Here is a 140,446-nt window from a genome sequence, read left to right as displayed (position 1 = left end):
GATGATCAGCTGTGGCGCCGACAAGAGCATCTACTTCCGCAGTGCCCAGCGGGTAGAGTGGGGTGGCCTCCTTGGGGGCTGGATGTGGGGGCTCCTTGGGGGTGGCCTCTGAAAACCCCATCTGCCCTGCCAGGCCTCAGATGGACTGCACTTTGTCCGTACCCACCACGTGGCTGAGAAGACTACCTTGTATGACATGGACATCGACATTACCCAGAAGTACGTGGCCGTGGCCTGCCAGGACCGCAATGTGAGGTGAGGAGCTGCCCTGGGCGGGTTGGTCGGCCTGGCCTCGGCGGGTCTCTGAGCAGGGCCTGTGTGGGTCTGTCTTCTCATGAGCTTTCCTCCCCTGCCCATCAGTCCCTGAGAAGCTGAGTGGAGTGGAGGGACCCAGTGGGTGTTTTTTAGGAGCTGGGCTCACCCAGGCCTTGTCTCCAGGTCAACAGCGGGTTCCCTGGCTCTCAGGAGCCTGCATGGGGTAACCAAGAGGTGCTGACATGGTATATAAATCATTCAGCCTCGTTTCTTGAGTACCTGTCTGCGGGGAAGAGAGAGGGAGTCCCTAACCCTGCCTCCGTGGAGTGCAGGGGAGGACAGACAGATAATAACAGCATGGAGCGGTCAGGGCTGGGATGAGGACAGCCCAGAGGCTTTGGGGGCCCCTGGGAGGACATCCACCCCACCTGGGGCTCAAGCAGGGATCACCGGAAGTGATATCTGAGCTTAGACTGGGAAGGATGTGGAGGAATCAGCGTGTCCAAAGAGATTCTCCATCTCCTACATTTGCTTATTCAAATTGGCTGCCAGACACAACCTCTGTGACCTCAGCCTGAGACAGGGTCCCATTTCCTGATACAAGGTTTCAATCCAGGAAGCAGAGGAAAAGAGGTAGTGGGGGCTTCCCAGGGAGAGGTGGGCAGCAGGTAAGGTTGGAGCAAGAAGGGTTGTGGGTGGGGCCATGTTAGCCACTCCTGCCCTCACCTTCCAGAGTCTACAACACCCTGAACGGGAAGCAGAAGAAGTGCTACAAGGGCTCCCAGGGTGACGATGGGTCCCTGCTGAAGGTGAGGAACTGGGGCCCTGGCTGAAAACACACCCAGACACACACACCCAAGGCCCCCCTGTCTGCTTCCTGCTGTTGGGCCATCTGAAATATGAGTCCTCCTTGGCATGGAATCAAAGGATCACATGCTGGCCAGCATCCACTCAGGCCTGGCTGACTAAGGATGCTTGGGAGCCAGGAGTGGCCCCTAGAGCTCTACATTTATTTACTGAACCCTTCCCCAAATGGGGGGCATCCCTGGTAGCTCAGCTGGTAAATAATCTGCCTGCATACTGGAGACCCTGCTTTAATTCCTGGCTTGGGAAGATCCGTTGGAGAAGGGATTGGCTACCCACTCCAGTATTCTTCGTCTTCCCTGGTGGCTCAGCTGGTAAAGAATCCTCCTGCAATGCGGGAGACCTGAGTTCAATCCCTGGGTTGGGAAGATCTCCTGGAGAAGGGAACGGCTACCTACTTCAGTATTCTGGCCTGGAGAATACCATGGACTCTATAGTCCATGGGGTCATAAAGAGTCAGACACAACTGAGCCACTTTCTTTGACTTTCCCCAAGCGGGGACATTTAAGTGGTTTCCATTTGAGTGGCAATAGAGTGTGGTGGGAAGAATCAGAGAGGTCTGGGGTCCCTCTTCAAATTTCCCCCCTGCCTGTGTCATCTAGGATGAGGTGGGAACCTTCTCAAGTGTCTCTGAACTAGGGGAGTTGTTACAACGCTCCAGAGTCAGATCCTCTTAAAGTTCTGCCTTGGGCTGTCTGTGACCTTGGGCAAATGTCATCTCCTCTCAATCCTGTTTCATCATCTCTAAAATGCAAATAAAAATAGCCTCTACAGGAACCTCTCCAAAGGTCCAACAGCTAAGACTGCGCCTTCCAGTGCAGGGGGGCAGGTTCAATCCCTGGTTAGAGAGCTAAGATCCTACATGTCTCATGGTCAAAAAACCAAAACATAAAACAGAAGCAATATTGTAACAAATTTAATTAGGATTTAAAAAAAAATTTTTTTTTAAGCCTCTATCACAGGGGTCTGTGGGGGAAATAAATCCACATACGTACAGTACTTAGCACAGGGCCTGGCCGCCATTAGTACCCTTGTGGTGGTTGTTAATTTCTTTACCTGTGAAATGGGGACAGGAGCTTCTGCCTACCATGGGGTGTGTCGTGAGGCTAACCTGGGATGAGTCCACATACCTAGCGCCCAGCACAAGGGGGACCTTGGTCAGCGGGGCTGTGATATTGACCCCCGCCTCTGGGAAGAAGGAGGCCACCCCAGTGTCACGTGGGCGCTCTTCTCGGCAGGTCCACGTGGACCCCTCCGGCACCTTCCTGGCCACAAGCTGCTCTGACAAAAGCATCTCAGTGATTGACTTCTACTCAGGCGAGTGTGTTGCCAAGATGTTTGGCCATTCAGGTGGGTGTGCCTCTCTGCTTGGGACCCCTTCCCACCTGCCCTCACCCAGCCTTCTAGCTCAGAAGGTCAGTGCAGGACTTCCTTGGTGGTCCAGTAAAGACTCCCTACTCCCAATGCTGAGGGCCCAGATTCAATCCCTGGTCAGGGAGCTAGATCCCACAATGAAGATTAAAGATCCCATATACTGCAGTTAAGACCCAGTGCAGTCAAATAAATAAATGAAAAAGACCAATGCAGCTTTTCTACTCTACTTGCAGAAATTGTCACCGGCATGAAGTTCACCTATGATTGCCGTCACTTGATCACCGTGTCCGGAGACAGGTGGGAAAGGCCTGGAGGCTGCCCAGCAGGGCCCCGCTCTGGGAGTGGGTGAGACCTATCCTATGGTGAGAGCTAGGGCTCAGACACTAGAGCCTGGTGCCCACAGCTGGAACTCAGCATGCCAGCTTACTCTCGCCGGACAGTGTGCCAAGCCCTGAGTTCAAATCTAGATCTGCCACTTACTTGTGACCCTGAGCAGGTTATTTCCCCTTTCTGAACCTCTGTAAAAGAGAGATGAGCCCGAGACTTCCCCCTGGTGGTCCAGTGGTTAAGACTTCAAGCTTCCATGGCAGGGCGCAGGGGGTTCGATCCCTATTCAGAGAACTAATATCCTGCATGCTGCATGGTGGGGCCAAAAAAAGAGAGAGAGATGACCCCATCTACCTTGAGAATCATATGGTGAGAGTCAAATGAGATGACATATGTCAGTTCCTCAGCACCTGGTTGGTATCCTAGGACATCCCTTTTGTCACTCTGTCTGATTTACTACCCTCCCTCGCGGCTATCTTCCGTGGGTCTGAGGTCTTCAGAGCAGCCTTGGTTTACTAGGGGGCCCTGGACCCCACCAGGGTGTAGACCTGCCCTGAGCTGACGGGAGCTATTTTCCGGGCCAGGGAGTAGGGTCTTGGCTGTGGTGACCCAGGTGGTTCCAGGGTCGGACGACTTCTGTATTCACCATTCTTCCTCCTCCCACATCTCTCCTTGGCCTCTGCAGCTGTGTCTTCATCTGGCACCTGGGCCCTGAGATCACCAACTGCATGAAGCAGCACTTGCTGGAGATCAACCACCGGGAGCAGCAGCAGAACACGAAGGACGGGAAGTGGAGCGGCCACCCCAGGTCCTGGCAGCCTCCTGTCCATCCCCACCTGTCCATTCACCAGAGGGGTGTCTTCTTGCCCCGGCCCCCATAGGGAGTAAGGCTGCGGACACAGGCCCCAGACCCTGCCCCTCGTGCCCTCAGGGCCTGGAAGAGGAGATGAACTTTGTGGGGTTTTGGGTTTTGTTTTCATTTATTGGGGTATAGTTGTTTTACCATGTTGCGTTAGTTTCTGCTATACAGTGGAAGTGAATCAGCTGTATTTTTGCATGTATTCTCTGGGAACTGGACTTTGAATACGAAGTTACAGTAACACACACGAGAAAGGCTTTGAAGTGTAAAAGCGAAAGTGCTAGGAGAGCCTGTGAGCACTCTGGTGAGGAGCCCTCAGGGGGCTGTGGGGACTAGAGGAGGCCCCCGACCCAGCCCTTGGTGGGGAGGGAGGAGGTCAGGGAAGGGTCCAGGGGAGCAGAGATGTCTTCTTAATCTTTAAATGGAAGTTGTTCTTTCACTTATATCCCTGAGTTTCCTAAACCTATTTCTTAAGTCTTTAAGTTCCAAGACCAGTTTTATTTGGAGTGAAATCCTGTTCTGGTCTTTGATTTGGGATTTTGGTTTGGAAGTTTCAGTTGGAGTGGGAGGTTTTAAATGTTCTTTTCTCCTGTCCCTGGAGCTGTCCCTGTCTCTCTTTGTCTTTTTTTTTTTTTCTTTCATTTATTTATTTTTGGCTGCTTTGGGTCTTCATTGTTGCACATGGGCTTTCTCTGGTTGTGGTGAATGGAGGCTGCGCTTCCTTGAGGCACACACGGCTTTTTGTTGGTCTCCTGTTGCAGAGCACAGGTTCTAGGTGCATGGGCTTCAGTAGTTGTGGTGCACAGGCTTAGTTGCCCCACAGCATAGGGGATCTTCCCAGACTCGAACCCCTGTCCCCTGCATTGGCAGGTGGATTCTTAACCACTGGTCCACCAGGGAAGTCCTCTCTCTCTGTCTTGGGGCTTTGCTATTGCCTCCCCCTGGGAACCAGGCCTGACATGGCCTCATTTTCTGCAGTCATCTTGAGGTGATGCAGATCTAGGCACCAAGGGAGCGGACAACTCTTTGGCCCTTGAAACTAAAATCTCATTGCTAACCCTGCTTCCTGGAACAGAAGCCAGCAGCTCAGGACTCATACCCTACCATCTGCTTTGCTTTCTATTCCATTGCTGTGGGCCTTGACGAGTTTGCCTTATTTTTTGAGCCCAGCTTTTGTTGTTGTTTAGTTGCTAAGTCATGTCCAACTCTTTTGCGACCCCATGGACTGTAACCCGCCAGTCTCCTCTGTCCATGGAATTTTCCTGGCAAGAATACTGGAGTGGGTTGCCATTTCCTTCTCCAGGCCAGCCTTTGTTACATGTCATTTATTGTGACAGTGTGTTTCTAGCAGAGGGGTTGTAGCATGTGAGATCTCCCAGCCCCATGTTGACCAGAAGCCAAGAGTGTGTTCTTATGGACCCAGCCCTAGGCAGGTCCCCTCTCCCATCCCATTTACCTGTGTTTCTCTCCTGCCATCCTTTTCCCTGTCTTCAGGCAGGAGATATATGCATCCGTGCCTAGTGAGATTTGCTCCCTGAGCCCTGGAGAGCAGACAGAGGATGAGCTGGAGGAAGAATGTGAATCTGAAGAGTTGCTGAAGACCCCATCCAAGGAGAGCTTGGATCCAGGTTGGGAAAGGGGCCCTATTTTGAACTCTCAGCAGAGGGATCATTGCTAGGTTTTGGTCACTGCTTTGTTTTCACAGCCTGACACATATTGCAACTCAATAATCACATCAGTCAGGACTCTTTCAGGGTCATAGCAACTAGACTGTCACTGGCTTAATTTGGAAAGAGGATTTATTGGTTCCTGTAATGGAAACTTTGAGAGTATGGGTTCAGGCATAGCTGGATCCTGGTAGTCAGGTGACATTAAAGCAATAGATATTTCTCCATCTCTTGGCTCTGCGCTTCTCCGTGTTGACTTTGCTCTCAGGCAGACTCTCCCTGTTAAAGGGGCAGAGTATCCCTGGCAGCTCAAGGTTATAACACTGTAGAGAAGAGAGCACCTCTTCTCCAACAGTTTGGAGTCCTCTGCTCATGACTTATGTTCCTATTTTAAGTCACCTGCCCATTTCTGACCTAGCCACTGTGATTGGCCAGCCCTGAGTCATGTGGTCATCCCTGAGGGCAGAGGCTTTAGTCAGCTCCACTTGAACCACATGATCAAGAGCCAGGGGTTAGTGTAAGGGGCTGTCCCGGGGGAAAACAGGATGATGTTAACCAGAAGACAAACCAGATTCTCTTGTTCAGGCAGAAGGGAGAGAAGTGGCTCAGCGACTTTATGAGAGGCCAGGCCCTCCATTAATTCCTGCCTCCTTGCATATTGCCTTGGCTTCAGCACTCATGTTGCAAGATGGCTGCTGAAGTTCCAGCCATCAGAGACATGATCGAAGAGGACATTCCCTCCTGGAATTGCCTTTATGGGGCTGCTTCTTTCCCATAAGCCCCTGCAGGCTTCTTGCCGGTCATGTTGGCCATGATTTCTCAGCTGTGAGAGAGGCTGGGAATGGTGGCTGGCCTGTGTGGCTAGCCAGCTCCCAGTGAAGCTGTGGGCTCTGCCAACAGGGAGGAAACAGCCAGAGGCCCCCTGGATGGCTGATTGGTAGGCAGCAGCCATGTGAGAATTCAACCTGGGAAAAAACTAGAGAGTAAGCTCATTTTCTTTGTCACCACCCTCACATCCAGTCCAACGTCGCTTCCAAGGTGGCCACTCTTAGGATTTCGGTGTGGATCCTTTCAGGCCTTTTTCTGAACATTAATATACATAAAATATACACAGGGAGCATCTATGTCTACAAATTATATTAGACTGCAGATATTCTTCTGTATCTTTTTTTCTCTCAAAACTATCTCAGTGACTACAAAGCAGAGGCCTCCCTCTTTTAACTGGTAGCATCACCACTGATTGTGCTCCAGGGGGACACCTAGATATTTTCTTTTTTCTTTTTAGCTTTATTTATTTACTTTTATTTTTTAATTGGAGTATAATTACTCTATAACATTGTGTTAGTTTCTGCTGTGCAACACCATGAATCAGCTACATGTGTACATATACCCCTTCTTGAACCTCTTCCCCGATTTGAGTGTTTTCTGACATTACACTGTTGTGAACGAGGCTGTGCTGACCACTCCCCCCCCACTGCCCCCACCCAAGGACAGGCGCTGCTGGATCCCAGGATTAATACACTTCTTATTTTAAAAGATAACCCCAAGGGCCCTCCAAATCCAGTGACAGCCCCAGCCAGCAGTCAGTATTATGCCTGCTGTTTCCCCATACTTTTGCCAATACTTGATAGTTTGAAGCCTTTTAATTTTGGTCAATCTTAAGCTAGTGGTAAAGAACCTGCCTGCCAGTGCAGGAGACATAAGAGATGCGGGTTCGATCCCTGGGTCAGGAAGATCCCCTGGAGGAGGAAATGGCAACCCACTCCAATATTCATGCCTGGAGAATCCCATGGACAGAAGATCCTATGGTCCATAGGGTCACAAAAAGTTGGACACGACTGAAGCAATTGAGTGTGCATGGGGAAAACATATCCCATTGTTTAAATTTGCATTTCCCATGAGACTTCCCCAGCGGTTCAGTGGTGAAGACTTTGCCTTCCAAGGCAGGTAATGTGGATTCAATCCCTGGTTGGGGACTTAAGGTCCCACGTGCCTCACATCCCAAAAGAAACTGAACGTAGACAGCAGAAGCAATATTGTTAACAAAGTCAGTAAAGACTTTAAAAATAGTCCTCATCAAAAAATAAACCTTTAAAACAAATTTGCATTTCCCTGATAGCTAGTGAGGCCAATCATCTTTGGATGTGTCATTTCCTGTGTGGTCTCTGGAGAGCTACCTCTTTATGTTGACGGTGGTCTCTTGAATTGTTTATTCTCTTTTCATGGATGTTCTGTGTCTCTTCAGATCCTCAGTGCCTGCTGACCAACGGCAAGCTGCCGCTCTGGGCGAAGCGGCTGGTGAGTCTGCCGGGGGAGTGGGACACCTAGAGTCTAACAAAGTACGGGTGCCCTTTCCCCCTTCATATCTTTACTTTCCATGGAGAATCCTTACGATGGTTTCAGTCTCTGGACAGCCCTTCATTCATGCCACAGGTGTTTACTGCATGCCTACCCTGGTGGCTCAGTGGTAAAGAATCCACCTGCCAAAGCAGGAGACACAGGTTTGATCCCTGGAGAGGGAAATCCCCTGGAGAGGGAAATGGCAACCTACTCCAGTATTCTTGCCTGGGAAATCCCATGGACAGAAGAACCTGGTGGATTAGAGTCCATGGGGTCACAAAGAGTTAGACACCACTTAGCAACTAAAACAACAATAACAGTTATTCACAGCACACTTGCTCTGTCCAGGTTCTGTTGAGTCTTTTATATGTATTATTTAATCATCATTGATGTCTGGGCGTTTCGTATCCCCTATTATTTCACAGATAGGAAACTGAGGCCCAAAGCAGTTAAATAACTTCCCCACAGTCACACAGCTAGGAATTAGAGAAGGTGGGATTGACCCTAGAAGGCTGGCTCCAGAGCCCAGGTTCTCAAGCACCCACCCTTCCACTGTCTGCCAAGCAAGTCTTAGTAGGAGGCAGTGGTAAGCAAGATCAAGGAAGTGGCAGAAAAGAGAAGTGTACATATCTTGGGTGTGTTTGAGTGGCAGAGTTGCAGAAATGTGAAGTGTGAGGGACAGAATAAGAGGAATGAAGGAGGACAAGAAGGTTTGGGGCCTGAGTAGCTGGGAAGAATCACTGAGACAGAAGACTTTAGGTTGAGTTGGTTTAGGGGGAAGGGTCAGTTGTTGTCTTCAACATGTTTGCTTTAAAAGTTTGCTAAACATCTATGTGGAGATGTGCAGCAGTTGCCTGAGGACTTCTGAAGTTTAGAGCTAGGTTTGGGACTTCCTGAGCAGTCCAGTGGTTAAGACTCAAGTGCCAGCACTGCAGGGGCTGCAGGTCCGATCCCTGGTCAGGGAACTAAAATCCCACAAGCCATGTGACGTGGCAAAAAAAATAAGAAATAATAGCAAGGTTCTGCTGGAGACAGACATCTGCAAGCTGTTTCTGAGTGAGGTTTAAAGCCACAAGGCTGGAAGAGGGTCTGTGCAGTGTTCCTCGCCCTCCCTGGAGTTGGTGAGCACTTGGCCAGCTGCCTGAGTGTCCCCTTGTCCCCCCAGCTAGGAGATGATGATGCAGCAGACAGCACAGCCTTCAATGCCAAGCGCAGCTACCAGCCGCATGGCCGCTGGGCAGAGCGGGCTGACCAGGAGCCTCTTAAGACCATCCTGGATGTCAGGGACCTGGACTGCTACTTTACACCCATGAAGCCCGAGAGCCTGGAGGATTCTGTCCTGGATGCAATGGAGTCGCAGAGACTGGCAGGCCTGCTGAGCGAGGTATGGACTGCTGGCCCCAGCCCCACCCACAGCACATGCACCACAACTGCGGGTCGAGGACCTGGGGCCTCAAAGTGCACGCATTTTGAAAATAAGGTTGACCATCCCACTCCAGGAGAAGGGCACGGCAAACCACTCCAGTATTCTTGCCTGGAGAATCTCTTGGACAGAGGAGCCTGGTGGGCTACAGTCCATGGGATTGCAAAGAGTCAGGCACAACTGAAGCAACTTAGCAGGCAGGTGCCACTCCAGGGATGTGAGAGGGTAACGAGATGGCAGTGAGCAGGAGGATAAGCCCTGGGCCTGGTGCACAGGGGAACTTCCCAGAGCAGACCAGGAGTCAGGGAGGCGCTCACTTGGGGATGAGAGCTTGGGCCCCAGGGCAGGCCTGTACCTGAGTGAAGGGCATTGGAGCAGGTGGTGCCCTGGGCCTGCCCACTCCTGGCAGTGTAACTTGCAGCAAGGCTTGATTCTCAATTCTCTGGTCTTTGGTTTTCAAAAATACAGTCATTTCCAAAAAAACCAAAAAAAAGATGACCAAGAAAAACGATATCAAAAAGTCATTTTTTAAAATGGTCATGGGGACTTCCCTGGTGGTCCAGTGGCTAAGACGTCTTTCAAGCTCACAATGCAAGGGATAAGGGTTCAATCCCTGGTCAGGGAACTAAATCCCACATGTTGCAACTAAGTATCTCTCACGCTGCAGCAAAGACCCGGCACAGCCAAAATAAAATTAAAAACAAATCAATATCTTAAAAAAGACTCCACACTTCCAAAGCAGGGGACACAGGTTTGATCCCTGATCAGGAAACTAAGATCTCACATGCTGTGGGACAAGATCAAGAAATAAAAAATTTTTTTTTTTAAGTTAAAAATGGTTATTAAAAAAAGAAGCCCTCAGAGGGCTTTTGCAGTTACCCAGGGCCATAAACAGTCTGGGCCCAAAAACGTGCTGACATAACTTTAGATCTTATTCTATTATTTTCCAAACAAAATCTTTTTTTACTCTATGATATAAGTTTTCTTATGTAAGTTTTCTGATCCTGAAGCTAAAGCTTCAATGCTTTGGCCACCTGATGCAAAGAGCCAACTCATTGGAAAAGACCCTGATGCTGGGAAAGATTGAGGGCAGGAGGAAAATGGGGGCAACAGAGGAAGAGATGGTTAGATAGCATCACTGACTCAACGTACTTGAGTTTGAGCAAGCTCCAGGAGATAGTGAAGGACAGAGGAGCCTGGTGGGCTGCGGTCCATGGGGTCACAAAGAGTCGGACCTGACTTAGCAACTTAACAACAACAATGTAAGTTTTCTTATGTGGCTTGATATAAGTACAGTTAGGTGCACAGATCATAAAACCACAGTTTGCTGAATACCTGTGTACACACTTAGGTATCCACCCCCTAAGTCAAAGTATGTAGAGCATTTTCTACCTCTTGATCTTGGAGGATCCCTCTGCCCCTTCCAGTCAGTACCCCCAATGAAGTAACTAGCATGCTGACCTCTGTCACCATGGATTGGTTTGCCTGTTCTTGAACTTCATATGAATAGACCCTTACAGGGTGGGAGCCATACCTATTCCTTACTGTAAAGGGGCCGATGAAATGGAGGGGCAGCACAGAACGTGAGCTCATGACGGCCCCGCCCAGGCCTTGCCTCACAGGGAGCATCCAACAGTGAGGCCTGCCATCTTTCCTCTCACCATCGGCGTGGGTAGAACACCTAGCAGCTCACATGGGCCCTGGGGGTCACGGCTGCCTCTGAGGGCTGTGCTGTCTTCACTCACAGTCCGAGAGTCCCCAGGAGGACGGCTGCGGGCACCCTTCCTTGTCACCCCCACAGCAGGAGTCTTCTGAGGCCAGCGAGCTCATCACCTGCCCCCCGGAGACAGAGGTGACAGTCACAGGGATGGACAGGTGAGTTCCTTAGTTGGAGAGAGGAAGCCTCGACTGGTAGGCACACCCTGGAAGAACTGCGCTCCGCTCTCCCAGTGGGCCTGAGGGAGGGAGGCAGGGGGGTGAGGCTGCCACCTTTTCCCCTGGTTCCAGGAGGAGGTGCGTGGAGGGCGCCTTTGGTGAAGGCAGGAGAGGCGAGGCTGTGCTCCCCGCAGGGGCAGGTGCAGATGCCCAGGGCTTCTGGGTAGGGGCCAGGTATTTACTAACCAGTGTGCCATTTTTCACTCTCCCTACCCACCCCTCACCCCCGGCATGCAGCGAGTACTGTGCGGAGGCGGTGGTGGAGGCAGGCAGAGACCAGCAAGGGGAGCCCTTCCTCCGGGTCCCCTCAATCGGCTCGAAGGACCGGAGTCCACCTGAGGGTGAGTGAGCACCCGGCAGGACACCTTGCAGTCATCTCTTCGTCTGGCCGGACCCCTTTCTGGGCACTGATGGTGACTGTGAGCCCGTCTTCCTGAAGCTCAGAGTCTGTCACAGAGACAGACGTCATCCCTGCTGTCTTCACCCTAGACTTCTGGAGCCCAGCTGCCCACCAGTGGGAGCCCAGCGCTGCCGCTCCCCTGAAGTGTAGCCTTGCTGGTCCATAAAGTAGGGCGTGGGTCCTGTGGTCCCCCTTCTTCAGATGAGGGAACTGAAGCCCTGGAACCCGGAGCCTCCTTACCTGACGCACCCAGTCAGGCCCAGCTTTGGGCCCCTGACCGCACCCACTCTCTTCCAGACTCGGGGGAGTCAGAGGCTGACTTGGAGTGCAGTGTCGCCACCGTCCAGTCCTCCCCTCCACAGCCAGACCCAGAGCCTCTGTTTAACACAGTTCCTCCCACACCAGGTAAGCGGCGGCCACATGCAGAAAAGGGTGGTGCGTGGGCCTGGCCGGCTGATAGCTGTGATATATAACCACTGGCTGTACATCAGTCCTGCACCCCCAATTCCCTCCCCTAGAAGGCAGAGCCATCAGCCCCGCCTTCCCCGCCTGGTGGCCACAGGGTGTGTGATGGGCGAGTCCAGCTTCCTCCATTGTTAAGCAGCTGGTGGCTCTCTCAGGGCCTCTTGCGTGACTCATGTGTTGACAGTTCTCTCCTGCCCACGCCCTCTGCTCAGGATGCCCAGGGACTGCAGGAGAGTTGCCCCGGCCCGAGGTGCCAGGCGTGTCCAACAGCTCCCTGCCCCAGACCCCTGAGCAAGAGAAGTTCCTCCGCCACCACTTCGAGACGCTTACTGATGCCCACCCTGAGGGTAAGCCCTGCCCCTCTCTGACACCTGCCTGGGCGCAGCCAGGGCTGGGCTCAGTGTGGACGTCCCCAGGGTGGGGCTTTCCCTGGCAGGGCTGGCGAGGGTGGTGGGAGGGCGTGCATTTTACTTAGGGGCTGAGCAGCACAGTATCCTCTGCCGGCTCGATTTGCTCCCGAGGTGTGTGTTGTCTGCTTTTTATTTTTGACTGCATCGGGTCTCAGTTGCATTATGTGGGATCTTTTCCTGGACCAGCAGGGAAGCCCCGTGTTATCTGTTGTTGAGGGTCTCTGAGGATCTGTCTGCTGGTCTGTGGGGTCTGCCTGGGCCCAGGGCTGGCTGGCTGGAGGGTTTCTGAGGGCTCCCTTGGCATCTTGCCCTAGAGCTCTTCCTCGGATCCCTGAGAGACCTGAAAGCCCCTGAGACCGAGGACGACTTCTTCAACCCCCGACTGAGCATCTCAGCCCAGTTCCTCTCCCGCCTTCAGAAGACATCCAGGTAGGAGCGGGTGAACTAGTGAACTCCCACCCACTCTCCGTCTCCCTGCAGGGCGGGGCTGTGTGCCCCTAAGCACCCTCAGGGCCCCCACTGCCACCTGTTTTCCTAACAGGTTCCCCCACACCTTCCCTTCCCGGCTGCCCTGGCACCTCGTGAAGTCCTCGGAGGTCAGACTCACGGACCTCGGGGGCAAGCCCCCAAGAGTGGGTGCTGGCTCCACCTCCCCAGTCAGAACCAACGTGAGTACTGGGGCCACCTCCCTCGAGACACGGGGCTTGGGAGCCGGGAGGCCTTGTCCTTACTTCGAGGCTGTGTTTGCAGGTCATCTCTGGAGGAAAGGCTGAGGAGACACTGGAGGTGTGGTCCCCACTGTGTGAGTGTCCCCATCCCCCAGTGGAAAGCCCTGGGTGGCTCAGTGAGCCATGGTGGGGATGGCCAGGGGCCGCTCGGACCATGAACCACGCCGGGTGGGGGGCCCTGTCTGTCAGCCCTGAGCTGGGCTGTGAGAGCAAGCCGCCTGCTTCCTTTCCAGCCCCCTGCCTCACGGGCCTGGCGCCCTGTATGTCCTCCTCCTCTGCGCTGCCCACCGACAAGAAGCCACCAGCACCCACAGCCCTACCCGCTGCAGGCCTGGCTCAGAGTGTCCACACCCCCACCACCCACTCCCACATGGAGGCCACTGTTAGTTCCCATGCCAAGATGTCCCGCAGCGTTTCCCTGGAGGAGCTGGCCTCCCTGAGCCAGGAGCTCCAGGATGTCACCACCACAGTGACACCCAGTTCTGATGGTGAGGGCCGAGAATCTGCCCTGCCCTCCCGGGGCAACCATGAGGCCCGCGCCAGCCTGAAACTCAGCCTGTCGAGCATCTGTGACAGGCTCTTGCTGCCAACACCCCAACTGGAGCCTCCCACCACGTGTGTCTGGTCCCAGGAGCCTGTGGACACCGAACGCGATGTCATTGTTACGACAGATGGTTTTCCAGCCCACAGCCCTGTGGATGGGATCGCCTCGAGGCTCCACAAGTCCGCCTTTCTCCCAAGGTTCCTGGCCCCTGTGCACCTCAATACCCCTGTCCCCAACAGTCTCCCGCTCCCAGAAGCCAGGCCTAGGGTCCTTGGCAGCATCGCCTCTCTCCGGGAGCCCACCCCTGGTGAGTACCATCCTTAGGATGAGGGATTGTCCCCTAAGCTCATCCCATATAACAGCTGGCTCAGCTCCAAAGGCCACAGGCGCTGTGCCATTCATTCATTCATTTCCTTACATATTAGTGAGTACTTGTATATACTGGGCTTTGTTCTGGGCCCTGGGGACATGGATGTGCTAAGTCGCTTCAGTCGTGTCCAACTCTTTGCAACTCCATGGACTGATGCCTGCCAGGCTCCTCTGTCCATGTAATTCTCCAGGCAAGAATACTGGAGTGGGTTGCCGTGCCCTCCTCCAGGAGATCTTCCCGATCCATAGGAGCTGGTGGTAAATGAGACTACAGAAATTAACACCTTAACTGAGGGAAATCCCCAGTCTAAATTTTTTTTTTTAATGGAGGAGAGGGAAAGAGTGGCTTTATTACTTTGCCAGGCAAACAAAAGGGAAACACAGGCTAGCACCTCAAGACTGTGCCCCCTCCCTGACCAGACTAAATCTATAAGGAAAGGGTTACGTGTATCATGAAGCAAGGTGTGCTATGGAGAGAAGGAAGAGAAAGAAAGGGTTTAGGGAGTGACAGGTGGATGCAGTGGCTGATGGATGATGAACGATGAGAAAAGGTTTCAGGGAGAAGGTGGCATTTGAGCAGAGACCTGCAGGACGGTTGGGAAAGGAGCCTTGGGGACTGAGGGAAATGTCCCAGGAAAGGGGACAACAGTTGGGATTGGCCCAGCCACCCTGGCCTCTTCAGATCAGCTGGAAAGTAGAAGTGTCTTTCTCATTTCCTCCCTTCCACCCCCAGAAGCACCCAGTCCAGACCAGGACTGCCCTGGACACTGGGGGGACCCCAGGGCGCCAGCCAGCTTCCTGCCCCCAGACCCCCTGGAGCTGAGCAATGTGGGGACTGTCGTGCACAGACTGCAGGATGCCTTCCAGGAAGCCCTGGACCTTTACCACCTGGTAAGCCAAGCCCCAGGGTCAGGGGAAAGGGCTGAGGGGTTCCCTGGCACTGCCCAGCCCAGGTGGCCCCTAACAAGGTGGGCGCCCCTTGCAGATGGTCTCCAGTGATGAGGTGAGCGCCGAACAGCGGCAGGCACGGACTGAGCTGGCCTCCACTTTCCTCTGGATCCACAGCCAGTTAGAGGCCAGCGACTGGCTGGTGGGGACGGATGTGGCCACAGCCCAGGCCCCGCCCAGCCCAGGTGCCCCCTCCCCGCCTACCCTGTGCCCCCTGGCCAGCCCAGATTTGCGTGCCCTGCTGGAACACTACTCAGAGCTGCTGGTGCAGGCCGTGAGGAGGAAGGCACGGGGGGACTGAGGGCCAGCAGCCTCTCCACGCAGCCCTGTGCTTCTGAGGAAATAGGTATTTTAAGCAAATAAACAGACAGCTTGCAGAAGTGGCGCCTGGTGCCTGTCCTGGAGCATCCACAAAGCCCCGTTCAGATGGCTGTGGGGAGAGAGGGGAGGAGGACAGCCCAGGGAACTCACCGGCCGTGGGGCACACAGGACTGTTTGGGCACTGCAGGAATGATGGCCCCAGCACCTGGCTCCCATGTCGCCTGTCCCCAGCCCACTGAGCTGCTGGCCCCTAGGGAGGGGCCAGCCCTTCTTCCCTGCCCTCTCCCAATGCCCACGAACCCACTGGAGCCGCTATGACTACCGTGTGCCAGACGCTGGCCACCAATTCACATATCCCCACAACACTGTCTCACGGCCCCTGGGCCAGGCCCATGCTGGATCCTATGAGCTCCAGGCTTTTGTTCCCACTTGCAGCAGGGGAAAGTGAGGAAGGACAAACATGCTCAGCTACTGGACAATCCAGCCCAGGCCACCCAGCAGCTGGAGCCAGTAATTCCTCCACCAGCAAGACTGTGTCCAGCTCCAACGTCCCATGGGCTTCCAGCTCTGGGACCAGCCTCCCCAGGCAGCAGGCATCTAGCCATGTGGTATATCTGCTGAGAAGACACTACTGGGACCACAAAAGCCCTCACTGTCCTGAGTCTTTTAAAAGGAAGCGCAGCAGGAGCAGGCCCCTCCCCTGAAGCCCAGTCCTATCATGTGTTCTGTGGGGCCCGAACCCCCACTTGCCTGTGAGTTCCTCCGGGCTCTAATGTGATCATGGCTCACCAGAAACAGGCTCAGAGAGATATCCAGGGTCATGCCTAGGGCCCCACAGAGCTGAGACTCAAACCCAGGCTTGCCTGGTAGTAGAGCCAGGCCCTTCAGCCTGAGGACATGGCCCTCTGTTGCCCCTGTAAACACTGAACTAAGTACGCAGTTGTTGAAAAGTCTTTCAGCCCCCAGGAATTCCTGGTCCCATCTCTCATCACTGTTCTACATGTTAGGAGTAGAGCAGGGAACAGGACAAGCAGAGCATCATGCATTCACCTTCTAGAGAGCAAAAGATAGGAATTAATACAATAACTGTGTAACTGCAGGTAAACGGAGGGATCTCACAGTCACCGTGCTGGTTAAAAGCCTTTCTTAGGTGGCATTGAAACAGAGGGTTGATAGAGGGCACAGGCCGTGTGGACAACTGGGCAAATATCTAGGCAGAGAGAATTGCCAGTGCAAAGGCCCCATGGCAGGCTCATATGTGAGGATGAAAGGAATAGCAATGAAGCCAGGAGGCTGGAATGGAGTGGGCTCAAGGAGATGGTAGGAGAGGAGGTGGGAGGAAAAATGGGTCCCACCAGGCAGGGCCTTGATGTTTTAAGTCATTTTAATCTGGGACTTCCCTGATAATCCAGTGGTTAAGAATCTGCCTGCCAATGCAGAGGGAAAGGGCTCCATCCCTAGTCTGGGAAGATCCCACATGCCACAGAGCCTGTGCTCTAAAGAGCCCTCGAGCTATGACTGCTGAAATCCATTTGCTCAGAACCTGTGCTCCACGACAAAAAGAAGCCACCGCAATGAGAAGCCCATGCACCACAATGAAGAGTAGCCCCTGCTCGCCACCATTAGAGAAAGCTCTTGCACAGCAGCAAAGACCCAGTGCAACCAAAATTAAATTTAAAAAAAGAAAAAAAAAAATTAAACCCAAGACACGTTCACAATACAGGTTTTTCTCTAAATAAAATCCCTGATCTTGGTGTTTGTGAGATGCCCAGTGTTGCTTATTTCACAAGGTTCCCCTCCTCCTTTCTGCCTTAGGAAGCCCAGGACACGTAGGTGGGCCGCATTTCTGTCGGGAGGCTCCCTACCTGGGTTCACAGGCCACCCCTGAAGACTGGAGACCACTCTCCCCGCCCTGGCCTGGCTCAGCCAAAGCTGTAAAATCTGTGAGGTGACTGGACACCGAGGGGACCACCTTGAGCCTCTGTCCCTCGTGGATTTTACCCCTCGTTCCACCTTGTATCATAGTTAAGGTCTTCAACTCCAGGAAGCAAACGCCTGGCTTAAGGGGCCCCAAGCTACAGGGACATTTGTTACTCTAGATTCTGTTACTGCTCTATTCCACCCTCTGTGAGTCGGAGTTTCACTCCCTGGCTTAGGCCCTCATGGTGGCAACACAGCTGCCGTGGTTCCCAGCGTACACCCTCACCTAACTAGGAGCAAAGGCACGAAGCTGGGCACCCGCCAAGGTCATGGGGGAAAAGTGCCAAACCTTCTTAGACGCCCTTCCCTTTCAGGGCAGTTGCAGGCAACAGGAATGGAAATGGCTTTAATTTGCTTGCTTCAGCCATTCTCCTGTCCTGGGCATGTTACTGTTTGAACAAAATTGGGTTCTCTCAGCACAAAAGGAGGGTGGGCTGGCAGTGTGTCTGCCAGTCTCCACCTCTGCTGAGCTCTTCAGTCCTGGAAGGACAAGACCTTTCTTAGACAAACCAACTGGTTAAGAAACCACTGCTGGAGCTTCCCTGGTGGTCTAGTGGGTAAGACTGCACTGCTAATGTGGGGGACCCAAGGTTCGATCCCACATGCTGCAACTCAAGAGTTTGCATGCCACAACTGGAAGATTCAGAGCACCACAACTAAGACCCAGCACCGCCAAGTAAATAATATTTTTCGAAAAGAAACCAAAGCTGGTGAATGTGTGTGCATGCAGCAGTGTCCCAGCAGGAAGCATGCTCATGTGGGATATTTCAAAGAGTTCAGCAGAGGGGTCATTTGTAAAGAAGTGGACAGGGGAACCTCAGGGCCAGTACAGTACCCTAGGATGGTACTGGAGAAGAGCTATTCACTGCTCAGGCCAGAAGGCATAGGGAGCAAAGTGGAACCCAGAGGAGAGGGCGCTGCCCTGAGGGGAGCTGTGACTGTGGCAAGAGGGGCTCCATCTTCTGTGGGGCCACCCATTACCAAACCCTACCAGAAGCCAGCAGGCACAGGGGTCCAGGTGATGCTTCCCACCCCAGTCAGCCTCCAGGACACAGGACAGAAAGGGGACTGGGGGCAGTAAAGAGCCCCAGGCCCAGAGTTCTTCCCTAATGTGTTTCAGCAACAACTCAGGAACCAGGTATCCCAAGAGACCTGGTGTTGGGCATGGAAAACTAGACACCAGAGAACAACAAAATGGCTCCCATGACCCATTCACTGGCTCGTTCTTCAGTGCCTCTGGGCCCTGCGCTCCACAACTGACAGGTCCTGGGCAGATACTGGTCCCCCAGACCTGGGCCAGGTACACTGCGTAAAGTCCAGCAATTGAGAGATGAGACGCCTAAAATCACATTTCACCGGCTGATTGAAACTCAGATGCTTGCCTAGCCACCCCACCCTTCAAGACTTTGAAACAGAGCTTCCCTGGTGGTCCAGTGGTTAAGACTCCCGAGTTCCCACTGCACGGGAGGCAGGTTCAATCCCTGGTTGGGGAACTAAGATCCTGCATCATGATTGCTATGTGGCCAAAAAAAAAAAAAAAAAAGACTTTCAAACAACCCCCATTTATCACTGTCACATGCCAGATTCTATGCAAAGCATTCCCACCTGGTGATCTACATGGATTTTCAACACAAAACAGTGGTAGGAAGACGCATCAGTCCCACTTCCAGATGGAGAAACTGAGGCTCAGTGAGACATGGCTTGGCCCAGGTTCCGTGGAGATAAAATGGCAAAGCTCTGGGCCCGCAGACTTCCAGCACTAAACTCCGTTGTTTGTGCAAATGCGTTAGCAGGACTCACTCTCCAGGAATGTGAAGAAATGAATAAATATTGCTTCTTTCACCACCAAGCCTTTTACAGATTGTTCCTCTGCCTGGAGAGCCCTCCCTGTTTATCGGAGACCTTTTCTTCCATCAGGTTTCACACCTGGAAAGTCGTCCCTGAACCCTTAGACTGAATCAGGAGCCTCTCCTGGGTCCCCTGAGCCCCCTGGCTTTTCCCCACTGAAGCTGGGTCCCTCTGCCTGTGCTCCATAGCCTTGGTCATTCTGGGTGTCTCCCCCATGAGGTTACGTCTTTTTCAGTGCTAAGGTAGGCCTGGCCTGTTGTTGGAGCTCAGGAAAATGTAGGTGAATAAGTGAAAAAAAGTTAACTGCAGGGGAATATTCAAAATCCTTAACCCCTGGCTAAGAAGCCAATGACCAGTCTAGAACAGAGCCTGGCCAGAGTGCTGGGGTTAGGGTCCTGGGAGCCTCTGGCTGTGTCACATGACCCATCCTTTAGTTCCTGAACAATAGGAGGGTGGTGTCCCAGACAATTACTAGGAGCTGGACTGGTGTGTTTGCATGTGTGTGCACACGTGCAGGTGCACATTCAGTCACTCAGTCATGTCCAACTCTTTGTGACCCCATGGACTGTAGCCTGCCAGGCTCCTCTGTCCATGGGATTCTCCAGGCAAAAATATTGGAGTGGGTTGCCATTTCCTTCTCCAGGGGACCTTCCCGACTCAGGAATTGAACCCAAGTCTCCTGTGTCTCCTGAATTGGCAGGCAGGTTCTTTACAACTAGCACAATCTGGGAAGCCCCTGGACTAATAATCAACCAAGTATTGTAATGTCCCCTACACTAGAACAGTGCTTCTGGCTGACCGTCAGCTCTTATCTTCTGAGGATCAGAAAGGTAGAGCTTCTTGACGATGATCAGCATGGACTCTCACTTTGATCTTACTAAGTAGACCCTGCTGTCCCTCCACCCTCTGGAGCAATCACAGTCACCCCCTCCCCTGATTCCTCATACAGCTGCTGTGATTTGAATAACCAAGCAGGCTGGTGGATGTCCGGTAGTGACTAATTTGCTTGGCAAACAGGCCCTCTGGTCCTGGGCCCTGCTGGTACTATGGAAAGACACTCAGCCTCACTGGGGTCTCTGTTTCCTCTCTCCACCCACTCCCCCCCACCCAAGAGCCACCTAGGTTCCATCTTGCCCTGCTGGACCTCCTCGGAGGACTTAGGGCTTGTCTTCCCCTGGAGGCTGGAGAGGGCCCGGGGAAACCTGGCAGAGGAGAAGCAGGAGGAATGGCAGGCCCCAAGGCAGAGGTAACCAGAGCTGGCTAAGTCTGCCCCCAGAGCCTGTCAGGAAATTTGCATGGCGGGAACAAGGCTTCTCTGGGGCTTCCCCCTCCCTTCCATTCTGGGAGAGTCATCCTGAACCTGAGGTCTGACAGCAGGTGGAGGAAGCAGCCGCGTGTGTGGAGCTGTCGCCCCATTCCCAGAGGTGATGCCCCGTGCCTTTCTGGTCAGGAGTCGGCGTCCACAGCCACCCAACTGGGACCATCTGCCTGACCAGCTCCGGGGAGACACCTATATCCCAGGTGGGCCCCTCCCTGGGCCTGGAGGTGAGGGGCAGAGGAGACATAAAGCATGACCACCTGGTTTTTCTCCTCAGACTGCAGCAACCTGGGCGGGCCGCCGGCACACCAGACTTCCGGCCTTGGGGACTCTTGGGCAGCGGTGAGTCTGCTGTTTCACCCCTGCCCGCTCTCAGCCTCGAGAGACCCTGACTGCCCCTTACTCCCACAGACTCCTCCAGCCTCAGGACCTGCCCACCCACTGCCCTCTCTGCTGGGAATGCCTTTCCTTTCTGAGTAGCGGGCTCACTGTTAGGCCTCCTCCTAAGCACTGTTTTCCCAGGGCTTCTGTGCCCAGTGGGGCAGAACAGATTCAAGCCTATAAAATGGATGGTGATCTATGTCAGAGAGTTGGACAAGGTGACGGGAGCAGGATGGGGGGTGGGGGAGGAGCTTGGGGCCTCTCAGAAGAGATACTCAGTCGTGAGTACACTGGAAGAAGGAAAGCCCTAGGCGGGATGTGAATGTGCTGGAGTTTTATTTCAATTTTTACTGGAAGCCAGGACTGTTCTAGGCTATGGGTGTTTAAGAGTAAGACAAAAACTCATTCCTTCCTGAAGCTTATCATCTGGTGGGGGTTGCAGGTATAGATAATAAAATTAGAGGAAAAAATATGTTGGAAGATGGTATGTACTATGGAAAAATATAAAACAAAGGAAGGGAGATGGGGGCCGGGTGACCAGGAAAGGCTTTGTGGGATGGGATTTGCTCACACAAACTGCAGTCTCCAGCCTTACCAGACCTCCATGGTTCCCGGTTCTAGGCAATTGATTCCATCCAGGGGAGGGGAGTTGGGGTCCTAACCCTCCTGTCCCTCCCACAGACCTCCCAGGGCACTCTGACTGCCACCCCTAGTAGCCCCGGGACCCTTGGCTGCCCGCTGTGCCCCAAGGCATTCCCGTTGCAGCGCATGCTAACCCGGCACCTCAAGTGCCACAGCCCTGCTCGCCGCCACGTATGCCACTGCTGTGGCAAGGGCTTCCATGACGCCTTCGACCTCAAGCGCCACATGAGGACACACACAGGTGAGCCATGGCAGGGACTGGGAGGAGCTGCGGGCGGGAGATGGGAGGAAATGGTGGGAGGTGCAGGGGACTCAAGAGACTCCAAGCACCTGAGTTTGGTGCACAAGCGGTGCTTGTGTTTGTGGGGCAGGACTCAGGCCTCAGCGGGCTAGGAACACCACGCACCTCAGCTCCCAGCCAGTAGTTGTCAGGCAGTGCCAAGGTGGGGGCCTGCTGAGGGATATGGGGAGAAAACAGATACAGGTTACAGGATTCAGGTCCCAGATTGCAGGGTGCAAAAGGGAACATCACAGTGAGGAGGGTAGCAACACAGGTGTCTGGTCCATGTTTGCACTGGGTGGAGAGGGAGCAGATGATGAGATGCAGGCCAAGGTCTGATGAATTTGGGGCAAGAATGTGTGTGTGTGTGTGGATGGGATGCTCACGGAGGTTGAGTGAGGGTGGGGAGGCTCTGGTATGAGGACCATTGCCCTCCCTCTGGCCCACCTGCACAGGGATCCGGCCGTTCCGCTGTGGAGCTTGTGGAAAAGCATTTACGCAGCGCTGCTCACTTGAAGCACACCTCGCCAAGGTGCACGGGCAGCCGGCCAGCTACGCTTACCGCGAGCGCCGTGAAAAGCTGCACGTGTGCGAGGACTGCGGCTTCACCAGCTCGCAGCCCGACGCCTTCGCACGGCACCGCGCTCTCCACCGCACTGCCTAGACTGTGTACCCGGCAACCCATGAGACGGAAATAAACAAAAGGCACTCACAGAACACAGCATTTATTACACAAGGGAGAGAGAGGGTCACTCGGTCCAACGATGGCCGCAATGAGGGGCCGTGCACACATAGTAAAGGCGCATGGCATCCTGGCAGAAAAGATACATGGTTAGGAAGGCTCTCGACCCACAGCGGGGTACAACACGCAACCTCCATTCAGAGAAGCCTCACCCCAAAAGAACAAACTATAGAGGGCTTTCCCCACTGCTAAAGGTCCATCTCAGGAAACCCGGAAGGGCAGGGTCTTCCCCAATATAGGTATCCCCACCCCCCGGGAAGGACCAGACCAAGATCACCCAGAAAGTTTTGCTCGCGCCACTCACCTCGGCCCGAGCACTGTGTGACTGGAAGAACACCGCCTCCTTGTGGCCGCACCTGAGGGAACAGTCACTCAGAGCCTGCCATACCCTACCCTCACCGCTTCTCGGTCTGGTGAGGATAAGCCAGCCACCTCCCCTCCCCAATACCAGCTGCGCACTCACTTTTGGCACGGGTGGTCTTCGGTTCGCGGCAACGTGGGGTCCTGGGACACGTCAGCGATGATCTGGGTCAGCTCGCTAAGGGAATACAGGGTGAATAATTATGCTTGGTCGGACCTCCCAAGCCAACAAACCCGTCCCCGAGCTCCGGTCCTGCCACTCACTCCACTTCGTGCGTGATTTTGTTGACGTAGATGCAGCTGTTGTCGGCTTCCTGCTGGTAATCACAGTTCCGGCACTGCGAGAGGGAGTGTGCGGCGGGAAGGGGGTCAAGGGGTGATACCCGAAGGGAGTGGAAGGAAGGGCAGGGTCTTCCCCGGAGGGCATGACTAGGAGACGGAGTCTCGGAACTGGGGTCATGGGGTGTAATCCAGGATTACCTCGAGGATGGGCAAAACAAAGTCTAGTTCATTTGGGGGATAGTCTGGAGTTTAGACCAGGAGGGGTCGGGGAGGCACCGGGAGTAGGGCGGGGCCATGTTGGGTACCAAGGGGCCGGTCTCAGAATGCGTGCGGACTCGCGCTCACCGCGTAGAGCAGAATGCGGTTCTCCTTGTCCTCCTTGGGGTAAAGCATGTTATTACTGTGAAGAGGGGAAGAGGGAAATCAGAGGTCAGTACTGGGGCCATTACTTGCTGCCCTTCCACACTGCTAGCCGGGCCTCACCATTCCTGGCAGAATCGAATACCCACGAAGCCGGGCTCGTAGGTCCCGTCGGGTTCCATAGCGACTCACTGCCGGTCCAGCTTCCGCGCTTGCTCCGCCGTGCGATAGGTCGCAGGAAGGGTCAGAACTCCTAGCTTCGCCAAACTAAGGGCGGAGCCGGGCACGTGTGCTGGTGCCCGGCGGCTTTGTGCTCGCCCGTCTGCCCTGAGGTTTGATTAATTACTTGCTTCAGTCTCTTGATACCTCAGAATAATTGCTTCCAATTTCTGGGCCGTGCTTCCCTATTTCACACAATAGTGTAGTACGAGAGCCAGCAAAACGATGCGTCACGTAACGCGCGAAGAGCTTAGCATTAATGAAGACGCCCCAGCTCTTTGCAGGCTGAAGGCCAGTGCACATGCGCGAGTTTACCCTTCGCGGACTGGGCTAGCTTTTGCCAGTTCTTCCTCTCGGCTTCAGCCTTCGCCCGCCAGGCCGTTTCCCGTGCCGCTATTGGAGGAACTGTACACCATGAAAGGTCGTGCAAGGCCTCTCAGGACTGGCTGGGCCTACTCAAGCCTACCCGAGAGCCCTCTTCCTGCCGACGGCGAAGAGACGCGGCGATTGGTGGACTCTCCTGACGGGAGGGCGTGGATTGGCCAGGTCCGGGAGCAGGGGCGGGGCTGATATCCCAGAAGCGGTGGCGCCTGAGGAGCCGGTGTGAGGCGGCTGACCGGGCTGCGGGCCGCCACAGGGCGCGGCGAGATGGAGGTGACGGGGTTGTCGGCGCCCACAGTGAACGTGTTCATCAGCAGCTCTCTCAACAGCTTTCGCTCCCAAAAGCGGTACAGTCGCAGCCTCACCGTAGCTGAGTTCAAGGTGTGGCCATGGGGGCGAGGTCCGGAGAGGCGGGGCGTAGGTTTGAGGGGGCGGGACCAAGAAGAAATGGAGGGTCTTCCACAACGCAGGAAAGGGGCCAGAAATAAACCCAGGTTGCACAGGTTGGGGACGAGACCTCAGCGGGGCGGGGCCAGATATAACTTAAGGTTCCAGAGAATGGGTGCGGGGCGAGGGAAAATCGGAGGTTGCAGGGAGTTGGGGGCAAGACCCGAACGGGGTGGGGCCAGGAATACCTGGTGGGTCCCAAATGGTAGGTTTCTTGGAGGAACTGGGAAGGGATGGTGGTTATTGATACAAAGGACGGAGCCTCAGGGCAGAGGGTGGGGCCACTGACAGTCTTCCACCTCTTCCCCGCCTCCCCCCTCTTGTATCCTCACAGTGTAAACTACAGCTTATTGTGGGCAGCCCTGCTTCTTGCATGGAATTGGATCTGTATGGACCTGACGACAAGTTCTACTGCAAGCTGGATCAGGATGATGCGCTGCTGGGCTCCTACCCTGTAGACGACGGCTGTCGCATCCATGTGAGGCCTCCCTAGCTAGGATCCCTCCCTTCCATTCATTTATTTATTCAACACATGTTTGCTGTACTTTGCGCTATGTGATAACCAAGATAGCCCCTAACCTCATGAAGTTCCCAGTCCAGCAGGGAGAGAGACGGACCCATCCCCAGACATTGGCACTCAGCGATCTGGAATGGGCTGAGAAAAGCCTAGGGGACTGGAGGCATTCAGCAGAGGTGCCTGACCCCACCCAGGGGTATATGAAGGGGATTCTTTTTTTTTTTTTTTTTTTGAAGGGGATTCTTGAAGGGTGGGTTGCCTGAGTTGAAATCTGAAGGATGAGGAAAGGGCCTCCTAAGGGAAGAGGAGGGAGGGACACGCCAGGTAGAGGGAACAGAGGGTCAGATGGGTCAGGGTGAGCGAAGAGGCTCATGTATCAGGAGATGCCAGAACACAGAGGACCTCTGCATGCATCAGCTCACATCGTCCTCTCTGTTCTCGGTATCTCCCACAAAAAACTCAGACGAGCCAGCATCCTGGGTGAGCTTTGCAGATGCTAGTCCCTGTGCCTGAATGGTTCTTTTTTCTATGCCTCCATGGCTTGTTTCTTCCTTCCAGTCTTTACATAAATGTCACTGGGTGTGAGGACTTCATGGCCTTCAGTATAAAATTTAAACCTCCTCCCTTTCCCACTTTATTTTATTTTCCTTCTTCTTACTAATCACCCTGTGACATACTGTGGAATTTTCTTCAGTACCTGGAACAGAGCCTGGCACACAGAGGATGCTCAGTGATTCATTGTTGAATGATGAATTGAATCCAGAAAATAAGACTTGGAAAATGGTATAATTAACACTATTTTGCAAAAGAGAAAACTTAGCTTCAGGATGGAATTGACTTTCCTAAGGAGGAACATGGGTAGATTATCTCTTTCATTTATTCATAACTATTCATTGAGCTTACATGATGTGCCAGGGGTATAGCCGTGAATCAAGTTTGAGAAGGTCTCTGTTTTAGCTTTGTCCAGTATGTGAGGTAGTTGTTAGCTAAACATTCACAGAAACAAATGTGAAGGTTTAGTGAGATGAGGGCCATACAGGAGGACATCACAGAGCTGGAAGATCATATACTGTGGAGCCTGACCCATCAGTAAGATCCAGGAGGACTTCCTGGAGGAGGTGCTGCCTGAGCAGAGACCTGAAGAATAGGAAGAATTAACTAAAGAAGGGAAAAGCATGCTCCAGGAGGAGGGCACAGCATGTGCACTCTGAGGGGGAGGGAGCAGAGTGGGTATGGGGCTGAAGAGTGACCTCTTATGTTGTGGAGGGAAGTGGCAGCCAGGGGAGTACTTGAGCTGGGAGGGTCCTGGTGTGAGTCAGGTGTTAACAGGTGCACTCTGACTGCCTGTGGGGAAATGACTGGAGGACAGAAAAGTAGGGAGACCAAGGAGGAGGCTGCTTCCATAGTTGGGTCCAGGACCCAGTTGAAGTGATGGGTTCTGGACCATAGTGGGAGTCGGTCAGGACTGTGTTGGGCTCCAAGAACTGTGAACTAGAACTCACAAGCCCTTGAACTGACTGGGCTGACCTAGGCAGTCTCACCCTAGGGATGCTGGATGGATCACGCAGGGCAGTGGCATCTCCAACAGGAGGGTTTTACACATGGATTCAGGTACAGGCTGGCTGCTGACTGACGTGACCACACAAGGAAAGTTTCCTAGAGGTGGAGCCTCTGGAGAATTTGTATTTTTTTTAATTGGTTAATTTATTTTAATTGGAGAATAATTACTTTACAATATTGTGATGGTTTTTGCCATACATTAGCATGAATAGGCCACAGGTATACATGTGTCCCCCTTATCCTGAATCCCCCTCCCACGTGCCTCCCCTGTATTTTTTCTAAAATTCTTTTTCTGTTTCTAAATATCACCCCTATTTCTTATAGCAGTGAACAACAGCAATCTCAAACTTACAAAAATCCCTAATGTAGAAAGTAGACATTCTTAGTGATCCTTGGCCAGAGATAAGGGCCATTTCTATTTTGCCCAGTAACTCCAGCCGAACATTTTAGGGTGTTCCTGACCTCCGTCTTTCCCCCACATCCACATCTAATCTCTCTGCAGCCCCTGTTGGTTCCACCCACAAAATCTATCCAGAGTCTAAACTCTGCTCCCCCATGCCCCCATACTAGCCCCACCTCCATCCTTCCCTTCCACACAACCCCCCACCCCACCCCACGCAGGGCCATCACATCCTCTCCCTGCCCCCATCCCAGTGCCTCTCCACCTGCCTCCCACACTCAGCTGAGGGAGCCTGTGAGCCCCTGAGTCAGATCAGAGCCCTCCTAGTGGAGCCCTTCCCTAGCTGCATCTCGTTGTGGGTAAAAGCCAAAGTCCTCAATGGTCTTTTGTGTCTCCCACTTTCCCTCTGGCTCATTCCACTCCTACCTCGCCGGCCCTGCTGTTCCTCAAAGGAGCTAAAGACATTTATACAGCTGGGGCTTTGTACCCATTGTTCCTCCTGGCCTTGTCTCAGACATCCCTTCCTATCAGAAGCCTCTTCAAGTTGTATTTGTCTGCATAGAACCTTGTCGTTGTCTGGTGTTTAATATACATCTCTGTGCGATTGTTTCCAGTTTACCTCCCAACAGAATGATCACTTCTTTTCTTTTTTTTTTTTTGACCCCTCCCACCCGCCAGAATGGTCACTTCTTGAGGACAGGGATTGATCTGATTTTGCACTGTGGCCCTGGTACCCAGCACAGGCTTCTCAGGTGGTGCTAGTGGTAAAGATCCCGCCTGCCAGTGAGGAGACATGAGAGACATGGGTTCAATCCCTGGGTCAGGAAGATCCTCTGGAGAAGGGCAACCACCCTAGTGGCAACGACTCCAGTATTCTTGCTTGGAGAGGCCCATGGACAGAGGAGCCTGGCAGGCTGCAGTCCATGGGGTTGCAAAGAGTTAGACACAGCTGAAGCGACTCAGCACTAGTACCCAGCACAGGGCCCAGCAGGGCACCCTGGAGGAGCAAGTGAATGGATGTCAGGGGCAGTACAGGAAGAGATGTTCCAAGACATGGAAGCTGGGGTCAGCGTAGGAGGGTCCCAGGGTCCGGAGAGGACAGACACGCTACCCAGAGGGTGAGCTCCCTGAGCCCTCACGCTACCCTGAGCCCTGCCCTTGGGTTCCAGTGGCCTGGGGCCATCAATCATGTGGATGCTGGCGTATGGGGTAGATGGGAGGCAAATGCAGCCTCCAGGGCCTCAGATGGAGCACAGAGGGGGAGACACCTATTGTAGACACCAGCTGTCACCCCTTCGGCTGGGCCCCGGGGAGGACAGAAAGCAGGGATAAAGGTGAAGGTAGGAGAATGTCGTTTTTTGGAGGCAGGAGAGACTAAAATCTGAAGAATGTGCAGCCACACTCACCCCGCAGCATCCTAGGTCTCTGTGCCCACTGACCTCGCTTGCCTCATTCCAGGTCATTGACCACAGTGGTGCCCGCCTTGGGGAGTATGAGGACTTGTCCAAGGTGGAGAAATACGAGATCTCACAAGAAGCCTATGAACAGAGGCAAAGTACGGGATGCCCAGCGATGGATGGGGGCCTATGGGGGCTAGAGGAAGTGTGGGGGCAAGCAGAGGTGTGTGCAGGGGTACACAGGATAGACAGGGACATTGAGGGGAAGTTGGCAGTGTGTGGGGTGGGGTAAGGCTGGCGTGGGGACAGATGGGTCGTAGGAGAGCAGTCAGGGTGGACAGGCATGAGGTATGAATGGAAGCTGGGAGGTATGGGGAGTGTGGGCAAACAAACAGGGCCATGGGAAACGTTCAGGGTGTGAGGGCCTGGTCAGGGGCACAGTGTGGAGGGCCGAGTATGGTAGAATATGTGGGCCAGACAGAACAGTGTGGAGACCAGTGTGGTGACAGATCAGAGTGTGGGGGGAGGGATGAGGAAGGTTTCCGGGGTCGGATGGAGGTAAGTGAAGTTGAAGGGCCAGGGAAGATGGGGTAACGTGAAAGACTGCAGGCAAGCACCTTCTATTTATTTTCAAGATTATGGGGAAGCACGGGGGATCTGTGGAGAGGTCAGGGCTCTGGTGGGAGACCTGGGGGAGCTTGATGACAGCCCTTCAACACCCAGAACGGGAGAGTTTGTCTCTGGATGTTGGCCCTGTGGGGATGGCAGGTTATCTCCTCAGGCCAGAGGTCTCCCAGGTCTCTCATGTCTGACCCCCCGCCACCCTCTCCACCCACAGACTCAATCCGCTCCTTCCTGAAACGCAACAAGCTAGGTCGATTCAATGAAGAAGAGCGGGCCCAGCAAGAGGCCGAGAACTCCCAGCGCCTTATTGAGGAGGAGGCCCAGGCCAGCACCATCCCTGTGGGCAGCCGCTGTGAGGTGCGGGCACCTGGGCAGCCCCCTCGCAGGGGCACCGTCATGTATGTAGGTACGTGGCCCACAGAGGCCTCATGCCCTGCCCTGCGGTGTGCAGTGCTGGGGACTTAGCCTTCAAGGGGATCTCAGTCCAAGAGGGGAGATGTCTCCAGGGGTGGCTGACAGCCTAGTATGTTCACAGCAGGGAAGTGGGAAGCAGAGGCCATATGACCTGGGATGTAACAGAGAAAGCAGAGGCCAGAGGGATCAATTCTAAGGTGAAAGCCTGGGGTGCAGTGATCAGAGCTGAGATGGGGAAACAAGCAGAATTATTAGGGCTGTGATGGGGGAAGCTCAGGCTGAAGTGATCAGAGCAGAGATGAGGGAAACTGAGGGGGCTGTGTGAGCTGCGAGGAAGTACCAGACCCTTGAGAGTAACCCAGGAAGGCTTCCTGAGGGAAGGGCTATCTGAAGGAAAGGGATGAGTGAAGGTGGAAAGGGGGAAGAGGGAGCCAGGGGAGTAGCAAGCGCAAAGGCCATGAATGGGCTTGGCCTGTGAGCAGGAACAAGCTTGACTTGTTTGAGGCAGGGAAAGGAAGTCAGCATGGCCAGTGGGGAGTGACAGAGGGGAAAGATGAGAGCTGAGACCCGGGGCATGGGCAAGGCTGGACTGTGCTAGGCCTCGGGGACAGGAGAGAGCAGTGTGGGTCATGTTTGTTTTTATAACAGCTTTTATAACAGCTTTATTGAGCTATAATTTATATACCATATAAAATTCACTTAGAGTACCATTCAGGAATTCCTTGGCAGTCCAGCGTTTAGGACTTCTACAGGGGGCACAGGTTCACTCCCTGGTCAGAGAACTAAGATCACACAAACCAAGCAGCATGGCTAAGAGAAAATAAAAATGAAAAGAGAGTACCATTCATTATTTTTAGTGTGGTCACGGAATTGTGCAACCACACCACAGTCAGTTTTACATTTTCATCACCCCCAAAAGAAATGCTATAATCATTAGCAGCTATTCCCCATTTATGAAACCCCAGCTCCCCTAGTCCACATCGGTGACCACTAATCCATGTTCTGTCTCTATAGATTTGCCTATTCTGGAAGTTTCATATAAATGGAATCATATAATATATGGTCTTTGCGACTGGCTTCTTTTACTAGAAGCATAATTTCAAGGATCATCCATGTTGTAGCATGTAGCAGTGTTGTATTTTTTTAATATTCGTCTGTGGCGGGGCTTAGTGGGAAGACCCCCCATGAAGATCCCATGATGTGGGATCTAGTTCCCTGACCAGGAATCGAACCTGGGCCCACTGCATTGGGTGTGTGAAGACTTAGCCTCTGGACCACCAGAGAAGTTCCAGCATTATGGTTTTGATTTGCATTTCTGCATGGCTAATGCTATTGAGCCTCTTCAGGTACTTAATGCTTTGTGTATGTCTTCTTTAGAGAGACTGATTATTCGGCTCTTTTGCCCATTTTTTAGTTGGGTTGTTTGTCGTTTTGGTTTTTGAGTGGTATGTTAGGGCTACCATATCAAAGTACCACACACCCTGGGTGGCTTAAACAACAGAAATTTGTTTCTCACAGTTCTGGAAGCGGGAGCCTTAGATTAACGCCTTGGCAGATTTGATTTCTTCTTAGGCCTCTCTCTGGCTTATAGACGGCCCCCTCCTCTCTTTGTCCTCACATGCTCTTTCCTCTGTGTGTAGGCACATCCCTGGAGTCTTTATCCAGGTAATCTTTATGAGGATGTCAGTCAGCCTGGATTAGATCCCACCCTAATGGCTTCCTTTTAACTTAATTATCTCTTTAAAGGCCCTGTCTCCAACACAGTCACATTCTGAACTACAAGGGATTAGGGCTTCAACATTTAAACTTGGTGGAACACAAAGCCCATAACAAGTTGTTCTTTGTATATGTTAGGTACAGTTCCCTTATCAGATAGGATTTACAACCTCCCATTCTGTAGGTTGGTTGTTTTTTTTATATTTGTTTATTTGGCTGCATGAGGTCTTAGTTGTGGCATGCAGGGTCTTTCACTGTGCACGAACTCTCTGGTGGTGTGCACAGGCTTCTGCAGTTGCAGCGTGCAGGCTCGGTTGCTCTGCAGCATGTGGGATCTAAGTCCTCTGACCGGGGATTAAAGCCGTGTCTCTGCATTGCAAGGTGGATTCTTAACCACTGGGCCACGAGGGAAGTCCCTTTTTACTTTCTTGATAGTGGCTTTTGAAGCACAAACATTTTTAATTTTATAAACTCCAATTTTTTTTATTTTTATTTTTGGCTTCTGTATGGGGTATTATATCTAAGAAACCAGTGCCTTAGACAGGCCACAGAGAGTTACTTCTGTATTTTCCTCTAAGGGTTTCTAGTGTTATAACTTACATTAGGTCTTTGACCCATTTTGAATTAATTTTTTGTTTATGATGTAAGGTGGGAGTCTAATTTCATTCTCTTACATGTGGATATATAGTCGTCCCAATATGATTTGACGGAAAGTCTGTTCCTTCCTCCTGAAACTGTCTTGGCTCTCTTGTCAGAAATCATTTGGCCATAAACATTGTGGATTTTATGCTGAGTGGGATAGGCAGCCTTTGAGGAATTTGGGGCAAGGTCAGGATAATCCCATGGACAGAGTAGCCTGGTGGGCTACAGTTCATAGGGTTGCAAAGAGTTGGACACAACTGAGGGACTGAGAACCCCAGTGGTGCTGCTTCCCTTTGATTTTTACAAAGCCCCCTATGACTGGGGCTGTTGAGTGAACAAGGGGTCAGAGGTAGGAACAGGGAGACTACCATATTAGAGTGGGCTGGAGATGGTGGTTGTCCTAGGTGGTAGCAAGGAGTAGTTTTTGCCTGGACAGGCTTTACAGTCAGTGGGCAGGCACAAATCTGGGGTGAGCTGCGAAGGGAGGCTTCACAGGGATTTCTCCCCTGGGCAGGACTGACAGATTTCAAACCTGGCCACTGGATCGGCGTCCGCTATGATGAACCACTAGGGAAAAACGATGGCAGGTAAAGATCCTCACTCTAGTGTCTGTGTGTGTGCACAGGCACACACACGTGTGCGTTTATGTGTAAGTGCATGCGGGTACTACTGGGGGGAGCCCACCCACACTAGCATCTGGAGTGGGAGCCCTCTGACACTGCCTCCCGCATCATGTCCTGCAGCGTGAATGGGAAGCGCTACTTTGAATGCCAGGCCAAGTACGGCGCCTTCGTCAAGCCATCAGTCGTGACAGTGGGGGACTTCCCTGAAGAGGACTACGGTTTGGATGAGATGTGATGGCCAAGGAAGGGCAGCCGCCTGCTCCAGCTAGCTCGCCTACTCATTGCCCTTCCCTGTGTGTGCCCATGGCCCTCTCCCTGTGAGCCTGTTTTTATTTTATTGACTACCCTCGCCATTGACTTTTGAGACACATGTATTAAATTTGCTGGAAACCTAGGAAGTGTTTGGAAGACTCAGTGATTATAGGAGGAGCTGTAGACAGCTGGATGGGTGAGGGTGAAACAGGATGCTGGGCAAAATCCAAGTTGGGCATGGTGAGGCTTTAGGTATGTGACGAGTGCATGCAGCCCATGCATTCTAGGAAGCCTGATCCACCCTGTTTCTGCTACATGTGCAGTAATCCCTCATTAGCTCCTTGAAGGGATTCCTGACTATAATATATATAATGTTATATATATATAATATTTGACTATAATAATTGTTGCGGTTAATTATAACTTCTGGAGAAGAAGTTGGCAGTGGTAGGAGCAACCACAGTAAGCAGAATGAGGTTGAAATGCTTAGGGGCTGAAGGGGTCCTGGGGGAAGGTGCTCACATGTACCTCCAACCTGATAGATACATTCTCCAATGCCTACTGTAATGTACACAGGCTCACTCAGATACTCAGAACACTCACACATCTGGACTGACTTCGGGAGGCACACACAGAAGACAGACACTACAGATCATAGGTAGAGAAATAGTCAGTACACAAAGATTCTCTCCTCCACATAGGAGAGTGACGCACACAGGATACACTCAAGAGATTGACATCAAACACCTGTGTGGGGTAGATGTACACCTACACACACGCGCGCACACATGCAAATCAATGAAGCTGTCAATCTATGAAACAAAACTGGCTATTTTTTATTTTTATTTGTTTGTTTTGGCTGCACTGGGTCTTAGTTGCAGCTCCCAGGATCTTCATTGCAGTATGCAGACTCTTAGCTGCAGCATGCAGGTCTAGTTCCCTGACCGTGGGCCCCCTGCATTCAAATCGAGGAGTCTTACCCACTGAACCACTAGGGAAGTCCCCTAACTGGTTTCTTTAGAAAAGGACCCCACGGCTTAGGTCCCTCCTACATGAGGGAGTTGTCAGAACAAGGAGCATTGGGAGGTGTCCCCAAATTCTCAAACAAAAACTACCAAAGTTCAGCCAGAGTTCAGCAGAATTAGCTAGTGGGTTGGCATTTGAAGACCCAAGGCTCACTTTAAAATCAGGCCCACTATGCACCTCCATGTGATGAGGCTAAAGAACAGGGACAGGAAGATCACGTGCTTTTGCTTTCCTGGACACACTGATCGCCCAAAATCACCTTTGAGCTCCAAGCACAGGTCACAGCATCAGCGAATATGAGGATCTGTCCAACTGCAGTGGAAGATCTCAGCACAAACTTCCAGGGTGTGCTTTATTGGCTTCCAGCTGTCAGCATGGAAGAAGCTGTCCCCATCAGAGGACAATGGAAGGGATCATGCTGGTGATTTCTAAATAGGAAACATTTGCTATGGGCTTCCCTGGTGACTCAGATGGTAAAGAAGCTGCCTGCAATGCAGGAGACCTGAGCTTAATCCCTGGGTTGGGAAGGTCCCCTGGAGAAGGGAGTGGCAACCCACTCCAGCATTCTTGCCTGGAGAATTCCATGGAGAGAGGAGCCTGGTGGGCTACAGTCCACGGGGTCGCAAAGAGTTGGACATGACTGTGCGACCAACACGTCTGTGTGAAAGTCAACCACAGTTAGGGATTGGGGAGATATATTTTACAGAATAAGTGCTTAAGCTTTAAGGGGGGCCAGAAAGGAAGGGGGACAGTGGTCAATGTGTTAAGGCAATACCAGCTGCCATAACCAATATCCCCCTACACGCAGTCCAGTGCAGAGGTTCTGGTTAATTGGCAGCAGTCTCCATGATTCACACACCCAGACTCCATATTGGGGCTCCATCATTGTGTTTGGAATTACCAGCTTCCAGGTGGCAAATAGGGGAGGTTTCATCCTTTTCTTTAAAAATCTACATGTTCCGTTTCTGCTTCTATCGGTGAGAACTTGTCAGTCATGCAGCCACTCTGATGCAGAGTGGGCTTTGGAACATGCTCCTGGGCTGAGCAGCTCCCTCCCAGTAGCTAACTATGAAAACCGACTGTGAATGTTGGTCCAGCAATGACCACCCTTTACAGGGTTACTAGATCCACAATCTCAGGGGAAGCAGCAGGAAAGGGCTGTGGGATCCACCAGACCCATTAAATCCGCAACTGCTCATGCCTGACCTGTACCATCCACCACCCTCCCCTTAATCCTCAGATAAAGGCAGGTGGAAGACAGTGGATGTCCAGCACTCTTTCTGCACAATTTTGGAGCCCTCCCCACCCCCATGGTGTCAGGCTTGATGCTGGTTACAGGCTCATGAACACCATACAGGCCTGCAAGTTGAAGGCAGACAAACATATAATTACCAAGTATTTCTCTTTATTTTTTTGACTGATATTTCGTATGAAAAATTTTACTGACCTTAGGGGAAGGGAGAATAAAATCACTAAATCTGCCAGGTGGTGCTGGTATGAGGGAAGGGGTGAGATGGAGGATATTTGAATAGCAGCCACATGAACAAAAGAGGACTAGTTTTGTGGGCCTGAAGTAATCCTTTCGGTGATTCATGCTGACCAGAAACTTGTCCCAGTACTAAACACAAAGTTAGGGTGAATGTAACCTTTTTCCTGGTTCCTAGAACTGTTATAAATCACTAACTCAACATGCTAATGGCTCACTTGAATTCATTCGTGTACCAGTTACAAACTTGGGATAATTCAATAGGTTAAGAGGTAGTGTAACTTAATGAGAAAAAGCCAAACAGCCTAGGTTCAAACCCCAGCTCTGTCCCTCACCAGCTGGGGTACTGAACAAGTCCTTCTCCCTGGGTTTCAGCCTCATTTCTATTAATTGGGGCCAATAATAGTACCCACCCCAAACGATTTTATGAGCATTAAATGATCTAATACATCTAAAGCACTTGAATTCAGAGCCAGGCACGCAGGTAAGTGCTGTTTATAAGCCATAGGAATAAAAATGCCTGTATACGGTCAACAGTTCCAATGCTGGCTTCATTTAATCATCATAGCGGGTCCTGGCTCCAGTTTCTTCGTTTTCCTCTTCCCATGCCATCTCTTCTGGGCCAAGTCTGGGGCCACTCTCTCCTAAAGGGTTTTCCAGGCTGGCACCGGTCTCCCCAAAGTCCCTGAAGCCTCAGCACCCCTAGCCTCTGCACGGTCCCAGATGCGGGCAATGACCTCTCAGTCGCCGCGTGGGGGCAGCAACGCACGGCTCTGCGCACCGTGCGCGCGGAGCACTGTGGCAGGCTTAGGCTCGCTTTCGCGGGGCGGTGTCTCGCAGTTGGCCACACGAACTGAGTTTCCCAGAAAACCAAGCGACACCCTCGGTCTAACCTTGTGCGAGTCTGGAAGCGAAGGTCTTGCTCCCTTCCTGCGGCGCGGGGAATTCTGGGGTGAAAGGATTTGGCTCCCTAGTGGAGGACTGGGCAGCGCAGACGCCGGAGGCCTATCGAACCCGCCGCGGTTTAATCAGAGACTAAGAACCAATGTCCTGGCGGGGGCGCCAGAGCTGACTTTCTGGCTGCACTAAAAGAAAGAGGTGACCTCTTCGTGGCCGGCGTGTTCTTGCCTGCCGCTCGCGTTCTTGCATTTCAGGCGGTCACTCTCCAGGCTCCTGATTAGCTCTCAAGCTGGGTCAAGGCTCACCCATCTTAAAAGAAAAAACCATGTTTTCCCCCCTTTACTTGTCACCCAGCTTCAGTGAAAAAGCTGAAAGTGAAAAGTGAAAGTCGCACAGTCATGTCTGACTCTTTGCGATCCTATGGACTGTAACTTGCCCGGCTCCTCTGTCCATAGGATTCTCCAGGCCAGAATACTGGAATGGGTTGCCATTTCCTTCTCCAGGGGATCCTCCCGACCCAGGGATCGAACCCAGGTCTCCTTCATAGCTAGCAGATTCTTTGCCAACTGAGCCAATAATTGTCCATATATGGCCAATCATGTTCAGTTTTTCTGGCTTCCTCCTATTTCTCCCATCATTATTTTAAAGCACATCTCAGGCAACATATCCTCTCATCCAGATGTATATCTGCATTCTAAATGTATCTCTAAAAGTTATGAGGTCTTCACACCAAACAAAATTGCAGTAATTCTTTAGTATGACTTAATATACAGTCAGCGTTATTATATATGAAACAAAGCCCCCATTTGTTTCATAAATGACTTTTTACTGTTGGCTTGTTCAAATCAGAATCCAAATAGGGTTTAGGCATTGCATTTGGCTGTTAATGCTCTAAATCTTCTACTCTACAACAGTTTCCCTGTGTGATTTGCCACAGTCTGATTTGGCTGGTTGTACCTGCTGCTGTCCTCTATCCCTGCGTGTTCTACAAACTGGTAGATTCAAAAACTAGGTCAGCTTCAGCTTCAGTTTTGCAATAAATATACTTTCTAGGTGGTGGTGTCTTTTCCTCAGGAGGCACATGTTACCAGGTTGTCTTTGTGGTACTAAGATCCAAGGTTGGATTCTTGTGTTGTCAGCCTGATCTATCCATTATAAAACCACAACCAAGCTTCAGGAAAGAGATGTCTAGGTGGTCCTTCCTGCAACCCTCTCCCAACTCCACAAGAACTAAACTTTTTATTGCTGAAGCCCTTCCTTGTTGATAAACTCAGGAGGCGACTCTTCACCTCAACTCACTGATACGGCAGTGACAGCCGACATTTAGACCAGTGGTTCTCAAACTTGTGTCTCAGGACTTTACATTCTTTTTTTTTTTTTTTAAATATTTATTTATTTACTTGGCTGTGTTGGCATCTTTGATGTGGGATCGGTAGTAGTGGTGCTCGGGCTTAGTTGCCCCAGAGCATGTGGGATCTCAGCTCCCCGAACAGGGATCGAACTTGAGTCCCCTGCATTGCAAGGCAGATTCTTTTTTTTTTTTTTTTGCTTTTTATTTATTTTTTTTTTTAATTTATGTTTTTTATTTTTTTTATTAGTTGGAGGCTAATTACTTCACAACATTTCAGCAAGGCAGATTCTTAACCACTGGACCACCAGGGAAGTCCCAGGACTTTACATTCTTAAAAATTGTTGAGAACCTCAGGCAGGTTTTGTTTAGGTGGCTTATATCTAGATATTTACCACTTTTGGAGATTAAAATTTTTAAGCTTTCATTTAAAAAATAATAATCCAGGGGCTTCCCTGGTGGTCCAGTGGCTAAGACTCCATGCTCTCAATGCAGAGGGCCCAGGTTCGATCCCTGGTCAGAGAACTAGTTCCCAACATGCTTCGACAAAGAGAGAAGGTCCCACTTGCGGCAACTAAGATGTGGCACAGTCAAATAAGTAAATAATTAAAACAAACAAAATAAACATGTTACTGTTATTAACATTTTTATTAAAAAAATAACTTGAAAAAAACTAGCAAGAAGAGTGACATGTTCTTACATTTTGAAAATCTTTATAGGGAATTCCCTGATTGTCCGGTGGTTAGGCCTCCGAGCTTTCACAGCAAAGGGCCCAGGTTAGGGAGCTAAGATTCAGCAAGGCGACCATGTTAGGCTTAAGAGAAGATAGCTGGGTTCTCACATCTGTTTCTGCATATGAACTACTGAATATTGTCATATCACCTCTGAAATCCCCCTCTGTTCACTTATGAAAGAATGAGTGGAAAAGGAAAAACTCTTAGTAGTATTATGAAAATAGTTTTAACTTCAAAGACTCCCTGAAAAGATCTCAAGGATGCCCGGGTGTCCCCAGCATTTGAAATACCCAAACATTACCTGTGACAATCCTGGTCTCTGGCTTCTGCCACACTGGGATATCTAACAATACAGAGTCCATGTCTCTACTAGGCCCAGTGGGTTGGATCTGCGGTACCTGCCAGGACCTAACTGGGATGCAGAAACCACTCCTATATGAAAACTGAGGGACATGAACACATGGAGATGGTTACACAGTGGATGGAGGAGCTGAGGGGCCAAACAGGAGCCAGTAAACCAAATGGAAATTAGTGCAGCAGGAAGCTGCTAAAGTTCCTAGCTCTCTCTGGTCTATTGCCCACATTTCCTGTTGGCAAAAGCCCAGGAGCATCTCTGAAGAGGAGACTGGGGAACTACTGTGGCCTAGAGCAGCAAGGGGAGGGCAAGGACCAGATGGGGCAATACCGCCCAGAGCAGCACAGCCTGGGTTCCCCTCAGCACCAGGAATCCCACCATGACCTGTTGTTCTACACCAGGCTCTGCTCACTGATTCACGTGATGTGTCTGACTACTTTAAGATTAGAATTAGAGGTTAAATTTGTAATCCCTGTTGTGATTTTAAAATATGTCTACAACACACTTGAAACTAACATAATGTTGTATATCAACTGTATTTCAGTTAAAAAAAGAGAAAAAGTGAAGTGTTAGTCGTTCAGTTGTGTCTGACTCTTTGCGACCCCATGGACTGTAGTCCACCAGCCTCCTCTGTCCATGGAATTCTCCAGGCAAGAATACTGGAAAGGGTTGCCATCCCCCCACTCCAGGGGATCTTCCTGACCCAGGGATCAAACCCCAGGTCTCTGGGGCTTGGAGTATGTATTTTTTATTTAAAAAAAGAAAACATAAATAACAGATAAATAAATATGTAATAGATTAAATGTCCACAAGTTTTTTGACACATTTCTCAAGAGCTTTCCCATTGGGACTTCCCTGGTGGTCCAGTGGTTAAGAATCCACCTCGAACAGTGTATGTCTTTGTGTATTGGTCTAAACCCACAGAATGCATAACACTAAACGTGACCCTAATGTAAACTATGGACTTTGACAATGATGTGTCATTGTAGATTCATCAGTAAATGCACCTCTCTTGTGGGGGATGTTAATAAAGGGGAAAGCTATGCTGGCAGGCAGTGTGAGAATCTCTGTGCCTTCCACTCAATTTTGCCATGAATCTAATAAAACTCTAAAAGATTAAAAAAAAAAAAAAAGAATCCGCCTTGTCGTGCAGGTGAGTGGAGTTCAGTCCCTGACTGGGAAGTAGGATTCCGCACACCACAGAACAAGTAGGTGCCGAAACTTCTGAACCAGGCACCACAACCTGTGTCTGCACACTGCAACACAAAATGCTCCATGAAGCAACTAGGATCCAAGGCAGCCAAATAAATAAATAATTTTTTTTAATTCAGTAGTTTGTTAAAAAAAAAAAACAAAAGACCCTCACGTTGAGTGAGGGCTGGATGTAGTACATCCCTTCCAAGGAACAGAAGAACATAACAGAAGAAATTGTGTGGGACTGCTGAGATCAATTCACAAAAGGCTTTGTATTTTCATCCTGCTCTCTCTCTGGGTTCACTGGCTCCAAGAGAACCCAGCTTTCCATACGTGAGAAACTGTGGTTGAGAAACAGTCCTGCAAGGACTCAGCCAGCTGACGGGCCTCCTGCTAACAGCCTTGTGCATAGGCCCGGAGTAGGCCAGTATGAGTAAAAACTCCTGAGTTCCTGACCCATAGACAATGTGAGATAATTAATATTGTTTTAGGCTATTAAATCTTGGTTTTTAAATTGTTAACAGCAGTAGTTAATGTAACTGTGTTCCAGTTATCTGTAACTGCATTAAATTCTATCTAAACCTCAGCAAGTTAAAACAGCCACTTTATTTTTCCCATTCTGTTTTTGTAGATCAGGGATTTGACTTGAGATCTCTCCTGTGTTTGAGTCAGAAGTTGGCTGGAGCTACAGTCATCTCAAGGTTTGAGCAGGCTGGATGTCCAAAGTGACTCAGCAGCTTGGCAATGACACTAGCTGTTGGCTGGGAGCTGAGTGGGGACTATAACTAAAGCACCTCAGATGTTCTTTCCACAACGGCTGTCCCAGTGTAGTTGGATGTTTTACATGAGAGCTGACTTTCTCCAAAGCAAGTGTTGTAGGAGAACCAAGGAAAAACTGCATGGCCTTTTCTGACTCAGCCTCAGAAGTCACTTCTGCCACTGTCTATTGATGAAAGTGATTACAAATCCACCCACATTCAAGAGAAGGCCACATAGATCTGAATTCTTCTTTTTTTAAAATTATTTATTTGGTTGTGCCGGATCTTAGTTGCAGCACCCAGGATCTTTGATCTTCGTTATGGCATGAGGCATCTTTAGTTGCAGTACACAGAGGGATCTAGTTCCCTGACCAGGGATAGAAATGAGGCCCCCTCCATTGGGAGCAGGGAGTCGCAGCCTCTGACGCACCAGGGAAGCCCCTGTAATAAGTCTTTTTCTCTTTCTCCATATATCCTATTGGTTCTGTTTCTTTGAAAACCCTGACTAATACACTGGCGAGGTGAAAGGACAGTAAACTGTATTAGTCATCATGGAACAATTTGGCATCAACTACATTTGGGTTCATACCTGACTCTGCCATCCCCTCAGGCAAATGACTCCACCTCTCTGAACCTCCACTTCTTTTCATGTTAGTTCTGTTCTAAGAGGGTTGTGAGAGGCCTGGCAAGACTTGTCTATAAAAATGCTGTTACTTCAGCCTGGTCCCGTCAAACCCTCAGGAGGCAAGAGCTAGGGTAGTTATGACTATTTTGAGTTTATTAATTGGTGGTAGCATTGTAACATTAACATCACTGAGGTAGCAAATTGTGAGGATTAAGAGCACAAGCCACAGGTCTTCCCTAGCTGTCCAGTGGTTAAGACTCCATGCTCCCACTTCAGGGGATGCAGGTTCAATTCCTGATCAGGGAACTAAGATCCCAAATGCCAGGCAGCATGACCAAAAAAAAAAAAGCATAAGCTACAAAGTCAGTCTTCCTGGGTTTGAATCTTGACTCTGGTGCTTCTTAGCTGTATGATGTTGGACAAGTAATCCCATCTCTCTGGTTAACTCATGGCATCATAATTACTTCTACTTGCATCAGTCAGAATAGGCTAGGTTATGTGGCGGTGACAATGAGTTCTGGCCCTCAGTGGACTAACACTTCAAAATTGGTTTCTTGTTCACAGAAATTGGCAGATGCGCTCCTTGCCATGGCTTAGGCATCCAGCTAGCCTCCTTTCTGTGGCACCTCAGTGCTTGCATAGCTTTCAGAGTTGCCTAGGCAACCTAAGAGCATCAGAAGATTAGAGCTTTGAGCATCCCGCACTGGCTTTTAAATGCTACTACTGGGAAGTCAACTAGATCCCCGATTCCACAACTAAAAGATGCCTGGAGCCTTAATTAAGACCCAGCACAACCAAACAAACAAAAATATTTTTTTTTAAAGGACCAACCTAGGGTATTTGGTCTCAGTCACTGGAATGATAGAGATGCCATTAAACTAGTTGGGGAAGGTAAGGAGGAAGGTAAAGATGTCCCAAGCTCGGCACATCTCTAAGACCCCTGTGAAGACAGTGAGTAGGATACAGAATGGAGGAGACTAAAGATAGAAATATCTGGGCTGAAGATAGAAACCTGGGCATAAGCTGATAGCCTAGAGATGGAATTTATTTATTTTGCTATGCTGTGTGACTTGCAAGATCCTAGTTCTAAAACCAGGGGTTGAAATCTAGCCCTTGGCAGTGAAACACAGAGTTCTAACCAATGGACCACCAAGAAATTTCCTAGAGGTGGAATTTAAGCTAAAGAAAATCAACTCAATATTTATTGAAAAGACTGATGCTGAACTCCAATACTGTGGCCACCTGATGGGAAGAGCTGACTTATTGGAAAATACCCTGATGCTGGGAAAGACTGAAGGCAAAAGAGGGCGGCAGAGGATGAGATGGTTAGATAACTTCACCAACTCAATGGACATGAATCTGAGCAAACTCCGGGAGATGGTGAAGGACAGGGAAGCCTGGCGTGCTGCAGTCCATGGGGTCACAAAGAGTCAGACACAACTTAGCAACTGAACAACAACAACAACAAAAGAGGGAGATCCACGATGGCATGAGTGGGCTGGAGAGGCAGACTAAGATTTGGAGCTGGTCAGAATTGAAAGATGAGGGAGCCAGACCTAGATGATTGTAATTGGCAGTGAGTGCTATGAGAATGTATGCTACAAGGACGGAACTGCAAACTTCAGTTTCAGTCTCAGGCTCAGACAGAGAGGGCTTCCTAGAAGAGGTGACTCCTAAGCTGACACTCAAAGCTTGAGTGGTTACAACACCAGGCAAACAAGGCAGAAGTGTATTCCAGACACAGCCCATGCAAAGGCCTGGCAGAAAGTGAGCCCAGGAAAGGGCAGAGGAGGAAGCTACTCAGACTGACAGGGAGGGGTGTGGTCAGAAGGGAATCCAGATCAGTCATCAAGCAAACTTTGGGCATCAGCCAAGCCCAGGTTCAGATCTGGTCCTGCCACTCTCTGTGAACTCAGGCAAGTTGACCCAGCCTCCATTTTCTCTCCTGTTAGATCCTGCATCATAGATAAGGCCTTCGTAGCAGCCCCAACAAGCCCTCAGGAAGCATAGCTGTGACTGGGGTTTCGTCTGTTGTGACTTTGTTATTTGGGCTATTATTCATTATATTATTGAAGAGTCAATACACTAGGGTAGTGACGCCAAAAATTTGGCCTTTGTGCACCAGTGCTGAATTGAATCTTGGAGACAGAGTTTTAGGTGAAGCAGAAAAGAATAGCTTTATTGCTTTGCCAGGCAAAGGGAGACACAGAGGGCTCATGCCCTCAAAGCTTGTGTATCAACTCAGGAGGATGTGGTGAGGAGTTTAAGAGCAATGGTTCAAGGGCGGGGTTGCTGATAAGAATCAGGGAGTATTCAGGGCCTGCACTCCTTTAATCTGACCTCCTGTTGGTCTTCTGATTCTCTGGAATGAAGAATGCTTCATCAAGCATCTAACATCTTCCATTGGGTGGAAGTTTTAATTCTGCAGAGGTATTCTCAAAGGTATTATGTGTATCCCTTAAGGCAGAATGAGGATCCTGTCCCAAAGCTGCACTATTGTTTCTTTTTTTTTTTGGCTGCATCAGGTCTTTGTGTGATCTTCATTGCATCATGTAGGGTCTTTCATTGCAGTGCATGGACTCTCTAGTTTTAGCTTGTGAGCTTAGCTACTCTGTGGCATGTGGGATCTTAGTTCCCCGACCAGGGATTGAACCTGTGCCCCCCGCATTGCATAGTCAATAAGGCAAAAGTAGATGTTTTTCTGGAACTCTCTTGCTTTTTTGATGATCCAGCGGATGTTGGCAATTTGATCTCTCTCTGGTTCCTCTGCCTTTTCTAAATCCAGCTTGAACATCTGGAAGTCCATGGTTGACGTACTGTTGAAGCATGGCTTGGAGAATTTTGAGCATTACTGTGCTAGTGTGTGAGATGAGTGCAATTGTGTGGTAATTTGAGCATTCTTTGGCATTGCCTTTCTTTGGGACTGAAATGAAAACTGACCTTTTCCAGTCCTGTGGCCACTGCTGAGTTTTCCAAATTTGCTGGCATATTGAGTGTAGCACTTTAACAGAATCATCTTTTAGGATTTGATATAGTTCAACTGGAATTTCATCACCTCCACTAACTTTGTTCATGGTGATGCTTTCTAAGGCCCACTTGACTTCGCATTCCAGGATGTCTGGCTCTAGGTGAGTGATCACACCATTGTGGTTATCTGGGTCGTGAAGATCTTTTTGTATAGTTCTTCTGTGTATTCTTGCCACCTCTTCTTAATATCTTCTGCTTCTGTTAGGTCCATACCATTTCTGTCCTTTATTGTGCCCATCTTTGCATGAAATGTTCCTTGGTATCTCTAATTTTTTTTAGGGGATCTCGTTTTTTCCCACTCTATTGTTTTCCTCTATTTCTTTGCATTGATCTTTGAGGAAGGCTTTCTTATCTCTCCTTGCTATTCTTTGGAACTCTGCATTCAAATAGGTATATCTTTCCTTTTCTCCCTTGCCTTTAGCTTCTCTTCTTTTCTCAGCTATTTGTAAGGCCTCCTCAGACAACCATTTTGCCTTTTTGCATTTCTTTTTCTTGGGGATGGTTTTGATCAGTCTCCTGTACAATGTCATGAGCCTCTGTCAATAGTTCTTCAGGCACTCTATCAGATCTAATCCCTTGAATCTATTTGTCACTTCTACTGTATAGTCATAAAGGATTTTATTTAGGTCATACCTGAATAGTCTAGTGGTTTTCCCTACTTTCTCCAATTTCAGTCTGAATTTGGCAAGAAGGAATTCATGATTTGAGCCACAGTCAGCTCCCAGTCTTGTTTTTGCTGACTGTATAGAGCTTCTCCATCTTTGGCTGCAAAGAATATAATCAATCTCATTTCTGTATTGACTATCTGGTGATGTTCATGTGTAGAGTCTTCTCTTGTGTTGTTGGAAGAGGGTGTTTGCTATGACCAGTGCATTCTCTTGGCAAAATTCTGTTAGCCTTTGTCCTGCTTCATTTTGTACTCCAAGGCCAAATTTGCCTGTTACTCTAGGTGTTTCTTGATTTCCTACTTTTGCATTCCAGTCCTCTATAATGAAAAGGACATTTTTTGGGGGGGTGTTAGTTCTAGAAGGTCTTGTAGGTCTTCATAGAACTATTCAGCTTTAGCTTCTTCAGCATTACTGGTTGGTTGGGGCATAGACTTAGATTACTGTGATATTGCATTTCAGACTCTTTTGTTGACTATGAGGGATACTCCATTTCTTCTAAGGGATTCTTGACCACAGTAGTAGGTATTGTAATGTATAGTTTGGGCCGAGGCAGAAAAGGAAAGACGACCTCAACAGAAGTGAGTGAAGTCTCTGTCGTGTCCAACTCTTTGTGACCCCATGGACTATAGCCTACCAGGCTCCTCTGTCCATGGGATTTTCCAGGCAAGAGTACTGGAGTGGGTTGCCATTTCCTTCTCCAGTCAACAGAAGTATGTTACCTTTATTCATGCAAGGAGGGGCGACGGTCGGACCAGGCTGAGCACCCAGAGGGATCAGGGAGGCTCCATATTTATAGAGAGGTTTGTGGAAGTGATAAGGGAAACATTAATTAGGCAGGATGTTTTGGGTATTCTTTAGTTGAGATGGCATTTGTAGTTGGGCAGGGGGTGATAAGTCTTCTGGGCAGGTGTAGGGGTGGAAGGTTTCTGGGCAGAGGGTGATAAGTCCCAGATAGATGCAACTGGCCTAGGGCATCAGGGCAGAACCTAAAGTTCTGTTTTGTTTTCTCCAAAGTTAGATGATTCAGCAAGGTCCTTTGACACTTGTTTTCTTTTCTAGGCCCAAAAGACTCCTTCATCCAGACCCTGAGGTCATTAAAAAAAAAAAAAAATGGGGAAGAGGGCGCTGTATTTCTCTGGCTACTTCCTGCTGGATAGGGGCAATGGTTTTGGGTCTGGAATGGAAGATCGTCCTAGGGCCCAGGGTCTCCTTTTTCTGAGCTTGGGGTGAGGCTCTCGAGAAGAAGAATGGTCTTAACCTGATCTCGAGAGATGGCCGGAATCCGTTCTTGGAGAAACCTTTTGAAAGAGATTGAAGAGACAGGGTCCAAATAAGAGGAATAGAATGATAAGTACCAATGGCCCCAGGAAAGGGAGCAACCAAGGGAGTATCTGTTGGAACAGGTTTTGGGGAGTGTAAAGGTTTTGTAACTCTTTTCTGCAGCGTTCCATTCTGTCTCTAAGTTCTTTGACTCTGCCCTGGACTATGCCCGTTTCATTAACCAAATAGCAGCAGTCCTCTCCTAGGAAAAGGCAGGTCTCCCCCTTTTCTGCGGTGAGAAGGTCCAGGGCTCGCCTATTTTGTAGGGCCACAGAAGCTAATGAGTTAATTTGTCTTTGGATTGAAACAAAGGACTCCACTACCTGCTCCATGTCTTCATTAAGTTCTTGGGACAGTTTGTAGTAGAAATGGGCAGAGGTTGAGATGCCTCCAATCCTGGTGCCTAGGGCTGCTGCTCTGTCAGTCTCAGTCAGGAGGGGGGCTATGACTGCTCATCTTTTCCTGTGGGAAAGTTTCCCTTGGGGGTAGACTATTTGTTCTACCTCTTCTTCTTTGAGGAATGTTAGGCCAGGGGTCAGGAAGACCAAGATGCAGGGTCCAGGGGGGTCCAAGGGGAGACATGAATATGCATAGGTCCTGCAGAGAATGAAGATTCCCGGATTGGTGCAATTATTTGTGCTGTTCCAGAGAACCCAAGTGGAACAGAAGGAGGGAGCGGAGTTTGTAAGACCGGTGTAGTTAGGACTAGAGTAGTTAATACAGGTTAGGTTTGAAGAGGCCGAGAGTAGGACATTATCAGAGACTGGCCCAATGAGTTGTGTAGTTTTCTGTTGGGAAGGGGAGGTATAGCTGCCCTGTGACAGCCAGGTTGAGGGTAAGGGAATTGCTATGTGTGGTGAGGGAGACAGTGACTTGCATATCCAACACTGGGATGTATGCTGTGTGTACTGGAAGAATTGGAAGGAAGAGTTGAGAAGGCGAGTCAGGTGTTGGTTGCCAGAGGGAGGTTTTAGGAGAGGCCGTAATTAGGAAAGGAGATCTAGGCATTTATAAGGCTCAGGGGTTGCCTGTAACCGGGAAATTATGTTCTTTATGACTTGTTCTTGTTTCTTTTCCCGATTTTGATCTAGTACCCCGCCCCCATCTGAGTACCCCCAGTGGGTAGTGGGATAGAAACATATGTTTTTTCCATTTGGTTTATGGCAGGTACTCATGAAACTCCCTCTCTTTTGTTCTTTAACAGTGAGTAGGGATTTGGACTTCCCGCCCCCGAGGTTCATGGTGCATGGTTTTGTAGCTGTATTATAACATGAGGAATGTACATAGGAATAAATGTCTGAGCAGGGGCAGAGAGTGGCCAGAAGGCTGGGGAGTGCAGCAAGGATAAGGAGTAGGGGAGTCATGGGCTGTTAGTTAGGCAGTGCAGAGGAAATAGCGCCCCCGGAGCAGAACACAGCCAGCAACGTAGGCGATACCCACGGAAAGACGAAGGATAGGTGGCCAGTCTTGAGGGGAGACAGTTACTAGGCCTATAGCAAGGATTAAGATTAAGAGTGCAGTTATAGTTAGAGAGACAGGGAGAGGCCAGTCAGGCGAGGGGCAAAAGGCCCCAGGTTGGTGGTTGTTTGAATCTGAAGAGGAACAGTGTTCATTAGGATGTAGAATGATGTAGAGAATGAGAGTAAAGAAATCAATTTCGCCTGGAGTCAGGTTGTAGATGGTTCCCTGGAGTCACAGTTGAGACACCAGTGTAGTCAGGTCTTTGAAGGAGGTTCCTGCCGGGGCGCTGGTCCAGAGGTCTTGCAGTAGTTGGGTCAGGAACAGTTGTAGGTTGAAGAGAGTCCAGGTCATTCAGTGTCTTCTTGGATGGTTGACAGAGGTTGTCACCGGGTGAGTTTTAAGAGGTAGGTCCTGTGAGGGAGACCTAATAGGGGTCATTTAAGGAGGGCAGCGCAGGATCGGAGATGACCCGTTTTAAGTGAGAGAGGTGTACCCAGGAGGTGACCTTCTCAAGTTTAGCTGCAGTTGGGGTAAGGAGGATGATTTTGAATGGTCCCTGCCACTTTTAGGGTTAGGTCACCCTGGGGATTATCAGACAGATAGACCATGTCCCCAGTTTGTAAAGGGGGCAGGGAGGCTTGGGGGGCAGGGGCAGGCAAGTTGTGATTGATGTATTTCCAGAGGGCATGGCGGAGTTCTGCCAGCAGAGGGGAGTGTAGGAAGCTTGGTATGGGAGGAGGTTCGGGGGGAGTCCAGGAGGGAGCATGGGCCTTCCACACTTCACCTCAAAGGGGCTCAGCCCCAGGGGCTTTTTGAGCAAAGCCCGTATTCTGAGGAGAACAATTGGCAAAAGTTTAGTCCAATCCAGATGTACCTCAAGGTTAGTTTGGTAAGCGTTTTTTTGATTATTCTATTCATCCTTTCTACCTTTCCTGAGGACTGGGGATGGTATGGAATGTGAAATTTCCAGGGTATCTGTAAGAATTGGACAAGTTGTTGGGTGACCTTGGACGTAAATTCTGGGCCATTATCAGACTGTAAGGATGAAGGCAGGCCAAACCTGGGGATAATTTCTGTGAGGAGGATTTGAGGCACTGTGTGGGCTCTTGTGTTTGTAGTGGGAAATGCTTCTACCCATCCTGAAAAGATGTCCACAAGGACCAGGACGTATCTGACTCTCCGGACCGGGGTCATATGAGTAAAGTCTTATCTGCCAATCCTGTGCTGGGAGGCTGCCTCCATTTGATGGGTTGGAAAGGATGTCAGTTTAAGGTTGGAATTGGGGTTAGTATGTTGACATGTTTAACAGGAGCGGGTAAGGTTATCTAAATATTGTTGGTCAGCATTGGATATGGGGAAGTGGTTACGGAGGAACTGTTGGAGTGTCTTGGATGAGGGATGAAGTGAGTGTAGATAAGAGAGGATTTCTCTGGCGGTGGGAGGGTCGGGTGGAGTCAGAGCGAAGATGACGGGACTGGAGGGAAGGATGGGACAGTGCTGTCTCCTTTGCCTTCTGGTCGGCAGCATTGTTGTAGGCTGATATGAGACTTCCCCTTTGATGTCCCCTACAGTGGAGGATGGCGGCTTTGTTTGGGAAGAGTGCTGCCTCTAGATGTTTGTGGATCACGTCTGAATTAATAATGGGGGATCCCTTTTGGGTTAGGAAACCTCTTTCTCTCCATTTTAGGATGTTTGAGTGAAGTATGTTATAGGCATATTTGGAGTCTGTGTGGATGTTAACCGTTAGATTTTTAACCAGAGTTAAAGCTCTGGTGAGAGCTATCAGTTCTGCCTGTTGGGAGGTGGTGTGAGGTGGCAGAAGTGAAGCTTCAATTGTCTGGGTTCCATAATTGTGATGAAGGTCCCCCTGGATGATGGCATATCCTGCTGCAAAGGGTGGGATTTTTGAGAGCTGCCATCAACGAACCAGTGTGGGGTGTCTGGGTCTAAGGGGTTGATCTGTTAAATGTTGGAAGGGGTTTTGGGTAAGATCTACTGTTAGGCTGCAGCTATGTAGGAGGGAGTCTGTTGTAGGACATGGGTAATAAGCTGGCGGGGTTAAGGGGAGAACAGGGGGAGAATGAGAGCTGAGGGTCGAGGAGAAAGGCATGTAGGACCTGTACCCTGGAAGAGGGAAGGGAGAGAAAAGCCCGATGTGATAGTAAGTCTTGGAAGGTGTGTGGAGAACAGACTGTTAAAGGGGCATGTCTAGAAAGTTTATTTGCTTCGGGTACGAGGGCTGCGATAGCAGCCATAGCCTGTATGCAGGGAGGCCACCCCTTGGTCACCATGTCAAGCTGTTTTGATAGATAGGCTATGGGAGCCCAGGTGTCTCCAGCCCGCTGATATAGAAGCCCCAGGGCCTGTCCTTGGTTGGAATGTGCAAAGAGAAAGAATGGTCTGGTGTGATCTGGCAGGTGGAGAGTTGGCACTTGGAGGAGGCACTGGGTGAGCTGGCGAAGAGGATTGGCCAGTGAGGAGGGATTAAAGAGGGGCTCATCCAGACATCCTTTAGTTGCCTCATAGAGCGGCTTTGCAATGAGGGAGAAGTTAGGGATCCAGATACAGAAAAAATTTAGGAGGCCGGGGATAGACAGGAGTTCCCTCTTCTTTTTTGGAAATGGACAGTTAATTAAGGCCTGGATTCTATCTGGGGGAATAGTTCTTTGTTGATGGGATATGGAGAGCCCCAGGTAGGTGATGTTTGTCTGGGCTATTTGGGCCTTAGATTGGGATACCCGATAACCCCAGGACCCCAGGGCCCCAAGAAGTTTGGCAGTATGTTGGAGGCAGAGTTTTCGGGTTGGGCTACAAAGGAGGAGGTCATCTACATATTGGAGGAGATGACTCGGGGCTAGGTCGAGTGTCTGTAGGTCCTTTTGTAAAGTCTGTCCAAAAAAGTGGGGACTGTCTCTGAACCCCAGGGGGAAAACTGTCCATGTTAGTTGTTGGGAAACGTGAGTTTCGGGGTCTTGCCAGGTGAAGGCGAAAAGGGGTTGGGAGAAGGGGTGGAGGGGGATGGTGAAAAAGCCGTCTTTGAGATCTAATACCGTGAAGTGGGTTGCAGGCGGGGGTATGGTAGACAGAAGGGTGTAAGGGTCAGAGACTCCTGGGAATTTTGGCGTGATGGCCTCATTGACTTTTTGCAGATCCTGGACAAGTCTCCAAGAGTTTGGTCCCTTCCTTACTGCCAGAATAGGGGTGTTGTGTGGTGAATGGGTAGGAATTAGGATAGAGGCTTGAAGAAGACAGTCTATGATAGGCTTAAGTCCCTTGTGGGCCTCCGGGGTGAGGGAGTACTGTTGTTGGGTGACTATAGTCAAGGGGTCTTTTAGGGTAATGTGGACTTGGGGGGATGATGTTTGGCTATGGCTGGGTGATCAGTGTACCAGACTTGGGGGTCTAAGGAGGGTAGATCCAAGGGAAGGTCAGGGGTGAGGGATAGGGACCATCCAGGTGCCATCTGCATGCAGAATATAGAGACTGTATCAAGGGGGGGTATGGTAATAAAGACCCCCAATTTGGATAACAAATCTCTCCCTCGGAGTGCCATCAGGCATTGAGGCATTATGAGGAATGAGTGTATAAGGGTCGATTTTCCAAATTGACAGAGTAGTGGAGGGCTTATTTTTGGCCTTAGGGGAATTCCAGAGACCCCCTTGATTGTGAGTTCTGAGTCTTGAGTTGGGCCAGAGTAGGAAGTTAAGAGACAGAAAGTGGCTCCAGTGTCTACTATAAAACAGGTCTCTTTTCCAGCCACTACCCTGTCTACCCTAAGTTCCGAGCTTGTGTTCAGGATACGGGCCAGGGGGCTGGAACCTGGGCTCCGTCATTGGAACAACTCTCGTAGGGTTGGGCTGGGGTTCTGGGGAGAAGTGGGTATCTCCCCAGAGGCACCAGGGCATCCCTGTGGACATTCCACTCTCCAGGTCTGGGAGGTGGGGACCTCCCCAGGGGTGCCAGTGCGTCCTTGGGGACATTCCATCTTCCAGTGTCCCCACTGGCCACAGGTTGGGCATGCTTTTGTGGGGGGGCCGTGGGCTTGGGCATGCCTTTGCCCAGTGTCCTGACTGGTTGCATCGGAAGCAGGGGCGGGGGGGCGGGGCTTAAGCCCCGTTCTGGGATGACTTGGGCCAGGCTGATCTCTTCCCTTAATTGCTGCTGCCAAAAAGGCATATTTAGCTTTTCTCTCACGTTCTTTTTCTCTCTTAGCCTCCTCCTCTCTATTATTGAACACCTTGAAGGCGACTTCTAGAAGGTCTCTTTGGGGGGGGTGGTGTCTCAGGGCCCTTTTCTAGTTGTCGAAGCTTGCGTCTGATGTCAGGGGCAGACTGGCTGATGAATTGAATGTGAAGGTAGAGTAACCCAGCAGGGGTAGTGATATCTAGGTTGGTATACTTCTGGACTGCCTCTGTGAGGCGTGCCAAGAATAAGGCTGGATTTTCGTCTGCCTCTTGGGTGACTTCTATGACTTTATCATAATTGACATGGATATGAGTATTTTTCTGCATTCCTTCTAGAATGCAGGTAATAATATGATTGAGTCTCCTGATACCTGGGTCACCGGGCTGGAAAGTCCAGTGGGGATCTAACTGAGGCATCACCTCATCAGCAGCTGGGCTATCCCGGTCTTGGTTATGTAAATGATCAGCATGGGCTTTTGCCACGTGCCAGATACGGTCTTTTTCATCTGGGGTGAGAGTGGCATTTAGGATATAATATATGCCACTCCATGTGAGGTTATAGGCCTGGGAGAGTCTCAGGAATTCTTTTCTGTATCTGGTAGGATTTTCAGAAAATGATCCTAACTTTTCTTCTCTCTGGCTCATATCTGACAATGAAAATGGCACATGGACTCGGGTGGGGCCCTCTGGTCCTGCCACCTCTCTCAGGGGAAACATGTGTTGCATACATGACCATGTGGCAGGGGGGAAGGAAGTGGGGAGGGAGAGTCAGGGAGATGGGGTAGTGGGGTCGAGGGGGAGTCAGGAGAGGTTTCAGTGCCAGTAGGTGAGTTGGATGAAAGGGAAGGAAAGGGTTGGCGGGGTGGCAGGTAGGGAAGGGGCTCGTCCAAGGGGTCGAACTCCGGGGGTGCAGAAAGTGGTTATAAATCAAATTAAACTTATTTATTTATTTATTTATTTTTAATATTTTATTTATTTTTAATTTTGGCCACACTGGATCATCTTTGCTGCACACAGGCTTTCTCAACTTGTAAGAAAACATTTTTAATCTTACAGTACAGTACCTTAAAAAGTACAGTAGTACCAGGTACATCACCACTGCTTTTATGCTTGCTTCCAGACATCCTGGGCTGGAAATAAACATACTATACTACTGTACTCTATATAATGAGTGAGTGAAAGTCACTCAGTTGTGTCCGACTCTTCGTGACCCCATGGACTATCCAGTCCATGCAATTCTCCAGGCCAGAGTAGTGGAGTGGGTAGCCTTTCCCTTCTCCAGGTGATCTTCCCAACCCAGGGATCGAACCCAGGTCTCCTGCATTGCAGGTGGATTCTTTACCAGTTGAGCCACAAGGGAAGCCCACTCTATACAGTTCTGTAAAGTACACAAAAGCACAGCAGCTTATAGAGGATACATGCACCTGAAAAAGTACACCAGACAGGTGAACTAACTTACATGATTGGACATGCAAACACATATTTGCATCTTTGAAAGTTTGCAATTTGAAGGTCTGTATGTAGGGGACTTACTGTATTAACTAAGGAAGAGCAAGAGTCTACTTCAGGAACCCAAGAGGGCTCAGGAGGAAGGAACAGACACAGAGGATAATAGCTACTATTTAACTAACCATTTACTGCTTCATTCTGTTAGGATCCTAGAGAGTGGGGGCATGGAGACCTTTATTTACATTATACAGATTAGACAATCATGGCTCAGGTCACTGTTTTGGAATTCCAAGTTATTAAGGGGCAAAGTCAGGATTCAACCCCAACCTGAATCAGCTTCCACAGTAGCGCCTAAGGGCTACAGAGACAGGCTGACAGCTCCCTCCGGGGGACCCTGAAAAAGTCCTGGGCGCTTACAGGTTGGAAGCAGAGAGCAAGCGAAAGGGTTCCAAAGGTGGCCTCCTTTGCCATTTTCCTTCCCAGTTGCACTCCCCACCTCGGCCACCAACCGACCCGGGAAACGTCCAGCCTCAAAAACCAGTCTGTGGCCAGCGGATTCTTCCTGTATCCCGGTCCCTCTTTAGAGACTGGAAGACTGAGACTTCACTTTGGACCCGTCCAGGAAAAATAATTCTAGTGGTCTTGACTAGAAGACAAAGGGGTCAAGGGGTGTGGATGCAGGAGGCACACTGCGGTCTGATTCACAGGTGGAACTGGACCAGCATCAGGACTCTGCCTGCAGGATCCCCGCCATAGATGCGGGCACTTGTCCCGAGACTGTGGGCCAAATACAATTCCAGACGCTGTTTGTCGTAACAAGGTTGGGATAGGAGACAAGTCCCAAGAGTATCAGGAGTCCTTTTCCGAGGAAACCGAAAACCACATCTGTGAGACGATGGCAGCAGGCTTTGGGGCGAAAATCGACACTAGGTCGAAAAACACTAGGTGGCCTTGGGCACGATGACTGCCCAAGTTCCCTCGGAGTTCTAGTTCCCAAGTGCTTGCATCTGGGACCGCATAGAGTAGGGAAAGACCTCAGATTTGTCAATTCAGGGCGCTGTCGGGAATGCAAGACTCTGGAAACGCAGGGTGGAGCCTGGGCAACCGCACCCAATCACAGGAGGTGGGGCCGACAAGCGCATGCGCAGTCTTAAGGTCGACTCTAGGACCGCGCGGATGCGGACTGGCCACCCCGCAGAGCCTAATCGGGCCTTGGCAGCCTGAGTCACCCGCCCCGCCCTGCGGAGCCGGACGCAGCTGGAGGCCCCAGAGCTACACGGACAAGCGGACCGGCGGACGCGTGAGCGAAGCGGTGAGCGCCCAGTCCGGACTCCCCCTGCACTCTGTAATTCCGGCCCTGGAGGCCTCCGGACCCGAAGAGATCCTAAAATCTTAGCCTCAGGGATCCACCACTCCCTTGATCTCAGATTCGAGCTCCCAGATCTGTCCGGCCTAGTTATCCCGCCCCGGGGACTCTTCCGCCCTTCCTCTCAGGATCTAAAATAGGAGCCCATGAAGAGGTACCCAGTAAATTCAGCCCTGGGTGCAGCCTCTGGGACCACGATCCGTCCTCTCAGTTCTAACAGGAACTCCGTTATCCCAGGCCCCGGGGCTCAACACTTAACAATCTTAGACCTGAACCCACAGATCCAGCAATGAGTCTAGTCTCGCTGCTGTGAAGTGAAGTCGCTCAGTCGTGTCCGACTCTTTGCAACCCCAGGGACTGCAGCCTACCTACCATGCTCCTCTAGCCATGGGATTTTCCAGACAAGAGTACTGGAGTGGGCTGCCATTTCCTTCTCCAGTGTCTCGCTGCTGGTTGCACCTAAATCCTTAAACCCACGTTCTGGATTTCCTAAACTGTTTCTGGGGCCTGCGGGCGGAGAATTTCTAACCCACCGTTCTGACCCGCCTCAAACCTCTAGGGCTCTGGATTTCAGATTCGAGCACTAGCTTGGGACCCCCCACCTTGAGAATCCCACTTGACCCGACCAGTGCCTGGTACTTCATGATGCCTATGCGTAGACTCAGTCCAGAGTTTTTCAAGCCAGATGCAGACCTTTGGAACGGAAGAGGTTTCAAACCTGATTTTCTGTCCCTATGCCACCGTCCAAGAACTACCTCCCCCGGAAGCCCAGACCTCATCCCGAATGGGCCCTTAAGCCCCAGCCGGAGGATAGGTCTCCGCCTAGAGGCTTCATATTACTTCCTCCTGTCCAGCAGTCAGAAATGTGTATTTTTGTGGGGGAAGGGGCGGGCTCAGGGAGGAGACAGCCATCTGACCCCTTTCTTTCTCCTCAGGAATCTTGAGTCACAGCCATGTTCCTGGTTAACTCGTTCTTGAAGGGTGGCGGAGGCGGCGGAGGAGGCGGGGGCCTGGGCGGGGGTCTAGGGAATGTGCTTGGAGGCCTTATCAGCGGGGCCGGAGGCGGCGGCGGCGGTGGCGGCGGCGGCGGCGGCGGCGGCGGTGGCGGAACTGCCATGCGCATCCTGGGCGGGGTCATTAGCGCCATTAGGTAAGGCGGGGCCTGATGATGGGCGTGGCCTGAGGAGGAGGCTTGTCCAGCAATAGAATGGGGTAACCTGGACACTGACCAGGAACCTTAATTAAGCTGGGCCGGGCCTGGGCTAGGAGACTCTCTTTGAGGGGGCCGACCTTAATGAGTTCATGAGGGCGGAGCTTGACATGGGGGTACTCTGATTATTGAGGGGACACCGTCTGATGGGACCAAAGGGGCTTTGGGAGGTGGGACTTACTGGGGCTGGCGTGGCCTACTTCCGCTAACCTGGAGACAAACGTTAAGGGGGCGGAGCCAATGAGGCTGGTTATACCTTCATGGGGGCAAGGCTAGCCTTGTGGGCGCGGCGTGGCCCTCGTAGGTGGGTCAATGAGGTGTGCTCAGAAGAGGTCTAGCCCTTATAGGACTGGGGAAAAGGCCATCAAGGGGCAAGGCTGGGCTGAGAACTGATTGGATTAAAAATGTCCTAGTGAAGGGAGGGTAGGGGTCGGTAGGTGCCTGGTAGGTCTTAGCCATTGAGTGTGATACTTTGAAGGGGTGAGAACTAATGGAGCTGGGGTGGGATATTGAGAAGACACAAACGTTAGAAGCCATGATGATGGAGTAGGTTCCTACACGGGTGGAACCCAGGAGGATGAGGCCGCGGGAAGCTGGGGCCAAGCTTTTATGAGGGGAGCCCTCGAAGGGGCTGGGTCTTTTGAGGAATCTGCCATATGTAGGTGTGCCCGGGCAAGGGGGATCTTACTGTGGGGGCGCAACCAGGGCGGCAAGGATAGGGACAGGTGAGGACAAGGACTGATGAGGGCGGAGGGAGCAAGTAGGCAGGGTGGCGAGCTAGGGGTTGAGGGATGGGGTGTGGGGGCAGGTGTGGGGACTGGCTGCCGGTTGGCGGCCCCGCGCCCTGGCGGCCCCGCCCCCTGGCACTAACTCCGCCCCCCCCTGTTTCCTGCAGTGAGGCGGCTGCGCAGTACAACCCAGAGCCCCCGGTAAGCGCCCCCTGTTTTCTCCTCCTGAGGCCTTTTCCAACACCCATCCTTGTCCCTTTGAAGGAGCCCCATCCCTTTCCTTATGGAATTTATCTCACTGAATCTCTCCCTTGTAACATCCTCCAACTTAGCTATTATTTTCCAGTCGCTAAGTCGTATCCAACTCTTTAAGGACTTAGCTGTATCCATTCCCTGTTCACTGCCCACCTCTGATTCATTGGTCACTCACCACCCAGCCCACTCAGACGCTCCCAACCTACCGCTGTCCCGGCCAGGGCACCCCTCCCCCTACCTGCTCTAAAATCTCCTCCCTCTGCAGCCCCCTCGCACACATTACTCCAACATCGAGGCCAATGAGAGTGAGGAGGTCCGGCAGTTCCGGAGGCTTTTTGCCCAGCTGGCTGGAGATGTAAGTACACAGGGGACCCCAGACCCGTCCTTAACCCTTCCATGCCTTCCCTTGGGCTGCCCTTTACATGTACACTCCACCATGGCAATCCCAAAGTTCCCATCCTCCTTCATCACACCCCCAGACCCCTTTCAGTCACCCCTGACCCATTCCTAACTTCTCCCCCCAGGACATGGAGGTCAGCGCCACGGAACTCATGAACATTCTCAACAAAGTGGTGACCCGACGTGAGTGACCAGCGTCAACAGACAGGGCGGGTTTGGAGGCATGTCGGCTGGGGTAGTTGTGATCTCTGGCCTCTGACCTTCAACCTGTATCCCACAGATCCTGATCTGAAGACTGATGGCTTTGGCATTGACACATGTCGCAGCATGGTGGCCGTAATGGATGTATCCTTGAGGGTAGTCTAGTGGAGGCCTCGGGGATGAGGGAATTTTCTTTGGCCACGCTGCGTGGTTTGTGGGATCTTCGTTCCCCAACCACGGATTAAACCAGGGCCCTGACAGTGAGAGTAGGGAGTCCTAACCACTGGACTGCCAGGGAATTCCCAAGAAGGGATTTTCTGCGAGAGTGGCTGGGGCAGTCAGGGCGTAGCTTTCATACCCACAGATGTGGACATGTGTACATTAGAACACACACCCGCCTATGGACATGTGGCAATACATAATAACATCAGCTGTCATAACTGGCATTTTACTCACATTTACTTGAAAGCCACCCTGTTAGACAGGTATGATTATTATATTCCATTTTACAGATGAAGAAACCAGGACCTAGAGAGGCAATCATTCAACTGACCTTATAACCTTATAACCCCACCTTGTAACTGCCATAGGTTTGCCCACAAACACACACATATATATAAGGGCACACCCACATACATGAAGATATGTAGAGGTGTGTGCATGGGAACACACATACATCATTCACTGATTTTGGACACAGGCACATACTGCACAAAGCATTATAGACACACATATATATGCATGTCATGTGATCACATACATGTGTTGCCTAGGGTGAAACAAATGCAGCTCAGCCCCTTAGCAAGGTTATTGAACCTCTCTGTGCCTCAGTTTGCCTCTCGATAAAATTGGGTGAATGATAATGGTGATACCAAATTGGCATTTCATGCAAAAGGCTTAGCACAGTGGGTAGCACACAGTAAGTGGTCTGCACACACTAACTGTTACTATGATCTCACCCAGGTAGATTTTTCAGCTCTGAAGCTGTTTCTCTGTCACCCAGATATAATACTGATGGGGCTGGTATCTTGAGGATTTAGTGAGACAAGTGATGTTCCTGAGAAGTTTAGCACTATCTGAAGTCATGTGATAAGTCTTGGCCATTGTTGCTATTTACTGAGAATTTATCAAGTGCCAGCCCTGAGTTGAGGCTTTATACCAATATCTCATTCACTTTTTATCACAAATGCAACAGGTATTTACTCTTATCACCTCATTTCCCTAGAGTTCTAAGATACCCTGGTGTTTTACATGTCCTAACATTTATAAGTTTGAATTATTATCAAAGAATGTTATAAACAAGGATTTCATGAGGTTATGTGTAAAGAGAGTCTTTATCATTTAGAAATACAAACTAAGGTTCCTATGGGCAAAACAACAATGAAGCCACACCCAAGGTGACAGGACGAGGGTGGGATGGGAGCTGGGGTTTTAGCCCAGGCTCCCCTGCTTGGCCCTTACCATCATCGTGTACACTGTCCACACTTCTGGGTATGGCTGTTCTTAACACCCTCCCACCAGAGTGACACGACTGGCAAACTGGGCTTCGAAGAATTCAAGTACTTGTGGAACAACATCAAAAAGTGGCAGGTGTGTTCGGCCTCTGAAACGACTGGCACGAAGACCCCCGAGCCTTGGAAATGCCACGCCCCATGAGGCTCAGTTGAATCCTGACCTCCTTGTCCCCACAGGCCATATACAAACGGTTTGATGTTGACTGTTCAGGCACCATTGGCAGCAGTGAACTCCCAGGGGCCTTTGAGGCAGCAGGTGTGGCTGGCAGGAACATGGTGGGGCCGGGGGTGGGACTGGTGAGGTGGCCCCCACTGATCTGGTCTGAGCCTGAATCCTGGGGCTGTGAGAGGGCTGGGCTATGTGAGCCCTACACCTGTTAACTAAATCGTTATCAGGATTCCACCTGAATGAACATCTCTACAACATGATCATCCGACGCTACTCAGATGAGGGAGGGAACATGGATTTTGACAATTTCATCAGCTGCCTGGTCAGACTGGATGCCATGTTCCGTAAGTGACACCCTAGCTCTCTTCCCAGGTGGGGATTTGTCTGGCCTTCATGGGCCAAGCCTCCTTTGTGCCTGATGCTGAGGTGGCCAGTGTTAGGGCTGAAACAGCCCATGTTCCTGCCCTTAGGTTGCTCACAGTCCACAGGAGAGGCAAATTACCAGACAGTGACAGCTCGGGATGGTTAAGTCTGGGATCGGGGAAGCCTGTGCCGAGTGATGGGGGCTGTGAGGGGAAGGTCAGGGTAGATCAGGTTTAGATTTGTGACTGGGAACTCTTCAAACTTTTCTAGCCAGCTGATGCAGCTTAAGTGATCAAGGAGGCCTTCCTAGAGGAGGGAGGGCATGTGTGAATTGAGACCTGATGGGTAAGGAGTGACCCCAGCAAGCGAGTGGGGAGCAGTGTTGCATGGGGAGCAGCCTGTGTGAAGGCCTAGAAAGGAAAGAGGAGATGGTTTTCTTGGTGATTTTGGTTAGAGTGTTTCATGGAGGAGGAACCTAGGGTTCAAAGAGGCGAATTTCTTGCTCACAGCCACTTAGCTAGGAAGTTGCAAAGCTAGAATTTGAACTGAGATTTGTCTGAGAGAGGGGGCAGGAGCAGTGGGATGGCCAGGCCATGCAGGGCTGTGAATGCCAAGTTTGGAGGTGCTCAGACACTAACGGGGACAGTGGACAGGGTCTAGGCAGGGGAAGAACAGGGTCTCAGGTTTCCTAGGTTTCCTTTAGGAAGATCTCCTGGCATGCCAAGAGCCCAGGGCGGACAATATATTAAGAGCATGCAGAGAAGAAAAGGGGCAGGTATGTTGGGGACATGAAGGGAACGTGAGAAAGGACAACAGGGCAGATAATGCCAAAAGTCATGTATGAGAGGGTCAAGAAATGGCCTGGGATTTATCAGCAAGAGGGCCAGCTGTGAGTGGAGTGTCCGGGGTACCACACGCGTGGACCCCCGAGCGTGGTAACTGAGCCGTGAGTGAGAGAGAAGCCACACAGACTGTGGGCACCTGTTGACATACAGGTTTGGCTGTGAGTGGGGAACATGGAGATGAGTTTCAGGGCAGGAGTGGGGACCACAACAGACTGTAGGAGCTGGAAATGCAGAGCCTCCTTCCAGTAGCTTGTTTCAGCTGGAACTGGAGGGTGTGGAGCTTAGAGTTTGGTGGGGGCTGGGGCTTGGGCAGAGGGTGATGAGGGGCGTGAAGGTCAAGATATGGAGGCCATTACTGAGATGAGCAGCAGTCTGGGTTCCAATCCCAGTTTCCTTTTTCTCTATGTAACACAGGCACATCACTTCACCTTTCTGTGCCTTATCTTAAAATGACACTTATCTCCCAAAATCGGATTGAATGAATTCATACCTGGAAAGCACTTTATACAGGTGCTTGCCAGAGTAGGTAGACTACTAGCTGTTAGTATTATCATATATTAGTATATTTTAATCCTAAAAGACAGTCCCACCAACCCTTCCTTTCTCCAGGTGCCTTCAAATCTCTCGACAAAGACGGCACTGGACAAATCCAGGTGAACATCCAGGAGGTAAGAACCCCCATCTCCACCCTGGAATGTGGGCTCCTAGCAGGGGGCCCCTCCCCTCAGCCCCATGTACCAGCTCGGAGCTAGGGTTCCCTCCCTCCCATTTTCCCAAAGACCCCTGGGTGAGAGCAGAGAAGGGCTGCTGGCATTCCTGGGTTCCCTGCTCCTCACTGTCTGTCCCTTCCTTTCCCCAGTGGCTGCAGCTGACCATGTACTCCTGAACGGGAGCCCCAGGCCTGCCCCCTCATCACCTCGCTGTAGGAGTCACTTTGGACTGACTCTTCAGTCTCCCCCAGGGCTGATTCTGTCTGCAGTCACATCTTCATGGGTCCTGCTGACCCACAGGCCTTTCTGTCCTCTCAGCCCTTGGCACCTGGATTCTCAGTCAACAGCCAGGGCCCAACATGCTTCAACACGCCTTGCCCCTCGAGTCACACCCCCACCCAGCACACCCATCCCGTCTACTCCATAACCCTTCTCTTGCACCTGTGCCAAGCCCAACATTTGTGTGGCTTCCACACCCCAAGGGCCCTTCTCTTAGTTCTGGGAGGATCACTCCAGTCCCTCCACACCCAGGCACACCCATTCAGTTACCACCCAGGCACCTGAACTCCAGGCCAAAACAGGGCCACATGCCCCAGTGCCTTTGTCTATATTCTGCTCCCAGCCTGCCAGGCCCAGAAGGAAATAAATGCACCCTAGTTGCTGCTCTCTCCGAGATCTGCCTCCTGTTCTGAGAGTTGGGGGGTGGCTCTGCCTCTGTTTAAGGCAGAGGAAGCCTGTCTGTATGTGTCTCCTAGTCCCAGTCTTTTTTCTCATTCTGGATCCCAATTGAGCTGTAGCCTTATTCTTTCTGAGATCTTGCTCAGATCCCATGGAAACCAAGACAAGAAGTCTGGACCATCTCTGCTTCTGCTCCAAGAGCCAGACCTGTGGGAGGTCTCAGTGTCCCCCTGGCTGTGCCCCCCAGGGCCATGTTTGCCCCTCTCAGCTTCTGTGCTTGAATGAGTCTGTCTTCACTTGCCTCTACCTCTCTGGTGTCATACAGTATGCTCAGGATCTTCCTCCCCACCCCCGGGCCTCTGCAGGGAGGGGGCTGCCATCCCAGGATACAAAGCAGGTCCCCAGACCCTGAGGGCACAGCCCAGGGATGCTGTTTGGGGCTTCTGGGAGGGCTGAGAGGCAGTGACATCCTAGGGATAACCCTGGTCTAGTCGGAGGGTCCCAGGGTTGTCCACAGGGCAGAGATGACTTGCTGGTAGAAGGATGGGCTAGGAGGCACAAATAGGGAACATGGAGCTGGGCTGGGTTCCCCAGGAAACCAGCACATTTATTGATGCCTGTTCGTGTCCTGCAGACTTCTTGGTTTCACTTCTTGTGAGGGAAGGAGGCCCAGCCAAGGCAGTACAGGCTGTAGAGAGTGCCTAGGGAGGGAGTGTGGGGGATACTGAATGAGGCCCCAATTCCCTCCCTGAGCCCCATCTTGCTTCTGAGCCCATGCTGCAGGCTCGAGCCCCTTCCCAAACTGCCCTTCAGCTGGGGAAATGCTGGACCTTGGTACAGACCAGGCTTCAGGCTTTCTCCCCAGATGCATCACTAGCCCAGCCACCTTCCTGGGACAGGAGCCCAAGCCCTGGGGTGCCCCCTCCGTATCTGTCAGCCCAGGCTCCCATGTGGTTCCACACCAGCTCAGAATCCAATTCCCTGGCGAAACCCTAGCGCCAGAACCCGCCCCTTCCCCTCTCCATCTCGAGCCGGCCGTGCACTCACCCCCCAGACACAGAGTCATCGTCACTCGATACAGGATGTTGTCTGTTGCACCGCCCTTCAAGTGCACCGGGAGGCCATTGTCTTCCTGGAAGTTGGGGGCACACGATGAGAAAGGCGCTGTCAGCACCGCAGACCTTAAGCTCCTGCCTCCCCCAGCTTCTCCTCGGGACCAAGCGGGCGGCCCAGGCTCCTCCCCCGCCCCACCCTTGCCCCGCCCACCTGGAAGAGTTTCTGTTTCTCAGCTACTCGGTTCTCGAAGCGGTTCCGGGCGGTTGAGCTAAAGGAGCGGACCAGTGCCTGGGAGACCTGTGCAGAGGGGATGGGTGGACATTGGGGGAGCCTGGAGGGGCGTCCCGGAGGAGGTCCCGTTGGGGGGAGGCTGTCGGACTTTCCGAGGCTCTGACTTGGGGACACTCCTGTCCCATGGGAGCGTCTCAAAGGCAAGATGCGAACTGACAGCGCAAGTGCGGGAGGGTGTCCTGGCAGGAAAGGCCTAGATAAACGGGACTCGTGCCTAGAGGGTCTGGCTTGAAGGTTATCGGACCCAGAAGGAAGTCCCGTGTTCTGCGGGTCCCAGTCCCGAGAGGTTTCTTTCTTTCTTTCTTTTTTTTTTTTTTTTTTGGTTCCCTGGGTTAATGGGAGGAGCTCAGGCCGCAGGAAGGGCAGGACTGGATCGGGGTGCTTAAGGAATTTCCCGGCAGCCTAAGAAGTTAGGGAGAGGGGAAGGAATGCTAAGGGAACCCTGGATGAAGGGAAGAAGTTCAAACTCGGGGCTTTCGGTCAAGTTAACGTGTCCCCGGGTGTCTCAAAAGCTTTTGGGTTGGGAGCTGGGGAGAGGGGCCCCAGGCTTATTAGAAGGGAGTCCCGAGCCCTGAAGGGGGCTCACGTTCCAAGTCCCCAGATCCCGGAATTGGGGGAGAGTCTCATATAGGGGTGAGAGTTTCTGAGAGTTTCCGAGTTGGGGGCCGCAACCCGACCCCTGGGGGCCCTCACCCGCAGGGCCCTCATCCTGTGTCCTCCTCTTCGGCCGGAGTCACCTCCCCTCTCTGCCCAAGGACAGACGGCGCCCTCCCCTCTGGGGGAGTCCCAGGCCACGCCCCCCTCGCGCCCTAGGACACTGTGGTCTCGGAGGACGCTTTCCGATTCGTCCAATAGGTGGGCGGGGAAGACGCTGCAACCCCATCCCCGCATCCCAGCGCCGAATGGTTGGAGCACCCATCTGTTACTCATCTCAGAATTCTGTTGGTCCACGCGGAGAGGAAAGCGGTCCCAGAGAATATATTTTTGGGTTGTTTCTGCGGAGGTGTCCGGCTAGGGCTAGTGCAGTTCCTCCATTGGGTCCCTCGGATCTCTCCCTATCTGATTGATGTTGAGAGCACCTGAAGGAAGGTAAGACACCATCTTTCATTATGCCATTTTCCTCCCACGTTGTAACAGATTGCTGTGGCTTTGGCTAAATGTCAGTGTTCATTTTGGGGTTCAGGGACTACGTTGTATGGAAAGTACACTCAACTCACACCACATCCAGATGAGATACGAGACCCAAGGAAGTAGATTACGCCCATATCTCATACAGGAGGGAGCATACGCTGCTTATTTATTAAGTGGAATGAAGGGCAGGATAATTTCCTTGTATACGTAATTATTTTTCACTATCTTTGGTTATTGTGAACCCATGTAGCTGACTGCTTAAGTTAAACATGCGCACAAAACGACGACGCTGCATAGCAACTGTCTTTGCTTTTTCATCTTACCCCCACCACCACACTCGGTTCTTCACCCTGGAAAGCAGTGTAGTTGCTCTGTCTGTTGACTTTAGATTCCACTGCATCCCTAGCACCTGACAAATGGGGGGATTTGATAAATATTTGTCAAAGGATATACAATGTAAGCCAAATGTTCTCTAACTTGGTCATTCCTACCTACTTAACCAAGTAGGGCTTCAGTGCTTCTCCTAGATTCTACTCATTTAGATATTTCTGGTCATCCAGGAAGTGGCCACACATGTGCTCATTCCCCCAGCTGTCCCCTGTTATCTGCAGCTGTGTAGGATCAGTATTCAGGGAAGAAAACAGAAATTGCTCTGGGTTGGGATACCAGGAAGCTTGGAAAGGCTGAAGGAGTGCTCTCTAAGCAGGACAGTGAACTGATGTATGGGGCCCTGTGCAAAATGAAAATGTGGGACCCCTCGTTCAAACAGCAAACAGTAGGAAAGAAAAAAACCACTGTTAAAAATACCAAGATATTGGGACTTGCCTGGTGGTCTAGCGATTGGGGCTCTGCACTCCTAATTCAGGGAGCACAGGTTTGGTCCCTGGTCAAGGAACTAGATCCCACATGTTGCAACTAAGACCTGGCACAACCAAATAAATAAATATTTTAAAAAATACTAAGATATAAAGCATTTTTCTTTCTTCCATGATTGTTCTTGACCTGTTATGGTGTTTTTGGTTTTATTTTTATTTTTTTTAGTTCTACCACTTGATTGCTACCAACCCATCTCCCTCCACCCTGGTGCACACATGCTCAGTCATGTAATCCCATGGACTTCGGCCCACCAGACTCCTCTGTCCATGGACTTTTCCAGGCAAGAATACTGGAGTGGGTTGCCATTTCCTTCTCCATTGTCATGGTGCTTTTAATTTGCTATTCATCGTCATGCTCCCTAGAGCAACGGATACCCTTGGGGTGAGTCCAAGCTCTCACTGTCGCCTGGGTGACACATGGCTGCTGGCTGCCAGGTTCTCCTTCTCTCCCCACCAACCACTGGACCAACGGGTGCCTTGGCCTGAGGTGGAGAAGTCAAACAAGGCATAACTCCTTCCCACAGGCTTGCTCCCTACAGGGGGATGCAGCCTCTCCTCCAAGAAGACACAAGAACTGGGGTTAATGGTGGGCAGAACACTCGCTCTGCTGGTCACCTGCTGAATATGCCATGGACTGCCAGCTGAGGAGGGAGTAGCTGCCACTCTGCCCTGCCCTCAGAGGCCACGGGATGTGTGTAGTGGACCTTGGCCCTCCTGAAGCCCGAACCTGTCTCAGGGAGACAGAGTGGTGGGAAGAGAGAATGCACACAGGTCAGGCTCTAAGTTCCTGATGGCTGCTCCATTGTCCCAGCAGACTTCACTTATAAAACACAAAACACAAATTCAAAGATAACCTGAAGAATTACAAGGTGGCGCGCTTCCCTGGTGGTCTAGTGGTTAAGAATCTGCCTGCTAAGGCAGGCGATATGGGTTCGATCCCTGGTCAGGGAAGATTCCACATGCTGTGGAGCAACTAAGCCCATGTACCACAACTACTGAAGCCCGTGTACCTAGAGCCCATGCTTCACAATGAGGAGTAGCCTCCACTTACCACAACTAGAGAAAGCCCGGGCGCCATAAAGAAGACCCAGCGCAGTCTATAAATAAATAAATCACAAAAATGTGTGTTGAATGAGCAGCAGTACATAAAAAATAAAAAGGAATTACATGATGGCAACTGCAGAGGATTAAACTCCCCACTTCTGAGGGTGGGGCTCTGTGTAGCCACACTAGACACATGCCTCACTTTTAGGCTAGTCCTGTAGGACTGACACTCAGGACATGTAAAAACTGACCGAAGAAGGCTGTCCTCTGAAGCTGCCCCTGCAGGGACAGAGTCCAGAACACACCCTGTAGCACTGACCTTGGTCAGAAAGCCCTAGTCAGAAACTGTTGCTGGGACTCCCCTGGTGGTCCAGTGGCTGACTCCTTACTCCCAATGCAGGGGACCTGTGTTCGGTCCCTGGTTGGGAACTAAATCCTACATGATACAACTAAAATTTCTGCATGCTGCAACTAAAAGAAAAAAAAAGATCTTCATGCTCTAAGGAAGATCTGTGTACTGCAACTAAGACCTGGCACAGCCAAATAACTAAAAAGAAATATTAAAAAGAAAAAAGAAGCTGCTGCTGCCATCACTCAGGTCTCCTTTAGGAATGGGTTCATCAGCTTGCAAGACTAAAGAGCTCAACTTCAGGATCAAGAGCCAGCTGGGGGATGTAAACTCTGTTGCCCTGTATTAGCATGAACACTTATTGATATAACAAAAAGGCACCAAAATACTGTGATTTGAAGAACACAGAACTTACATATTTACTAATCTCACGCTGTGGATATTATTTGGATCTTGATATGGGCAAACAAAAAAAACTGCAACACTTTTGAGACAATTGGAAATTTAAACAATGATTGACTTTTAAAAAACATTTATTTTTGGCTGTCCTGGGTCTTTGTTGCTTTTCTCTTATGCAGGCTTCTTATTTCAGTGGCTTCCCTTGTTGTGGACCACAGGCTCGGGGGCACTGAGCTTCAGTAGTTGCAGCATGTGGGATCAGTAGATGAGGTTCTGGGCTCTAGAGCACAGGTTCAACAGTTACAGCCAACGGAGTGAGTTGCTGCTTGGCATGCGGGATCTTCCTGGATCAGGGATTGAACCTGAGTCTCCTGCATTGGTGGGCAGATTCTTCACCACTGAGCCACCAGGGAAGCCCCAGTGATTGATTTTTCCCTCAATATTTCATGAAAAATTTCAAAGATACAGAAAGGGTAAAGGAATCTTCTAGTAAACACTCATATACCCACCACCTAGACTCTATAATAAATACTTTGCTACATTTGTCTTATCACATAACTAGCCATCTATACCTCTATCCATCCAGATAATTTTTTGGTCTATTTTAAAAGAGATTGCAGACATTAATATTTTTAATTCAAATACTTCATGTGTCGTTAACTAGACTGCTTGGATATTTTATTATAGTAAATAATTTAAGCTTTTATTTCTATTGTGGTTGTGTTTTTTTTTTTTTTTTAAGAGTGAGCCTCTACGTTTTAGAAATACATAGTCAAATACTTTTTGGTGGAATAGCATGAAGTCTAGTATCTAACTGCCAAGTAACAAATCACCTCAAAATGTGGAAGCATAACACAACAGTGAACATTATTTCACAGCCTCTGTGGGTCAGGAATCTGGGGATTTAGCTCAGCTACAGCGTCACAGCTCAGGATAGTGGTGGGCAGGAACCTCCCAGCGTTTGCCTGTCCTGAATGGGGAGGGAGACTGAAGGCAGCCAGGCAGCCTTCTAGAGTCTTCTAGAACCAAGCTTTGATGTCACTCTGCTGCCATCTTGTGGCAGGTCTGGAAAACAGCCCCTCCCGCCTCTCCTTCCCGCATTCTTCTAATCCCTTTTGATGATGTTTTAGGACTTGCCTTTAGAAAACTTTTTACTTTTAACTCCCCAGTTGTTGAGTAGATCATGAGTTCAATATGGCTTAAAATTCATAAGTGTGCATAGGAAGAAAAATCTTCCTTCTGATCACTCTCTGTGATCCTCTCCAAGGGAACCATTCTGTGTTATTATGTGTCCTTCCAAGGAAATTTTATGCATGTAAGAAACAAAACAAAAATAACCCCTCAAATACCACAACAAAAGTAAAAAAATATACTCGGCCTTCCCCAGACATAAAAGGATAACTTGTTCCTGAAATCAGCAGTTATTCAGTGATATTTATTGATCCTGATTTGAACAGGCAGTATGTATATATTTTCAACAAAGAAAAAATATAAAAATAATATGACCAAACAGGGAAATGTGAACACTGACTGAAAATTTTATTATATGAAGGAATTAATGTTCTTTTTTTTAGGGGTAATATGGAGCTTGAAACTGTATACAGGCCCCTGTGTCCCTGATTTTTGAAGTAAAAGGCTTTTGCTTTAGTCTCCCAGTCCTCCCCAGAGTCCCAAAAGGCTTGCTCAAGAGTTAATAATTAGAAAATGTGAAGATGTAGAAACAAGAAATAGCTGTTGGACTGGGAAGCCAGTAAGAGTTTAGACTATAAACCAGTCACATAGCAGAATCACAACACCCAGTTCCCTGAAGATATAAAAGTCTGATACACCTTCCTAAGTTGTTCCTGTAAGGAACCAGACCCCCACCAGCTGAAAACTGCTGGCCTCAAGCACATAGACCCCAGAACAGTTGAAACCAGAAGACTGACAATGTGCAAAACTTCACCTTGATTCCAACCAATCAACACATTTCAGTATAATAGCTCCAGTGTTTGAACAAAATATTTCATTAATTCAGCTCTTTGATGAGATTCATTTTAACAATTCTTACTGCATTTGAAAACAATGCATCTAAAAAAAAAAGAAAACAATGCATCTAATAAGATTCAGAAGAATCTCTTTGGGTGCCAAAGTTTTGTCATGTAAAGAATTATTCCTGTAATTCTTCCAATAGTTTAATAGCTCCACTATCTTTTCTGGTCATACTTATAGCTCCATCGCTTGTAATTCCTTTACAAATTTTTCAGTTTCATGTGTACTGATTAATAATGCCTTTTTATAATCCTGTTGGTATGTTCAATCCTGTGAGTATAGAGTTGAATTTAAATAAAACTAAACTGTCATAAAATTATCATTTTGTGTTTTTTTCCCCTTTGGTCGTATGCATAGCTTGCAGGATCTTAGTTCTCTAACCAGGGATTGAACTCTTGGTGATAGCGTGGAGTCCTAACCACTGGACTGCCAGGGAATTCCCTCATAAAATTATCTTGATATTTCACATAAATGAAAAGTATTGTGAAGTTTGCAGTATTAGTATTCTAAGGAAATAGACTATATCAAATCTATGCCAGATTTGATGGCCTAAAAAGAATTGCTTCTTAATATTTCATAGCAGTGTAGATTTGGTTTGATGAGATATATGCTCTTATTATTGAGATGTAGAGTTCTAACTTATCTGTTGATTTATTATGGAAAAATTATATACACTATATCCCAAAATAGAATTTTTTTTTTCTTGGCTGAACTGTATGGCTTGTGGGATCTTTGTTCCCCGACCAGGGATTGAACCTGGGCCCTCAGCAGTGAAAGTGCCAAGTCCTAAGTTGTTTCACTGATACTTTGTCACACCAAATGCAAGTAAGTACAAATAAGGTTAAGGTAAAGGAACCCTCCTTTAGCAATGGGGTGAGTAGGATACAATCAAAACAGATCACCCCACCAGGTAAAGAACCTGGAGCAGATGAGGTTCTGGCTGAGGGTGGTGGAAATACAGAATGGGCTGAGGAAGAAGGAAGCTATCAATTATGGCCTTGTGACCGGTTACAAAAGTGAAAATTGTAGTGGCTTTCCATATTTCCCATTTGCCTATTTTAAAAAAACATTTACTTGCTTGACTGTGCTGGCTGTTTGTTATGGCAGGCGAGATCTTTAGTTGCAGATTGTGGGATTGAACCCCGGCCCTCTGCATTGGGAGCCCCAAGTCTTAACCATTGGCCCCCAGTGAAGTCTCTTATTTGCCTCTGTGTGTGTTAGTTGCTCAGTCGTGTCCTACTCTTTACGACCCCATGGACTATAGCCCGCCAGTCTCCTCTGTCCATGGAATTCTCTAGGCAAAAATACTGGAGTAGGTTGCCATGCCCTTCTCCAGGGGATCTTCCTGACCCAGGGGTTGAACCTGGATTTCCTGCATTGCAGGCATTCTTTACCATCTGAGCCACCAGGAAAGGCCAGTCACCCATTTTCCTACTGTATGTATTTGTTTGTACATGCTATTTTCTCCTCTTTCCTTGATACATTTTTAGTTTATATGCAAGTTGTTGGAAGTTAGTTTACAATTGAGCCTTAAACTAGTATTCAGTCAGACTGTGACTTGAGGAGTAATTAATATAGCCAATAATGGATACAGTGACTTTTGGGGTCTGTACATCTCACTTAGGGGAAAGGGGGAGAATTTCTTCATTCGTAAGGAGGACAGCTGTATCTTGTTAGATACGTGACTAAGTTTCACACTTTGCGGTTGTATAGGGGTTCACGTGTGTGTAGAGGGTGCTACACTAATTAGTCCAAGAGGTAGACAGTTCTGATTACTGATTTATTGCCCTTTAGCTCTAAATTCGCCCTTTTGTCTGCTTCGTGAAAATGAATGTAGGGTCATTAAAAAAAGTTTTTTCTTTGCCGGTTGGCATGATGATAAGCTTCATCAGCAGAGGTTGATGGGGACTACAGAGTGGAAAGGGGGGTCTGCGTCCTGGTTCTGTTGTGCTCGATGGCCAGGCTCCTATAGCGTGCTTGGCTTCCCTAATGCCCAGCCCCTGCAGTGTGGGCAGTTTCTAGCACCAGGCTCCCACGGCGTTCTCAGCTTCTCCTGAACCAGGGCGCTGCACAACGTAAAGAACGGAGCAGCCAAGTAGCACCTAGTGGCCAGTAGCTTTGTTTTTCTTCCCCCGTAGTCCTGCTGTGTGGGATCTTAGTTCTGGACCAGGGACTGAACCCACACCGCCTGCAGTGGAAGCATGGCATCTTAACCACTGCAGCACCAGGGAAGTGTCCCCTTTGGGTGGTTTTATAGCAGAGTGCCTCGGGTGAGACACTTCCCCTCAAACAGCTTTCCTTGACACACCAGGGTGGATTTCCATTCCAACGAGTTCCAAATGGCACATTTCCAGCAAGATCCACCACCACCATTCTCTCTGCCCTTCCATGAGCCATAGCTGTGCCCTCTCAACAAGCTCTGGATCTCAGGCCCTGGGAGGGCCTCTTCCTCGGGTGTTCTACATCAGGCCGAGGGGAGCTGTGGAACTTGGATGGCCTCTCAGAGTTCTCCAAGTTGGGACAATGGGGCTGGAATCTCTAGGATCAACCATTAACTGGATACAGGCGTACATTGTTTTATTATGCTTCACTTTATTGTGCTTTGCAGATATTGTGGTTTTTACTAATTAAAGGTCTGTGGCAACCCTGCGTTGTCAGATGAAGGTTAGCACTTTATAGCAATAAAGGATTTTAAAAATAAGGTATGTACTTTTATTTATTTTTTTAGGTATGTACTTTTAAAAGATATAAGGCTATTGTACACTTAATATACTATGGTATAGAGTAAACATAATTTTCATATGCTCTGGGAAACCAAAAATTGGTGTGACTCATTTTATTGCGTCATTCACTTTATCATGGTGGCCTGGAACCAAGCTCACAGTATCTCTGATGTGTGCATGTATAAGGCATCTCTAGAAAGGGGATATCACATTGCAATATTTATTTGACTTTTTGTCTTTTTTTTAAATTTATTTTTAAATTTAGATATAATTGACACATAATGTTCTATTAGTTGAGGTGTACAATACGATTTGATATTTGTATATATGGCAAAATGAGCACCACCACAAGTATAGTTAACATTCATCACCACACGTAGTTGCAAATGGAAATCTTTTTTTTTTTTTCATTTATTTTTATTAGTTGGAGGCTAATTACTGTACAGTATTGTAGTGGTTTTTGCCATACATTGACATGAATCAGGCATGGATTTACACGTGTTCCCCATCCTGATCCCCGCTCCCACCTCCCTCCCCAGAAATCTTTCTTTAGCTGAGAGTATGCACTGGGGGGAATTCAGCTGCAAGGCATTACTAGCCAGCACTTCAAGCAGACGAAGGACTGAGTGCCTTGGTCCTGAAACAGTGAGCTGGGCGGCACAGCACAGCATCCTCTGGACACAGCAACAGGTGGGTGTGCTGTATGTCCATGTTTCTTTTTTTCAAATTAATTTTTATTTCTTTATTTTTGGCCATGTTGGGTCTTTGTTGTGGCCCACAGGCTCTTCGTTGCTGAGTATGGGCTTTCTCTAGTTTTGGGGAGTGGGGACGGCTCTCTGGTTGCATCGGGTGGGATTCTTGTGGATGTGGCTTCTCTTGTTGCAGAGCACGGGCTTAGTGGTTGTGGCACAGGTGCTTGTTGCTCCGCGGCAAGTGAGGTTTTCCCTCCTGGACCAGGAATCGAACCTGTGTCCCTGCAGTGTATGGATTCTTAACCACTGGACCACCGAGGATGTCCCTCATGTACCTTTAATTAAATTCTTTTTTTTTTTGATAAGAATATAACCATAGAGAAATATATTGTGGCATGACATTTTTCTTGAATTTTATATATTTGATAAACCATTAAAAAATAATCTTCATGATGAAGTCTTATATTTTTTAAATTTATTTTTTATTGAAGGATAATTGCTTTATAGAATTTTGCTGTTTTCTGTCAAACCTCAACATGAATCAACCATAGGTGTACATATGTCCCCTCTCTTTCGAACCTCCCTCCCATCTCCCTCCCCATCCCACCCCACTAGGTTGATACAGAAACCCTGTTTCCTGAGCCTTACAGCAAATTCCCATTGGCTATCTATTTTACATATGGTAATGTAAGTTTCCATGTTACTCTTTCCATACATCTCACCCACTCCTTCCCTCTCCCCATGTCCATAAGTCTATTCTGTATATCTGTTTCTCCATTGTTGCCCTGTAAATAAATTCTTCAGTACCATTTTTCTAGATTCCGTATATATGTGTTAAAGTCTTGTATTTTTTTCCTTTGATAATGTTGCTCTAAGAAGTCTGCTGAATCAATGTTTTTTCCTCAACATTGCCATTATTTTATTTTATTTTTTTTAACATTGCCATTATTTATGTTTACTGATCCAGCAGTGGAACTTGAACACATCTCTTCATTTCATTAATCTTTTTCTTCTAACAATAAAACCATTCATTCTAAGCACAATTAATACTAGTTCAGATAACATGTATAGTTGGATTTTGAGGGCTTCCCTGGTGGCTCAGTGGTAAAAAAAAAAAAAAAAAAATCCACCTGCCAACGCAGGAAACACGGGTTTGATCCCTGGTCCTGGAAGATCCCACATGCCGAGGAGCAGCCAAGCCCATGCACCACAGCTGTTGAGCCTGTGCTGCAGAGGCCGGGAACTGCTACTACTGAGCCCGCGCGCCCGAGAGCCTGTGCTTTGCATCAAGAGAAGCCCCCGCAATGAGAGGCCCTCACACCACACCAAAGAGTAGCGCCCACTTGCCACAACTCAAAAAGAGCCTGCGCACCAACGAAGATCCAGCACAGCCAAAAATAAATAAGTAAATAAATAAAATTATAAAAAAATGCTCTGAAAGTTGGTAGCTGAAACTCAGTCGAACATTTGCTTTTCTAGCAGTAGATTAAATTCTCTCGAATTTTGCCTCATAACTAAGCAGAAGTGCCAGTATGAAATTAAACTCAGAACTTTGACTGACAGGGTAAACTTTTCTGCAGATTTCCAAAAAGCATATTCGTAGTCACCATTCCCTCCTTCCCTTCCTTCTCATACCAGGGGTAGTTCTGACCCTTGTGGTCAAAAATAAGATGACAGAAAGAGTAAAGTGCAGTGCCAAGAGCATACAGTAGAGGACAGAATAGTAGTTAAAAATGGTGTATCTACAGGCAAAAGAATTAAGTTGGGCTCTTCCTCATACCATATACCAAAACTAACTCAAAATGGATCAAAGAGCTAAAACTATGAAACTGAGAAGAAAATATAGGAGTAAATCTTTGTGATTTCAGTTTAGGCTATGGCTCCTTAGGTAAAGAATCTGCCTGCAATGCTGGAGAAGACCCGGGTTAGATCCCTGGGTGGGGAAGATCCTCTGGAGAAGGGAACAACTACTCCAGTATTCTTGCCTAGAGAATTCCAGGGACAGACGAGCCTGGAAGGATATAGTCCATGGGGTCACAAAGAGTAGGACACAACTGAGTGAGTTTCACTTTCACTCCTTAGATATAAATTCAGTTTTGGTTGTTTATTTTTTTCCCCATTGTCCCATTCCCTACACTGCCCCCCTCCCCCGCCTCGCTGTCCTATTTTTCCCATTGTGGATTTTTCTTTAAATTTTTATTTATTTATTTTTGGCTGCACCATGCAGCATGTGGGATTGTAGTTTGGTTCCCTGACCAGGGATGGAACCCACGCTCCCTGCATTGGAAGGATGGAGTCTTAACCAATGGACCCAACAGGGAAGTCCCTATTGTAGTTTTTTCTCACTGTCTCTCTGAGCTATCTTATTGGGCTTGCTACTAAGCCCAATATGAATTCAGATCCTGGTTCTGTTGCTGGCTTTGCTTTAACCACCCCAAGTCTGTTTCTTCATTTGCAAAACAGGGCTGTTACTACATCCCCAGGCATCGTGGGTGAGAAAGGAAGAGGGGGCTGATTTCCCGCTGGTGTGGGTAAAGCAGAAAGAGCTGCGGGACTGTGTGGGTATCAGAAAAGATGTATGCAGGTCAGAGGGTAAGGACTGATCCCCCAGGTTGAAGGAGGGTGGGGCAGTCAGGTCAGTCTGGGAGCCTCTTCTCTGCCCTCCCCCAGCTAAAGTGTCTCAAGACCCTGACCATCCCCAGGAGGGAGCCTGAGCCAGGGGCTGCCCTCTGGATTTCAAGGGTTCTGTCCTCAGAGGCCATCCATGTTCCCCAAGGGTGGATGTGTTTGCTTGCCAAGGCCTGAAGCATCTTTCCTTCCAGTTCCTGCATCAGGACTCTGGGCATCTAATGAAGGTGAAAGACTGCCCAAGAAAATCTCCTGTCTTTCCTGATACCTTTCCCCTTCATGTCAGGCTTTTTTAAAATAAATATTTATTTATTTGGCTGTGCTGGGTCTTAGTGGCAGCATGCAGGATCTTTAGTTGTGGCATGTAAACTCTTAGTTGCAGTGTGTGGGATCCAGTAACCCTGACCAGGGATGGAACGCAGGCCCCCTGCATTGGGAGTGTGGAGCCTTAGCTACTGGGCCACCAGGGAAGTCCCCACATCCCCTTGGGTATTAGAAGCTAGAAGAATAGTCATGACCCTGAACCATGTACCATGAACCATGTCATTTTTGTGGTTGCAGAGCATTATTGTCTCTCATTTCAGATTTGGTCACAGAGTGACTTGTCCCTTTCTTATGTCATTATGTCACAGGAAATCACAATATGCTGTGAGGATGAGCAGCAAGTGACTTAGGTAGATCCAGAGGGAGGCCTAAGAGCTGGAGCTGATGAGCAAAGCAGAGCTAAGGTTCAGTTAGGTCACTCTATTCCTTAAGTGAGTGAAGACTATTGATGGAATATAGTTATACTTGATTTTAGATACAGCTTTCTGAGGGAAGATAAGAGATGATGAGGGCTGACTTAAGGCAATAATAAAATTGTAACAATGATAAACAATGATCACTGATTATACTACTTAATAATTAGCACTTAATAACTATAAATAAGGGCTTCCCAGGTGGCGCTAGTGGTAAAGAATCCCCCTACCTGCCAATGCTGGAGAGGAAAGAGACACAGGTTTGATCCTAGGAATATCCCCTGGAGGCGGGCACAGCAACCCACCCCAGTATTCTTGCCTGGAGAATCCCATGGACAGAGGAGCCTGGTGGGCTACAGTCCAGAGTGTCATCAAGAGTCAGACATGACTGAAGTGACTTAGCATAGCACAACTATAAATAAGGGTTTCCCAGGTGGCTCAGTGGTAAAGAACCTGCCTGCAAAGCAGGAGATTGTGGGTCTGATCTCTGGGTCAGGAAGATCCCCCAGAGAAGGAAATGGCAACCCACTCCAGTATTCCTGCCTGGAGAATTCCATGGACAGAGGATCCTAGTGGTCTATATATAGTCCATTGGGTCGCAGAGTCAGACAGGACTCAGCGGCTAAACAACAACAACAAATGATAAACAGTAATGAGTTCATTAATTAATAAGTAAGAAACACATATGTATTAACATATATAAAAGAACAATTATTAAATACTTGGTGATGACAATAACTAGCAATCGCTGTATTGCAACCTCCCTCCCATTCCTGATCTCCTTACCCTGCCCTTTTTTTCACCTCAATGCATAACACCTTCCAACATACTGCAAAATTGACTTATGATGTTGGTCTCTCTTCCCCTATTTGGAACACAACCTGCAGGAAGGAGGGGCTTTTTGTCTGTGTTGCTCACTGCTGTACCTCCAGGGTCTAGAATAGTGCTTGACATATAGTAGGTGCTCAATAAGTAGAGTTGAACTGAATTAAATGTACTCAACCTTTACTATGTTCCAGACATGCTCTAAGCATATATTATTTGTATCCGCACATAAGAACTACCTAGACACAAATTATGAAGCTAGTTCAAGGCCACTTGGCAAGTAAAGTAGCAGTACTTGAACTTGAACTCAGGAATTCTGGCCTCAGGGCTTATCACCCTAAAGTACTTCTTCATGGTACTCACCAAAGGGGTGTGTGTTCCAGAAATGCCCCAGTGATAGAAGCAAAAGAGATTTCAAAATAACCAGGGAGAGGCAGGCCAAGGAGGGTCCCTGGGTTCCAGGGTGGGCAGTGGGGGCCATTTACTGAATTAGAGGAGCTTATTTGTATGACTATGAATGGGTCAATTTAGGTATGCCTGCAATTATTAAAGTAACTTTGAATTGTTATGTAACATCAGACTTTTCTTTCTGATTTTATTGTTGTGCTGGAAACTCTGCTAGGTTTTCACATTGACGTTTTCATGATAACTCCATGAGGTACTATTATGAGCCCCAAACAGATGCTTAGAGAAGCTAGGTTATCATATCTATCTAGTGATAGAGTCCAGACCTGATCCTAAAGCTGATATTTCAAATATGGAAGATAAGGTACCAGAACTCATAGCTAATAGTCTATTTATGGCTTGGGAGAGCAGGCCAACTGGGACATTGTTAGAAGATATATTAGAAATGTGGAAGAAAAAGAGGATTTTGGAGCTGTAAGGTGGGGGTGGTGGAGATGTAAACCTGGCTTTAGATATTACACTTGAGATGCCTGAGGGATTCCTAGCTGGAATAGTAAAGCAACCTGGTCCATCATTAATGTTGCTTATGAATCTAACAAAGATGAAATATCAAACTTTATTTCCAAAATTAAAATATGTGAATTCTTGGGAATTCCTTAGTGGTCCAGTGGTTAAAACTTGGTGCTTTTACTGGGACCTGGGTTGGATCCCTGGCCAGGGAACTAAGATCCTGCAAGCCACACAGCCTAGCCAAAAAAAAAAAAAAGTTAATTCTTTGGAATTACTCGTGAAATTTTTCAGCCAAGGTTTAAGGCATGGTGACTTCTAAGTGGGGAATTTCACATCTATATTTATCTTAAAAAAAATTTTTTTTTTCTAAAGGGAAAGTTCCCCACCTACATCTTTCCTCACCATAAAAATATTCTATTACTTGCCTACTTTATTAACTCAGTCATTCAAAAAGTATCTGACTGCCTCCTAAGAACAGAGTAGCAAATGCAATTCTAAACACATCAAAGATTTAGAATTATGGGTAAAACTTGTACCATGTCAGTTATTTTTAATACAAACAATAAAAAATCCTTCACACACAAAAAAATAATCCTTCACATTTCACAATCACATATGATAATTTTTCTTTTTGAAAAGAAAAGAGAGAATCTGGGAGAGAATGTCATTTCTAGGAAAGTCTTGTCCTAAATTCCTAATTCTCCTATGCATATGAAACAACTTTCTCTGTAATCACAGTGAGAATCAGCTAAAATGGATTTGGTAGAAAATTTTACTGTTTTCTACTAGAGGCTCAGGATTAGAAATTCTTACCGATATTTTTAAAAGTCCCTTTAAGAGATAATTACTGAAATATTTTCAGATGTCATCATATAACATCTGAGATCAGCTTTCAAAAGAATCCCATGAAACAGGAAGTAGATGTGAGTACAGACAAACAACCCTGACCACGGGCTGACGGTTTTTTAGATTTTTTTTTGATGTGGACTATTTTTTAAAGTTATTGAATTTGTTACTATATTGCTTCTGTTTGGCCGTAAGGTATGTGGGATCTCAGCTCTCCAACCAGGGATCAAATCTATACCCCCTGCATTGGAAGGCAAAGTCTTAACCACTGGGCTATCAGGGAAGTTCCTCAGCTGATGGTTTATATAGCAGGGTAATGAGAATATGAGGGCTCATTCTACTATACTTTCTACTTCTGCGTATGTTTGAAGTGTTCCATAGTAAAGACCAAGTTTGAATTTTTAAAAACTTCGAAGCTAGAAGGAAGTGTGCAAAAATGGTAACATTTATGTTTAAGGTAAACGTTTTTCCCTCCCATTTTCCTATATTCTCTGTATTCTATTTGGGCATTTTTACTTTTTTATAAGGATAAAACAAACAAAAATCTTATTAAGTTCTTTCATCCTTTTGTTCCTAGCATTTCCACTTTCTGTGTTAGGGCCATGATATAAGTGAAAGTCACTCAGTCGTGTCTGACTCTTTGCAACCCCATGGACTATACAGTCCGTGGAATTCTCCAGGCCACAGTATTGGAGTGGGTAGATGTTCCCTTCTCCAAGGGATCTTGCCAACCCAGGGATCAAACCCAGATCTCTTGCATTGCAGGTGGATTCTTTACCATATGAACCACCTGTGTTTTTTCAGACTGAAATTTATAGATTATCTGAAAAAACATTGCTCTTTTTCCTTTTCAGTCATACACTCAAATCTGTACACATGAAACTCTACCCTGTCTTGCCCTTGTCCTTGAAATTAGGATCTTCCACTTAAGAGGCCTTGGGCAAACTACTTTGTCTCTTTGACTCTCAACTTATCTTTCTTTTAACTAAATTTTTATTTATTTATTTGGCTGCACTGGGTCTTAGTTGCAGCATGTGGGATCTCGTTCCCCGACCAGGGATTGAACCGGGCCCTGTGCACTGGGAGTGTGGAGTCTTAGCCACTGGACCACCAGGGAAGTCCCTCCATTTCTTTATCTTGAAGTAGAAAAATAAACCCAATCAGAGGCACAAATAACAATGGACACAAACAACAAGGCAGGGAACTAACACTTGGTGAATTTCAGGCATTGTACTAGGAATTTTGTACACATTTATTCCTCTCAAAAATAGTTCTCTTAAGAAAAATATGACTACCTCAATATTAAGTGAATAAAGCATATGGATATACAATTAATTTATTCAATTAACAAATATTTATTGAGCACCTACTATATTTTAGGCACCACGCTGAAAGCAAAACCAGTGGTCAACAACTATGTGAACAATGGTCATCTCTATTCATCATAATCAAAGGAATGAAAGAAAAAACAAAAGTGACTTTTCCATTTTTCACCCAGCCAATGGTGAACATTCAATAAATATTAGATGGATTCATGTGGTGCTTTGGGATCTCTTGTAAGGTGGGCAGATGCATAGATGCATAATCTTCCTGAAGGCACTTGAGTGATTTATACAAAATGGCCTAAAATGTGTATTTATATAAAAAAATGTCCAAACAGCAGAATGACGTACAACTAGTGACTGTGGTTTCTAAATACCATTTTGGAAAGTACCAAATTACCAGAAAGAAAAAGGACTCCTTAGAAAATGGCTACATCAAGGTGGGAACTAGGGAAATGAAAAAGACGAGCCTGGGACATCCTACTGTGGCAGACACCAGCCCAGTGATCAAAGACAAGTGTCCTTTTTGACACTCCTGTGTCAAACCACACAGGGGACAATCTGAGCATCAATGAGAGTACAGCTTACATAGATTTAAATGTACTGAAGATGTTTCACATACACACCACCCTAAACTCACTGGTCACCATGGCAGTAGGCTAGAGAACCAGCTCATTATTTTGGAAACTTGTCTTTCTTTACATGGGTAACCAAACAGCAGTTTAGGGGACGTTTTTCTTTGTAAAAGTATTCTAGCTAAAAAAGGGAAAAGGAATAATATATCATTTTGTAGTCCCTATTAACAGATTTACCAATTGAACATCAATGGCTGCTACATCATAAAAAGACACCTAAATACTATGCTTCTCAATATTAACCACTTATAAGAACCCTTAACAACAAAAATTGAACCTCAATGGATCCTTGATATCAAGTACCAACTTATAGGAAATACCAAGGATAGAGGAGCAGGTTAAACTGACCACTGGGATCTGTCAGCAAAAACCAAGGTCTAAGAAACTTTTGTTCTGCCCGTAGTCCGAGTCCCCGGTCGGGAAAGAAGACTCCTCGAAACAATGCAACTCGCAATAGGGGAATTTATTACTGACTCGAGCCAGGGCCTCCCGCCCTCACCAGGTGTGTGAGGACGAAAGGCCCCGAGCCCCAGTTCTCTCGGGTATTTATTAGGTCAAAACAAGCAGCAGGTAGTTGGCGCAATCGGATTGGTTACACAGTGGGTAGTTGGCATAAGCGGATTGGTTACACAGTTGCAAGGTAATTTTTGTTGGCCCTACATGGGGCTTTCAGCTTTCCCCTGATAGGTTCCCTTTCTTCTGGCTAGGCATCTGTTGACTGGCTGGCTCCAGGAGGCCTGATAATTATGTTACCCCAGGAAACCAGGCCTACTCCTAATCTAGGCTGCCTGCCATGGCGTTAGCCGTGACAGCCTCACACTTTAAGGCAAACAAAATAGCTTTTTCAAAAATTAAATTGCTGAAGGCAAAAACAAAGATAAAGGAGAACACACAGACTGAGGCTTAAAAAACAACAATCAACTACAATTTTTGGACATTATTTGGATCCTGATTAACTTTTAAAAAATTGACATTCATGAAACAGACATTCATGAAACAATCAGAAAGGAACACTGCCTATCAGATATGTAATAGCATTAAGGCAGTACTCTCAATTTTTTTAAGGTGTGAAAATTTTTTGTAAAATTGTGATATATTTTATTAGAGATACATATTAAAATTTTTATAGTTGAAATGATATATCTGGGTTTTATTTCAAAAACAACATGGAGTTGGAGGAGTTGGTGGAAATACAGATAAAACAAGCCTGGCCATAAAATGGTAATTACTGAAGTTGGTCATGGGAGCACTGGGTATATTGTAAGAGTCTGTGAGGATAGAAAGCTTTTAAAAAGTATATACATTTTGATCTAACATTTCCACTTTTAGAAATTCATCTTAAGGATATATTACACACATATAAAATAATGTAGGTACAAGGATATTATTAGATTGTTGGAAAGAGCAAAAATTAGTAAAAACTAAATTGATGAAGTTAAATTATGAAACATATGGAATACTATCCAGTTGTTACAAAAGAAGAAGGCGACTATGTATTGATGTGGTCCAATCTTTAAGGTATATGGCTAAGCAAAACTATTCATAGAAATGTACAGAAATTTGCTACCATTTATGTAAAACATTTTTATAAAGAGTGTTATGTGTATGTTTACACTTAAGCAAACAGAAATCAGGAAGTATATACATGAACTTGATAGCAGTGATTGCTACATGAAGGGGGACAGGGTGAGAAGAATGTATGAAGATTCACTTACGTGAATACAAAATTTAACTTGAAAATTTTTTATCCTGTGCCTGCGTTTAAACTATTCAGTTATTTTTCTTTTTTGTGGCTGTGTCCCTTGGCAAGCAGGGTCTTAATGTCCTGACCAAGGATGGTACCTGTGCCCCCTGCGGTGGAAGCAGAGTCTTAACCACTGAAAAGTTGCTCAGTCATGTCCGACTCTTTGTGACCCCACGGACTGTATAGTCCATGGAATTCTCTATGCCAGAATACTGGAGTGGGTAGCCTTTCCCTTCTCCAGGGGGTCTTCCCAACCCAGGGATCGAACCCAGGTCTCCCACATTGCTGGCAGATTCTTTACCAGCTGAGCCATAAGGGAAGCCCAAGAATACTGGAGTGGGTAGCCTATCCCTTCTCCAGCAGATCTTCCTGACCCAGGAATCAAACTGGGGTTTCCTGCACTGCAGGGGGATTCTTTACCAACTGGTCTATGAGGGAAGGCCCATCCCATCAGGGAAGTCCCATGAGAGACAATTTTTAATATCATAGCTTTGAGCCCTTCCAACTGTACATCTTAATCATTAAGCCACTTAAAGAAAAATGACATACAGCACACGGCTTTCTAAACCCTTTGTAGGCAATGGTATACGTAGAAAATGCAGGTGTTTTGACTGAACACTCAGGATGACTGAGAAGATGGATGGCATCAGGGTGCAATGAATATTCTGCCCCAGACACTGGGTGCAATGGGTATTCTGCCCCAGGCTACGAGGGCTGAGGGAATGTGTTTTCTAAGATTCTCAGATTCATTCACAGGCCCTGACCTGGATGTTCCTGGAGTTGGATCAAGGTCTTTTTCCCCATCACCATCATATCCTGGAGTTACAATATCAAAATTCTAATATTTAAAGAAAGCTGAGCACCAAAGAATTGATGCTTTTGAACTGTGGTGTTGGAGAAGACTCTTGAGAGTCCCTTGGACTGCAAGGAGATCCAACCAGTCCATCCTAAAGGAGATCAGTCCTGGGTGTTCATTGGAAGGACTGATGTTGAAGCTGAAACTCCAATACTTTGGCCACCTGATGCGAAGAGCTGACTGATTTGAAAAGACCCTGATGCTGGGAAAGATTGAGGCCAGGAGGAGAAGGGGACGACAGAGGATGAGATGGTTGGATGGCATCACCGACTCAATGGACATGGGTTTGGGTGGACTCCGGGAGTTGGTGGACAGGGAGGCCTGGCGTGCCGTTCATGGAGTCGTAAAGAGCTGGACATGACTGAGTGACGGAACTGACCTGAGTATTTAATCCAGAAATGGGTACAATTCCAGACATTCCATCTAAAATTAATTCTGATAAACTGGATCAAATTAACTGGAATTCTATTTATCTTCACAAATGATAATTATCTATAGTTTGTTCTTCAGCAGCTATCCTTGTTGAGTTTCTTTAATCATAATTTTATTTAGCCTTGATGATGAACTGGCATGCTTCTCTCAGGTATTATTTGTTCTTTAAGCTTTTGTAGGTTAAACTGTTTTCTCTAAAGAGACAGAGCTTGGATGACTTTTTATGTTCTTCCACAATCACTGATTGTTCAGAAATCCCATATTTTCTTAAATCAATTTTGATATTTTTACAAAAATCCATTCTTTCTAGATTTCTAAATAATTAGTCATGCATAGTAGCGATTTTTTAAAAACACCCCCTCCTCCTTCATACTGCTAAATGTCTTTTTTTTTTCTACATCAGCATTCTCAAAGTCTATTAAAATTTTTTTTAACAATTTTATGTATTTTTTTATTTTTGGCTGTGTGGGTCTTCAATGTTGCCCATGGGCTTTCTCTAGTTGTGGTGCGTGGGCTGCTCAGTAGTTGTGGCACCCTGGCTTAGTTGCCTTGGGGCATGTAGAATCTCCCTGGATCAGGGATCAAACCCATGTTCCCTACACTGGCAGGTGGATTCTTTACCACTGGACCACCAGAGGAGGTCTGCTGTTAACTTTCAGTTTAGGTCTACTGTTGTTTCTGATTTTATTGGCTTGTTCTTTTATTTTTAATAATCATTCTTACTGTTAACTTGGGTTGATGTGATAATTTCCTCTTTTAATTGACTGTTCACTTAATATGTTTAGTATGGGATTGGCAAGGAGTAGATGCTGGAGATTTACTTGGATCCTTTAATCTACTTTTATACCTTGGGTTCCGACAGAAGTACAGCTTTGGCTACACTGAACTGTTTATTTATTTATTGACCATATCAGGCGGCATGCAGGATCAAACCCGTGCCTCCTGCAGTGCAAGTACAGGGTCTTAACCACTGGATCACCACGGACGTCCTGTGAACTGGTTTTGATATGCAGAATCCACTGCCATTCACTTCTAGTTTGTAATTTTAGTTTTGATTCTCTTGAAGTTATACTTGGAGGTGGTTTTAGATTCCTCAGTTGGGCAGATTTTTTTTGACTACTCTTCTTTTCCATTTCTAATCTTGAAGTTTTACAACCCTTTCAATGAACATTTTCTCATGATAATTACTTTGCTACTGTTTTTTCAGAAGAGGTGGTTTTGAAGGTTTTTTCACATTTGATATATTCATAAGGCCCACCTCTTACATGAACTCCTTAACAGTAGTATGTATGTATGCTTAGTCGCTCAGTCGTGTCCAACTCAGGCTCCTCTGTCCATGGGGTTCTCCAGGCAAGAATACTAGAGTGGGTTGCCATTTCCTTCTCCAGGGGATCTTTCTGAGCTGGGGATCGAACCCGGGTCTCTGGCATTGCAGACAGATTCTTTACCATCTGAGCCACCCTAGGACTTCTGTCCTTAATACTGTTATTAATTAATGACAATAACTAATATTTATTGAGCATGTGCTTATGTAAAATTTCTGACAGTCTTCACAAAAACTCTATTAGATACACATAATTATCACTACTTAAAAATAAATAAACTGAGGAACTCAGACACTGCATAATTTGTGCAATGTTGTATAGTCAATAATTGATGGAAGTGAGATAATGTTAATTAAATAAGGTAAATGGCAAAAGGCACAGCCATAAAATATTTTAATAGGGTCATTTTTTATTAGGAATTCTCATAGTTTAATATATTTTGAGTGGAAATATGAGGCTTTTCTATATTCATATTAAATTTTTTTCAGTATAAGCTCCCTGATTCCCTTAGTAAACAGTGAGTATGAGGCAAAAAGAATTCCCACATTTATTGAATTTTCTTCTGGTATGAGTTACCTGACGTTCCATAATGGAAGTGACAAATGAAGGTTCTCTGACAATAGTTACATTATGCATTATTTACTATTGAGCGAGGCATGAATTCCACATAAAGGCTTTCCTACGTCCCTAACACCAAGGCTTTCTAGCCAGTATGAATTCTGTAGTGTTCGATGAGCTGTGAGCCAAGAATAAAGGCCTGCCCACATTCTCTACATTCATAAGGTTTGATACCAGGATGAATTCTTTGATGTTCAGTAAGTTGTGAACTACGAATGAAGGCCATTCCACATTCCCTACATTGATAGGGTTTCTCACAAGTATGAATTCGCTGGTGATGAGTCAGCTGTGAAACACGAATAAAGGCTTTCCCACATTCCTTGCATTCATAGGGCTTGTCACCTGTATGAATTCTTTGATGTTGAATAAGGTATGAACTACGACTGAAGGCTTTTCCACAGTCCTTACACTCATAGGGTCTGTCACCTGTATGAACTCTCTGATGTCGTGTAAGCTGTGCATGCTGTCTAAAGGCCTTCCCGCATTCTTTACATTCATAGGGTTTCTCCCCAGAATGAATTCTTTGATGTCGAGTAACTTCTGAGCTATGAATAAAGCCCTTGCCACATTCCTTACATTCATAGGGTTTCTCCCCAGTATGAATTCTCTGATGTACAGTAAGTTGTGAATGCTGTCTAAAGGCCTTCCCACATTCTTTACACTGATAGGGTCTAGCACCTGTATGAATTCGCCGATGAACAGTAAGTTGTGAGCCACGAATAAAAGCCTTGCCACAGTCTTTACAGACGTAGGGTTTCTCACCTGTATGAGTCCTATGATGCAGAATAAGTTGTGAATGCTGTCGAAAGGTCTTTCCACATTCTTTACATTCATAAGGTTTGACACCTGTATGAAGTCTCTGATGGAGAATGAGTTCTGAAGTTCGACCGAAGGCCTTCCCACACTCCTTGCAATCATAAGGTTTCTCACCTGTATGAATTCTCTGATGTTGAACAAGGTGTGAGGCACGACTGAAGGCCTTCCCACATTCCTTACATTCAAAGGGCTTTTCACCAGTATGAGTTTTCTGATGTTGAATAAGGTGTGAGCCACGGCTGAATGCTTTCCCACATTCATTACATTCAATCGATTTCTCGCCAGTCTCACTGCTGGGATGTAGGGTGAGTGATGTATGCCCACACTCAAAAGTGGGCATGTTTCCATAGGTGATCTTCACTTGCTTAAAACAGCACTCATGATTTATTTGTTGTTTTTCAAACTGGCCTTTGTATGCCCAATCTTCATCATAGCACTGAAGGCTTTCCGTTAGCTCCCAGTTGAATGACACGACTTCAAAGGTATCTTTCTGCAGAAATGTCTTACACCTTGACTCCAAGTCTGCAAAATGAAAAAAAGTAAATAGAACTTGTTCTCTCCCTCTAAGAGAAATTTGAAAATTCTCCAGTAGATTAGAGAGACAAAATGAAAATAAATCACCATAACTGGTGAACTGCTTGTGTAAGTCTCGAATATTGCTGTGCAATGTCTAAAAAGCACAGGAAGGCACAGATATGATGAGACCTCACATGGTGCCAGAAAGGAACAAGAAAACAAGTTAAACCAGTGGTTCTTAGTTCTGCCAGAGGACAGAATCATCCAGAAAGCCTTGTAACAAAAGAAATGTTCTTCAAGAACCACCCCACACTGAATCAAAATCTTCAGGTGTAGGCACAAGACATGTGTGTACATACTTCTCAAAATACAAAGTTAAGATTCACATAATGTGAAATTTCTCATTTAATCATTTTAAAGTGTACAATTCAGTGGTTTAGAGTACATTTCCAGTGTCATGCAATCACTGTCACTACGTAGCTCCAGAACACTCTCATCACTCCAAATAAAAACGCTGTGCCACAGACTCACAGACACAGAGAACAGATCTGTGGTTGCTGAGACAGAGGGGGAGCGGGGAAGGGTTGGGTTGGGAGTTTGGGACTAGCAGATGCAAACTATTATATATAAGATGGATAAAGAACAAGGTCCTACTGTATAGCACTATATTCAATTTCCTATAATAAACCATAATGGAAAAGAATATGAAAAAGAATATACATATATATACACACAGACATATATATAACAGAATCACTTTACTGTACAGGAGAAACTATCAAAACATGTAAATCAACTGTATTTCAATAAAAGGAAAGAAAGAAACCCTGTGCCCATTAAGGGGCCACTCCCCATTTTGCAGTCCCTCCAGTCCCTGGCAATCACTAATGGCAGAGCAACACTAATTCTCTATGGATTTTCCTTTTCAGGGCATTTCATACAAATAAGGCATCTATATTTTTAACATTTTCCACCATGTGATGCTAGTACCAATCAAATGAAAATCTCGGCTTAAACTTTTTCATAGCCTCCCCACTGCATTTAGAATAAATTTCAAATTCAATGCCACGGTTCACAGGTTTTTGGCAAAGCAGGTCCCTGCTTGTCTTTGTAGTCATTCTGTTGCTCTATCTCCATCAAGGACAATGCATCTTCAAATTGAGTACTCTCCCCTTTCCACCGTAGGTAACAAACCACAGCCCTCCTTTGAGCATATAGAATAAATCTAGGTCTTTTCCATCTTAGATCTCTATCAGGAATCCTGTCCTGGACCCTTTACATGGCTGATTTTCTCTTCAGGTCTCGGATTAAAACACATTTTCAAAAAGCTCTCAGCACTTTCACTGCCCAGGGTGTAGGTTTCCATGGTCAATCCTGCAAGCTGTGTGGTGTAGCCATTAAAAAAAAAAAAAAGAAGATGGAAGGGGGCTATGATCCAAGAAATGCAGGTGGCCTCTAGAAGCTGGAAAAGGGCAAGAAAACCGATCTTTACCTAGGGCCTACAGAAAGGAATAAGCCCTTTGGACACCCTGAATTTACCCCAGTGAGATATATTTTGGATTTCTAATCTCTAGGACTGTGAGAAAATACATGTGTTGTTTTAAACCACCAAGTTTGTGGTAATGTGTTATGCAAGGGTAGGAAACTAATACACACAGAAATAAAACACTGAGTAACTCAATGTATCATGTCTATTCAGTCTTAACTCTGGAGTCCAGTCTTCCAGGGAAATGTAAGATAGAGCCAAGTACAAAGAAAACCAGAAATCTGGTTCTCGGTTTCTGAGCTTTGAAGTACAGATGTCTTGGTAATTTTATGCTAATTTAAGTGCATAGCAAATATAGTTTTGATTATATATACTTTTGTCCTCAAACATGGACTTTCAACTGCATCTCTGAATCAGGGGTTGGAAAACTTTTCTTTATAAGGCCAGATGATAATTATTTTAGGCTTTGTGGTTCAGGAGACAAAAATGAGGATGTTATGTAGGCACTTACGTAATAAGAGAGAAAACAAATTGCACATTTTTTATTGATGAAATTCAAAGCATAATAATTTTTTTTTTTTTGTAATACAGGTCAAAGAATGAGAAGCATAGAATTCTTTTCTGTGGGAGGTAATATTTCACTTAACTGGAGTTCAAGGTTAGTGTTCTCCAGCATCAGAATTGATGGTAAATATTTATGTTAGTGCTGATCTGTAATCAGATTTTATGTATTTCACTTTTGAAAATGTTTCATATAGATAGTACTGCCAAATACTGATATAAATCCATAAGCATATGATTTTAATTATGTATATGCCTCTCTTAGAAGGCATTTACAGAATTCAACAGGCTCATAGGCTATATAAAGACAGGTAGCAGGACAGATTTGGCCCATAGTTCAGAGTGCGCAGATGCCTGATTTATATCATTATTGTTAAGAATAATGCAATCTATACATTTATAAATTATAGAAATGACAGTATGAAGCAAGAATTTCAGATCACTAAAACAAGATTAGAATGGGGTGAATCCAAGCAGAGGTCGACAAAACTTTTTCTGTTAAGGCCTACATAGTAAATTTTTTCTAGGTTTTGTGGACTACATAAAGTCTCTGTCACATATATATAATTTTAAACTCTTATGAAATGTATAAGCCATTGTTAGCTTGTGGATGGTACAAAAAACTGGCCACAAGCTGGACATGACCCATAGATTGTAGTATGCCAACTCGTGGTCTAGGGCATAGTAGAGTAAAAGATGGTTAAAGGTCTTAAGGTCTTACTTTGCTCAGAAAAAGAATTTCAAAGATACTATTCCATACCATCCACCAATAAAAGAAACCAGGTCTCCTTTGAGGAGTGGCTGATTTCAGGAGTGAGGCAAGAAAGATACAGGATAAACCCAGAATATGTTTTAAGTACCATACAATAAAGAAGTAGTCAAAAACAGGAAGAGGGAATGCCAAAAGAACCTAGGAGTCAACCTGAAGATGTTCCCAAATGGCCAAAGTTTTCCCAATGAGCAATTTGAACAACAAAATAAACAATCATATTTCTGGACTACAACTCATAGGATAAATAAATAAATAGCCTATACTGATAGAAGTAAATCTCTGAATAAGCAGATGAATAGGAAAGGGGGTAGGGAAAGCCCTTCCATACAGAAGAATTCCAATTAATAAATGCAGGGGCAATAAGGGACACAAAATCAACACACAGCAACACTACTGTATTAACTGTTATAGACAAGATGGATACTAAAATTATAGTGGGCAAAGTGAGGAGAAACAGCATATGTATCTCCCTCCAAGATAATTACCAATCACAATTGGAAAAGTAGTAACCTTACAGGAAAGAAATACAGAAGAAACCTTAACCAAGTTGATCAAAGTTAACACTACCAGTAATATTAACATCATATTGGGGGTTGCAACCCCCAATATTATGCACAGAGAAGGACACAATATCACTTCTGTGGTATTCTGCCAAAGATGCATAACCTCAATCCAACTGTAGAAAATATCAGACAAACACAAGTGAGAGACATTCTCCAAAAGAGTACTCATCAAAAGGATCAAGCTCATGAAAGACAGGAATTGTCACAAGTGGAGGATGCTAAGGAGACACAACAATTAAATGCAATGTGGGATCCCAGACTGAATCCTGGTATAGAAGGACAATAGAGGAAAAACTGATGAAATTCTAATAAGATCTGTAGATCAGTTAATAGTACTATACCAATGTTAATGTCCTGGTTTTGATAACTATACTATGATTACATAAAATTTTAACACTGGGAAGCTGAGTGGAGGGTATTTTGGAATTTCTTGTAATAATTTTGTAAATTTTGTACAAGTCTAAACTAAAATGATTTCAAAATAAAAATATTTTGAAAAAACTTTACCAGAAAGAAGGACTTCCCTGATGGTCCAGTGGCTGGGACCCTGAGCTCCCATTGCAGGGGGCCTGGTTCAATCCCTGGGTTAGATCTCACATGCTGCAGTTAAGAGCTCCTGTACTACCAATTAAAGATCCTGTGTAGCCAAATAATTAAATAAACAAATAAATATTTTAAAAAAATTTTTACTAAACAGAAAAAAATCCTATTTCAGTCTTTAGGTGGGAAGAGAAATGCAGGTTTAAGCACATTTCTTAAAAGTCAAGTTAAAGATTATTGTACTTCTAAATTGCTTGAAAGGCAATAAAATGTGAGGGAAACAAAAAGAATGAGGAACAGAAAATATAAAATAAGATAGCAGAAATAAGAACAGACATATGAATGATCACAAATGAGAATGGATTAAATTCTATTAAAATTGATTAAAAAAGGAAACTAATTCTGATTACAGTGACACACTTAAAATGGCAATTTTTAAAAAGGATAAGCAAAGATGCACCATAGTTTCTTAAACTCAGAAAAACAGGGCACTTTATATTAATATCAGAAAAACTAGAATTCAAGATTAAAAGCACCAAGTGACAAAATGAAGGATGGACTGTACTGCAAACACAATTTGCAACAAGGATCTATATTTCACCTTTACATTAATAAAAATGTATGTAGTAGCAAAATATACAATACAATTAACAGCTCTCTGAATTTGACAGTACAAGTGCAGAGAAAGTTAGAAGGACATACAGACTCTAAACCATGTAATAAAAAGGCTTAAAGAGGGGAATGCACCATCCAAAGAACACTAGTTTTAAATACACGTGGAGTATTTTCCCAAACTGGTACAACTTGACTTGTTGACCACACTGGAAGAAAAAAGGCAGTGGAATGAGTTCTTTGGGCTGAGAAAAAATGCTTGCCAACACAGAATTCCATACTCAGTGAAAATATCCTAAAAGAAGGTAGAATGAAGACATTTTCATGTGGTCAGAAACTGAGAGAATTTGTCAACAGCAGACATACACAAAAGGAAATCTTAAGGGTGTTCTTCAGATAGAGAAAAAAATGATCCCAGAGGAAAATAAATGACAACAATACAAAGAAGTCAGGAGGTTGTAACTGATAACCAAGTATTCAAAGGCTCCAGTTCAATCAAGCAAGTGCCAGTTACAAATACTTGCTAACATTTATTTAGTGATTGTTATGGCCTGGCATTGTTCTGGGCATTTTCACATACTAACTCATAAAGAAGCCACAATAACTTTATGAGGAAGGCACTATTTTTAATCATATTTGCAGAGGAGAAAACAGAAGCACAGAGAATTGAAGTAACTGACCTAAACTCACAGATCTAGTAAGTGACTGAGCCAGGATGTGAACTCACTAAATCTGATTCTAGTGTATTCCCTTAGTCACTCTACATCCTAACCTCTCAAAAGGTAAGAGAATAAATGGATTGCTGAATTAGGTAAAGCGAGAAGCTGTTTTAAGAAAATAAGTATTTTTTAAGGAATGAAGACATTTGCAGAAAAAATGATGCTAATAACAGGCAAAACAGGTGCCCCTGGAGAAGAAAGAGGGGCACATTCCTTTTTGAAACGAGATGAAACATGAGAGAAGAAAGAACAAGAAGGAGTTAATGGGGATAAGGGTGAGGTTCCCTTGGAAACGGATGCTCTGTTCTTCACGGCCTCATGTCTCAGGCTTTTCTTCCTTAGCAGGGTTTTGAGGGAGTTTCCTGACAATAACTCACGTTACTGTGATGAGTTAACACTCCTGCAGGGCTGTCATTGCCAGTGACTTCCCACCATTGGATCAGCCCTCACTCACCTGGGCACCATGGTCCTGTCATATCATTCACAACCATCCAGGGTTCTTTCCCTTGCTCCAGTAAGGAGACAACATCGGGCTTAGAAATGGAAAGTCCTGTTTATAGGAAAAGAAATGGGGCATGATCATGCTGTTCCCAAACTCAAACCCAGTCCCCCGGCTGCTGAGGAAGAGAGACAGTTAAACAGAGGGAGGTGTGAAGGCTGTCCGCAGGATAGGGAGGTGGAGGTGCCAAGGCACTATCCATTTGCACTTTGATGAAGCACTAAACAATTCCCTTGGAGACAGAGCAGGAACTTAGTCAGCCACTTGTAAGTCTTCCTAGAAATTCACCATGAAGAAACCAGAAACTGCATTCTCCATTTGCTCTCTCCTTCTCCCCAGGCCTCACTCTTCCTGGCCCTGCTCTATGCCCAGCTGTGCCCTAGTTTATCTGTATTGCATGTGTGTGCTTGTGTGAGGGCTCAGTCGCTCAGTCATGTCTGACTCTTTGCAATCGCATGGACTGTAGCCCTTTAGGCCCCTCTGTCCATGGAATTTTCCATGAAAGAATACTGGAGTGGGTTGCCATTTCCTCCTGCAGGGGATGTTCCCAACCCAGGGATCAAACCCATGTCTCCTGCATTCTTTACCACTGATCCACTTGGGACACAAGGACTGTATTACCCTGATCTTATCATTTCTCACTGGGTTTGGTAGGTGGAAAGCATCAGTGGGCTGGAAGAGACAGTCCAGGATATTTCTTTTTCCTCTCCCGCCCTCCTTTGACCCAGGAGTTCTGGATACAGCTACACCTGCTGCTGGCCAGCCCTTCTCCACGGCTTGCGCTCTCACCATTTTCCAGTGGCAGTGTTTCCTCCCTTGACCCCTCCAGCCAGAGTGGATAACAGCCTCCCACTGCTGTAGTCCCTGGCAGCCATCTTTCCTGGCTGCTCCTGTATTATACAACGTTCTTACCTAGTGAGACCAAGTTGCCAAAGTTTTCCAAAGTCACCTCCCTGTACAGGTCCCTCTGGGCAGGTTCCAGGCACTTCCATTCTTCCTGAGAGAACTCTACAGCCACATCCCTAAATGTCACCAATCCCTGAACAATAAACCCAGGCACTATCAGTAAATGAAATGACTTTTATTTTTTTAATTACAAAATTGTTCAAAATCCACAGAAGTATAGAGTATAGTATAATGGCCCCCATGCGTCCATTACTCTGCTTCAGTCATTTAAGAGGACTTTACACATTTCCATTTTTTACCCTTGCTGTTTTCTGAGGTGAATTCCACATACAAAATGGTAGTATGTCACTCACCAATACTTTAGTATCTAACAGATTAGACTTAAAAAAAATTTTTTTTAAGATTTATTTATATTTTTTTTGGCTGTGCTGGGTCTTCGTTGCTGAGCATGGGCTTTCTCTAGTTACGGTGGGTGGGGGATACTCTTCATCATGGTGCGTAGGGTTCTCATTGCGGTGGCTTCTCTTGTAGCAAAGCATAGGCTCTAGAGCATGCAGGCTTCAGTAGTTGCAGCACGCAGGCTCTAGAGCGCCGGTTTAGTAATTGTGGCACATGGGCTTAGTTGCTTCATGGCATGTGGGATTGTCCCAGACCAGGGATTGAACTGGTGTCCCTCACATTGTAAGGCAGATTCTTAACCACTGGCCCACCAGGGAATAACCAGAATATCACCATCACATGGAATAAAATTAACAACAATTTCCTAATAACTAGATCAAGTTTCAAGTTTCAAATTGCCTCAATTTTCTCAGAAGGTATTTTTTTTTCTCCAGAAATGATTTTTGACAGTTGGTTTGTTGAAATCAGGATTCACACAAAATCCACCCCTTGAAACTAGTTTACAGACTTCCTGTATCTCTAAAATCTCTAACAGCCCCTTTAAAAAGTTTTATTGCTATTTATTCATTAAACAAACATTTGAATCAGTAGCATTTCCCAGATTCTGAATTTGGCTCATTGCATCTTCATGATAGTGTTTAATATGCTGCTCTACTTCCATATTTTTTTAAGGGTCATAAATGTCAGAGGTTGTACTGTGTTCTTCCTGTAGCATCTCACTAGGAGGCACATAATGACTGGCTGTTTCATTTTTAATGAGGTTAAAATTCATGCAGTTGGGGGAAATAGGAGAAAAATTAAAGTCTGCCCAATGCGAGACACTCCTAGGTGCAAAGCCTTTCTGAAGAAAGGCATCTTCTTGTTGTTGTTCAGTCTCTCAGTTGTATCTGACTCTTTGTGACCCAATGGACTGCAGCACACCAGGCTTCCCTGTCCTTTACCATCTCCTGGAGTTTGCTCAAACTCATGTCCACTGAGTCGGTGAGACACTCCTAGGTATAAAGCCCCTTTGAAGAAAGGCATCTTCTACCAGCTCTCTAAGGAATACCACATATCAAACCAACTAAGATAATTCAATGGGGAAAGATTAGTCTCTGTTAAGAAATAGTGCTGGAATAAGTGAGTATCTAAATGCAAATTAACTCAAAATAGATTGTAGATATAAATGTAAAAGCTAAAATCATAAAACTTTTAGAAAAAAACACAGGAGTACATCTTCACAACCTTGGTCGGGCAATGGTTTCTTAGGCATGGTACCAACCACCAAAGATAAACAAAAAGAACAAAAGAACAAGAAGATAAAATAGATTTTTATCAAAATTAAAACCTTTTGTTCTACAAATAATTTCATAAAGAAAGTGAAAATCCAACCCACAAAACTGAGAGAAAATACTGGCAATTTCTATATCAGATAAGGGACTTGAATCCAGAATGTATAAAGAACTCTTACAACTCAATAATAAAAAAGACAACCTGATTTTAAACTAGCCAAAGAATCTGAAGAGATTTCTCCCAAGAAGATATACAGATGGCCAATGAGCATATGAAAAGATGCTCAACATCACTAATCATTAGGCAAATGCAAATCAGAACCACAATAAAATGGCACTTCACATCCATTAGGATGGCTATTATGAAAAACAGAAGAAAACAAAAAAATAAAATTTCCAAAAACACATTTCGGTGAAGAAAGATGTGGAGAAACTGGAATCCTCTTACATTGTTGGTAGGAATGTAAAATGGGTAGCCACTTTGGAAAACAGTTGTGACAGTTCCTCAAAATGTTAGAGAGTTATCAAGCTACCCAGAAGTTCCACTCCTAGGTACAGAGAAACACGTCCACCTAAAAACACTGGTATATACTGACGTTTACAGCAGCATTATTCATGATAGCCAAAAATGTAGAAGCAATTCAAATGCCCAAAGACTGATGAGTTGATGAACAACAGAATGTAGTCTACAATATCCATGGAATATTGCTTGCTATAAAAATGAACAAAGTACTGATACATGCTATATCGCAGAAGTTTGAAAACACACTAAGAAAAAAAATCACACATAAAAGACCAAATATTTAATGACTCCATTTATACAAAAAGTCCAGAATAGGCAATTTCATAGAGACAGAAAGTAAATTAGCGGTTGTCAGGGGAAGAGGAGGGGAGTGTGGGAGTGATGGCTAATTCAAACAGGATTATTTTTTTTTTGGTAGTGATGTAAATGTTCTAAAATGGCTTGTGCTGACAGCTGCACAACTCTGCAAATATACTAAAAACCACTGAACAATACACTTATATGGGTGAATTTCATTGTATGTGAATTATATATATGTACAATAAATAAAGCTGTTAGTGTTATTGAAGGCTTTTGTTAATGCTGGTTAAATCTATCAATATATACCACATTAGAAATTAAAAGAGAGAAAATGTTTAAATTATTATTCATTTATTTAAATAACTAATAATAAGCCTGTTACATGTTAACATAAATAACACATCTGATGAAAAATAGCTGTCAAAAAAGAATTTAGTAGTACTGTTTTATATTTTTGCAAATCTCTTTAATGACTGGCTGAATGAAAGAGATTTTCATACCTTCTGTCTTCAACCTGCTGGTCAACTTAATTTTATTTTTTGGCCATGCAACATGGCTTGCAGGATCATAGTTTCTGGCCCAGGGACTGAACCTGGGCCATGGTAGTGAAAGCCTGGAATCCTAACCACTGGGCCACCAGGGAATTCCCGTCTGTTAGGACAACATATTTCATATAGCTTCTGGGAAATTCTACTGTACACTCATTAGAGTTGTGAGTGAAAAAAGGAAATAACGTGTTAGTATTATTTGAAGTTATTTTGGCCCCTAGACCTCCTGAAAGGGTCTCAAAGTCTTCCTGGAACCACTTTAAGAACTGCTGACCTAGCGCTACACAATTTAACATAAAAGACTTGAAAATACACTGTGCTGATTAAAAAAATCTGGTAAAAAATAGAGTATAAGTGTACATCAAATTTAAAAATGGCAAACTCAAAAGTAAATTGTTTAGTAGGCATCCATGTGGGTTTCCCAGGTGGCACTAGTGGTAAAGAACCCGTCTGCCAATGCAGGAGACTTATATAAGAGACATAAGAGACGTGGATTCGACCCCTGAGTCGGGAAGATCCCCTGGTGGAGGGCATGGCAACCCACTCCAGTACTCTTGCTTGAAGAATACCACGGACAGAGAAGTCTGGCAGGCTACAGTCCATATGGTCGCAAAGAGTCAGACATGACTGAAGTGACTTAGCACACACGCATGCATGAATCCATGTATGGCAAAATTATTATAAGAATCAAAGTTAAAAAAAAAAAGAATCAAAGTACCAACAAACACAAAATTAAACATAGTCATTAACAGTGGCAAGGCAGGCCTTCCCTGGTGGTCCAGTGGTTAAGAACCACCTTGCAATGGAGGGGACACCGGTTCAGTCCCTGGTTCAGGAAGATCCCACCTGCTGCAGGGCAACTGAGCCCCTGTGCCACAACTACTGAAGCCCGAGCCCTGGAGCCTGTGCTCTGCAGGAAGAGAAGACACTGCAGTGAGAAGCCTTGCACGACTACAGAGTCGCTCCACTTGCTGCAACTAGAGAAAAGCCCTCACGTAAAAACGAAGATCTAGCGCAGCCACAGATAAATAAATGAGTTAAAAAACACTGGCAAAAAAAAAAAAAAAAACACTGGCAAGGCAGTAACAATATGTGAAGGGATGTGGGAGGGGTTGCTCAGATGATACACTAAGCTGAGTGATGAATATATCAACATTCATTTTATTATTCTTTATATCACATGCATGTTATAGATATGTTTTTGTATATATTCTTTGATAGTGTGAAATGTTTTATGATTTTTATGGGGGGGTGACATTTAAAAATCAAAGAGAAAAAAAGAAACTATTTGGGTTAATGGAAAAGGTCAAGGTTATCTTCTCTTTGGCTCTATTTAGCCATGGTTCTGATAAGGGCAGCTCTCCTATTTCTCTCAAGAGAATATACTTCTGCTCCATTGGTACTCTGGTAAGAACACTGCTGGAGAAGAGAGGGCCACCAGAAGTAGGGGTGGGGGGGGGCATCATCATTCATTCCCTGCAATGGAGGAACTGAGAGCAGGTTATCAAATGGGGCTCAAGTGAGACAGGAAAATTTCAGGATAAGGAACACAAATGTTGATATTGTTTCAAGAATAGAGGAAATTTCCACTCACCTGGATCATGGCTTTTAGAACCACCTGTCCTGCTTGGATTTCTTTAGATTCTCTGTTGAACAAGTGAAGAGTCCTGAAAAAAACAGAGTGGGGGAGAAGGGGCACATCTCATAAACTGAGCTTAATTAGAGACAGCATTTATTTAGGCTTCTCTAGTAGCTCTGACAGTAAAGCATCTGCCTGCAATGCAGGAGACCCAGGTTTGATCCCTGGGTTGGGAAGATTCCCTGGAGAAGGAAATGGCAACCCACTCCAGTATCCTTGTCTGGAAAATTCCATGGACAAAGAAGCATGGCGGGCTATATAGTCCATGGCGTCTCAAAGAGTCAGACACAACTGTGACTTTTTTTTTTTTTTTTAATTTAGCCATAAACCACCTAAACAGACAAGTTTAAAACAACTGTACTTCTGGGGTCCCTGCTCGGCTTCTTTTCCACCTCCCTGACCCACCGCACAACACTAATACCAAGAGTGCTCGCTTCGGCAGCACATATACTAAAATTGGAACGATACAGAGAAGATTAGCATGGCCCCTGAGCAACGATGACATGCAAATTCGTGAGGCGTTCCATATTTTTAGAATTCATTTGAATCAGTTCTAATGAGATGGATGAAACTGGAGCCCATTATACAGAGTGAAGTAAGCCAGAAAGATAAAGAACATTACAGCATACTAACACATATATATGGAATTTAGAAAGATGGTAATGATAACCCTATATGCAAAACAGAAAAAGAGACACAGATGTACAGAACAGACTTTTGGACTCTGTGGGAGAAGGCGAGGGTGGGATGTTTCGAGAGAACAGCATCGAAACATGTTTATTATCTATAGTGAAACAGATCACCAGCCCAGGTTGGATGCATGAGACAAGTGCTCGGGCCTGGTGCACTGAGAAGACCCAGAGGGATTGGGTAGAGAGGGAGGTGGGAGGGGGGATCGGGATGGGGAATACATGTAAATCCATGGCTGATTCATGTCAATGTATGACAAGACCCACTGACGTATTGTAAAGTGATTAGCCTCCATCTAATAAAAATAAATGAAAAAAAAAAAAAACCCACCAAAACACTAATACCAAGAACTAATGAGTTAACAAAACCCAGCCCTTTCCTAGACCATAGGGAAACTGAAAGATGCAATCAAGGTGAATGTGCTCCATCATTCACATAGAATCCAAGCATCTCAGCAGGTGGGGTTCCGGCTGGGACAGTCTCTGTCCCAGAGACTGGGATAGCATCACCTGTTGTTAATGCTAATCTATACCCCAGATGGGGCCTAGACAGCTCCCAGTTGTTCCAAGCAGACCTCCCTTTGTGACTGAGGCAAGGAAGACTGCAACACAGACTCACTCAGCCTTCATGTGAGGACAGCACCTACAGGCTGAAACCTACAGGCTAGGAGCAGAGCATACCTGTGCAGGCCAAAACCTTATGAAAAAGACATCCTTAAACAGTCTTCCAGCTTCTCTGGGCTCAACAGGCAAAACCTCTTGGGTATGTCTCTGGCTCTGTGTTCTCCTTCCAAGTCCAAAAAGGGGCCACGCCATCCATATGAGGGGCTCTGTCAAAGCCTCCAGCCAGAGCTGGACTAACCAGATAGGAGCAAGGAAACCACAGTAATACAGGCATCTTATAAGCATACGGGCACATCCAGAGTACTGACCTGAGTGAGAACTCAGTTCCTAGAAGCCTCTTGGCCAGGCAATCCTTATTTTCTACCTAAGCCCTCTCCACTGCTTTCCTGAAGAATAAGATTCCTTCTGTGGCTGGCAGCTGCTGAGGCTGGTGGACAACAGCCTACTTCAAAATTAGGAGAATGCAGGGGGGCGTTTTTTGGTCTGTTTTTTTTTTTTTTTTTTGGCCGCACTGAGCAGGATGCAGAATCTTAGTTCCCTGGCCAAGGATCAAACCTGCAACTCCTGCAGGGGAAACTCAGATTCTTTTTTTTTTTTTTTTAATTACCTTTACTTTCAGATTCTTTTTTTTTTTTTAAGTTAAAATTATTCATTTATTCACAAATAGTTATCGATCACATACTATGTGCTCAGCATTGGGGGATATAGTCATAGCATACATAAAATTTATAATCTCATGTGAAGAGTTATTATAACCTCATCTAGTATTATACAAATATGTACTTAGTAACTCTTAAGTGCTCTGTAAGACAGGTGCAGTAAAGAGTATATGGCAATTGGATGGAAGCTCAAATTCTTAACGACTGAACTGCAGGGAAGTCCCAGAATTCAGGTTTTTTTTTTTAAGAGGCTGGTTCTAATTAGAGAGGCAAGGAGCTTACTATGGTGAGGAGAGTCAGAAGGAAGACTAAATCACTGGGGGATGATGTCAAGAAGATTTCAGAATGTGATCTGGGGCCTAAAAACCAGAGAATTTAATAGACAAAAAAAGGACAGAAGGTGGCTCAGTGGTAAAGAATCCATCTGCCAAGCAGGAGACATGGGTTCGATCCCTGGGTTGGGAAGATCCTCTGGAGAAGGAAATGGCAACCCACTCCAGTAGTCTTTCCTGGAAATCCCATGGACAGAGGAGCCCTGCAGGCTCCAGTTCATAGGGTCACGACGAGTTGGTCATGATTGAGCACACACACATGGAAAGGGACAGAAGAGCACTCTGAGCAGAGTGAAGAGCAGTGGCGAAAAACAGTGGACCAAATGTAGATGGTGTGTTTGCAGAGCAGAGAATACTAGGAGTAACTTGTATAGTTTGGGGCAGAGTTCAGACCAGTGCTGTCTTATAGAACCTTTGTGATGTGGGAAATCTACACATCTTCTGTCAATAATACAGCCAATAGCCACATGTGGCAACTAAGCATTTGCAATGTGGCTAGTCTGACCCAGGAACTGAGTTCTTGATTTTACTCAATCTGAATTTAAATTTAATTAATTCTAGAATCTAGAGGAAGATGGCTTCCCCAGTGGCTCAGTGGTCAAGAATCTGCCTACAGTGCAGGAGTTGCAAAAGATGTGGGTTCGATCCCTGGGTCGGGAAGACCCCCTAGAGTGGGAAATGGCAACCTATTCCAGTATCCTTGTCTGGAGAACTTCCATGGACAGAGGAGCCTGGTGGGCTACCATCCACAGTGTCGCAAAGAACTGGACACAGCCAGATCTTTGTTGTGTATGTAGTTGTTGTTGTGTTGTGTGTAGTTGTGTGTAGCGTTGTGTTGTATGTGGTTGTATGTAGTATGTATGTAGTTGTATGTAGTGTTGTGTATGTAGTATGTGCATGCACTACATAATGCATGTAGTTAATGCTTACAACACTAACTATGAGGACCAGGTCTCATCATCACTGTGAATGGCACCTGCCACAGTGATTGAAGGATAAAGGTGACCAATGAATACTGATCAAATATATAAAAGTTTGGTTTTCACCAGAAATTAATGGAAGGCCGCTGAAGAACTTAAGGAAGTGATAGGGCCAGTATGGCCAGATTATTTTTGCGGAGAGGAGTAAAACTGGAGCCAGGGAGATCAACTGAAAGGTGATCGTCCTTTCCCAAACAAAGGGTCTGACCCAAGACAGTGACAGCGGAAACAGGAAGGGGATGAATTCAAGATGTTGGAGAGGTAAAATCAACAGGCTCTGGCATCTGATTGGATATGCACACAGAGAAAGAAAAAGGAGTCAGGAATTCTTTCCTATTTACTGAGTTCCTACCTCAGTTGGCATGGTTCTACATGTAAGGAAGATAACAAATCCAGCCCCTCTCCCACAGATCTCACGTTCTAATGGAGAAAGTAACAAATATTGAGACACTGACATTGATATTCCCATTTATGTGTAAAGAGGTCAAAGTTCTGTGGAGGGAAATAAAATGGTTAAGGAGACAGGGAGTGTTGGGGGAATGAAGGGCAGCCCGAGGATGCTTTTCACTGGGAAGATGACACGTGGTACACAGATATCTAGGGGAAGTACAGTCCTAGCAGAGGGAAAAACAAATGCAAAGGCCTCAAGACAAGAGCAGGTTTCTCTGACTACAAAGAGGAAGGAGACTAGAGCGGTTAGAATGGGTGAGTGAGAAAAAGAGGGCCAGAGAGGAAGATGGAAGTTGGATCACACCGGGCTTATGGGCCATTGTAAGAACTCTGGTTTTTATTGAGTAAGACAGGAAGCCACTGAAACATTTTAACCAAGGAATGACATAATCTAACTTTCATTTGAAAGGATCACTCAGGACTTCCCTGGTGGTCCAGTGGCCAAGACTCCAGGCTCCCAATGCTCCAGGCTCCAATCGAACTAGGAGGCCTAGTTGGATTCCTGGTCAGGGAACTATATCCCACATGCCACAACTAAGACTCAGAGAAGCCAGATAAATAAATAAGTAAATATATATATATATATGTATTTTTTTTTTTACAAAAGGATCATTCAGGGAAAAAATGGACTAAGACGACAGGGGTGGGGGTGTGTGTGGGGGGTGCCAAAGCAGACCTGTGAGGAGGCTACTGCAGTAATCCTGGCAAAGGATGAAGGGCTGTGTTAGGGTGGCATGGTTGCAGGGGAGGTGATGAGAACTGATCAAATTCTAGATATTCTCTATAGGAAGAGTGGACAGGATTTGCTGACTTTAGGTATTAAAGAAAAAAGAGGCCAAGAAGATACTAAGGTCTTTAGCTTGAGCAACTAGAAGTATAAAGTTGCCCTTTTTTGGCTGCACCATGTGACTTGTGAGAATCTTAGTTCTCTAACCAGGGATCTAACCCAGGCCCACAGCAATGAAAGCCCAAGGCTTAACCACTGAACTACCAAAGGAATTCTCATGAAGTTGCCATTTTTTTAACACAATGGACTAGGACAGAAGCGGGTTTGGATGGACCAATTACGGGTTCTGTTTTACCTTTTATGTCAATCCTTGAGATGATTATTATACATCCAAGTGGAAATGCCAAATGTCCATTGTATGTTTGATCTTGGAGTTCAGAGAAAGTCTAAATGCAGGAATATAAAACTGGAAGTTACTGATGTTCAGTTGATATTTAAAGCTCTGATACTAAATAAGATTGCCTACAGAAGAGTGAAGGGAAGGAATAAAAAGATAGAAGACCTGAAGACAAGATGAATTCTGAAGATAAAGGAGATATGGAAGAGAGATCCAGAAGACCTAAAATATGTATAAACTATGATATGAGAGATAGTGAAGAGCCTTTGGGAACTTGTATACTGAAGAAGCTTAATCTACATAGTTCTAGAGCCACTGAGGGACTGACTTAGAGCTCCTGGTTCCCACAGAGGACATGAGCTTTCATATAAAAGGCTTCCCATTGCCTGCATCTCCTCACTCACCTGGGCTTCCCAGGTGGTGCCAGTGGTAAAGAAAACTCCTGCCAGAACAGGAGGCATCAGTCAGGAGGACTCCATCCCTGGATCAGGAAGATGCCCTGGTGGAGGACGTAGCAACCCATGCCAGGATTCTTGCCTGAAGAATCCCATGGAAAGAGGAGCCTGGTTGGCTACAGTCCATAGGGTTGCAAAGAGTCGGACACGACTGAAGTGACCACGCATGCCTCCTGCCAGCACAGGAGGCATCAGTCAGGAGGACTCAATCCCTGGATCAGGAAGATGCCCTGGTGGAGGACGTAGCAACCCATGCCAGGATTCTTGCCTGAAGAATCCCCATGGAAAGAGGAGCCTGGTTGGCTACAGTCCATAGGGTTGCAAAGAGTCGGACACGACTGAAGTGACCACGCACGCACGCACTCACTAACCTATGCACAAACCTTTTGTCCGTCTCTCTCCACAGCTCAGGATGTCTTCCTTGTTCCAAAAAGAATTCACACCTAATATCCAGAGGCAACTTTGTATACATAGAAAAAGAAATGGGTCTTAGCCAGTGTGGTAGACATTACTAATTTAATTACTAAAGTTTCACCACTATCCAGTTTTTCAAGCGTCCAGTTTTCCTCTCCCCTTTGGGCACGCAGATGACATTTTCTAGTCCCCTGTAGCTGTTGTTTAGCCACCAAGTCGTGACTCCTTGCCACCCCATGGACACTAGTCAGCCAGGCTCCTCCATCCATGGGATTTCCCAGGCAAGAATACTGGACTGGATTGCCAGCGCCTGGGTAGGGGTAGGGGGAGATGTTGCTGGTCATGAGTAGATCTATATAGGTGTTGTCACCTTAACATCAGTAACCTATTCCTGAAAAAGCAATCATCCTGAGTAAAAACTCTAACTAGGAGCATCTTTCCCAATATTTAAAATGTGGAAAAATAAAATGTACCACATTTTAACACAAAGCCCCCAAATAATTTCTAAACATAATTAAACACAAAAAGACCTACATATAAATAAGAAACTACTGTATTAAGATGAAAATTTCTTAAAACATCACTTCCTGATCACTGATTATTATGGCTATTCCTTTTGTTGACAAGCCAATCTATACCTTTGTCAAAATACTCACATGACTCTGATATTTTACTAAGTGAATTTCTGATGTAACTTGAAACTTTTCCTGTATGTCATATTTTTATAGGTATTGAGCTTTATGGACATAAACATAAATTTTTCCAGTCTAAATATCAACCCAAAATCTATACACTGAGAGGTATGTACATTCCTGGGCAATGGTCAAGATTCTGAGTCAGACAATAGCATATTAAATAAGTGGAAGATTTCTATAAAATGGTAATGCTGAGTACTCACAAATTTAGTAGTAATGAAGTAGTTTACAACATAGAAAATATTCAAGATATGGTTAGTGAAATAAAAGCAGATTACAAAACAACTGGGCATCATGTGGTCTCATTTGTAAAATACATGTATATATCAAAGTAGACAGGATAGAAAAATCAGACTGAACACATCTGGGAAGTTTTGTGTGTTTTGTCTTTTGGCCGTGCCATGTGAGGCATGTGGGATCTTAGTTCCTCGACCAGGCATCAAACCTGCACCCCTTGTGGTGGAGGCACTAGAAGTGTGGAATCTTAACTACTAGACAGCCAGTAGAAGTCCCTCTGGAAATTTTTATCTTTACAGATTACTTTGGTTATTTCTGGGTTGTGATCTTCAATTTTCTTAGTTTTACTTGTGTATTTTTTCAATAACCATGCATTAATTTTTAAATATAACCTACAACTAGCAGATGAAAAAGAAAGTACTTTCTTAAGACTCTTCCTTTGAACATGAAATAATAGCTCAGGATATTCAAAAGCAGTTCTCTTGCACAGAATGGCTTTTGTTATTTCTACTTGGTCAGTTCCCAAGAGTTGCAAACTTCTTGATTTGGTAACTACATTTATGTGGCTGGAAAAGAACTAAAAGTCACTGAGGCCAAGTCCTATGTATAAGTGATGCTTCCTTTCAGCTCTTCTTGCCAGATGGGTTTATGATGTTTTTGTAACCTGCCCTATTGGCCTCAGGGTCCTCTGAACAGCTATAGAGGCACCTTGCTCCACTTGTCATATTTTGGATTTCTGAAGATTAGAATGAAAATTGCAGGAAATACAGGTGACCTAATTCACTTCCTCGGAGTTCTTATGGGATCAGTTTGACTTAGATATGATGACATGATAATGACTGCTCTCTGGTCATACAGATATCCTCCTCCTAAAAATTCACACAGCGTAATAGCAGAGTAAACTAGTGCCCTTTATCATCCTTTGCTTTGGACATTTGTATACCAGTTTTATCTCCCATATTACATTATCTGTAATTTAAAAATAGAGACTCACTTTAAAAAGTCTCCCTGTGTTCTAGATTAGGATTTTGCATATTTGCAAATTCTTAATAAATGTCTAATGCCTGACCCAAAGGAATTCATTATAAAAAGTCCAAATGGGAGGGGATACATGTGTGTGTATGGCTGATTCATTTTGCTGTACAGTAGAAACTAACACATTGTAAAGCAACTATATTCCAGTAAAAGTTAATTTAAGATAAATAAATAAAAATACAATTATCATATGATCTGTCAAAAAAAAAAAAAGAGAGATGTAAGTCTATGCTAACAGGAACCCTTTGCTGCAGAGATGGTATAAAAGAGAAATGGAACAATTTGACAGTAAAAAAATGAACATCAGGAAAGTAGCTGTACTAGACATTAAAATGTACCATAAAGTCTCTTTAATTAAAAAAAGTGTGGCAGTAGTTCATAAACAGACAAACCAGTGGAAGAGGTGGAGGAATCAACCTGCCTGACTTCAGACTATACTACAAAGCCACAGTCATCAAGACAGTATGGTACTGACACAAAGACAGAAATATAGATCAATGGAACAGAATAGAAAGCCCAGAGATAAATCCACGAACCTATGGACACCTTATCTTTGACAAAGGAGGCAAGGGTATACAATGGAAAAAAGACAACCTCTTTAACAAGTGGTGCTGGGAAAACTGGTCAACCACTTGTAAAAGAATGAAACTAGAACACTTTCTAACACCATACACAAAAATAAACTCAAAATGGATTAAAGATCTAAATGTAAGACCAAAAACTATAAAACTCCTAGAGGAGAACATAGGCAAAACACTCTCCGACATAAATCACAGCAAGATCCTCTATGACCCACCTCCCAGAATATTGGAAATAAAAGCAAAACTAAACAAATGGGACCTAATGAAACTTAAAAAGCTTTTGCACAACAAAGGAAACTATAAGTAAGGTGAAAAGACAACCTCAGATTGGGAGAAAATAATAGCAAATGAAGAAACAGACAAAGGATTAATCTCAAAAAATATACAAGCAACTCTTGAAGCTCAATTCCAGAAAAATAAATGACCCAATCAAAAAATGGGCCAAAGAACTAAACAGACATTTCTCCAAAGAAGACATACAGATGGCTAACAAACACATGAAAAGATGCTCAACATCACTCATTATCAGAGAAATGCAAATCAAAACCACAATGAGGTACCATTACACGCCAGTCAGGATGGCTGCTATCCAAAAGTCTACAAGCAATAAATGCTGGAGAGGGTGTGGAGAAAAGGGAACCCTCTTACACTGTTGGTGGGAATGCAAACTAGTACAGCCGCTATGGAGAACAGTGTGGAGATTTCTTAAAAAACTGGAAATAGAACTGCCATATGACCCAGCAATCCCACTTCTGGGCATACACACTGAGGAAACCAGATCTGAGAGAGACACGTGCACCCCAATGTTCACGCAGCACTGTTTATAATAGCCAGGACATGGAAGCAACCTAGATGCCCATCAGCAGATGAATGGATAAGGAAGCTGTGGTACATATATACCATGGAATATTACTCAGCCATTAAAAAGAATTCATTTGAACCAGTTCTAATGAGATGGATGAAACTGGAGCCCATTATACAGAGTGAAGTAAGCCAGAAAGATAAAGAACATTACAGCATACTAACACATATATATGGAATTTAGAAAGATGGTAACGACAACCCTTTATGCAAAACAGAAAAAGAGACACAGAAGTACAGAACAGACTTTTGAACTCTGTGGGAGAAGGTGAGGGTGGGATGTTGTGAAAGAACAGCATGTATATTATCTATGGTGAAACAGGTCACCAGCCCAGGTGGGATGCATGAGACAAGTGCTCGGGCCTGGTGCACTGGGAAGACCCAGAGGAATCAGGTGGAGAGGGTGGTGGGAGGGGGGATCGGGATGGGGAATACGTGTAAATCTATTGTTGATTCATGTCAATGTATGACAAAACCCACTGAAAAAATAAATAAATTAATTAATTAAAAAAATAATTATTAAAAAATAGAAAAAGAGATGGACAATTCACAAAAATCAAAACCATGAGGTACCGCTTCACACTCATTAGGATGGGTATTATTAAGAAAAGAAAAAGCAGAAAGAAACAAGCACTGCCAAGGATGTAGAGATATCAGAACCCTTGTGCACTGCCAGTGGGAATGTATTAATAAAACAGTGCAGCTCTTTTAGAAAATGGTATGGTGATTCCTCAAAATAATAAACATACTATGTGATCCAGCAATTCAACTTCAGGATATATATCCAAAAGAAGGAAAAGCAGTGACCTGAACAGATAATTGTAAACCCATGTTCACAGCAGCATTATTCACAAAAGTGAAAAGATGTTAGTAACCTAAGTGCTCACGGATAGATAAACCAATAAACATAATGTGGTATATATGTACAATGTAAATGCACTTAATGTTACTGAACAGCAGAATTAAAATGCAAATTTTATTTTATGTATATTAAACCATAAAACCCCCAACAAACTGAGATTGGTTGGTTACCTACAATGGGTGACTGGGAACAGAGTGGAAAGAATGGGAGAATGGAATTAGGGGAAGGAATGATGGAGGAATAACTGAGTAGACCTTTTGATCTAATTCTGACTTTCACAATATGTTAAAGTTTCACATACTCAAAAACTAATTAAAATCAACCAAGATGTGTGATGTGTGTTTGGGAACCCCAAATAAAATACATACAGTATCAAATGAACCTAGGTATATTACAAATGAGTAATGTTACTGTTGCAGGAAGGGGGACCCCTTCCAGGGCCCGAAACTGGGCTCTTGTCTAACACTCGGAAATGAATTGTCCGAGGAGACACATGTGCTGATAAAGCAAGAGATTTTATTGGGAAAGGGCACCTGGGTGGAGAGCAGGAGGGTAAGGGAACCCAGGAAAACTGCTCTGCCGCCTGGCTCGCAGTCTTGGGTTTTATGGTGATGGGATTAGTTTCCGGGTAGTCTCTGGTCAATCATTCTAATTCAGAATCTTTCCTGGTGGCGCACCCATCACTCAGCCAAGATGGATGCTAGCGAGAGGGATTCTGGGAAGTGGACAGACACCGGTGTCTCCTTTTGACCTTTGCCGAACTCTTCCGGTTGGTGGTGGCTTATTAGTTCCGTATTCCTTATCAGGATCTCCTGTCATAAAACAACTCATGCAAATGGTTACTATGGTGCCTGGCCAGGGTGGGCGGTTTCAATCAGTGTGCTTCCCCTAACATTACCATATAGAAAGGTATAGGGAAAACTATTTTTATTTATTTTTTGGGTTGGGTACTGTGTTTTGGGAGATTTCCCTGGTAGCTCAGTGGTAAAGAAGCTATCTGCCAATGCAGGAGAGACGGGTTCAATTCCTGAGTCAGGAAGATCCCCTGGAGAAGGAAATGGCAACCCACTCCAGTATTCTTGCATGGGAAATACCATGGACAGAGAAGCCTGCTGGGTTATAGTCCGTGGGGTTTCAAACAGCTGGACAAGACTTAGTGAATAAACAACAACTATATTTTTACTATGGACTGTAAGACTAAGTACAAAAAGTACTATATGAGGTTTGGGCATATGGATTAGCAATTCTTAAACTACTTTCTACTTAAGACTGAGCAAATAAATATATGTGGTTAATGAGAGCCAAGTTTTTTTTACTATCAGAGAAAGGAATTTCAGAAAAGGAAATGGAGAAGGCTAAAAGAAGTGCTGTGGTACTGAACTGGAGAGATCATATAAAATCATGGATTATCTATATAAGTATACATAAAGACAAATATAGATATGTGAGTACAGATGCATGTATTTCATATCTGAGACAGTCAAGAAGCAAGGGCATCCCATTTGCAATGAGTACATCTAATCCCGGTTTCTAAGTATAATTTTCGCATAAAAGGAGCCAGAGATCCCTCAGAAATTTGCTGATTTCAGGACTGGGGCTGGGAAAGTACAGTAGCAACCTGGAACATCTTGTGGTGCAGGAAAATAAGGAAATGCTAAAAATAAATACATCAAGCGGACACAGTGAAAGGATACAGAAGCCAATCCAAAGGATTTCCCAGTGGTCAAATTTGGGATAATTCAGCAATAAAATAGTGATAGTGAAGAAGGAATTCATAGGGCCTGGACTCCATCTCAGGCCTGTCTGTGCTGATCGTGCGCGGCCACCTCTCCAGTGGACTCTGAACTCTGTGCTTAGCGCCTGTGGGAATGACAATGGAAGGATAAGACCCCCCTCTGGGCAGGGGAATCTTGAAGAACAGACACTAATCACCCCTGCCTCCGGACACTAGCTATCAGAATGTAAGCACAGGCTTATCAGTTATTAACTATTTGTTATGTAACTGCGGGCTTATTGATTATTGACTGTTTGAACACATAACACGTGAATGATGGGGGTATTGTAGTTGTATTTACCCTTCCTTTGTTTATGTAAGTCTCAAGGGAATTGGGGTAGTGGGTTTGGACACATGGGGTATAAAAGATTTTCACAAATGCTGGTCGGGGCCCTTGGCTAAGAGGAGACTCTGCCTTGGGCCCGCCAGTGTAATAAACTGCACTCCACTATCTGCATTGTCCTTCTGAGTGAGTCTGTTTCCCAGAAAGCGTGGCTATAACATTTGGTGCATGGGCTGGGAAACTCTTCACTTTGAGGAGACAGGTCTCATTTGAGGCCACCCCGAGGCTTTGTGGCTTGAATCTCCTAGAGGGGGGAAGGCGCCTCGCCCCTCTGGAAGAATTCAGCCTTTCAAAGCCCGGTTTCTTCGCTTTGGCAGGTAGTGGACGGCAGCAGGGGAACTGAGCGCTCAGGTGAGGAGGAGCCCACCCAGCAGGGTGGAAGAGGGGGCCTGATCACCCCCCTGGGAGGGACCAGAAGGAGCGGGGACCCACAGGAGCCTGGAGTAGGCAGGTGGTGATTGCTTGGTACACAGGTCGACGAGCGTGCTAGGGTTTAGGAAGGAAATTTGTGAAGGACATTTAGGAGGTGTGTCCACGCCGTCTCAGGGAAAATTATTACCAAGCGATCGCCAAGGGATTTTTAGGATAAGAAATTGGTCCTAGTATGCTCGTATTCTGCCCTCCCCCAGGAGGTGTCCCGTCTGCTGTGAAATTCTTGACCCCCCCCCGGAATTGTTAGGCTAGAAGGAGGGGGAAACAGAAGTGAGTATGAATTGGCTTTTCCGGAGATGGCCTGGGACATGAGATATTTAACCCATCTGTGTTTTCATCCGCACCTGATCAAGCCCACCAAGGCAGAATGGACTTTAAGGGAGAAACAGTCTCGGACCATGTGATGTTCTGGTTCAGCTATGCTGACTGGCAAGTGAAGACACGCTGATCCCCCTTCTCCCTCTGGGGTCTGGCAGGTAAGGCTCTTCTCGCCCCAATGAGGAAGGAGGCAGAATGGCAATTTAAGTGTCACTGAGTGGAAATATCAGAAGTACATAGGGTACTGAGAACTTCGTAGACAGAACGAAAAGGAAATGTAGAAGAAGGTCCGAGAAGGTAAGCAAGATGGGGTGAAGTGAATCTAAGGCAACTGTATTGGAGTGAAAATTTTAAAGAAGGGATTAAGAAGAAACTATGGGGTGAAGGTGAAGCCTAACTGCCTCCACATACTCTGTGAGGTCGAATGGCCCCCTATGGGAGCAGGATGGCCACCAGAGAACACCGTGAACTTAAAAATAGTGGAAGCAATCTACACAGTAGTCACAGGAGAGCCAGGACACCTGGATCAATATCCATCTATTGACTCATGCATGGCTAGTGTTAGCTTGAGACCCTCCTACTTGGACAAGGTTCTGTATCCAGAAGGGAAAGGGAAAAATATTAATGGCACAAAAATTGACTGATGATAAAAAAGGAAATTCTACAGGATTTGGATGGGGATGACCTGACCCCTCCCCCATGCTGGATAATGACGCGCCTGCCTCCCAGTGCTTCACCAGGACCGGAGGCCTCCTCAATGCCTGATCCAGGGCCAGGTGAAGTTTCTGCAACAGCCGCTGCTCCTCCGCCAGCTTTCCCGGAGTTCGTAGAGCCGCTGTTTGGGCAGGCTCCGATCCCGGTGACAGAAGCCTCTGGCCAACACTTCCAGGATCCCGCTCCACCCGAACCGCCGAAGCTATACCCGTCTCTCCTGGTGAGTACTGACAAGAGGGGGAGGGAGATGTTGGAATTAAGCAGAATGAATTCACTGGAAGAATGAATGCCCTAAGGCAAGGAAGGAAGAGGAAGCTCCAGCAGTTGTGGGGCTTGCTGACCTGGAAATTAACTAGGGCTGCCAGGGCTCAGAGATATCAGGTCCCTGAGAGCCCATGGTAACCGTAAAAGTGGGGGACCAAAACATTGACTTCATGGTGGATACAGGAGCAGAACTGTCGGTAGTAACAAAACCTGTGGCACCACTGTCCAAAAAGACTACCGCTGTAACTGGGGTATCGGGAGGAGAGATGATTAAATCGTTTTGCCAGCCCAGAAAATGTCAGATGGCGGGGGGGGGCACCAAGTGATTCATGAATTCCTCTACATTCCTGAGTGCCCAGTACCCCTGTTGGGAAGAGACTTTCTCTCCAAACTAGGAGCACAAGTGACTTTCTCCCCTGAGGAGAGGCCCACCTTCTGGACGGACTCTATGACTTATTTGCCCTCTCTCTCAATACCAACCCAAGATGAGTGGAGGTTGCATGAGCCTCTGAAGGCAGAACCGGGTGGGCCAGAAGAGCATGAGGGAGCTAACTCAATTATTCCCTGAGGTCTGGGTGGAAGACAACAGCCCCTCCCCCCAGGCTGGCTAAACATCATGCCCCAGTGATAATGGAACTCAAACCAGGTACCATCCCAGTTAGAGGGCGCCGGTACCCACTATGGATGGAGCCTGAACCGGCATATTGCCCTACATCAATAGATTGAAACAAGCAGGCATTCTAGTAGAGTGCCAGTCGGCTTGGAATACGCCAGTCCTGCCAGTCAAAAGGGAAGGAGGACAGGACTGTAGGCCTGTACAAGATCTCAGGCTAGTCAACCAGGCTACTGTGACTTTACACCCCACTGTTCCAAACCCCTATACCTTGCTTAGCCTCCTCCCACCGAGGACTAAAGTTTACACTTGCCTAGATCTCAAGGATGCCTTCTGCATACGCCTCGCCCCAGCGTCACAGCCCATCTTTGCCTTTGAATGGGAAGATCCAGTGGGGAGCACCAAACAACAGCTCATCTGGACTCCCCCACAAGGGTTTAAAAACTTCCCAGCCATCTTTGGGGAAGCCCTGGCTTCTGATCTGGACTCATTCCATCCGGAAGAGTACGGATGTCAGCTCCTACAATAGGGGGATGACCTGCTGCTGGCTGCCTGAGACCAAGGAAAAATGCTGGAAAGGGACAAATGCACTGCTCCAGCTGTTGATGAAAGCAGATTACCGGGTGTCGAAGAAGAAGGCACAGATCTACAAAGAGGAGGTAAGGTATCTGGGGTTTGTTTTAAAGAAGGACTCAAGGTTCCAGACTCTAATTGGGTCCTATATACTTATGGCACTCGTCTGATAAAACAGGGACAACAGCTCTGGGGTATTCCAAAGTGGAAGGGGCCATCAAGACTGAAAAGAGAGGGTGGGAATTGCCAAGTGGCAAATTATTGGTACTGGAGGAGCTGGCACACACTCTGGTAAGCCAGACACACCAAGCGACCCACCTAGGCCATGCTGACTGCTCACAGGTTAATGCTGCCTCTTGGATATTCAGACAAAAACCTCCGGGTATTCAACTGAAAGGCACACTGCCCCTTGAACACCTGGGAGTGGACTTGACTGAAATGAAACCTCACCGACACTACCGTTACCTGCTGGTCATGGTATGTGCATTCTTGAGATGGGTAAAAGCTTTTCCTACCTGGACTGAAAGAGAATCAGAAGTATCCCGGTGCCTGATTAGGGAAATGGTTCCTAGATTTAGATTTCCTACCAGCATTGGATCAGGCAATGGCCCGGCTTTTGTAGCTGATTTAGTATAACAAGTAAGCAAAACTTTAAACTGCACACTGCATATAGGCCCAGAGTTCTGAGATGGTGGAATGAACCAACTGGACACTTAAAGGGACTCTCCAAGTGGATCAGAGAGACTGACTGCTCCTGAGTGGACTTGCTTCCAATGGCTCTGCTCAGACTCAGGATGACCCCACAGTCCCAAGGCTATTCTCCGCACGAAATTGTGTATGGGAGGCCTCCTCCCATAATAAAACAGGTGTCAACAAATTTGCCTCAGGTAAGGGGGGATAGGATTTCACAGCAGATGGAACTGGGTAAGGTAATAAATCGGGTAACTAAGTTTGTACAAGAAAGGGTGCCGTTCCCCCTTGGGGAACAGATTCATGAGTTTACACTTGGTGACCAAGTATGGGTCAAAGATTAGAAACATGATTTGCTAGCCCTTTGGTGAAAGGGCCCTTATGTTATTCTAACTACCCCTACTGCAGTTAAAGTTGCAGGTATTGTCCCTTGATCCGTCACACCAGAGCGAAGAAGGCATACCACGCTGACCCGGAAGACGCTGAGTGGACCACCCAGAAGGACCCCACCGACCCACGGGGAACCAAGATCATTCTGAAGAGGAAGAAGAGAAGGAGATCCCGGACGAGCCCTCTACAGGATGGAGCTGGGTAAACGACTCCTGCTGCTCGGCCTCTTCAACGCAATCCTGAACCTGACCAGTGTTCCTGCACAGGACAACGTCTTCATCTCGTGGGCACATTCTTACGCGAACTTCCACAACTCCTCCAACTGTTGGGTATGTGGGGCCATGCCCCTGTCAGTAATGGACGGACTCCCCTTGTGGGTATCGCCACTCCGTTATGGGGACTTTATACCACTGTGTTCCTTCTTAGAACAACAGAAAGGAACTTTTCTCTCTCTCACCAACCATAACCTTTCTTTGCTCTCCTGGTGTAAGAAGAAGCCATCAATGGGCCAGGGACATAGGGTTACATTTAACATGAACACCAGCCTTATGGAGATAACAAAGGCTTATACCTCATATATGAAAATTAAAGAGGAAAAGGGCTCCCTTAACAAAAGGGGGACAGGCCTCCCGGTACCTTGAGCAATACTACCAGGTCTGGGATGAATATTTCTGGATGACTCCTGAGAAAGGACAGTTGATTACCCCTGCTACTATTTGCTGGGAACAAAAAGAACAGAAACTTGTATTTGGAGACCACCCCCTAGACCCAAAAGAATTAAAATATATGGGTTATTTGCCCCCTGAACAATGTAAACAAATCTTGGAAGTTACCTATCACCCCAATCAGTCTGTTCAGTGGCCCGGTTCCGACTGGAAATATAATCCTGGAATCCGCTGGGTAGCCCCCAATGGGACCCAGTGGCTCTGTGGGCTTAACTTACGGCCATGGTTACCAGTTGGCTGGGTGGGGTGTTGCACATTAGGATTTGCTTTCGCCCATGGCAGTATTAAGCCTAGCCTATACCAGCCTCCAGTAAACCTGCCTTATCTGCATGCAAGATGGACACGATCTGTGTTCCAATGGTATGACTATCTTGCTGCCTTGTTTATACCCTCTGTAGGGACAACGGATATCATGGTTAAGGTAGAGGCCTTAACTAATTTCATTAAACAGGCCCTCTTAGACAGTACTAAAGCCACTCAAGCTTTGAACGAAGAACAGATTCAGATGAGGAAGGCAGTAATTCAAAATAGGATGGCATTAGACATACTCACAGCAGCCCAAGGAGGGACTTGTGCCGTAATTAAAGTCGAATGTTGTGTGTACATCCCTGACCTGTCTGAAGATGTATCTGCTGCCTTGGAGGATATGCAAAATCAAGTGAAAGCCATGTCTAATGAATTGTTGTTATAGTAATCTTGATCATACTGCTTTGTGGACCCTGCTTCCTACAATGCCTTGTGAATTTTGTAACCCAGAGGTTGATAGCATTCTCTCATGTGGGTGGCAGGAGGGCTAAGGTACAATATATCTCAATAAATGATGCTCGTTATGGAAACTAAGAGCATCAAGAGGGGGGAATGAAGAAGGAATTCATAGGGCCTGGACTCCATCTCAGGCCTGTCTGTGCTGATCGTGCGCGGCCACCTCTCCAGTGGACTCTGAACTCTGTGCTTAGCGCCTGTGGGAATGACAATGGAAGGATAAGACCCCGCTCTGGGCAGGGGAATCTTGAAGAACAGACTAATCACCACTGCCTCCGGACACTATCTATCAGAATGTAAGCACAGGCTTATCAGTTATTAACTATTTGGAATGTAACTGCGGGCTTATTGATTATTGACTGTTTGAACACATAACACGTGAATGATGGGGTTATTGTAGTTGTATTTACCCTTCCTTTGTTTATGTAAGTCTCAAGGGAATTGGGGTAGTGGGTTTGGACACATGGGGTATAAAAGATTTTCACAAATGCTGGTCGGGGCCCTTGGCTAAGAGGAGACTCTGCCTTGGGCCCGCCGGTGTAATAAACTGCACTCCACTATCTGCATTGTCCTTCTGAGTGAGTCTGTTTCCCGGAAAGCGTGGCTATAACAATAGTAATGGATTATAACCTACAGTACTTCAATCCAGAGAGTTGGTAAGTTAAATGGGGAGAAGGAAAATATTTCTAACAAAATGATAATGGAAATATAGAATGAATAACAGAATCTGAAAAAAAAAGTATTTGCAAAATACCTGGTAATAAATTTTCAGGCAAGAATTATCAATGGATGTAGTCGGTGAAAGTAGGATGAGAAACAGCCTATTGATATAGACTAAAAAGTAACTGTCCATAAGACACATTAATTGTAATAAAAAAAGAATGATTTTGCAGTGAAGAAACTTGGCAAATTAAAGTTAACATTGCTAATAAAGAGACAAATTAATCTTATGTGTCTCCCAATAGAGCTTCCCTGGTGGCTCAGTTGGTAAAGAATCTGCCTGCAACGCAGGAGACCTGGGCTTGATTCCTGGGTTGGGAAGATCCCCTGGAGAAGAGAATGGTGGCTACCCACTCCACTATTCTGGTCTGGAGAATTCCAGAGACTGTACAGTCCATGGGGTCACAAAGAGTTGGATACGATGGAGCGACTTTCATGACTGAGTGACTTTCATTTTGCCTCAACTGCATACTCTGAATTATGAGGAAGTGTCAGACAACTTCAAATTGAGACTGTAAATTCTATATTGCAGAATTTACAAAATAAATTGCCAGTTCTCTTCAAAAGTGTCAAGGTCATGAAACACCAAGAAAATTGAAGTCACTCAGTCATGTCTGACTCTCTGCAACCCCATGGACTGTAGCCTACAGGGATCCTTTGTCCACTGGATTTTCCAGGCAAGGGTACTGGAGTGGGTTGCCATTTCCTTCTCCAGGGAATCTTCCCAACCCAGGGATTGAACCCAGGTCTCTCACATTGCAAGCAGACACTACCATCTGAGCCACCTGGGAAGCCCTAGTAAATAACTGTTTCAGATCAAAGAAGACTAAAGAGGACTTCCCCCACCCCACCCCCACAGTCCAGTCATTAGGACTGCATGTGTCCAATACAGGGGGTTTGATCCCTAGTCTAAGATCCCATGTGCTATACAGTGCAGCAAAAGATTTTTTTAAATAATAAAAATAATACAATAAAACTAAAAGAGAAGATTAAGGAGAGTTAACTGCAACATATGATCCTGGATTGGATCTTTGTCCAGAAACAGGACAGTTAAGCCACACTGATGAAATCTGAACAAAAGTTGTAGATTAGTTATTAACTCTTAGTATAACTGAACATGAACTTATGCAAACTCTGGGAGATGGTGAGGGAGAGGGAGGCCTGGCATGTTGCAGTCCATGGGGCCACAAAGAGTCAGACGTGACTGGGCGACTGAACAACTGTTGCAGGGAGGAAGCCAATTCTGACTTCATGTAGGAAACTGTTTCTTTGACTTGCTTTTATTATTATAATCATACTCAATGGCTTGCCTGGAAGACCCTGCCCCTCTGCTTGACTGTAAACTAAAGTGCCTTTTTTCAGCTCACAGAGAAATAGTTTGTCCCCGCCCACCTGTGAATAGAAGAGATTAACACACCCCTTCTGAAGGCTGAAGTTTCCCTTGGAGATGTTTTGCAAGATTGAAGACCCTTTCAGTTTACTTCCCCCCTGCATCTCCCTTTCTATTCTTTTGACTTTAGTTCCTCATTGCTTCCTTCTCTCTGATCTATAAAAGAACCTGGCATCCAGACCCCAGTAAGATGGTTATTTTGAGGTGCTAGCTTGCCACCTTCTTCTCCGTTGGTCTGCTCCCAGATTAAAGTCTCTTCCTTGCCTCAACACCTTGACTCTCGGATTCATTAGCCTATCTGTGGCGAGCAGAGCAAGCTTGGATCCAGTAACACAACAATATCAGTATCTATTAGTGTATCTCCTGGTTTTGATAGAGAAGCTGGGTTAAGAGTATTTGGGAATTCTGTTTTTGCAACAGTTTAAGTATTTATTTTTATATTTTAGTATTTAAAATGAGAAGTTTTAAACATTTAGATGAACACTAGTTGTGCAGGGAATATGGAAAGTGTGAGCCTTTCAGTTTACCTTCATGGCACTCAGTAATTGACTCCAATGGCAAATACTGGACTCCAGTTCACTTGGGGGTGAATGGTGGTGTGGGGCTTTGTTAGGCCAGAAGTTTCAGAAGAAAAGGAAAGCACGTGTTTAAAAAAAAAAAGCCTAAAATGGAGTCATGTGTCCCATCAAACCAAGACTTAATTCCAGTTTAAATGTTTCTCAAGAAAATGTGCTCTTTAAATAATCAATCTGAAATTTCCTGCTTGGCACAAGTGAGGTAATCTGCATGATAAGACCCCAGCCATTCCATTTCCCTAAAAGATGTCCTGGCCTAAAACAATCCTTTCTTTTCTTTTGCTAATAACGTCCTTGCCCCACTTTCCTACTGCCCGCAAAAAACTTCCATTTTGTACCACCCTTTGGAGTAGCTGCTTGGTAGATGGGATAGTGCCGGATTCAGAAGTTGAATAAAGCCAATTAATCTTCACATTTGGCTGAATTACTTGTGTATGTGTGAGTGTGTTTAAGCACACATCTCGAAAAAGAAGGGTTTCAGGCAAAGAAGAAAAACTGATGTACGGAGAACCTAGCTTTTTAATGTTCAACGGTAGTTCTCACAATATATCTCTCAGAGAAGAATCAAGAGAAAGCAATCGTGAGGGATCAGGGCATTTTTAAAGGTTCATCGCCCAACTCTCCCGCACAGGCAAGGGTGGGAAAGAAGACTGGACATCATGCCCCATCCCGGTGTTACAAGGGAAGGCTGAGGTTATAATTACTGTCTGGGATCACAATCTGTCAGAGCACTGGAGTCACAGGCACCACCTCACAGCTACACACTTGGTGCTGAACAAATGGTCAGTATCACACAAATACAACCACATATTCGCTCTTAGGACACACAAGGACACAACCACACAATGAGACACCTCCACATCTTTATACACAGTCACAACCTCACACCCAATAAGGCACACACAGTCGCACAATCTGCTCACACTATGACATACAAAGTCACATACAGAATCTCGCATCCTCAGCCGCCAGCGCGCAAAAACCCAAGGCTCTCTGGACACGCCCCGTCCCCGCCCCAGAGTCCCGGACCCCTCACCTTCTGCCTTCCCTTGGTCGCGTCCGGGTCCCTGCGGAGCTAAGGATCTCGCCACGACTTCAAGAGAGACCTAACGCTGGGCCACTGTGGACTCTGGGAAACGTAGTCCAGAGCCAGTCCAGCCGCAGACAAGATGGCGTCCTCATACCTCACAGACTGGGCTTGGCCCGTTTGACACTGCCCTCGAAAGCCTTCAAAGAAAGGGGTTCCCTCTCCAAACCTTCCATCACGCCTGAACTTATCTTCCCCCAAGTCAGGATCACTCACTCTGAGAGCCTCATAATCACAGGAGGAGGTCGCCAAGTTGGCAGGGGGAAAGAGACGGAGAGACATTGAATGTCAACCAGCAAAGCCTTAAGGGAAATGTAGTCTAAGGCCGGGAAAGCGCCGTTGCTGTTGACAGAAGGTAATCAGATACCAGCCTGGGCTCGGCCACCGTGACCGTGCGGGCGGCGTCGCGAAGACTTCTGGGAGTGCTCTCTCGCCCTCGGAGTGCGCAGGCGCAGCGCACCGAGTGGACATTTTGGTCTTTGTCCGCGGGTCAGTCCGGCCCCTGGGTCCACGTGGCGCGAAAATAGGAGGTGGGATGTGGGCGTCTTGGGCCGATGGGGTCGGGGAGGTTGAAGGGAAGGATTCCGGATCTACTGGGGTGCGGTGTGAGAGTGTGGAGTGGGTTTAAGAGCTTCTGGCCTACAAGTAGGGTGGGGGTGGGGGCCTCTGGGGAGCGTTCGAGCGATGTGTGACCCTGAGTTTGACCGCAAATTTGACCGGATGTTTGAATTAGTTGAGGGAGAAACTGTGGGTACGGGATTGTATGGCTGCTTCTAAGAGAGAGATGTAGGAGACCAGCACTGAGAGAATAACATCCGAGCGGCACTTCCCTTGTCGAAAGTGCTGATGATTAACGGTGCCATCTGTCTGGAACATCTTATTTACTTGAAGATTGAAGGGCTATAAAAGCTAAGTGGTATATAATTTTAAAATGGGCTTCGGTATAAAAGTGCGTTTCCTTTTAATTGGGTAGAAGGCAAATCACTGTGGGGTGTGTGTGTGTGTGTGTGTGTTTTAAACAGGTAAGAATATTTCAAAGGATATTTTTGTTAGGGGGAGCCTGCTTCAAATGGTCTCCAATGTCCTGATCTTTGGGGTACTTTAATAGGACTGCTGTTAAGTCTTAAGTAAATATCAGCGTTACGTTTTTAGAAGCAGTGTCCTATTGCGCAGAAGCCGAGAACTGGGGAGTCAAGGGTTTGAGGTTCTAGATTCGGCACTGTTATCCTCGTTTTTTTGAAAAAACTAATTCCTGGAATGTTTATCCATGAATCCGGACTAGTTAGGTATCCTGACTGCTAAATGCGTTTTCCCAGGTTATGGATTTTGTGAAGTAACAAAGGTACTTTTTCTAAGGATCTCCTCCAGTTATCCTTTTCGTATTTTAAATAATTGGGTACCAAATCAATAACTACAAATCAGTAGCCTTCAAATAGACAAACAACTGCCAGTTAGAAGGTGTGATAGAGAAAAACCATTATTTACAACAATGGTTTTTTAAAAATTGAGGAATAAGCTTAAGAAATGTGCAAAACTACCGGAAAAGAACTTTAAATTACTGCTGAAGGGCGTAATGTTAAGATAGGAACAAAAATAAACAGTGTTTTTCATGTTATCCCAATAAAAGTATCCACACATTTTTCTGGCGGGGGCGACCTAAATTAAGCTGATTCTGGACTTCATATGGAAAAATAGACAAGTTAGAATAGCCAGTAAAACTCAAAAAGAAAAGCAGTTGGGGTGTGGGGAAGTGGGAACCCAACAATAACATTTTACTTTTTTTTTTTTTTTTGGCCACACTGCTCAGTTTTCAGGATGTTAGTTCCCCAACTAGGGTATGGATTGAACCCACACCCTGGGCAGTGAATGCTCTGAGTCCTAACTTCTGGACCACCAGGGAATTCCCCTGATGGCAGAACATTTTAAATCCTCAGAAATTAAAATAGTATTGGCATTAGCAGGAAGCAGGCCTATGCAGGGCAATTCAGCAGTATGTATAATAACTACTTTTCTTTTGACCTAGTTATTTTACAGACGGAAATTCATTCTGCAGATGTACCTGAATTTACATGAACTGATGCAGGTACAGTGTTTCACATAGGAAAAGATTAGGAACAATTCATGCCCATAGGAAAAGATTAGGAACAATTCATGCCCATCAGTAGGAGATTAAATTTGAAAAAGAATAGCTAGCTCTATGGGTATAACTGAATCTCTTTGCTGTTCACCTTTAACATGTCACTGATAATCCAACTGTACTCCAATATAAAATAACAATTAAAAAATACAGAAAGGGAGAAAAAATTCCTCAAATAGTACAGTTATTCTTACTGTTTCTGGTAAAAATTTCTGAAAGATTCAGATATGCAGATGCTCTTTTTAAATTTCTCTGTTTAAGCTTTTTTTTTTTTTTTGACATTTCTTTTTATAACTGGAATGAGGAAGTTAGAATTCTTTGTTCAGGTTACACTCATCTTTAGCAACTCATCATTGCCTCCTTTATGAGATTTTGTTCTTTGATTTCCATGATGGTTATTTTCTCATGGTTAATTCAGCGCTTCTGATATTTTTTACAGATCCTAATTGTGACTTATTTTGGGTCAGACTACATCAGAAGTGATCTTCAAATTGCATAATAACATCAGGAGAGAAATATTGACCCACCACTAGTGATTGTATTTTCTCCTTTATGACCAAAATGTAATCTTCATGGTTTCATAATTTGCTCATTCCTTGATCATTTAATGAATGGTTTTAACATCAATAAATAATCTTTTAGCTGAATCAGCAGTAATTGCTTCAGGTTTGCAAAGTGATGATTTTCTAGTTTTTTCATTACTTTTACATTTATTTGGTTGCTACCTCAAATTGTATCAAATTTATCCTGGCTTTTTCTTCTTTAATCATCATTTTAAAGTTATACTCTTATAACTGTAGCTAGTTTTCTTTTTCTGATAGTCATATTATCACAGTTTTATTCAGTGGAACTTCCTTCTTGCTAACTCCTGTCTCATTTTAACTTGCCACCATTTAACTTTGAAAGCTTTTCCACTCCAGACCCACCTTATACCTTCCCTCCTAGACTTGGAATTGGCCATTTCTCCAAGGAGCTCTGGTTCCTTCTACTGGAAAATGGTATTTGAAACCAAGATCTGGGTGCTAGATGCTCTCTTTGCTGCAGAGGTAACATTGTTTCAAGGCCGTTTCATAGACAGAATGAATAAACCCATTTTTAAAAATCATGAGTTCATATTAGTATTTCTAATTCAGTTTAAATGTTTCAGGATTTTTACCTCAGTACTTAGCTCCTAATTGTATTTTATGGTAAAAAAAATTTGGAACAGGTTAATACAAGTGTGGGCTTATTTGCTTTATTCTGCAGTTTCAAAATAACTGAAAATAGTTTCAAAATAACAATGTTGGTAGTGTAGTAACCATAAACATACTGTATATCCTGTGAAAATTTTCTTTGTAGCTCTTTTTGCCCTTCCACCGAGTACACCAAAGATGTAGAGTCAAAGTTCTCTGCTTTATTTTTTAATTTTTTATTTTTTTGATTTTTTTCTGTTTTAAAGTCATTTGAAATAAATCCTTGTTTTGAGGAATTACGTTAATTACCAAGTTAATGCACAGTTGAGTTCACGTGTTTCAGTTTGTTTCCAGTTTAGGGACTGCTTTTTAAGAAGTGAATTTGATTATATAAAAAAGTCGATAGTGCATTTCAACAAAAACTATATCTCATAGAGAGATCTCATTCTGCTCTCCTCTCCATCACATTCTTCTCTGTCCCAATTAAATGTAGTTTCTTTTTTTTGTTGTTGTTTATCTTTCAAGTAGATTTTGTATTTGTTAGGCCATTCGTGTATATTTCTTCTCTCCTGTCCCCCATCCTTATGTAAAAGATGCACTCTGTACATTCCTCTTTTTTGTCACTTCACAATATGTCCTGGAGATATCCTTTCTTAATCATATATATGATTTTTAACTGCCTTGTGTGTGTGTACTATAGTTGATTCTGCTGTTGGATGTTTGGGTTGATCCTAATCTTTTGCTGTTACTAATTAATTGCAGTAATGTGTAATTTTTCATCTGTGTCATTTTGTACTTATGGAAGGTTCTCCTGCGTTGGCAGGAGGATTCTTGACCACTAGCACCACCTGGGAAGCCCCTTGATTATCTCTAAAGTAGATTGCTGCAAGTGGAATTGCATATAGGGCTAAGAACTGTAATTTCTTTTCAGCTATCTACAAGAACACTTCTCTTCCTAGAACCTTACCATCAGAGTGTAGTGTTGAATGTTTTATTTTTTTGCCAAAAGTATGAGTGGAAATTGATATCTCAATGTAGGTTTAATTTACATCTCTGTTATGGATGCGATTGAGTACTTTTAAAGGCCACATGTACTTATCTGGGAACTGTCCTTATCCTTTTCCTCGTTTTACTATAGAGTGCCTCTTTCTTCTAGGAACTGTTAAATTACATTAGAAAGGTTAGCCCTATGTGAGATGAGTTGCAGGATTTTTTCACGTTTTAAATTTGTGTTTTAATATTGTTCAGTGGTTGTTTCTTTTTAAAACTCATGTGGAATCAGGAAGTTTTTGTTTTTATGTTAGATTTATCAGTTAGTTAAAATGATATGTTAGTTAATTGGTCTTTTCATTTATGGTCATAGAAAGCCTTTATCACTCCAGGTTTCACCTTTACTTTCCAATCCTTACAAGGTTATAATTTTTATGGGTTTTCATATCCTAGCATATGATATTTAGGTATGCATCAGGTTTATATTTTTTTCCAGTAGGCTACCCAGTACTTCCAACACCATTTATTAATATTAAAAGACCTTAACTCTCCTATTTTAAGATTCTTTACTTTGATCATATACTAAATTCTCATGTATTTGGTCTGTTTCTGGACTTTATATTCTCATCCATCTTCCAGTGTGTATTCATGTACCCATATTTATCTTCTTAGTGTGTGAGCTTTATGATTTTGTTTTAATATCTAGTATAGTTGGTCTCTTATTGCTTATCTTTTTCAGTTTCTTAACTATTCTTGTTTATTTTTCTATGTGAACTTTAGAACTTTACACAGGAAACCTAGTTTCCTATGTAAACTAGGAAAAAGCTAATTGATATTGCATTAAATTTTGTAAAATAATTTTAGGGAAAGGGACTATAGTGTTGAATATTCCTGTCTGTGTACATGTTGTATGTTGTATATATGCTAGTTTCCTTTTGGGTCTTTTAGAGTGTTTTAAAATTTTCTTCATATAGATTTTAGAGACTTTTTTACTAAGTTTATTTTTAGGTCCTTTATCTATTATATTGCTGTTCCGAATGGAGTCTTTGTTGTGGTATATGTAAAGCTTGTTGCTTTCTATAAGTTAATTTTATTCCCTGCTTAACTTATTATTGTTTATAATTACATTTAAAAATGAGACATTGGGCATCCTTATCTTTATTTAGAATTTAATAGAAATGCCTTCAATGTTTTTGCATTAGATGAGATGTTGGCTTTTGTGGTCAGATGTAGATTATGATGACCTATTATGTGTAAATATTACCCTTCCTGCCTGGGTCTCTGGGGGTGTGAGTAGAAATAAAAAGTTTAAAACTGAGACCACTGCAATGCCTCATATACAACAACCAGGAAAGATCACATTAATCAAGGAAATAAAAATCTCTCTAAACTCTGATAACTGCAGTCTTTAAAACATCAAATGGAACAAAAATAAGATACCCATTCATATTCTGTTTTTCCATTTCCTCCTTTTGGGTGACCATTTTTTAACTCACTTTCTCCATTTATCTTTTGTGTTCTTTTCATAGCTTTTGTTTGCTTAAAGTTTTTGTCTTTTTCAAAAAATAATTTTGTTACATTTTTGTAATTTTCAGGTGAGTTTAATTGTTGGAAAATTTTGCTGTTCATTGCCACTGTTTTTCTTAAAGCATCCTTGTATAGACCACAAAGTATTTGCCATGTTTGTAGGAGGTAGATTTTCCTAGACAAGTACAAAAAAGGGAAACATAGCAGCATTCTGTGCTTCAAAGCTCTCCTGCCTCTTCTAGTGTTGAAAAGCAGAAGGCTTCTGCACCTTCTTTGGCTAGTTGACCCTAACTTGGTTGAGGCCGACCTCTATCTTTCTCTTTCTGTTTCCCATAAATCTTCATAGTAGTTGCCTTCCAGGATGATGCATTTACTTTCAGAGGTTTCTGAATCTGGGGTCACCCCACTCCCAAGTGCTTTTTAAGTCTGCTCTGCTCTGCTACCCCTGCAGTCTCTTTTGGTTTAATATAGGTTTTACTCTCATTGATTCTGTCTTAGAGTAAGACTTATTCTGTAAGGAAATATTAGCTGTGGATTTCTGAACTCGCTAAGTCCTTAGAATCTCCCTTAGCATTCCCAGTTCTTCCTAGGCTTTTTTGCAACTTCCTCTTTAGGCCCCCTGTGTGGGTTTTCCTTTGGTAGAGATAACATGGAGTTTGGGCTGGGTTTTTCTTTTTTTGTCATGAGTCTTGTTGATTACCACAGTTCTTACTCAGGGTGAATTCCTCATTCTGAGAACGAATCTTTCCTGGTTATTTCTGAGGTCTGCTATCTTAAGGAACTCTCACCATTATCTTAGTCTTTCTTGCTACACTGTCACACACTATTGTGCTTCCTGTACCACATCTGCTATTTTAGGTTTTGGGACCACACTTAGATATAATTTAGAGTTAAAATAAATTCTCACTACTACTTTCACTACAGATGTATGGATTAACTGCTTGCCCCTTACTCCCCTCTAACCATTAATCCACTTTTCTTGATATTTTGTATGGTTTTAAGGAAGAGTACTTAAAAGATTGAAACTAAGCAGTCACCTGACTCCTGTGAAATGTTTCCTTGTCTTCCTGACCATTGGTGTTCCTAGGATTCAATGCTCTTGACCATTCACACATTCCACCTGTCTTCAGCAGCAGTTACAGTCTGACAGCTGACAGATTCCCATTTCCATTCTAGGCTGTTCTGAGCTCCTCGTTTATGTATGCAGTTGCCTAATGGATGTATTTGCCTGCATGTTCCTTAGAAACCTGACACTCTGAATGTCCAGGAGATCAAACTTGATCTTCTTCCTGCAGGTTGTTCCTAGGCAACCCACACTCTCATGTTTATCTCTGTGTACATTACTATTTAAGTCAGTCTCTGAGCCTTCCATCTGCTGTACCCCAGTACAGGTTGGTGACTGCTTTTTCACCATGCATAGTAGATAGAGTGTATAAGTAGTAACTTGTATTTTTTAGGATTTTGCTTTTTTTTTTAAAATAATTTCAACTTTATAGAAAAGCTGCATGTACCCTTTCTAGAGAAGAGTGCAATGTACAGAGAAGTCCCATATACACTTCACCCAAATTCACCATTTACTTTTTAAATTGCCTTATTTTTCCTTCTCTAATTCTCCAGACGTGTAGTTTTTTTTGCACTATTTGAGACTAAGTTGTATACTGCTCCCTTTATCTGTAAATACTTCAGCATAAATTTTCTAAGAACAAGGATATTCTTTTTTTTAAGGATATTCTTATACATCATCATAGTACAGTAATCAAAATCAGAAAACATACTATCAATACTATTAATTCAAATCTATATTCAAATTTTGTCTATTGTCCCAATAATGTTCGTAACTTTTTTTGTTTGTTTTGAATGTGTGGGTAACATATTTACAGGACATTTTTTATATATAGTTTCATTTAGAGTATATTGCAATCAAATATTAGGAATCCAGGAACACTTTTTCAGTTTTTGTTCCTAAATACTGTCAAGAACAACTTTATCCATGTGACTTAGTGTGATAGGCATATGTTGTTCTAGATAATGAATATTAAATTTCATCCAAGAGTAAGGGTCACAGTTAAAATCATACTTAGGAACCTACATAGGAGTGTGGTGCTAGAGAACAGTAGCAGCCAGTCAATGTAAGATGTGAACAACTTTTCCTATGTAAGTCAAATTCTCAAAATAAATTCCCCCTCTCTTCCTCCATTTTTGGGTGTGTGGAGCCTTAAATGGTTTAATGAGTATATGGCTTTGAAATTCTGGATCCAGATAGTACCTGTGCTCATATAGTTGTATGTGCTTTAATCTCTTAAGGCAAAAAGTTATTACTTTATTCTTTTTCACAGGGTCACTTCCTTGTGCATTCCTGGAGATTGCACCGTCCTCATCCTTCAGAAGGTTCGGGAGGCCCCAGGGCTCAGCCAAGTTCTAGGAGAGAACTTTGGCTCCAGCATTAACATTCTAGTGCTGTGTCATTTCCCCAGTAGCAGGTTGTGGACTGATCAGGCTGGATGTGATCCTCTGTTGAAGCACGAAGACGAACTCTGGATGGTGGAGAAAGAAGTGGAAAGGAAGTTTGTTCAGGTGAGTGCATCACAGTCGGGCACATCACAGTTGTTCAGTCAGCACTGCCACCTCTGAAAAGCTTTCTCACCAACCCTAATCTTAGAGTAAGTCTTTAGAAACCTGAAGGACATTTCCAGTCATCATTTTTTCTTTCAGTAGTCTGTGCCTTTAATCAGGTTCTAGAAGAGTAGGTGCCCTTATTTTTATTCTGCATGTCAGCACTTCACACTTCATTCCCTCTGCCTCTCTGTGATTGTTCTGTCTTCCATGATACCCTCAGTCTCATATCTCTTGGTGTGTGTATGCTCCTTTCCTTGTGTGTTGTCTTTTAATATCTTAGGTTTACATATTATCTGATATTTAGGTTCCTTTTTATTACTTACCAATTTCTCTCATTTTTTCAGTTGTTAAATGCTTCAGCATCATATTTTACATCTGTAATCACACTTCCTGTTGTCTTATCCAGTTCCCCCATTATGCATCAGTAAACTCCTGCCTCCTTCCCTTCTGCCCCCATGTACCTCTTTTCAGAAGTTTTTGCTGTAGCAATCAGTTCTGCTTTTTTGCTATGTGTGTGTGTATAGATGAATGGATGGCTGAGTCTGTATTTATTTTTTTATATAATACATGAATTTGTAAAAAAATTTTGAACATCAGTGAAAACATCTGACCCTCGGTCCTGTAGTTCTTTTTCAAAGCTGCAGTCACTTAAGAGTTTCACATGGATTCTTCTTGAGGCAGTCTGTGAATAAACAAGCATATATTAATGTATCTGTGGTGCAAATACAAATATATATAAGCACTCAGTCTTTTCATTTAAATGGTGGTATGTATTCTATTGTGTACATAGTTTTCTTCTTTTCTCCATCAACACTTAATTTGTTTAACCTGTCTCTGATGGACATTTAGGTTGTTTCCAGACTTGTGTGAGTGAAGATGCAAGTGAATATACTTGTTTATATTGCTTTGCAGAGATGTGCAGATACAGTTACATCCTAATTTACTCTTAAGTAGAAATGCTAGGTCAAAGTTAAGTTTATTTATAGATTTGATAGAAATAGGCACATTGTTCTCAGAAGAAGTAAACCAACTTACATGTCTACCAACATGGTATATTGATATATTCAATAAGTATTTCCTGCATGATTTGTATTTAGCACCATTTCAGGTACTAGGGAAATGTTATGATCCAAGCAGTCAAAAATTCCTCCCTCTTGAGGCCTACATTCTAATTGGGGAAGACAGACTATGAGTAAATAGGTAAACAGTGTATTCTATCAGATGGTGGTGAGTCCTGTGAAGAAGAATAAAGCAAGGAAAACTGGCATAGTGAGAGCCAGTTGGGGGTTATAATTTTAAATAAGTTGGTCAGGGAAAGGTCTCATTAAGAGAGTAACATTTAAGAGTATGAGAGTGCAGTATGCAGTATTTGGTGGAAGAGCATTCAGCCAAAAGGAACAAAAAGTCTTAAAAACCCTGAGGCTTGTGCTTCCTCTTAAAGAAATAATGATGAGGGCAGTGGACTTGAGCAGAGTGACAAAGGGTTTGGTTAGGTAACAGGCCAAATCATAGACTTTGGCCTTTATTCTGAGTGATTTGAAAGGCCATCAAAGGTTTTTGAGGTGAGGAGTGAAAAGATCAGAATTAAATTTGAGCTGCTATAAAGAAAATACGGTATAGGGGGCCAAGGCTAGGAGATTAATGGGAGTGATCACTACTGCAGTGATCTAGGTAATAGTTGTACTTAGTGACAAGTGGTCAGATTTTTAAGATGCTTTAAAGGAATAGTTGAAGGATTGACTGATTTTATGTTGGATATGAGAGAAAGAAGTCACTGATGACTTAACTAGATAAGGATGAGACAAGAAGACTTCAGGAATTTTGAGAGACCGATCAGGGATTTTCTTATGGACTTGTTAATTGTGTCCTGTCTACTGATTCATCATCTAAGTGCATATTCAGGTAGGCAGTCAGGAATCTAGGGAGCTGGAAAGTCAGGAATTTAGGGAACCTAGAAAGTTGAGAAGACTTACGTTCTGCTGTACTAACAAACTGCTTTAATCAGTGGTGGTGTCTGCATTTCCTTGCTCAGTTCTACTTCTCTTACCACTCAGAGATGCCATTGTGTCCAAGTCTTCTGCATCCAGCCTGCATTCCTAGATTCTGTTGTTAGAAACTAGGAGGTGGTGATGTGACCCCCTGAGACTGTGCCTTTTGTTTTTGGAGAGTGTTGTGCATAAGAGCTCTTCCTAAAAACAGCAGTGACAGCTGCCTACACATATTCTTCCTAGTAGGACATTAGAATTATAGCTGTTTCCTACTTTTACCAGCAATGCAGTTTTCCCTTTTTCTCTTTTTCTTTCTCATTCTCAGACAGAAAGTGAGCAGAGATGTCTTTTTGGTTTTTTTGGCTGTACTGTGAGGCTTGTGGGACCTTAGCTCCCCAGCCAGGGATTGAACCTGGGCACTTGGCAGCTACAGGGAGGAGTCCTAACCAGTGGATCATCAGGGAAATGCCAACATGTCTTTATTTTACCATTTTAGAGCAAAGGATCTACTTATGTTTGAGTCATCCTTCTAGGAGTACTTTCCAGTTTCAGCTTTATTGGTGCTTTTGTTGCTTTATCTGTCAAAGTATTTCCCCATCTTTTGCTTTTTTCTCCTCCTTCTACCTTCTTATTGGACATGTCTTCTGGAACTCTGCATTCTGCCTTTCCTCTTTCTGTTTATAAATTAATTCTCAGAAATGACTCATTCATTCTGAAGTTAGAAGTAAAGTGAAGTCGCTCAGTTGTGTCAACTCTTTGCGACCCCATGGACTGTAGCCTACCAGGCTTCTCCATCCATGGGATTTTCCATGCAAGAGTACTGGAGTGGGTTGCCATTTCCTTCTCCAGGGGATCTTCCCAACCTGGGGATTGAACCCGGGTCTTCCACGTTGTAGGGCAGACACTTTACCATCTGAGCCACCAGGGAAGTCCCAAGCTTTCTATAAATATCAATCTTTATTTTTGCACCTCTAGCCTTTCTGTCTTGCCCACCATAATTTTACCTATTTACAGGGTAAACAACTATCCAATTGACTTCATTTTCATTGTGTTAGACAGAGATTTTAGCTCATTATTTCAGGTCCAGATGTCACATCAAATTAGGTCTGGATTATTTCCTTTCTCATGGTCCTTGTGACATAGTCAAACCTTTTAAAAGATACAGTTTAATTAGGAGAGGACATATTAACCCTGTGAGTATAATGTGAACATATTTTCTTCTTTCTATAAAATTATTTGAATCTTGGCCTTTGAGCTTATTTAAACTCGTTACTTAATTCCTCTTTTATTGATCTCCCATCTTATTGTCCATTCTACTTCACATTTTGCACAGAAATTCCAAAGTCCTCAGTAAACATCTTACATGTGTTTTACTTTTATGTGTGGAATCTATCATGTGGAATCTACCTGTTGAAAGGAAGGCCAATATTTTATTTTTTCTGTCTGAAATTTTGATTACACATGCAGTAACTTGTTAAATAATCTGATTTTTTGTATAAGGATTTTTTTAGACCTGTTCTTAACATCTTCAAACAGTAAAAACATTGAAAGAACAGTACATTGATCTACTGTATACCCACCACATAAACTCAATAATACGTATTTTGCCATGTTTGATACATCTGTTTCCTAGTACATGAATATTGTGTGCATTGAAATAGCATGACATTTAACTACTAAATAATGAAGTATGCATTTTCTAAAAATAATGTTATGTGGGGGGGCCCACATAACAAAAATACTATTATCATACCTTCATCAGTTCAGCTCAGTCGTTCAGTCATGTCCGTCTCTTTATGACCCTATGAACTGCAGCACACCAGGCCTCCCTGCCCATCACCGACTCCTGGAGTTTACCCAAACCCATGTCCATTGTGATACCATCCAACCGTCTCATCCTCAGTCGTCCCTTTCTCCCACCTTCAATCTTTCCCAGCATCAGGGTCTTTTCAAATGAGTCAGTTCTTCGCATCAGGTGGCCAAAGTATTGGAGTTTCAACTTCAACGTCAGTCCTACCAATGAACACCCATGGCTGATCTCCTTTAGGATGGACTGGTTGGATCTCCTTGCAGTGCAAGGGACTCTCAAGAGTCTTCTCCATCACCACAGTTCAAAAGCATCAGTTCTTCAGTGCTCAGTCTTCTTTATAGTCCAACTCTCACATTAATACATGACCACTGGAAAAACTGTACCCTTGATTAGACGGACCTTTGTTGACAAAGTAATGTCTCTGCTTTTTAATATGCTGTCTAGGTTGGTCATAACTTTCCTTCCAAGGAGTAAGCATCTTTTAACTTCATGGCTCCAGTCACCATCTGCAGTGATTTTGGAGCCCCCAAAAATAAAGTCTTCCACTGTTTCCGCATATCTTAGATGATTAATATTATGTAATAATATTTAGATTTCCCCAGTTGCCTCCAAAATACCTTGTATAGCATTTTTTGTCTTTAATGCCAGAATCCAGTCAAGGTTTAAATGTTGGATCTGGTTATTGTCTTTTTAATCTTTAAATGGTAAAGATTTATTTCCCCCTTGATTTTGCCCCCTGTATTTAAAAAAATACTTAACTGTCAGCCATCCAAAGAAAAAAAGAGTACAGACAGCCATTACTGCAATCCAGCATCTCAGATTATAGTTAGTATATTGACTTAGCTATGCAGAAATTTGGGTTTAAAAATACTTCATATGAAACACTTATTTTAAGAAAAGTGAAGCGTGATTGTGATGGAAGTTAAGGGAAAGATGTTTAGAAGTACAGGACAAGATTGGAGAAGTCTTTAGGAGCCTCTTACTGGAGCTGCTTCTAGGAGGTTCCATACATTATAAAAAGCCTAAGATATAGGATGGGGTTGGGTTAAACCAAGGGACATAAGGAACATAATATGCCTAATTGTGACTCATGATTGCATACCTAACACGCTTGGTAGGTTTTTTCTCAGGGCCTCTGAACTTAACCATTACTTAGAATGCTCTTCCTCCACGTTATCTATAAGGATCACTCTCTTTCTTCCTTCATGTCTTGAACTTAACCTTCTCAGAAGCTGTTCTGTCTGAAACTGAAACTCTTTATCCATTCCCTGGTTTTTTCCCATAGCAGTTAAAACTTGTTAACAAACCTTCTCTTTTATTTTTTTTTCTGTCCACTAGAATGTAAACTTGATAGGTGCAGAAAGTTTTGTCAGTTTTGTTCAATGCTTTTTATCCTTGGAGCTTAGAACTGTTCCAGACTCACAGAAAGAAGGTAGAAGAAGGTATTTGTTGAATGAATAATGAGATGTGTTTTGAGCATCAATTCTCAAACTTTTTGGTCTTAGGAACTCTTCACATTTTTTTTTTTGTAATTAAAAAGACAGCTTTATTGAGATGTAATTCAGATAACATAAAATCTACCCTTTTGGGGATGTACAATTCAGTGTTTTGTAGTATATTCACAAAGTTGTGTAATCATCACCATTACCACATTTTCTTCAGAATGTAACCCATTACCCATGAGCAGTAACATTTATAGTCAGTCCTAAAACTTGAGGGCCTCCAAAGGAGGTTTATTATGTGGACTTTTATGATGTTTATTTAATGTAAAACTGAGAAACTTTTGAAAACATTTATTAATTTTTTTAAAAAACTCAAATAATAATCTCATTACATATAAACTTAAATTATAATTCTTTTTTTTTTTTTATTTCTTTTAGTCAATCCTGTCTTAAATTATAATTCTTAAGTAACTATTTTCCAAAATAAAAGTTTAGTGAGAAGAGTGGCATTGTTTTGCATGTTTGTGGAGCAGTGTTTTAATAGCCTTTTCAGATAATTGTGAATATTCGTTGGTACTATACTAACACTTTATAAGTGGTAATTTTTCAAGATTAGCCACAATGTGAAATTTGAAATTATATCAGATTTTTCTGTTCTCTTACACAATATCCATTTATCTTAAACTTTGAATGGATTTCTGACCCATGCATGATTTTGTAACATCATGCATTGTGTGCTTAGTTGCTCAGTTGTGTCTGACTCTTTGTGATCCCATGGACTGTAGCCCACCCGGCTCCTCCGTCCATGGGGATTCTCCAGGCAAGAATACTGGAATGGGCTGCCATACCTTCCTCCAGGGGATCATCCCAACCTGGGGACTGAACTCAGGTCTCCCACATTGCAGGAAGATTCTTTACCCTCTGAGCTACCAGGGAAACCCATCATGCACTGGCCAGTTGAACTGCAGCTCTTTCAGGTGTTGACATGGGGGCCTTCCTGAGTGGCTCAGTTGGTAAAGAACCTGTTTGCCAATGCAGGAGACACAAGAGAACACCTGTTCAATCCCTGGTTTGGGAAGATCCTCTGGAGAAGGAAATGGCAACTTGCTCCCATATGCTCGCCTGGAAGATTCCATGGACAGAGGAGTCTGGTGGGCTACAGTCCATGGGGTTGCAAAGAGTCAGACACGACTGAACACACAAATGTTGACATAACTCACACAATATCAAAATGTCATATTTTGTTAACATTACCAGTCTCATTAGAAAAGTCTTTGGAAGTTTCAATCACATGGTGGAGGAAACACGTTTTCCAAAATCCTAATTTTTACTTTTGTTCGAAAACTTGAATTCTGTCATTGGCAGCATATACAATCAGTTATTTTCCTTGAGGTGATTCTCTTACTTTTTTGTCTGAACAAAGTTCCTGCCAAACAATGCCCAAGTCTTAATAACCATAGCTTGTAAGGCATTTATTAGTTTAAAGCAAATTAATGGTGCAGCATGAAGTAAAGTAAAAAATGGTGCTTCATGAGTAAAGTGGCTAATTAGCTCACAACTTAATTTGTTTGCCCAGGTGCTTTCCTTTGAGACAACTGTCATCCTCTTGTGTACAACAGAACTATACATGTATATGTATAAAATTAATATTTCTTTAAATGTATAGTTTTTGCTTTTCATGGATTTGATACTCACTATACTTTTTGTTTGCTTAATTTTCCTATACTTAAGCACAGATTTCCTTGGACTTTCTCCAGAACAGTTCAAAGCTCTCTCAGTACTAGTTTCCACATTGTTACATGCATTGGGAAATCTCCATTTTTCCCTTTGGAGACAATAAGTCTAGAATTCTTGTCCTCTTACTTCAGTGTAGACCAGGCTGTACTCTGACCTGATAGTCCTCTCTTACCTTGTAGCTTTTCATCACCATTAACATAGAAATTATTTCATTTTTCCCCCTCTGTACATCCCCTCATTTTTGGATTCTATATCTGTTACCATCTCTGTGTACTTACTAATTTTGGTGGAACACATCTTCTAATAGCCTCCTGGGAGAAAAGGTGTCTTTTGGGCATTTGCATATCTGAAAAATGCTTGTACTTGACTGTCTCATTAGATTGATAGTCTAAGCTTAAATTTTTTTTTTTTTTTAAGCTTAAACTTTTTTCAGTCAGAATTCTGTCTTCTAGCTTCCTGTCTTTCTATTGGGAAATTTTATTCTCTTTTCTTTGAATGATGCATGTTCTTTCTTTTGAAAACATTTTTCGCCTCCTTGCTGTTTTGAAATGTCCCAGTAATGTGTCTAGGTATTCATCTTTCATTCTTCATTGTGCAGGGTACCAAGTGCACCTTTTAAGACGTCTGGAGAGTCATGACTTACAGGAGAGGGCATTTTTTTGTTCTTTGACTATTTCCTCTAAACCAGTTTCCCCCTTTCATTTTCTGGAACTTCTTTTACTCAGCTATTTTATCACTTTGGTTTATCCTCCAATGTGTCTTCTTACAACTTCTATCAGGAAATGACAGTTGTCACCAATGCTTATATGTCATTGATCAAACAAGTGACCTGGCCACGCCTGAGTTTGCTAGAGTGAAGTAGTGCAATCCTTCTGCACTATGGAAACCCTGTTACTGGTGAATGGTAATACAATTTCCATTACCTTACCTCTCACCCCACCCCATTGTCCCCAGTCTTACTTTTTAAGGGACCTTTTTCTGTTTCTTGCTTCCAGAATCCTGTTATTGTTTCACTGATAAAATTTCTTCTCGTAACTGTCTGTGATTGGTTTCAGGGTTTTGTTGTTTGCTGTGCCTTACCTTTATTTCCTTAGAGTTTCTTTCTTTCAGTGTTGATCTTTCATGTTAGTGGGGTTCCTCTACTGTGTGTGGAGTATTGGCTACACAGTCATGTTTAAGAGTGATTCACTAAAAGGTAAGCTCTTTTGTGCCTGGGTGCTTCTAGTCAACTGGTAGGCTTCAGTGGATAAAGAGTAGAGCATAGAATGCCTCATGGACTTTGGGGTCTCCTTCTGAGTTATACAGTCATACTCTCATGGTCAGATGTGGCCAGGTCCTTTGTTTCACCAGAAAAAAACGACCACAAATAAGTATCATCTTAGATGGGAGGCATCCTATTTAAGTTTTTCACTGGCCTTTTAGTTTGTCCAGAAAAGGGTCTTTTCATATCCTGCTCAAAGTTTCCAACACTTTTGGCATCGACTACAGAATGGAGCTGGGGTCTCACCATATTACATATACATCCCATTGCTTTCAATATAGCACCTGTCATTTCATTTGTTGAGTGTCCCTGAGACTGGGGCTTCTGTGATTAAATTCCTGCAAAGAATAACTTTGATTTTGTGAAAGGAGTGGTCCTTTGTCCTCATGACTGACAGTAAGGGGCCAGCTGCAACTTAAACAATTTTTATTTTTTCAGCGAATATCATTCCTTCTTTTGAGGCACTTAAAATTTCTCTTCATTTCCTGAGTCTTTATGATATTTTGTGGCACAGGTTTGCTTGCTTGACATCAGTGTCCTCTTCTGCAGTGCCTTTACGTTATTTGAACTTCTTTAGCTCTTCTGTCTGTTGAAAATCTCCCATGTACTTTATGTTATTGAAAAAAAAAATGTTAATACCTGTGTGTATTGATGTTGCCTGTCCTTGATGTTCTTTCTTGTCCTTTGAGTGGAATTTTAGAAGGAAGCAGTTGGCTTTTCTGTTCCCTTTTTCAGAATCCCTGGTAGACTTTCTCAATTTTATGTGGTTATCTTTTTATCCTATTTGTTAATCCCTCATTTTTTGGTATTTTCAATTTGCTGGATTATGAAATTAGGTTATTTTTCAAGAGTTTTCTGAGCTGTTTATACATATGTGAATGTTTAATTTTCAACCAGGAGTCCTATTCAAGGGTTTCCATCTCAGAATTTAGTTGAAGACACTGATCATGAGGATTCTTTCATACTTTGAGCTAGTTCATCCCTCAAAGCACAATCTGAAATTTCATTACTAATGGAAAAATTCATAAATAATGGTAACATAAAGCTAACATTTATGGGTGCTTACCATGTGCCAGCCACAGTTCTAAGCGCATTATACATTGACTCCTTTAAATGATGATTCTTTGTACTCCATTTTATTTAGAAGAAGCTTGAGAAGATGATGAACAGATAGATTGGCAACAAGACTTGGGAGACAAGTTGCATCCAGCTTCAATAAAGTACAGACTGAGAAAAAAAGCAGTGACTAAGAAAATTGGAAAGGTGCTTCCTCTGATATCAGACTATCTTTTAAGGCAACAACTTTTTCAACCTAGAGTTTGAAACACAGTTTAGACTTAGTTTTGTAAGAAAGAATCGTCAATTTAAATAGTGTGGAAATCTGCCACAGCTTACTCCTTGTAGTAATAACCCTTTTTGTAAAAGGGTATAAAATCAGTGTGGAAATGCCTTCACTAAAAATTTGAACCCCACATGATATCAGAGCATTCATACTGGAGAGAAAACCTATGAATTTACTGAATTTTGGAAAACTTTCATTCGTATGTTGCACCTCATTCAATGTTGAAGTCAGGCTGGAGAGAAATCCTGTGCTTCTAAAGAATATTGAAAAGCCTTTAGCTAGATAACATCTCATTGAGCAGAAGAAAATTCATACTGGAGAGAAGTCAGTGAAGGTTATAAATCTTCACTGAACATTTTAGAAAATTTAGAGTTGGAGAGAAAGCTCTAAATATACTGATTATGATAAAGTTTTCTCTTGAACCTTATCTCTTACTCTACATTTGAAAGGTCATAACAGAGAAGTCCAGCACATGTAAGAAATGTGGAAATACCTTCAGCTAAAAGTAAATTTTCATTTGTCAGAAAATTCATACAGGAAAGAAACCTTGTGAATGTGGGAAAGCTTCCATTCAGATGTCACACCCCAGTCAGCAGAAAATTTGTAGGGGGGAAAACCCCTTTGCCTGTAAGGTATGTGGGAAAATCTTCAGCCACAAATCAACTCTTACTGAGCATGAGCATTTTCATAATAGAGAGAAACCTTTTGAATGTAATGAATGTGGAAAAGCATTCAGCCAAAAGCAGTATGTCATTAAACATCAGAACACCCATACTGGAGAGAAGCTTTTTGAATGTAATGAATGTGGGAAATCCTTCAGCCAGAAGGAAAACCTTCTTACCCATCAGAAAATTCACACTGGAGAAAAACCTTTTGAGTGTAAGGACTGTGGGAAAGCTTTCATTCAGAAGTCAAACCTCATCAGACACCAGAGAACTCACACAGGAGAGAAGCCCTTTATATGTAAGGAGTGTGGGAAAACCTTCAGTGGCAAATCAAACCTTACTGAGCATGAGAAAATTCATATCGGAGAGAAACCCTTCAAGTGTAATGAATGTGGAACAGCTTTTGGTCAGAAGAAGTACCTCATAAAACATCAAAATATTCACACTGGAGAGAAACCTTATGAATGTAATGAATGTGGAAAAGCCTTCTCTCAGCGAACATCACTTATTGTACATGTGAGAATTCATTCAGGTGATAAGCCTTATGAATGCAATGTATGTGGAAAAGCCTTCTCTCAAAGTTCATCTCTTACTGTACATGTGAGAAGCCATACAGGTGAGAAACCCTATGGTTGTAATGAGTGTGGGAAAGCTTTCTCTCAGTTCTCAACCCTTGCTCTACATTTGAGAATACACACAGGTAAGAAGCCTTATCAGTGTAGTGAATGTGGGAAAGCTTTCAGCCAGAAGTCACACCACATTAGACACCAGAAAATTCATACCCATTAAAACCCTGTGGATATCATGAAAGGTGTTCATCAGGAATTCACACCTTATAACACATCAGAAATAATCATTCTGAAGGAAGGCATCACAAATGAGGGAAGCAAAAGCTAAAAACTTAACGGACACCAGAGAATTCATCTTGAAGAGAAGGACATTTGTATGATTAAAATCCTGTATCCAATAAAAAACATACTGCAAAGGTAATGCTGAAAACTTTATGATTGCCATCTGCATGAATCTGGAGATCTTCACCAGTGTAATAAAAAAAAAAAACAACAACTATAAGTATTAGAAAGAAAGAGACTTCTATGGTATTGATTTAGCAGAACAGAAGAGATTCTGGAAAAGCCTATGCATTTATTAGAATTTTTAATATAGAAAAGGCATCAGGAGCTGAGAAGCTAATGGGACTATTTTAAAAAGTGCTTTGGAGGTAATTTGTTCTCTAAGGTGGGGGAGGGGGGAGAGAATAGAACATGAACTATACACAAAGGTAAGGGGATTGGGCTAAAAGCAGAAGTATGAAAAAGCTATATAGTAAAATGGTTATGACCTTGGGAATGGGAAACATTCCTTATGGCAAATTGAAAAATATCTAGCAATTCTACTCTGAGTTTGTATGCTCAGGAAATTATGTACCAGACTATTTACTGTAGCATGATTTGTAGTACTCATTAATTGGAAACAACTTAAATGCCCATCAGGAACAAAATGGGAAATACTTAGAATGGAATACTGTATATCTGTAAAGTGTAATAAATGAGATCTATATGTATTAGAAAGATCTCAAAAGTCATGTTGAGGGGGACAGATAAAGTTGCAGATTGACAGATAATATGATGACATTTTTGTAAATTTGAATTAAAACTTCCTCACAGGATTTCAGTGCTATATATTGGTAATGGATACATATATGTATGTATGTTTTTTAAGTGTTTTTGAAATGGGTTGGAAGGATACAGACCAAACTCTTGATAGTGGTTGCCTGTGAAGAGTGGAGAAGGGAAGGGAATGCGTGTGGGGGAGGGGTTGTTAGAGGGGGACTTCAGTTTTATATATAAACATCAATTTCTCTTAAAAAAGACTGCAGAAAATATATTGAAATACTGGTTAATTCTGGATTGTGGTATATGGATATCTTGTCTTATTTTTTGTACTTTCCTGTATTTTTAAATTTTCTCAAAATTAGTAAGAATGGGGGTGAGGATGGGAACACTGTACCTATAGAAATCATGTTCTAATGGATTCATTCCCAATCAACTACTAAACTTTTTATAGGAGATATTTCTAAAGTTTTATGAATGAATGGATGGACTTGCTCTCTATGTAGTAGGAAATTATCTATTTTATTAAAATTAAAACTGACAGTATAATCCAAATGTTTTAATTTATTTATATCTTCATGTTTCTGACACTATTTTGTGACATATCATTTGAGCTTAGGAAGTTTTAAGAACATTTAGTTAAATAAAGATAAACATAGACTTCATATAATTTGTCTTTTTCAGATAAACTGGCTTTGGAATGACCATTTTACTGTCTTGTACATTTCTGTGGGAACAGCATATGCGTTAACAGGAAAGTTTTTGATTATTTGATTTTTAAAAAGAGAAAACCATTCAGCATCCCAGAACATCCACAATTTGAGTTAAAAGTCAACACTTGGATCTCAGTCTTAATCTGCAGATTATTTCATTCTTCCCCTACTTTAACAAACACACCTTTTTTTGTTTTCTCCAGCTTTTTTGTTGTTGTTTTCTCCAGCTCTTCTGAGGTATAACTGACAAAATTGTAAGATATTTGAAGCATACAACATGATGATTTGGTAGACATTGTGAAGGGATTCTCCCCATTGAGTTACTGCTTTCTTTTAC

The 140,446-nt window shown here is 45.2% G+C and overlaps 8 protein-coding genes and 1 non-coding gene across 17 annotated transcripts in view; 6 read left to right on the top strand and 3 right to left on the bottom strand.

Moving 5' to 3' along the window:
* The window catches only part of WDR62 (WD repeat domain 62), a 47,155-nt gene extending 31,867 nt beyond the window's left edge, over positions 1-15,288 (top strand). For 2 of the 3 annotated variants that reach the window (XM_043437251.1, XM_043437250.1), the window contains exons 14-32: positions 1-52; positions 134-255; positions 989-1,064; positions 2,358-2,469; positions 2,727-2,790; positions 3,506-3,628; positions 5,174-5,307; positions 7,592-7,644; positions 8,852-9,070; positions 10,857-10,984; positions 11,282-11,385; positions 11,742-11,849; positions 12,122-12,256; positions 12,634-12,748; positions 12,861-12,987; positions 13,070-13,121; positions 13,281-13,898; positions 14,694-14,851; positions 14,946-15,288. The exon at positions 1-52 is cut by the window's left edge and continues 16 nt beyond it. In XM_043437251.1, the coding sequence (XP_043293186.1) occupies positions 1-52; positions 134-255; positions 989-1,064; positions 2,358-2,469; positions 2,727-2,790; positions 3,506-3,628; positions 5,174-5,307; positions 7,592-7,644; positions 8,852-9,070; positions 10,857-10,984; positions 11,282-11,385; positions 11,742-11,849; positions 12,122-12,256; positions 12,634-12,748; positions 12,861-12,987; positions 13,070-13,121; positions 13,281-13,898; positions 14,694-14,851; positions 14,946-15,209 (2,764 nt within the window). In that variant the 3' untranslated portion in view covers positions 15,210-15,288. The remainder of the gene's footprint in view (positions 53-133; positions 256-988; positions 1,065-2,357; positions 2,470-2,726; positions 2,791-3,505; positions 3,629-5,173; positions 5,308-7,591; positions 7,645-8,851; positions 9,071-10,856; positions 10,985-11,281; positions 11,386-11,741; positions 11,850-12,121; positions 12,257-12,633; positions 12,749-12,860; positions 12,988-13,069; positions 13,122-13,280; positions 13,899-14,693; positions 14,852-14,945) is intronic. The other variant, XM_043437252.1, reaches the window with a different exon arrangement.
* Positions 15,289-20,176: 4,888 nt separating this feature from the next.
* OVOL3 (ovo like zinc finger 3) lies at positions 20,177-22,342 on the top strand. Its single transcript, XM_043437506.1, has 5 exons — positions 20,177-20,303; positions 20,432-20,578; positions 20,653-20,717; positions 21,438-21,639; positions 22,134-22,342. The coding sequence occupies exons 2-5, from the start codon at positions 20,485-20,487 to the stop codon at positions 22,340-22,342; spliced, it is 570 nt and encodes a 189-aa protein (XP_043293441.1). The 5' UTR covers positions 20,177-20,303; positions 20,432-20,484.
* Positions 22,343-22,387: 45 nt separating this feature from the next.
* On the bottom strand, positions 22,388-24,034 carry POLR2I (RNA polymerase II subunit I). The gene is made up of 6 exons (XM_043437511.1): positions 23,546-24,034; positions 23,408-23,462; positions 23,045-23,118; positions 22,884-22,958; positions 22,725-22,776; positions 22,388-22,490 (listed from the first exon to the last, which is right to left on the bottom strand). Exons 1-6 carry the CDS (start codon positions 23,602-23,604, stop codon positions 22,428-22,430), a joined length of 378 nt encoding a protein of 125 aa, XP_043293446.1. The 5' UTR covers positions 23,605-24,034; the 3' UTR covers positions 22,388-22,427.
* Positions 24,035-24,202: 168 nt separating this feature from the next.
* Positions 24,203-32,756, top strand: TBCB (tubulin folding cofactor B). Its single transcript, XM_043437495.1, has 6 exons — positions 24,203-24,403; positions 24,804-24,947; positions 28,405-28,501; positions 29,182-29,373; positions 32,254-32,326; positions 32,483-32,756. The coding sequence occupies exons 1-6, from the start codon at positions 24,290-24,292 to the stop codon at positions 32,595-32,597; spliced, it is 735 nt and encodes a 244-aa protein (XP_043293430.1). The 5' UTR covers positions 24,203-24,289; the 3' UTR covers positions 32,598-32,756.
* A 21,537-nt stretch (positions 32,757-54,293) lies between these two features.
* On the top strand, positions 54,294-61,582 carry CAPNS1 (calpain small subunit 1). Its single transcript, XM_043437487.1, has 11 exons — positions 54,294-54,461; positions 55,451-55,665; positions 56,621-56,654; positions 56,974-57,063; positions 57,233-57,290; positions 57,388-57,452; positions 58,830-58,898; positions 59,000-59,078; positions 59,219-59,335; positions 60,809-60,867; positions 61,059-61,582. Exons 2-11 carry the CDS (start codon positions 55,469-55,471, stop codon positions 61,083-61,085), a joined length of 795 nt encoding a protein of 264 aa, XP_043293422.1. The 5' UTR covers positions 54,294-54,461; positions 55,451-55,468; the 3' UTR covers positions 61,086-61,582.
* A 567-nt stretch (positions 61,583-62,149) lies between these two features.
* On the bottom strand, positions 62,150-63,742 carry LOC122421478 (cytochrome c oxidase subunit 7A1, mitochondrial). Its single transcript, XM_043437543.1, has 4 exons — positions 63,628-63,742; positions 62,854-62,940; positions 62,635-62,719; positions 62,150-62,288 (listed from the first exon to the last, which is right to left on the bottom strand). Exons 1-4 carry the CDS (start codon positions 63,640-63,642, stop codon positions 62,233-62,235), a joined length of 243 nt encoding a protein of 80 aa, XP_043293478.1. The 5' UTR covers positions 63,643-63,742; the 3' UTR covers positions 62,150-62,232.
* A 21,063-nt stretch (positions 63,743-84,805) lies between these two features.
* ZNF565 (zinc finger protein 565) lies at positions 84,806-119,179 on the bottom strand. 4 transcript variants are annotated; one of them, XM_043437414.1, is made up of 5 exons: positions 119,049-119,179; positions 97,687-97,759; positions 93,058-93,184; positions 92,101-92,196; positions 84,806-86,399 (listed from the first exon to the last, which is right to left on the bottom strand). In XM_043437414.1, the coding sequence occupies exons 2-5, from the start codon at positions 97,693-97,695 to the stop codon at positions 85,147-85,149; spliced, it is 1,485 nt and encodes a 494-aa protein (XP_043293349.1). In that variant the 5' UTR covers positions 97,696-97,759; positions 119,049-119,179; the 3' UTR covers positions 84,806-85,146. The 4 variants fall into 4 exon arrangements, with proteins under 4 accessions (XP_043293349.1, XP_043293350.1, XP_043293351.1 ...); XM_043437415.1 differs by lacking the exon at positions 119,049-119,179 and adding an exon at positions 103,428-103,504; XM_043437416.1 differs by lacking the exon at positions 119,049-119,179 and adding an exon at positions 102,548-102,623.
* Positions 98,158-98,264, top strand: LOC122421772. The gene has a single exon (XR_006263589.1). It is a non-coding gene; the product is annotated as a U6 spliceosomal RNA (small nuclear RNA).
* Positions 119,180-119,321: 142 nt separating the features above from the next.
* On the top strand, positions 119,322-139,951 carry ZNF146 (zinc finger protein 146). Of its 4 annotated transcripts, none has more exons than XM_043437479.1 (3): positions 119,322-119,454; positions 127,262-127,499; positions 136,924-139,951. In XM_043437479.1, the coding sequence occupies exon 3, from the start codon at positions 137,697-137,699 to the stop codon at positions 138,573-138,575; it is 879 nt and encodes a 292-aa protein (XP_043293414.1). In that variant the 5' UTR covers positions 119,322-119,454; positions 127,262-127,499; positions 136,924-137,696; the 3' UTR covers positions 138,576-139,951. The 4 variants fall into 4 exon arrangements, with proteins under 4 accessions (XP_043293414.1, XP_043293411.1, XP_043293412.1 ...); XM_043437476.1 differs by lacking the exon at positions 119,322-119,454 and adding an exon at positions 119,465-119,629; XM_043437477.1 differs by lacking the exon at positions 119,322-119,454 and adding an exon at positions 119,763-120,015.
* Positions 139,952-140,446: the final 495 nt, after the last annotated feature.

This window comes from Cervus canadensis, chromosome 18, assembly GCF_019320065.1.
Source record: "Cervus canadensis isolate Bull #8, Minnesota chromosome 18, ASM1932006v1, whole genome shotgun sequence".
NCBI classification, from domain to species: Eukaryota; Metazoa; Chordata; class Mammalia; order Artiodactyla; family Cervidae; genus Cervus; species Cervus canadensis.
Note: the sequence above shows the minus strand (reverse complement) of the source record. Positions and strands in the feature narration are given on the sequence as shown.

Coding starts and splice junctions, on each gene's coding strand:
- CAPNS1 (XM_043437487.1), top strand. CDS start 55,469: ATGTTCCTGGTTAACTCGTTCTTGAAGGGTGGCGGAGGCGGCGGAGGA. Junction 55,666..56,620: donor GGGGTCATTAGCGCCATTAG/GTAAGGCGGGGC, acceptor TGTTTCCTGCAG/TGAGGCGGCTGCGCAGTACA. Junction 59,336..60,808: donor CAGACTGGATGCCATGTTCC/GTAAGTGACACC, acceptor TCCTTTCTCCAG/GTGCCTTCAAATCTCTCGAC.
- OVOL3 (XM_043437506.1), top strand. CDS start 20,485: ATGCCCCGTGCCTTTCTGGTCAGGAGTCGGCGTCCACAGCCACCCAAC. Junction 20,718..21,437: donor TTGGGGACTCTTGGGCAGCG/GTGAGTCTGCTG, acceptor TCCCTCCCACAG/ACCTCCCAGGGCACTCTGAC. Junction 21,640..22,133: donor CCACATGAGGACACACACAG/GTGAGCCATGGC, acceptor CCACCTGCACAG/GGATCCGGCCGTTCCGCTGT.
- ZNF146 (XM_043437479.1), top strand. CDS start 137,697: ATGTCACACCCCAGTCAGCAGAAAATTTGTAGGGGGGAAAACCCCTTT.
- POLR2I (XM_043437511.1), bottom strand. CDS start 23,604: ATGGAACCCGACGGGACCTACGAGCCCGGCTTCGTGGGTATTCGATTC. Junction 23,119..23,407: donor ACCGCATTCTGCTCTACGCG/GTGAGCGCGAGT, acceptor TCCCTCTCGCAG/TGCCGGAACTGTGATTACCA. Junction 22,777..22,883: donor GAAGACCACCCGTGCCAAAA/GTGAGTGCGCAG, acceptor CTGTTCCCTCAG/GTGCGGCCACAAGGAGGCGG.
- ZNF565 (XM_043437414.1), bottom strand. Junction 92,197..93,057: donor TGGCAACTTGGTCTCACTAG/GTAAGAACGTTG, acceptor TCCTATAAACAG/GACTTTCCATTTCTAAGCCC. Junction 86,400..92,100: donor GACAGGACCATGGTGCCCAG/GTGAGTGAGGGC, acceptor TTCATTTTGCAG/ACTTGGAGTCAAGGTGTAAG.
- LOC122421478 (XM_043437543.1), bottom strand. Junction 62,720..62,853: donor AGAAACAGAAACTCTTCCAG/GTGGGCGGGGCA, acceptor CCCAACTTCCAG/GAAGACAATGGCCTCCCGGT. Junction 62,289..62,634: donor GATGACTCTGTGTCTGGGGG/GTGAGTGCACGG, acceptor CTCCCTCCCTAG/GCACTCTCTACAGCCTGTAC.
- TBCB (XM_043437495.1), top strand. CDS start 24,290: ATGGAGGTGACGGGGTTGTCGGCGCCCACAGTGAACGTGTTCATCAGC. Junction 24,404..24,803: donor TCACCGTAGCTGAGTTCAAG/GTGTGGCCATGG, acceptor GTATCCTCACAG/TGTAAACTACAGCTTATTGT. Junction 28,502..29,181: donor AGCCTATGAACAGAGGCAAA/GTACGGGATGCC, acceptor CTCCACCCACAG/ACTCAATCCGCTCCTTCCTG.